This window comes from Harpia harpyja, chromosome 14, assembly GCF_026419915.1.
Source record: "Harpia harpyja isolate bHarHar1 chromosome 14, bHarHar1 primary haplotype, whole genome shotgun sequence".
NCBI classification, from domain to species: Eukaryota; Metazoa; Chordata; class Aves; order Accipitriformes; family Accipitridae; genus Harpia; species Harpia harpyja.
In genome coordinates this window covers 12,252,258-12,392,452 of record NC_068953.1, presented here as the reverse complement: position 1 = coordinate 12,392,452, position 140,195 = coordinate 12,252,258, and the positions used below count along the sequence as shown (strand labels likewise).

Below are 140,195 nucleotides of genomic sequence, written 5' to 3'. Positions count from 1 at the left end.
TCCCGGCGTGGGGCTTTTCTGGGAGCAAAGACTGCTTGTGGGGGCAGCCGTGCTGGTGGCTGTGCTGCTGCCAAGGGACAGAGATACTGCTGGGGAAGGTCCAGCCAAGCTGCCGTGTTCCCAAGAGGTGCAGAGCAAGGTCTGGCTGTGCCACTGATATCCTCTACTCTGTGGCAGTGGCCACGGGATACAGAGGTGTTGGGTCTGAGCCAGGTGAGTGGATGGGACAGACCACAGTGTTGTGGGGTATCCAGGAGTTTCTGGATGAGCCAGCTTGGCCCTGATGTTATGCTGTAGGGACATCTGCGTTGGTGACCACTGTCTCCAGGCAAGGGCTGATGGAGTGCAGCTCCTAACGTGTCTGGGGGCTCACCCAGCCCCAGGCCAGCACACCTGAGCCCTGGGGCGCTACCAGGCTGCTCCTGCTGTGGTTGTGGTGGAGAGGTGCCCACACACACTGCCTCCCTCCTCACGCAGGACTGCACGGTGGAGAAACGGTGGCGAGGGCTGCTGGAGAGGCTCTCTACATCATACTGATGCATCAGAGCAGAGCCATCAGACCAAAGCAGGTCTCCGCCGTAGCTCTGGGCTCTGAAGCTGCTGAGCCTCCCATGGAATCAGAAGAAAATAAGCTAAGAAACTATGGAGTGGAAGAGCGGAGCAGTTAAAGCTCTGGAGGAGAAACTCCATGAGTGTGGAAACAGGGTTTAAACACTGCTTCCATCTGCATATGCAGGTTATGGAGACCAATGAGAAGGGAGAGGTGGAGGCAGCCTGATTTCAGCACTTGACACTTTTAATGGCTTTTGTGTAACTCAGTGAAAGCCAACAACAAAGCTGCTGGAGAAGTCTATGGTATGCTGCACTCAGCAGGCAAATAAGACCCGGGGAGATGCTTTTAAAGCAGAAGATGCAAGGAGGTGAAGACCAGACTGGGGCTGAGAGCCAGTCGTGCAGTTTGGCAAGGGAGCAAACTGAGTCCCCAGCATAAAACCAAACCACAACAGAGACCAGGGGTAAAAAAACCAGTGTCCCAGAGCTGGCCTTGGGCAAGCACATATACCTCGTCCACACCAAACTCAGACAGACAGGGCTGTGCCAGCCTGGGAGTGAATGCAAACCCAAGGACTACAGGGAAGGAGACCTAAGGAAGAAAGGTCTGCCATCTCTGAATTTGGGCTGCCTGGGACACCACAAATGAAGCCAGTAGGAATGGCTAGGAGTTACTCTGGACTCTGTTGCTTTTCAGGGCTGTGTCAGCACAGGCAGCAGCTCCTCTAGCTCAGGAAATCCTTCATAGGAACGTTGTCAGTGGTGAAGAGGACAAGCAGACCAGGAGGCTGTAAGCAATTAGGACATTTATTTTTTGTAAGTTAGATCCCAAAGCAGCAGCTGGGGTGGCTTCAGGAGCAGATATTAGCAGTGAACTAAAAGGCACACATGTAGGCATGAGGGAGACATTAGACTTGCCATCCCATACTCATCCCCACTGAGGAGCTGAGCAATCTGAGCATAAAGGTACAAACTGAAAAATATACAGCTGAGATTATTGTAAGGGTGAACAGTACCTGTAAGCAGGCAGAAAGTGCCAGGAGCAAAGATTTCATAGCAGCACATTTGCTAGCTGGAGGGCTAGAGCTGTAGAGGATTTTGAAGACATCTTCCCCCAGCCAGAGAAACACCCACCTCTGTGGAAAGAGGTAAAAGAGCCCAGTGGTGCCCCAGTCTGTCCCCATAGGAAGGGCTAAGAGAACAGCAAGGCAGCACATTGCTCTGGACGCCCACGCGAGGGTGGAGGTGTGCAGTGATCACCACGGGAAAGCAGCTGACACAACTCTCCACTCACACCCAGACCCAACGTACTACATATGTAGGAGGAATATTTCCACTGCTTTCAAGGGGAAAAATTCTGGGGGAGGTGACTCATGCCAAATATTTTTACGTTATGTGCATTAACAGGGCTCTGGCAGGTAGGCTTGGAAAAACAGGAACAATCTCATGTGCAATGAGCTCTCCTTTAGGATACACTGACCTCACTGCTGTTTGGGTGGTAGGCAGCACTGGGGGGTAGCAGAGAAAAATAAAGCCATTTATAATGGTGTTTGGGGCATTTCGTTTTATACAGGTGATGTTTTGAGTTGGAAAGAGTAGAGGAACATAATTCATGGGTCTGAGCCACTCTTTAACAGCCAGAGCTGCTGGACTAAGGCTCAGTCAAAAAACCAAAGACAACAGAATAAATTGTCTGTAATGGAAATAATGTGGCTGAGTAAGAAGTTATTGCAACAAGGTATGAAAGACAGGGATGAGGGTATGGCAGCAGCCCCCTCCGATGACAGAGGAATACAACAAATCTTTGAGCGTGAGCAGCTCAAAGAGCTGTGAGCAGTGAGCAGCTCACTGGAAACCGTGTCCCCAGTCTAGCAGCTTGAATCACACAGACGTGCAACACGTGTGAAGTTCAGCCTGCCCACAAAGTGCATTAAGCATGTTTCATTCCGCAGGACATATAAGACAAGCTTAAAACTGTGAAGGAATACAAGACTGGGGGGCACCTCCTGGGCCATGAAGACCTACTGTGTGTGACCAACCCTCTCTGTCCCGATAGCTGGGACATCCTTTAACTTTCCAGTAGGAATTCCTCCATGGCCAGTTCATACCCTTTTGTTCTTCTGCAAGGACAACCAAACGCCTCCAGCTGCCATCAGTCAGTGAGACCCCAGGAGGATACCAATACCCATCTTTGCAACAGCATGGTTGAACCTGGAGACCAACTCGGTGCTGGAGCACCAAAGTCCCCAGAGAAGGAGAAACCAGCACGAATATTTCATGTCTTCATTTACAGGAAGCCAATATTAGTCAAACCTGCTTGACAAACTGCCCCCACAAGACTGCAGAAATACCTTTTCCGTCTGCAAATGGGCTGTTAATAGGAGAAGATTTAGTGGTTTCAAATGCACTTCAAGAGCATTTGATAAAAGTGCGTGGGAGCAAAGTCCAGAGCTTGAACTAATACTTCTCTGCTGGATCAAAAACGCTCGTCTAGACTCCAGCAGGATGTAAACTGAGTGCCAGAGCTACTGCTGGAGAGGAGACTGCAGGGAGTTGCTACGTTATTACCCCAGCACTGTTTGTTGTTTAGCAGGGGCTCTTTATACCCAGTAGGGTCTTGTTTGAAGGTCGGTGGTTCGTGAGACAAAAATAAGGTCTAAAGGATATATAGTATCACTTCAGCACTGGAAAATCTAAGATAAAGGCCAGAAATATTTTAAACTGAACTCCAGTGAACATAGAGATGGGGAAGGATGTTAGAGCTTATTGCATGTGCCAAAAATAGAGCACATCAAGGAAAATAGCCTGTAACAATGGTGCAGGAAAAGCTTATCTCCAGGAACAAAGTAGCACAGGTTTCTTTATACTGCCTGGAAAAAACAAAACAAAACAAAACAAAAAGATGACCTTGTTCTAGATCCTTATTCTCAGATGTCTAAAACGGCCTTCCCAGATCTGCCACAGCTACTAAGGATGCAAATAAAATGCATTGCTGGCGGATGTGGCTCACCTGGCCAAGCAGGGGCTGGGCCACACATCAGTGCTAATACATTTAAGCAAATTGCAGTGAAAGGTGGAAATAGAAACATAGGTTCTAATCTTCATTACCGCAGATTCATAAATGGTTGCAAAATGAGGAGCCAGGCTGCAGTCCACATGGTGAAATCACACACTGGTACCAGCGAAGGCAGCTCCCATCTGCTGATGAACATTGTCAAAACCTAATGCCGTGGGGAGCATGGAAGCGTGTGAACTGTCAGCGAAAGCAAACAAAGGTCTTGGTATAATCTCAGTCAGGATTTGCCACTGCTTCATGAAGACATCTCTGTTCATATCTACCTGGGGACAACGATGTCCATCTGGAGGGTGTTGCAGGAGGCAGCCCATGTTCACTTCTCTAGATGGATGACCCAGAAAATTACCAAGCCCTTCTTCAGATCTGAGAGGAAGGGGCCACCAGATCATGCATTCCATTCAGGAAGGTCTTTGGCAACAAACACAACCAGTGGGAGTAGCTGAATGTTTGGGTAGGACAAGGTGGGATGGACAGACAGCCATTGGGTATGGTGGGATGAGTTGAGATGGACAGAGAGCTGTTGGGTATGGTGGCATGAGGCAGAATGGACAGAGAGTTGCTGGACCACAGGAGTGCTGGTGGCCTGGAGGGGACAAGCCGGTCCCCTTGGGCACTACTTGATAGTCCAGGGTTGATATGACTGTGGTTCACTGTTACAGGAGTGGTGTTCATGAGCGGGGACGTGGGGAGCACTGCTTGTCAGCATCTCTGGCTGAGATGTGGCTCTTTTCATCACTCTAATCTCACAGTGTGAACGAAGGTGGAAGAAACGCCCATGCGCCTGCCCAAGGGACGCAGCAATGCAAAATTTCAACATCCACCCAGACGGGTGCTGGCTGCCAGGTATCCACACACCCTGAGCAAGATGGGCAGGGGCTCAGCAGGGCAAGAGAGCCTTAAGCTTTGGGATGTGCAAAAGCAGATCTGCAGATGCATGGGCAGCTCAGCCCTGTGCTGCCCACACTCGGCTGGACAGACCACAGCCAGGGTTTGTCTGAGATGCTCCTGCTGTCCAGTGCTGTGCAGAACTGCAGGTTTTAACATGCTTTTCTTTCAATTGCTCCAGCCCAGCCAGATGAGTGAATGAACACACTCCCTAGCCCTGCTCCCATGGATGTGCAAGGCTTTCGTTTGCTTGACAGACACGTCTCCTTGCAGCAGGTAGCACAGGGTGGAATGGGGACAGCAAGCCTGGGAAAGCGGCCACAGGGGCAGTGTGAGATGCCCGTGGGCACCAGGCCTGCAGCGGCCAGCCTGGGATTTCCTCCTCTGGGCTGAGGCGATGCTTGAGGGGGACCTGCTGCAATCAGGACACCACAAAAACCCTGGCGAGTGCAGTATCGTGAGGATTGTGTAAATATTTTGATTAGCTTCTCCTTGAATCTAGATGAAGGGGAGATTTTTATCACATTTACTGACAAAACAGCTTTTTTTTCCGGGAGGGAGGAGGAGGCTGACTAACTGCTAGAGGAGGATTCCTGGAGTGATTTAATACCAGATGAAAGCAGCCAGATAGGAGCTGCTGCTACCCAGGAGCAAGTGGACAGCCACCATCAGCAAGTGTGTTGAACATGGACAAGCTTACAATTCCTGTTGATTGGGACATATTTGATATACCTGTCTGTCTGCTTGGAGCTGACACATGAGCACGGGGCAGCACAAGGTGCGACAGAGTGTGTCCAGCTCCAAGGGCAGCTTGGGGCCCTGGCAGCCCGGCGGGGAGGGCTGGCTCCCTCCTCCCTCCGCAGCAGTTCGCATGGTTCATTTGAAGGGCTTTGGTTTAATCTCTGTGCGTTGGCTGGCATGGTGTCCATCGTATTAAAACAGCCTGTAAATAACTCTGCGCTAGCCTGTGCCAGGAGGGAGATGGGCTTTGCAGCACGGTTCACACCAATGCAACTGTCCTGTGGGGAGGTGGTTCCTCCGCTGCAGTCTGGACCCATCCCAGCGCGAGCCCTCCACAGCCGCTGTCAGACCACAGGACATCTTCTCCTTGCCAGAAATCTCCAGGGGAAGTTCGGCTGAGCCTGCGAACAGCAGTTGCCCAAAACAGTGGAGAAAGGCTGTGACTAATGAAGGTGGGACGGGTGGCATTTCCATTAACAAAGTTTGCCTGCATGAAAGCCAGCGCAGGAGACTTCTGTGGAGGTGGAGGAGGCTGAAAACAGAGATGTTCACCTGCTTGCAGGGAGCAGGTCCAGAGCTGAGGCATCACCAGGGCCTGGATCGCTCCAGGAGTGTGGGAGGAGACACAAGCGCAATGCTTCACACCTCGCCTGCATCCCCAATACTGGGAATTGCTAAATGTTGCCTGGAGGGGATTGCCGACAGCTCCTCACTCTGCAGTTAGCCACCTCCACAGTAAGGATGAGGCTGGGATGGCAGCAGACTTGCAAAGACCTGGGTGGGCATCATCCATCCGTCAGTCCATCCAGCCTGCCATCCATCTGCATCCAGGGTGCTTCTCCAAGGTCTCAGCAGAGTGTGACACCCTACAAAACCATGGACACCTTCTGTGGCATCGCTTTCCTGTTATAAAATGCACCATGGTCTTCCCTGTTTCCTCTGACAGAAGGTCTTTGGGGCAGAGCACAGCATCAAGCACAACTAGGGACAGCTTTTGCTTCAAGGGTACAAGAACTTTGTATCTTTGAATCTCTTCTGATAGTTTAAACACGTGTGAATGCTTTGCATAAAAGATTTCATGTACCTATTGTTTTGAATAGAAGAATGGAAATCGTGAAAATACAGTTCAGGACATGAAAAGGTGTTTGGGGCAAAAATATGAAAGGTTTGGTAAAAGCCAAAAAAAAGAAGTTAAAATGTTTCCCCCAAAGAGTTGTCTTAAGGAAAAACTGGCTTCTACCTCAATCCACCAAAAACACAGAGGCATATTTTGGTGCATTTCATATGCAAAGGTAATCATTGGAGCAGTTGTGTGTGAGAGAGAGAGATGAGTGCACTGGTGGGTGGCTGATGGGGCAGCTGGAGACAGTCAGGGGTCAACTGTCCTGCAAGCAGCAGATGGTGTCTGCACCAGGACAACAGTGGCAATTATGGGCCTTGTCTCCGCTAGGAGAAAGCCCCAGAAACTGGTATCAGCACATGGAGTAGGTGGTGCATGTGTTACAGCCCTGCTGGTAAACTAAACAGTTCCTGGGAAAGATCCTGGCCTTTGCATCTTGGCTGCCCATGAAATAGCCCCCAGCACTGCTTTGGGGATCCTCTACCTGCTCTGTGTTGGATTGTCTTCACCATGCAGCCCTCTGAGATGCAGTGCAGAGCTGAAACGTGTCTCCGAGAGGAAGTCACCTCAATGGCACCCGATGGCACATGCACAGCCCGCCTTGACCCCGCCACTCCTGCAGGTCTGGAATGTCACCGCACAGTAGCTGGGCTGCCATAAACATCACAGCAGCAGTTTGCAGAGGGCTATTATAGCCTCATGATCTGAAGTCCTGATTTATTACGCGAGCCTAGGTTGTCAACAGATTGGTTATGATAGAGGGCAGCTAACAAGCTATTTCGCATGCTGATTAGACTTGCTTGTCAGTGAATGCCTGCACGATCACTATCACGAGAAGTGCGTCATGGCTGGGATTGCTTCTCATGTCTTTGAGTCCGCAAACCCCCCACAAACCAACAAAATGCAGAGCTGTGGCAAGACAACAAATAGCGTGGTGCTGGGGCAATCTGTGAAGCCATCGTTCACGTCAGGGGACGGGCACGGTGCCCCACCAGCCGCCCTCGCACGTGGGAAAACATGGGAAGAGGGTGCATATGAGATTTTAAAATAGCCCTGTTTAGCAGGGCACTTTAAATGGGGCTGAGACATTCGGATCCGCTCTGCACAACCTGCTGTGTTGGAGAGAGGCCCGTTTGCTCTCTGAGGCCAACCCCTTGTGATGTCCCCGGGCTGGACAGTGCTAATGGGGTTGCTTCATGCGAACAAATGTGGATTCCCACCCCATACCACTGCTCCAGGGCCAGGCTCTCTTCCCAAATCACCTCTGATCAATAAGTGACCGTTTTCAGCTCCGGCCAGCACATCCACCTTCTCCCAGTTTCCCAATTTATAAGGGACAGGGGCTGCTGAGAGAGGGAGGTACTGGTGATGCTGGGGTGGCTGGTGGACAATCGGGTGCTCTCTGCCCCACTTTGCTTTGGGTCCCTCCTTCACTCCTTGTCCTGGAGGGTCTCCAGCTCCATCAGATAAGCAATCTCTTTCAAGTACCACTTGTTTGACAATGCTCCAGAGAGCAGAGAGGGAAGGACAAGCTTCAAAGGGCTTGGTTTATATTTACGGTTGTCCTGGCTCTCTGCTTTCCTGCCTGGGACAGAGTGAGAGATGCTCCCTCTGCACCATGTCCTCAGGGTGCTGACAGCCCTGCTCCCCCTGGGCTGCGGGCAGGCAGTGGGGATGAAGCTCAGCTCCTGCTGCCGGGTGTCCTGGGGTCTTCTGCCATTTGGTGGGGCTCCAGGACATGGCTGAAGGCAGCATGGGTCAGCACGGGGACCCACCAGATCCCTTTGCAGGCCAATTCACATCATGAACCTGGCAGAAGACAAACCCAGCCAGTAAAGATGTGGAGAGTTTGTTGCAGGGTCAGCTGGTGGGATATGATGAACAGAAGAGCTGGAATGATGGGGATGTGCTGGGAGAGAGGGTGGAGGGCAGAGGGGATGAGGAGGAGGAGGCAGGGAGGGGACACATCCCTCTCTGGGCACAGGAGAACGATGCAGCACTCAGCCTGCCATCCTCGTACCATCCTCTGCTCAACACAGCTCTTCCCACAGTCAGGTGAATTCCTTTGTGTTCACAAAGAAGAAACCACTCCATCCTCGTGACATAATTTTAGGAGTTCTGAGCAAGACTTGCAATTAGATGGGGCTTCCTGAAGTCTGAACTGCCCAGGGGCCTTAGGTACCTTGTTCCCACTAAGATTAATAATTCCTAACTATCCTAGAGGTCTGGACTGGAGTCACAGAGGTGCTTTGGAAAACCTGGCACCCTTCATCCACAGTTCAGGCCCAGGTATATTTTCAGAGCTAATCAGTTTTGGCTGCTGTTTTCTCTCTGTCATATTGCATTTGCTTCCAGTTTGGCAGTCCCCTTAAGAGCAAGGAGCTTGTTATAATTTTATAGAACAGGTTAATTTAGTGCAGTAATTTCTCCATGAAAAACATGCTTGGCCATTGCTCTAAAGGTCAAATGCCCTGTTAGCAGGACTTGTGCTAATGGATGGTCTATTGTGTTGTCCTTCAGGAGATCCTGTCTCATGGCCTGGGAGCATCCCCCACCATGGAAATGCCCCCAGAGCTGCCGCATGCAGGAAGGCCCTGCATCTTCAGCCCACAGGTCCATCGTCCGGTCCCACCAGCCCACCCCAGCGACACAGCACTGGTGATGTGCTCATCGGGGAAGGTGTACTATGAACCTGGGGGTGTGCAGACAAATCCAGTGCTAGGCCATGCTTCAGCCCTCTCCCTGCATGCTGTCAAGCCCCAGGCGCTCGCTTTACTTCACTGCCTGCTCCGCAGCTCTTTCCCTGACCCACAGCCTTCGCTTTCCTCCCCCAGCAGCATGGGCTGGATCATCCCGCAGGCATCTTTCCTGTGGCTGCCCCATCCCCTGCACCCCCTGAGAAAAGAATGCAGCTTTGCAAAAGCAAGGCAGGAACAAAGCAGAAAAGAGCAGTTTTGTATTATTTTCTTTTCTGGGCCATTTTGAATTAATTAAGGAATGTGATCTAAACTATAAATACCCTCCTTCACGTATGATTTATGGCCTGTTTGTTCTGGATTGGTATGTGCTTAATCTCTAATTGTAAGCCCACCATCTGTTTTTATTGATCTGCTTGCCAGGAGAGTTATTGCTCTCCTTGGCCTTATATGGGAAAATTAGGTATGTGGTGAGCAAGCCAGCTCCAGGGCTGCTCTTACGTCAGCTTTGGAGCTGCTTGGGAGCGCGCTTCCCAGCTCTGCTCCAGCCTCGTGCTTCTGCCAGTCTCTATTTACCATGTGAAACTTGAACTTCTGGGTCCCACAAAGCCCCGTTATTTGCAGGAGCATCCGCCTGTCTCAGCCTCCCTCTGTGTCAATCCCCCTTCAGCCCCTGGTTTTGCTCTTAAAAAAAAAAAAAAACACAGGGACAAGAGGAGGCTGGCGTGGCCTTGGTGTTTTTGGCTATAAATCAGGCTGCCGCCAACTCAGCCCGGGTGCTTTCAATGGTGGGAGTGTCTCCATGAGAAAACAGGCTGGATTTATTCACTAAACCTAGGGGGATTCGGCTGCATTATTAACTGGCTAGATAATAGCACCCGAGCCCAGCCTGCACGCTCTGCACGGCAGAGCAGAGAGGGAAGGATGAAAGCTCCCAGGAACATTCTGAGGCTTAAAGGAAGCCTGTGGATTTGAAGAAAGAAGCACATTTTTTCGGCAGAGCTGGGAAGCACAGAAAGGCACCGACAGTGCTGCAGGAGAGCCGCCCCCAAAGGGAAAGGGGCCTCTGTCCCCCTCCACCAGCTGATCCCAGCAGGGCCCGATAATCCCTCCAGCTCCCAGACCCAGCTGGACTGTGGGTGGGAGCCCCCAGTGAAGAGTGGGATGAGTCACCCTCACTTCAGAGGGCATTTGGGGCTTCAGGATGGGTAAAAAGGGAAGAGCAGGATAGAGAGAGTGACTGAGGCACCTGGGGTTGCATGGCTGCTGAGGAAGGGAGCTCTTGAGCTTGGAGGTGGCTTGTTGAATAAAAACTGGGGCTTAGTTTGGGGCAAGCAGGCCCAGCTTGGTGGCAGGGATTTTGCTGGGGGAGCTGTGGCACAGGGACATGGATATGGGGAGATGTTGGCTACTGCGCTTTCTCATTTTTGTTGCAGCGCTGGTGCTGGCTGCATGAGTTGAGGGCCAGGCAGGGTCCAGCCACTCAATCACTACCTGGGCTACTGGGGGCACAAATAACCTTAATTCTGACCCTTCACCATGGGCGCTGCCTGGGGGAGCAGCGCTCTCCAGACTGTCCCAGCGAGCTCTGCTGCCCAGTGGACTTTGGAGGCTGTGTCCCAAAAAAAGAAAACCAGCTTTGCTGGGGTGTCAGCTGGTTGTGATGAGGAGTCTCAGTGGGCTGTAACCCTGTCAGAGTCTAGTGGCACACTTGTCTTTTCCAGTCTGGGGATGTGGCAGCACACCTTTAGTTTTGCAGCTCCACACCTATCTGAGGCCACAGTCCCTTCCCTGGCTGTTCCTGGGCACCTCACATAGCCATAATGCTGCTGCATCCCATCACCATCTAGCCCTACCCATCACCTCGCTAGACCAACACCTGCTCCTGCTGAACTCCCTTCTTCTGCCGAGCTCCCAGCCCTGCCCATCACGGCAAAGTGGGTGTGATCCCCCTGGCACAGGGGCACAGCACTGCCAGGACCCGGTTCACCACTGCACAGGCACTTTCTGAGTTGCACCCTGAGCCCTATCAGCTCCTGGCTGAGGCAGCTCCTCTTGCCCAGGATGCTCCACGTTGCCCTTCACCACTGGCTCAGCACCCTGGCAAACAGCAGCCCTGTGACAGGGCTTCCCTCCCGGCCCTGCTCAGGGAACCCAATGCTGAGACCCAAGCCCATGTCTTCCCTTCCCTTGCCTTCCCTTGCCTTGCCTTGCCTTGCCTTGCCTTGCCTTGCCTTGCCTTGCCTTCCCTTCCCTTCCCTTCCCTTCCCTTCCCTTCCATTTGTCTCAAAGGAAAAAACAGGGAGAATCCCCTTAAAATGTCCTGTTCATCTCTTAGGCTATTTCCTCAGCCACCCTGGGGCCTCCGTGCCCCACTGCTCCCTCCACACAAACATACCCATCAGGTCAGCAAATGCCTCCACGTGACTTGGCAGCCGTCGCACTGTCTGTCCAGGCTGCCAAAGTCCAACGAGGCAGCTCTGTGGCCAGGGCTCAACACCCCCTGGCTTGGACGGGCTCCCTGGACGCGTGCGTCACCCCGTGGGGACCTGCTGGGTGCAGGGAGCAGGGCTGGAGAGCAGCTGACGCGTGCCCGCCGAGCCAGCATAGCCTCCCTGGTTCAGAGGGGCACGGCCCCTGGACCGCTTTTCACACCCCAGCCTGGGGCGGGCATGATGCGGGAGGTCTGAGGTGATGCTGGTGGGCTGGGGCATGCTCTGCACCTGGTGCTGCATGACATCTGCAAGGGGAGGGAAGTTTTAAGGCCAGACTCATCTCAGCCCCAGTGAATGGCTGCCAGGCAGGGTGCCCACCAGAGCACCCCACGAAAGGGGGGGCTTGGCTCTGCTTCTGCCTTGCACCCCTGGGGCCACCGAGTACCCAGGGATGCACAGCTGGGGGTGTCTCTGGGGCACTCCCTGGCACCCAGAGCTGCTGTGCCACAAGTGGTGGGGATGCAGCAATGTCCAGGATCCAGACCACAGTCCCCTGCCCAGTTTCTGCTGCTGGGATGGGGGCAGTGGGGGGGCCACCTTGACCAGAGTGGTCCCTCCGCATCCCGCAGGGTGCGTGGGCTGAGCCCCTTCCTCCCCATGGGGGAACCCCCTGAGATGGGAGTTGCGCTGAGCCTCTGGCTCTATATATCAACCATGAAATGCCCCCTAAATACATTTGCAGTTGGGAAGGAGCTCGTAATTTGCTCAGTCTCCCACATCCTCCCGTGGTTATTATTTTAAGCCATTCCCCTGATTTCAGGGCCCTGGTCTGGAGATCCCCATTCCCAGACTGACTGATGCGTGCGATGACAGATTTTCTGCTGTTGGGCAAATTAATTTCCCATGGGATTGCGGCCTAATATATAAATATAAAACTGACACATTTTTACTCAGCTGAAAATAAAATAGCTCCAGCTCTAGTTTGCATGAGATAACGTTTCCAGGAGATAAGGCTGCAGCTGGAGTGTGAATTGCCATGTGGATCCCATTTTTCCCACAGATCCCCAGCAATGTTTGTTGGCCAGGCTGTGCAACATCAGCTTTTGATTAGCGCCAGCCGGCATTAACGCAATGTTTGTGTTCTGCTTCGTCTCACCCCACACCTGCCTTTTCCCGGGCAGAGCAAATGTCCAGCTGAGTGGGAGCAGGGAGTCTCACTGCCCAGCATATTCGGGATTTGCTGAGGGGATCTGCCTGGAGCTGCGGTGCAGCTGCAGGAGGCTGGTTCAGACCCCAGCTCTGATGCCTTCAAGCTGGGATTGCAGCAGCCTGGCCTGGAGGAGGGCAGCGAGCACCCTTCACACAGGGGAGGTGATGGATAGCTGCTCCTTGCCGAATGGCCAGATCCCAACTGGGTCGAAGGGACAGCAGGTCCCCTTTCCCCTCCTCCCTCTGGGAAGGGAACCATCGAGAAAATCATTTGGGGAATGGGATTTCCATCCCTGTGGGCAAGATCATGCCGATGCTGAGAACAGGGCAGCTGGGGCCGAGATCCTGGCTCCTGTCCCGCTGCCCTGTGAGCTGGTCTAATCCAGTGCTTTCTCTAAGGCCCCTTTGTGCACGAGCCCCGGCAAGCAGGAGGTTGTGAGCCCAGGCTGTGGGGTGGCTTGGTGCCTCCAGGGACCAGGCTGTATTTGGAAGTTGACCTCAGGGCCCTGGAGCCCTGGATCCATTAGCGCATGCAGCAGAAATGAGTGTGTTCGATCCAGAGATCCTGACCTCAGCCCTTATAAATAACCCAACCTGGGCCATGCAGAGTACCTAAAACAGTTTGTCTCCTCTGCTCCCACAGCAGTCCTCTTCTTTTCCTTTCCCTCTCTCCTCTCCTCTCCTCTCCTCTCCTCTCCTCTCCTCTCCTCTCCTCTCCTCTCCTCTCCTCTCCTCTCCTCTCCTCTCCTCTCCTCCCTCTGCCTGCCTCCCTCACTGCCCTGGGAACCTGCCCCCCTCATCAGGATGATTAAATCCTGAAGAATGTGCTTGGGGCTCTGCAGGCACCGAGGTGGAGACTGCTGATGGGGCATGCATGGTGTGAGGGTTCAACAGAGCCAGCATACCAGAGGGGGCTTATCTCCAGGCTGTGTAACCCAGGCACAACCATAGCCCCTCCGCTTATTCCTGTGTCTGGGCAGAGCCCAGCCCAGCCCAGCCCATCTCATCCTCTTTGCCTGGGGCCTCTGTGGTGTCAGACCAGCAGCTCATTGTGAGCTTTCCCTTCTTCCACATATGCCACTTGAAGCTCCCCCAGGGATGGATTAAGGAGTCACTGCAGACCTGCAGGCTGGCACTGCTTTTCCAGAGTGACTTTCTCCGTGCCTCTTGGATGCGGCTTTTAGAGCCGTCACACTGCCAGGGCCCGTGCTCGCCGTGGCCAGGATGGCAGGCTGCATCCCATACCCGGTGGCAGTGGAGACAGACGGGGGCACTGGCCCTGGAGCTGTCTGTGGGGTGTTAGGGGTTACCCCCTTCCAGGCTTTCCTGCATGTCTGGAGAGAAATCTGCTTTGGCAGGGCCAGGCAATGCTCACAGCCTCCTGAGCCCTGTGGGGAATTAAACAGCACATTTTCCCCAGGAGCAAAAGCTTTGCCTCATTGCTGACCCTGTTTCCAGCCCCTCTGCTCTCCTGGCCAGGCCTAAGGTGTCTTCATCTGCAAGGAGCCAAGGACTTTCACAGCTCTGGTCCCTCTGGTGATATGGTCAACGCAGGAGCCCACACCAGGAAGCAGGGACCTGGACCAGACAGATACACAAAGCAGATGAGATCCTGATGGATCAGGCACGGGTGACCTTCAGAAAGGCAGGCTGGGACCTGCGGTGAAGAGGGAGAAGCACATCGTGGAGCTGCCTGCCCCTTGGAGAGCCCAGGGAGCACTGCGGGGACAAGAGGTCTCATGGACATCCAGGCTGCCAGGAGGCTTGGGTGTTGATGTCTTTGGATACTCCCAAGGCAAACTGACTTGTGTTTATAGCTGGAGCTGTCTAGACTAGAGCTGGGTGTCTCAAGTGCCTGAGTGAAGGGCCACCCCAACCAGAAATGCGCGTGGGAGAGCCTGAGGCAAAGTAAGAGAAAGAGTCTGTTCCGGCGCGATTCACACTGGATGGATGGAGCCAGCGGGTCTCCGGCATGGTGCAAATCTGCTGTGGGAGGAATTCACCTGAGATTCACCTCTAGGTCTCTCCGTTGTATCAGTGGAGGTGGTGCAAGCTCCTGAGTCACAGGGTGCCGTCAGGCAGACACCCACCTCCCTGGGTCCGGCCCATCCCAGCTGGATGCTCCTCATACCTCCGGCTGGGCTGTACCTGCGGTGGCCCACTGAGGAGAGTGAAGGGCTGGAGGCAGTAGCAGGGGCAGCAACACTGATGATGAGCTCCATGTCGTTAACACTTGGGGCAGGTCTTGTCCCTGGGTCACGGGGCAGCAGGAGCCCTGGAGAAGGACACCCCTGAGAGAAATGGGCTGAGCTGAAGCCCCAGCAGAAAGGCGACATGGGGTTTGGGTGGCTAAAGCCAGGCACAGCTGGCTGGAGGAAGGGCAGATGTTCCATCTTGTGGTGTCCCCACCTCTGAATACCTTGCTGAGGGTGTCATTTAGCCATTAGAGATGCTGCAAGCTCAATATAGGACCAAAATCCTTACACATGGGAGGTCAAACAAAGGGATTTATTGGCTTTTCCTGGTCCTAAACCCCCTGAATAGGAAACATGCTCTGCCTCAAGGAGCTTAAAGACTAAATCATTAATAAATCCATATTTATTGTCATAAAGGGCCCAATTATTCTTTTTATGGCATAAAGATACAAGATCCAGAAAAAAACTAGAGGAAGGGATAATTGCTTTGTAAATGCTTGCACTTTTATCACAGAGGCTTAAACTATTCTGCTGTCTCTCTGCCTGCCTCTAGTCAGCTAGAATATGCTGACCACTTCCTACGAGCCTCAACAGAGACATTAAAATGTCACAAATGTTTTATTCTTGCAAGGAAATCTGGGAAAGGAGAGAGAGACCCACACTTGGGCTGCCATCAAGAGAAAGTCTTCAGTGTGAGCTCAGCCCGATTGCCAGACATCGAAAAGACACACAAAAAATTCATGAAAATCACACACCACAGCTTGTTTGAGGTACGCGCATGGTCCTGAAATGCAGCGCAGGAGGGCTCTTTGCAGGCATGAAGCCCCAGTGCAGCTGGTGGGACTGTAGGAGTCAAGGTGGGGCGTGTGCATTGAGACATGCGGGTCCCCAAGGCGTGCTGCACCCCAAGAGGCAGGAGAAGGGCTTTGCAGCCTGGAGCGGCAATGCCTGGCCTGGGTCAGGCTCTAACACTACAGGGATGTTGAGAAGGGGTTGGTTTTGAGGAGCCATTCCTCATGTGTGTGCATGCATAAGCTGTGTTACCAGCAGGTTTCCACCAGTCTAGGATCCTTAAGGCAAGTCAAAACTGCAGGAAAGATGTACTGGACCAAGTCTTGATCAAGACTTGACTTGCTCATTTCCAGTCCAGGATCACTTCAGGGCAGGAGGAGACCTGTAGGTCTGGGGTTATCAAAGCACAGGAGCTGAGATGCCTCCAGGGCTCAGTGGGCGATAACAATAATTTTCAGACCTGGGTGCTCCAGCCTTCATGGCTTCCCAATTGCACAGATGATAAATCCCTTTTGGGTTCAGCCATGGTGAGCACCTGAGGTAGCACCAGCCAAACAGGTATGTGCTGGGGAAGTAGTGCAGTGGGCAAGCAACTCCTGAAAAGTAGATCTGGGCAAATAATGCCAAACATAGAAAGATTTGTCCTTTTTCGGAGGACTCTGCTTGCAAAGCACGTGCATACTTAGAGCTCCAGGGAGCATTGCAAAATCTACCACATTTAGCGTAGGTTTTGAACACTTCAGTCCCTCTTTAATGATACTGTCCAGGAAATGACAAAGCTTTTGAAAAACAAACAGGCTGGATTCTGGCTTGGTCCATTTCAAATCATTGTGCAGATTTTTTTCATGCGGCTTGCTGAATCACAGCAAAAACATACAACATCCTGCCACAGCTTTTCTTGTTTCTCTGACACTTCTGGCATGAAAATTGGACACTGCAGCAGATTCCAAGGCTCAATTACATCCAGGTTTGCCCCACGCTAGAGGAATCTGGTTTTGATGGCACTACTTCCAAGTTTATAGATGACAGCTACACGGTAATTTTAGAAAGCTCCCCCTGACACATGGTACTTTTGCCCTGGGGCCACGTCCTCTGCTTCTTCTGCAGTGACCTCCTGATACCTGTGGATGGTGACCACCAGGGAGGTTGCAGGATGAGGCCATTTTCACTGTGAAAAGCTTTGTCTAAATACCTTAGCCACATGCAGTACCCACCGTTTATGGAGTGCCTGGTAGAAATAGATGGGTTTCGAGTACTCCATATGCACGATCTTAGGTGTAAGCACAGAGGAGGGACTTCTCACAGCTAGGCAAACTGCATTAGGGAAAAGAAAATAAAACATTGGTGTTCTTCCAGTGGATAATGAGTAAATATTAATCTGGTTTGAATTTTTGGTACAGGAGACGTTTTACAGGGTTATAACTTTTAAAACAGAAAATTGGGAGCCTTTGTGGTAAGTCAAGGGCATACATGAGAGGAGGTTACACTTGAATTAAATCCACATTAGATTTGTTAGTATTTACTTTAAGCCATAGTGAGAAGGGAGACCCAGGGAAAGAATCAGCAGCATGTCTAGAAATCACTTTGTTCTAAACTGGGCCTGCAAACAGTAAAATGCAAGGTTTGGGATTAGACAGTGTTTTTATGAAAGAAAATCTTGCAGCTCCGAGGCATGCACGCTGGCACCTGAACAACATTGCTGCTGCGTGCTGGAGCCCAAAGCAAAACACCAGGGACAGGACCCCTCCAGATTTGAGGCATGTTTGGATGTAGGATTTGATTCAAAGGAGCTCTGCCTCCAAGGGACACAGTGAGAAATAGCGACTACCTTCAGGGGGGTGGCATGAGGCCCCTGATGGGGTGCAGAGATAGAGCAGGCAGGGAAATGCAGTGTGGGAGTGATGAACTGCAGACCCAAGCAGGGGAAGATGAGCCAGACATCTGGTCCAGTATCCATTTAAGCTGCTCTGCAGCCTGCAAGTGGATTTAGGCTAACCACAGAGCAATACCAGGGGGCTGCATGGGCTTGCGAATTCCCGAAACAAGGCGATGTTGTCACACCGGCTCCTTGCAGGAAGGAGGAATATCAGAGGTGCTTGCAGCTTGCTGATGTGATGTCCCACCTGGGAGGGTGGCAGAACAGCCTGGCATCCCTTAGCAATCCCAAACCATTACAAGTCCCTAATGAATGCATGTGCTTTGGATTCCTCTTGCTGGGGCACAGCGGAGGCATGGGAATGGGAACAAGGGCAAAGGGTTAGGTGCATGTCTTCTGCAGAGTGCTCCATATAGACCCAGCAATGCTTGGTATCTCTCCATCAGGAGATATCTCTAGCAGCATCAAGGCTGCTGCTTTGTTTCAGCAACACAGGCTTGGTCGGATGGTGGAGAGGGGTCTCCCAGCAGGGCAGAGACCCCAGGACAGTGTGGTATGGGATGTCCCAGGGAAGCTGATCCACCTTAGCAGGAGCTAAAGGCCAAGAGCAGCTGGAGTTTGCAGCTGTACAGGAAGCCTGCTCCGAGCCAGCCCACGCTGGTGCCCAGCAAGGCTAGACTCCCCTTCCCCAGCAAAGTCCCTTGGAGGGTCACAGCACCAGGTCCTGCAGGGCTGGGTGCTGGCTGGAGCACCCGACCCTCCTCAGATGTGGTCAGCACTGCAGCAGAGTCAGGGAGCTGTTGCACATTCCTGCATCAAGCTGCAGCTCCAACACTGTTTCTTTGCTCTTTTCCTGGGGATTTGACACAAAAATGCTGTTATGCTTTGTCCTTCCCCAACATCTGTTAAAAAATGACTGTCTTTCCTGTTATCTGGAAAATCAGTGGCACACCAGCACAGTGTTGGGCTTGGGAGCCTTCATCTAAGCACTCGGGCTTATAAACCTGTGTGCAGAAAACTGGAGCCACAAATGTGGGAATTTCTTACTGGGAAGCAGTTGGGAGGTGGCTGACAGTTCCTATCAGCCATCAGTTGTCAGGGGCATGTGCAGTAGATACTGATTTCCTCCAGGACCTTCACACATCGGCCTGGGTGAAGCAGCTCATTAAAAGCAACTAATTGCTGCAATCAATTGTGACATGAATTTTTCAAGGTTAATTTAGTTTAGCACTGAGAGTCCTCCATTTATCTCCGAAGAGGGTGAACCGCACACACTGCACAGCCACCCCTCTGCTGCATCGCTCCTCTGTGGACAGACTGTCCAGGATGGGGAGTTCAAATTTGGAGCATCCTCAGGGACTCCTAAGAGGGAGCGCACTGCGCTGTGATGGGAAAACTTGGCCCAGAGGATGCAAAGTGTTGCTACCACCATGGGCAGGGTGACCCAACAGGCCAGCTTGGTTTGTGCTTGATACAGGCATCATCTTTGCTTTGTCTTGACATGAGCAGTTCCTTCAAAAGTCCTTTTGACCATTTACCTGAGCTTACAGGAATGCTGGGGAAAGCAGAGTCCGAAATGTCATGAGTTCAGTAAAACTTTCCTGTTCACCTCCCTTATCCCATTTCCTGTTCACCATGAAATTTCCATAAGCAAATCTCCCTGTCTGAACTGGCTCCCAGATGGTGTTAAAGGTAGCAGTAATTGTCTTGGGGGGAAAAAGGAACATTTGCTGGAACCGTGACAGTGTTTCACGTTGGAATCATTTTCTGCTCCCTTGCAGATTAAAAGCAAGACCAAGGAAGAAAGCAAGCGTAATGCCTTTCTCTGGCGTGGCATCTCAGGTCCAGCTGTGGGGCGTTGTACCAGCATTTGCTGTCTACTTTGTGAATGACTGCACAAAACAGCCTGTGCAGAGGTTTGGTATTGTGGGACACCAAAGATATGTCCTCTGCCCACTGGCCACGTAGGAGCAGTGGGGACCTCTGTCCATCTGTCTGCTCACTGTGCATCAGCAACCATGTCCCCCATGGAAGGAAACAGCTGCAGAGCCCAACGTTGCCCAATTTTGGGTGTGCCAGGGCCGAGAGTCAGGGCACAGAGAGCACCCTGAGCATCCCCACACCCTGCAGCAGCACGGTGGGGTGCCGGTCCCGGTGTGGGGCTGCCCCCCTGCCAGGTCTTCTTGGCCGAGGCATGTGTGGCCCCAAGGTGCAATGCTGGAGAAGAATTCATGGAGCTTCACTTGTCCCACCTGAGCAAAGGTCGACTTGGCACCCACCGTCAGGCAGGGAAGGGAAATAGGCTGTTTAATGAATGTATCCTGTGTTTACAGAGGACCCGCCAGCTACGACAATGCAGATGTTTCCTGTCTCCCTACATCTGCAAACAGCCATTTGCTGGCTGAAAGCTGTTCCTACCATGAAGCTGTGCATTCAGGCTTCACTTCTGTGATCGCAGACAGCAACTGACCTCCAGCGAGTGGGGACGTGTCCGGGCAGTGACCGTCTCACCCTTTCTGGGGGTTAGTGCCCGTCTGCGGCCAGTCTGGCGCTGCACCTCCAGGGAGGAAAGCTGAGCTCAAAGGCCAGTGCAGGCTTGGCTGCCCTGTGGCATGATGCAAGCCCTCCCAGGGAGGGAAGGGGCCGTGCAGTGTGTGGCCGGCCCTGTGCAGGACGTGGTGCTCCGCAGGTAGGCAGGAAGATCCCGTGTGTGAGCGGGATAGGAGGATGTGACTGTATTTACTGTCTACCCTTGTTGAGTCTCTGCTTTTTCCTTGTCTGCCTGACAGCCCTCTGCCCCCCATGACGTGGACCCCGGAGTCGAGTGTTGCCATCTCTTCTGGCTAAAGACTGCAATTAGGAAGCAGATAAAAGCCAGGTTCAACCCCTTTTCTGTCTTGAGGACAACCTCCTGGCAAGGCTGGGTGAAAACCCTCTCCCTTTCTTTGCCTGAACAAGCCACTGTGCAGCAAAGACACCAAAAGCAGCTGTAAACACAGAAGGCAAAGCTGTCGGGAAACTGAAGAAGGGCTTGGCTGTAGCCCAGCATGAAGGACAATTTGCTAAATGGGACTCCTGGGCACTGGTCCCTTTTCTCTGTGATGAGTTGTGAACAAATTCAACCATTTTCCTAGTCTCAAGACCAGGACCTGGTCTGGGGCTGTGATTCTGACTAGCCAGATACACAACCAGGGAGTCACAGCCCAAATCTCCAGGCAAGGTGGCATCAGTCTGGACTCTTCCACCCAAAGGCTGTCGGTGGGAAGCTCCCAGAGAGGACTCCCTGCTGTGCCACCTGCAAGTCCTGGCCTCTGGGAGGTTCATAGGCCACAGAAGTCAGTAGGAGAGGCAAGTCCTTTTAGCCCTGAGCAAGGCTGGTGCTCTCAAAACACAAGACCTGAGGTTCAGAGCCACCACTGGAGGTCTCTGGTCTAACCCCTGCTCCAAGTGGGGCCAACATAGATCAGTTAGATGAGGACTGTGGTCAGGGTACCTCCAAGGATGGAGATCCCTCAGCCTCACTGGGTTCCTATACCACGGTCTGGCCACCCTTAGGCTGAAGGGGATTTTTTGTTAAATCTCATCAGAATTTCCCTGTTTGTGACTTGTGTCTGTTGCCTTTTGTCCTTCCTCTGTGCACCTCTGAAAAGAGACCATCGCTGTTGTATCTATACCCTCCCATTAGGGATTTGAAGACAGCTGGTTACCAGACCCCCCCTTCACCTTCTCCAGGCTGAAGAAACCCAGTTTTCTCAAACTCTCCTCATATATCCTGTGCTCCAGGTCCCTAACCACCTCAGAGCCCCACCGCTTGGCTCTCTCCAGTTTCTCAGTGTCGTTCTTGTACTGAGGGGGCCCAAAATTGGACCCAGTTAATTCAGAAGTGACCCCACAAGTGCCATATAGAGGGAAACAATTACTTCCCTCTCTTGATACTCTCCAGTCTTCCTCAATTACATGCGTGGAGTCTCTTGGAAACCACAAGTGTGCAGAGCACCATGATGGGACCATGGCACACACCACTCAGAAGCCACCTTCTCTGAGGAAGGGCATCAGGGATGGTTCGCTTTTAACCAGTTCAGCATCAATGAGTCTGAACACTTTTCTCTAAATGGAAAAGTGTGAGAAGTCTTGCAGCAAAGAAGTCCTATTTTCATCCCAATTTGCAAGGAAAAGTGAGGCCAAATGAGCAGGACACCAAGTGGAATGGAAACACTGACTGTACTGCTTTGCTTTGCTATTTAATAGCAAAAAATCCAGCACTCCCTATTTGCCTGCATCTCCTTTTCCTTTCCCGTCTTGCCAGCTTTCCAAGAATCTGAAGCTGTTTTGGAGCCGGCAGTGGATTTTCCCCTCGCTGCTGTAGGGGCTCACCACCGTGTCCACCAACTCATTGCACAGGGCCCCTCATGTTGCGTCTCCCTCGAGGTGTCTGAGTTTCTTGGGCTGTTGCCACCTGGGTTTCATTCAAACTGCAGAGCTGCAGCAAGGGAGAGGCCCTGGGCAGGGTGAGGGGGTCTTTTTTTTTTGTCAGCTACCTCAGAAATGCTGATGAGCAGGCACCCTGCAGCCCCAGGGGAAGGGAAGGGGCTACCAGATCTACTCATGGACACGTGAACTGGTGCAGTGGGATCTGGGTCAGACTGCCCAGGTTGAGTTGACCCACTGTGAGAGGAGAAAGCATGCAAGCCCAGGACACATGCAAGCCACCTCCCCAGATGGGATATTAACAGTCCACGGGATGGGAGAGCCAAATCCTCCTCTCTACTGAGCATGGTGCCTATTTGCTGGCATGGAGCTGGGGCAGAGGGAGCAATGAGCCTGCTCCCACCCACCCGTGCAGGACTCAGGACTGCTCTGGTTTCTATCATGCTGTGTCAGAGTCCTTCCCAAGGGATGAAAATGAAATGCAGTGCCAAGAGATCTCTCTCTCCCATCCCTCACGTGGGAGGAACCTTGGACAGCAGATTGTTTTGCTTCTATTATGGTTTCGTTGTCTCCTCTCATCACAAACCCAGGCAGATATTGGGAATGGCTCCTGGTCGGAGCAGAGCACAGATGGTGGAGCCCTCACAGCCAACCTTTGCTTTGCAAAGCTGCTGTCCTCCAGAGAAACTTCTGGAGCCAACTATCTTTTCTTATCTGCACTGCTTTGCTGCTAACAAAGCTCGGCTTTTGGAGGGGCATGGTAGGCTCTGAGCTGAGGGGGGCTTTTAGATCCAAGTTTTCCTCTTATGCCCTCTAAGCTACAGTGATCCCCTTCCTGACTCTTTGGTTTCTCTCTCCAATGGCAAACGTCTGGAGCAGAAAGTGTCTGGGCATGACCAAGTCCTCACCTGGGCTGACCTGTACACTTTCCCTAATGCAATGTGCCAGGAGCAAATATTTCCTCTGATGTCTCATGCACTGCAGTGCTGGAGCAGGTTCTAGGTAAGGATGCCACCCTCCGTGATGATTTCTACCTGCACTATTTCAAATGAACTCTCTTCCTACCGGCATGGAAACACAGAGGTAAATTCCCTCCCTGCAGACTGAACAAGTGAATCGGTCTGCATGGAGCAGAAATGCTCTCTCAGCCCTGTCCAGCCCCAGTCAGGAGCAGCTAACCAGCAGGCCAGGCTGGTCTGGGGACCACAGGGAAGACTGGCTTGTTACTAGTGGACCCAGGTGTCACCTGGGACAGCCCCCCCACTTCTCCATGCCTGGTTTCTCTAGACCCCAGGAGGACACAGGATTCAGAGCAGGGCAAATCCCCTCCAGCAGTCCCAGAGGAGGCATGTTGGTACTTGGTGGACAGTTTCAAGCTGTGGTTGAGAAGCCTGTCCTTGTAGCCCTCTGTCTCTGCAGGGCATCCAGGACCCTGCAGCACAGACTGCTGTGTCCCTCGGTGTCCTGGGTTGACACACACTCCTTGCAGTCCTTCCTGCCAGGGAGGGGACCACTGGCTCCAGGACAGCTGTCGACCTGTGCTGTGCATCTGGAGCTGTGGAGCTGCAACCTCTGCTTGGATGCTGTATGGGTGAAGATGGAGGGAGGCAGGGATTGTACCCCAAATCATTCCTTTGCCTACCAAGCTGTGGGACAGCCTCAATGACCTCTAGCTCTCCCTGCCTGCCAGCCATCCTGCCTGGAGAAGTACTGCCTGGCAGTGGGAGCAGAGCCCCGGCACCCTGCCCTGGTGCTGTCAGGCACGCCGGGCTGGACGTGGAGGATGCCCCGCATGCCTCAAAACCAGAGGAGGTGAAAAACTTGTGGGGATTGAAGCCAAACCTGGACAATTTAGCCACTGTTCGTGGAAATGCTTACTCGGAGCCAGGCTTCTATCCCGGTGGGCACAGCTTCGGCCCCCACCTGTATTTCCCACCCTCAGCCATGCAAACGCACACGCAGTGATGGGAGATGTGGGGACCAGGGCTCTGAGAGAGCACTGCTGACGCATCCCCGACAAAAGAGGGGCTAGCTTCAGAGCAAAGGCCACAGAGAAGCAAACAGGAGGGAAGTAATTGGGAATGAGAGACAAAAGCACAAGCAGAGTGCTGTGGTCTGGCAGTGGGAGTGCTGTGCTGGGAAAATCCTCTGATTTATTGCAAGAAGTCTGGCAGATTGAGGAAAGAGGGGAACAGGGCCCTGAACAGTTTCTAAGAAGCGGCTGCTCCCTGAGTCTTTCCCCCAGGAGATTTTCTCCGTGATGGGGCAGAGGGGGTGTGGGCACGCGTGGCACGCGAGCCTTGGGGCTGCCCTGCTCCCTGAGCTGCAGCCTGAGCAAGGATCCAGCACTCCGTGGTGGGTGTCCCTTGGGAAAAGCCAGCTGCAAAAGCAAACCCAGCCATTTGTCATGGGGAATTTGAGAGGTGAGCAGGCAGGACAGACACCACACTGTTCCTCGGCTTGCTGGGGCTGTGGCAGCCAGTGTGCCCTGACAGTGCCTAGCTATCCCAACCTGGGGACCACGGTGCCTGTGAATATCTGATCATCTCCAAAATAGACCAGGGATTGTAGGCAGCTGAGTGTCCCAGCAGAGGTAGGTGTCCTGGCCTGGTGGGTGTCTTTATTGAGGGTGGCTTGGCTAAAGCGGCTCTTGTGCAATAAGGAGTGACCCTGGAGACCCTTTGGAGAAATGCACAATTCCTGTTCCTGGGGAAGCCCTTGCCCTCTCCAGCTCTCAACTCCTTGCAACCCTCCTTGGACTCATGGCTGCTGTGCAGGGAGGACCACAGCAGCCCCATCTTGAATGTAGGTCATCTCCCCGCTCCATCACGTCACATAGCCCCGTTGAGGCTGAGATGTGCCGTGATGAAGCCATGGCCATACAGGGACTCCTCTGTGCCCTGCAGAGGTGCCTCTCGGCAGCAAATGGAGGGTGGTTCGCTTTGGCTGTCCCACCAGGACACCAGCAATGGGATGGCAGTGCCACGTGCCCCTGGCTGTGGGACAAGGTTGCGGGACAAGGCTGGGCAGGGCTGTCCTCCTCCCTAGGGCCCTGCGACACATGACTGGGACCAGCCCAGCAGCCTGGCTGCCTTCCCACATGGGCCTTGCACCCCTGCTTTGGCCTCTTCCAAAAAACGTGCAGTGAAAATGTCTCTACTGGGGTCCCCAGGGAAGTGAGAGCATTGATTCAGGCTTAAAAGTGACATCCCCACTTAAAAACATATTAGCCTTCCAGCTCCTCCTGCTCCCACTCGCCTGGGAGCAGCAGGGCTCTTGGTGCAGGATCCCAGCCCCAGCAGGGCTGGTTTTGCAGGTGTTTTGGCTCAGCACCCTCTGAAAATTGGGGAGGGAGTTCCCGTGCCTCCAGATGTGTCCCAAATTCAGTGGGAGTTTGCTGGAAGTGTGACCTCAGGAGCTCGGGCTCCAGCGTGCTTCACCCTATCCCAGAGGTGATGCTGGGGAGATGTCTCAGGTAGGAATGGGCTCTGCTCCTGCTGCGGGTCTGTTCCCCAGTGTGCAAAAAGACTTGCTGGGACCGCATGCCCTGGGGCTCCTGGGTCCATCCCCAGCCCCACTACACGAGCTGGGGGAGCCAGCACTGCCAAGCAGGAGGGGCACAGAGCTGCCTGCCCAGGAGATACAGGAACATGCCTGCCTCCATGCGCGGGTTGCTCCCAGCTCTCACAACAGTCTCAGCACCTTGCAAACAAGATTTAGCCACAACCCAGAACATATTACTGAAAAATCAAACAACAAACACATTCTTCTGAATTCCTGGGCTCCTCCTGCTTTTGACCTCCCAGATGGTCCCTGGCAACCCACATACTCAGGGAAGGGTTGGCTTGCTTTCCTGCAACTTCTGCGTGTGCGAGGTCCCACCCCGGTATGTGCACAGCCTCCCGGGGTGGCCGAAGGTTGCTCTGCAGAGCTGCACGCCGGGTGACCTGCGAGCCCAGCCGTGTGCCCACAGGCAGGCAGGTAGCCCGATGCATGAACCAGCTGCCAGGAAACCATGGGCAGCAGCACCGGGCAGGTCTCGCTTCCCCATTTAAAGGCAGGGTGAGGCATGAAACACACTCATCGGCCCTTTGTTCCTAGGCAAGTCCTTTCTTGGCTGGCTTTGCAGGCTTGTTTGAAGGATTCAGAGGGCTTGGGTGATCTTGTGCTGGGTTGCTGAGCCCCAATGCCTATCCCTGCTCCTCAGCTTAGGAAGAGGGGTCTGCCAAGCTCTCTGCACTCCCTCTTGCTCTTCATGAGAGCCTTCATCCCATAGAGGGGACAGCCACAAATGGGAGGATGGAGGGGACCCAATGGGCACAGCTGAGCCATGGATGCACAGAGTTGTTCCTCCTGCTCCACCATGGGCCATCGTGAAGTTCAGGCTGAGCTCTGGCTTCAGATGTGCCCCAGACCCTGGTGCCCGTGGCCAGGCAGGAGCCCTGGGAACAGCTTTGCTCCACAGGGAGCAAGGGGGTGGTCAGCAACCATCCAGCCCAGGGCTCCCGCAGCTGAGGCAGAGCCCTTCTCTCCTGCTGCAGGTGATCTGGGTGGTGAGCCAGGGAGCGAACGAGCCTTGGAGAAACAGGCATTTGCCTTGCAGGCAGCCCATTGTGGCAGGTTTTCACATGCTTTTCCACCCCGAAAAGCTACCAGAGGTTTCCATCCCGGGAAGCCCATTTGTGAGCAGCAGCTGTACGTAAATAAGAAGGGGAATTGGTGGGTGGCAGGGAGTTCCCACGAGGATCAGGATTGCAGGCCCTGGGGAAGGGTCCGACATGGCATCGGGACTCTGCCAGCTCCGCTCCACCCATTGCACCTGCTGCTGTGGATTGCACACAACTGCACAGTTTTAGAGAAAGGGAGATTCCCCAAGCCCGGGGCAATCCCAATCAGCTAGAAAGGATCTCAACAGCAAGAAAGGCAAAAAGGCAGGAGAGAGACAGCAGGGAGAGCCAGGACAGGGAGCAAACTGCTCAGCAGGCAGCAGCAGGGCGAGGAGCATGGGGGCACCTCGTGCTGCCCATTTTCTGCCCCGAAGCTGACTCCAGCCAACTCACCTGCTTGTGCTCACCTGGACACTTTCCCTGGGCAACCTCTATCTCTGTATCCTGGGAATATATCCTCTATAGGCCCTCCAGCAACCCTGTGGATTGAAAGCCAGGAGGATATACAGGCAGCATCAGCTCAGGGCTCTCCATATGTCCTGGTCTTGGTAAAGGTTAGAGGGCAAAACACTGGCAGCATTTCAGCATCTAGCTCTTCCAGAGCTCAGCAGATCAGGGTCAGACCCCTACCCTTCCCTTGGCTCTATCCTAGCCTTGACCAGCCAGTGCTGTGGGGTACAGAGGGATCTCAGCTGCCTGCACCACCCCAGGAGCCAAAGTTCCCATGCAGGACCCTATAGAGATCCATCATGGGCTGGCCCCAGACTGCAGCTCATCAGGGAAGCAGAAGTGAGCTGAGAGCATCTCGAAGAGCTGTTGTGCTCCTTGGGATCAATTGCTTGCCTGAATGTTTAGTTTTTGCATTGCCTCATCTTGGCCAGACTTTTATGGCCGGCTGGGGACTTGGGCTTGTTCTGAACTCTCGTGCCCTGTGCATAGTTTGAATTTCCTTGTTGTGATTCAGGGGACATGCTGAACTCTGTGGAAGCTGGGGGATGGCACCTCCTTGCACTCCTTGCTTCCCTGAGCAGCACAGACACATCCACGGGTGCTTGGAGGGCTTCCCTAGGTCCCCTCACAGTGGGAGGGTGGCACAGTGGGCAGTGGGTCCCACAGAAAAGCACCTGCATAAGGTGACCCAGGGCCATAGTCCCACACTCCTTGCAGCCTTCAGGTGCCACCCCAGAGAGACCATAGCAAGACTTTGGGGGGTTGCAGGCTCATCCCTGCCTGGTGCCCACCTGGTGGCAGGGGACAGCACCCCCTCCTCCAGGGTGGTGGCAGCAGCCCTGGGGGGTGGTTGAAGCACATTCATCCCCCATCACTACCCTCACCTACCCCTGGTTCAACCTGACCTATTTGCCTTTCCCCAGCACAGGCAGCAGTTGGGATACCACCTCAACCCTTGCTTTTCATGGGATGGGAGTCACAGACACCCTGAACCCCACTGTCCCGAGGCCAGCTTGGACCAGAGCAGCTCCTGCACAAAGCACCTGTGATGGAGAGGATGCACCTGGGGGAGATGGGAGATGGGACACTGGACATTGACCAAGCACTGGTTCCCCCTCCCAGCTTCTCCTAGACCACCTGCATCCACATGGCCTCTGGCACACCATCCAGGCTGGATTTCTCCCCCAACCTTGCCTATTCTGTCTGTCTCAGGACTAGCACTGGCCATTTTGCCTCTTTTGGCTCCCTAACATGAGAAATGTTTTGGTTTGGGGCAGGATTTCAAGCGCTCGCATCTCACAGACACGTCCATCCTCCCAGTGGAGAGCTGCTGAGGAGGGAAGGAGCCAAGAAGACGTGGGGAGCCCCTGACCAGAGGCTTTGAGCATGGCCCCTGGTTTATTTATGTGTGTAGGGATCAGAAATGCAGAGGCAGCTGCCAGTGAAGGCTCTGCATCCTTGCAGCTCTAGCCCCATGGGACCGCAATCCCTGATCAAGCTGAAATGAGTATGAAACACACCACAGAGCCCAGACAAGCTATACAAAGTCATCCAGCATCCCAAGATGATGGGCAGGGGGTTTGCCAGTCACCAGGGCAGTTGCCAAAGACTTGCTGCAGTTTCTCTCTCTGCCCAGGGGATGCTCAGCAGGGATGGGCACCCTCCCTGAGCATCCCTCCTTCCCTGTCCTCCTGTCCCCAGGATTCAGGCTTGGGCACTTTCACCCCCTCCCTGCGAGCCTAGGGACTGCTCAGTTCAGAGGCCCCAGGGCTTGGGGGCCATGGGGAGGGAGAGTAAGGGGGCTGTGCACCAGCCAGCATCAGACATGCCACATCATTGCTTCTGGGGCTTTCTCAGCTTTTCTGTCATCTTTCCTTTCCCAAGGCAGCAGCACAAACCAGTTGGCCCAAATGAACCTTGTCTTTTTTCCAGATATCTTTATGATGAGAAGCTGCCTCTTGGGGAGAAGTGGTGCTCTGCTAACCAGAGGGTAAGCGTGAATTTGAAGACAAGAAAGGAGCTGCCTGTGAACGTAAGACCAGCGATGCTATTAAACCTAAGCCAGCCAAGTTTTCACCCCAGGATCTGATGGAATCCTTGGTCCCAGCCGTGGAGACCTGGGGTGGAAATGGGGAGCAAATGAGATGTGTGAAGTGCTTGGTGGATGCCAGCTGTTTGGTGACACTGTCCCCAGCATCTGACCTTTTGGGAGAGTCACTGCTCTCTGTGGCCCTCAGGCTTGCCAGGTTGAGGTCCCAGAGTCATGAGCCCACAGTCCAGCACAGGCAGGGGCAAACCGAGGGACAACAGTCACTCCCCACTTCTACTCTGCCCCAGCCAAGTCCTAGTCCAGTTTGGACCATCCTGGAAATCCCTGGTCTTGTTGGTGGTACAGCAGGGCCAGCAAACGGGGAAGGTCCTCCCAGACTATTTGAAGACTGGAGCCGCTTGCTGCAGGATCTCAAGAGATGAGTGAGGTGGAGGAGAGACAAATAGGAGAGTCCTGACAGAGCCTGGGAGGGCCAGGTATGTCTGCAGCTCTGCAGGTGGAGGGAGAAGCTCCGTGCAAGGGGAGACAGCCTACCTGGAGAGGGACCATGCCCTGCCATCAGACCTGCTTCCCTGAAGCCCTCAACACTGTGCATTTCCCAGCACAGCTCATTGCAGCGGAGATCATTAGCAATACTGCCAGCTAATTAAACTGAGCACTCAGTGTGAGCTCCCATAAAACTACCTTAATAGACTTCCAGCTGTACACTTGCTCTGCGGAAAAGACTGGTCCACCTGTCTTTAAACAGGAGGAAAACCCCACACCACCCTCGCCCTGGAGGTCCTTCCCCCTTTAAACACTCCAGTGGGGTCTTTACTAGCTGGTGAAGGGATATTGTAGTGGGAGTTATTGGCTGTACCTGCCAATAACTGGAGAAGTCACCTGCCAATATGGGTTCAGGACCTCAAGATACAGGGGACCAAGATAAAGGATGCCTAAACCCCAGGAGAGGCCACAGACCCCCAGTACCTGTGGAGCAGAGTCCTGTTTAGAGGGTTGGCCCCAGCCCACCCAAATCCCAAATCCCAGGGGGAGGCTAGCCACCTCACTGCCAAGGTCCCTGGATAGGGACCACAAGGTCTGGGGTCTTGAGAAGTGGAGGAAGGTAAGGAAGGGGACAGGAGGGTAGGGGGGGCCTGCAGCCCTACACCAAACCAGCGTCCTGCTCTGCCCACAGTTTCCTCAGCTCCATTAAAGGAAGGTGGAGACACCCGTGCCCAGTGACCCCCTCAGATGAGCTCCATCCATCAGGCTCAGTGCCCAGTTCACACCAGTTAAAAACATCCAAATTGTCTAATCTGGGACACATTCTTCCCTGATGGGCTCTGAGACCCCAGATCTGTGTGCAAAACCCATCGTCTGGCTCAGCCTGGGCAGCGGTGTTTCCCCTGGGCTCCACGGACCACCGTGCATCAGCCCACCTTCCCTCTCCATCTTCAGGGCAGGACAAAGTCCTCCAGGTCACGCCTCAGCATGCAGCCTGGCAGCTTGAACTCAAGACCTGTCCTCAGAGGCTCTGCACAGTCTCACGGACCTATGGAGGGTTTTGGCGACTTCCAGTGACACACCAGTGTCTGCTGGGAGGGCACAAGCCTGGAGCAGCCAGTGCAAGAGGAGCTGCCTGTCCCTGCAGACCAGCCAGTCTTCCTGAAGGACACTTGGCAGCTCTGCAGAGAGTGTATGAGATGCTGCGGGATGCTGAGACCCAGGGCTGTACGATGGAGAAGACAGCCATGGAAACCAGCACTGGTTCCTCACCCCCAGGTGCCCACCATCCCTGGGTGTGTGCTCCAGCTGCTCATCTCCTTCTCGCTGTTCAAACCTTTTGCTATTTTTCCCAGAGCCTGGGGATGGCATCACCTCCTCATTTTTCTGGATGTGTGGCGAGGAGCTGGAGGCACACAGCTTTCCGCTGTCCTCTGCACCGGCTGTGCTGCACCCTGCAGAGAGTGAGAGCGTGTGCATGAGGCTTCCTTTAGTGGAAAACAAAGAGATGTCACATTTAAATCAGAGCTCTTCACTCATTTTCAGCTTCAAGTAAGGGTTGCCCAGGGAAAAGGTACAAATGCAAATTTCAGGGGTAGTGCAGCTGGAACATGAGGATTCAAAACATAAGAACAAAAGCCATGGGATATGGATGTCAATGAAAAAAAGCAGGCATCAGCCCACAGGGACCTTCCTGGCAGGGGATCTTTGAGGGCAAGGACAGCAGGAAAGCTGGTAGGTCCCGAGCAGGACTCTATCTCAGCTCCATGGGAAATATTTGCAGCACAGAGAAACACAGGACCTGCCAGGAGAGGAGCAGGAGGGCTGCACAAGCCCTCAAACACTGGAGCATTGAAGAGGAGAAGAAGAGCACATGAGCAAGGCTGAACCTGGAGGGATAACATGGGTGAGCGGGAAGTTGATAGGAAAGCTGAGGCTGACGTGTGCAGGGGCACCACAAGCAGAATGAAGAGCATCTGCAGGCAGGAAGATGAAGAGCTTCATCTCGCTGCTCAGTGGGAAAGAAGAGCAAACAGAGAAGGATGCAGGCAATGCAGAGGAGTTTGGTGGTTTCTTTTTTTAGCTTTAATCTTCATAAAAATCCAGATGTGATCAGATAGTTAATGAAATGGGAGGTGAGAAAACAGGCCAGAACAGAAGAGGTGGGATAAAGGAGCCTGTAGATGCATGGGATGTGTTCAGGGTGGGGGGGTCTGGAAGCACTCATGGGGATGCTGCATAGAACAGGAAGACGGGGCGGAGAGGAACAAACCTGGCCAGAAAAAGGGGAGAGATTATCAACCCATCATCAGAGTGATATCGGACCAAATCAGGGTGAATTATTAAATGGTTTATAAACACTAATACAATCAATTCACACCAAATAAGCCTCATGTCCTCTTTTCACAGGACTGATGGCCTGATGGAAAGGAAGAAGTGATACTCTGAGGTTTATCAACACGTTGGGCTGCTCTGCATCTCCAAAAGCCCCAGCATCAGCCCTGCTTGAGGGAAGTTTTATTCAGGCTGCAGGAATCAGTGTAAAACACTGCCACCAGGAGACAAGCCATGTCCTCCCCTTCCCCACATACTGCTCTGCTTCTCAAACACCCTCCCTTTCCTGGCACAAGCTTTCATCCACACAAGTGCTCCATGGGCTCTTGAATGGGCCTTTGATGTTGGCCATTTTTTCCAGGCAGTTGGTTCCCTGAACTCAGCCAGGACAGGGCTACCCAAACACTTGTGCCAGCACGGGGAGTGTGAAGGGCTAGGAATGAGCAGCTGGGGACGAGGGACCAGGCTATGTCTCCAGGAGGCACGCACGGATTATGGCAGCTTAACACATTCATCAAAATCCAGCCCCCCCGGGTAACTGTCAGACTGCAGGAGTGGTTCAAGAGAGGTTGTTGGGGATCTCTCCTGGATTTCTGGACTGTATTTTCCCTCCTGATGAAGGTGGTATGGCTCTAATGCACGAGTAACATCAGTGGATTTGGGCTTTATGGGGTTGCAAGCACTCAGGGTGTGAAATGCAGGTCTGGAGGAGATATTGGCTGCATGAATACAGTGTGGGGAAGGCAGCACGGCCAGAGCAGGTCCAGGCTTTGTGTGTGGGTGTTGGGGGGTGCTGTGCGAGTCACAGGCTAAAAAGGAGTCTGCAGTGCCCAAAAGCAAAACTGGGCAAATCTAGACCTGGGCAGGTCTAATCCTGAAATCTTCCTGTTGTTCACTAAGTGCTGATTTCAGCAAGATTTGTTCATGTCTAGGAGTGAGGAAGGATCTGGTGCACCACTACGGAGTAGTAGGAAAGGACTTGAGAAGGCTTCTGCACTGTTGCAGGGCTTCGTGGTGAAAAGCCTGGTCTCCCAGAGGGTAACAAACACCTGAGCATCCCCTTCGCAGAGGTGATCCCAGCCTGTGAGCAGCTCCCGTCTCATTGCATCAGCCTTCCCCTGAAGTCACATCCCGCATGGTAGGATGGAGTCAGACCTACGCTGGGCTGCAACTCACGATGAGGCAATACCATGGAAATGGCATTGCCGGCTGATTGTGATGCTTGGTGCGTCAGCACTCAGAAAAGCCCCAGCTGCGCGCAAAAATATTCCCTCCTCAGCAACTGGGAGTGCCAACAGAGCCTCTCAACTGGTGGAAGTATCCTGCCCACCACATCTGTGATTAGGTGATGCGATTCAAGCCAAAGGCCAGAGCTCATGTTGCTTCTGAGCCTGGTCATTGCTGCAGCACTGAGGGTTGGGAGGCTCTGCCCCAGCTGCGAGGTGGGATGGCCACTGCCTGGTGCAAGGAGCATAAGCGAGCAGCCTTGGACTTCATCCATGCTCTTTGTCCTCGCTGATTTGAGCCCCCCCACAGGGACTTCACATTTCTCAGGTCTGGTCCTCTTCAGGAGCCATGGTCACAGCTGAGACATCCAGACATCCCTCTGTTATGGTCCCTGGCACTGACTATACCAGGATCCTGTTTCTCCTCCTGCCCAGCAGCTCTGCCATCTCCCTGGTGTTCACCACCATGGTGCCATCTCTGCCCAGGTCTCCTCTGATGGGCTCAGTGGAGTCACGTGTGGGGTCTGGTGCCACCAGGCTTGGCAAGAGGGTTTTGAAAGCCTAAGAGCAAGAACTAAACCAGGACTGAGTGCTTGGAAAAGGGCTTTGAGCTCCTCTTGGTTACCAGAGAGCTGAATCCAGCCCAAGAAATCTGAAGACCTCCAGCTTTGCAATTATCCTGCTGTGCATTTGAGCTTCTGTTGAGCTGAAATCAAACCTTTGATGGGGAAGAAAGGGAGGGCAAGACCTTTCCAGCAGCCATGGCAGATGAGGCAGTTTCAACTGATGTGAGTGCAGGAAGCTCATTATCTCCAAAAAACTCTGGTGCGCTGGAAACCAGATGAGTGCTGGAGCTGGGGGGATTTATTTAAGGTGGGTATCTCTGGAGCTGGGGATCAGGTCACCATCTTTGTCCCCAGGCTGGGCAGTATGAGAACGGCTTCAGACTGGTGCCACAACCCAGGACTTGCCTCACCCCAGCAAAAAAAAAAAAAAATCTAAGATGAAAAAGGAGGCACTTTCTTTTCACCTTGATGTCTCCAGTGCCTTCCTGATGTTGCCACAAGGCTGGCTGTGCTTGTCAGAGCTTCCCTGGGAAACAACCACTCATTTGATGCTTCTGCATTTGAGATCATTTGCACGACAAAAGATGAACTCAGACGGTTTGGGGCTTATGGCACCCCTGCGTGTTCTTGTCAGATGAAAATCCAGAGCCATGACAGAGCAATTGCTAAAACCCAACCAGGAGAGAAGTCCTAGAAGTGTGTGTACAGCAAACACTGCATTGCTGTAATTGAGGTATGAATTCTGACTGCCTGGGCTACTTCCACATCCCCAGCCCCTTAGCCTGAATGCTCCCACCAAGGACCAAGTCTCCATCAGCTCTTGGAGAGGACACTAAGCTGGAGGCAGGCCAGCTTTAGGGCAGCTTGCAGGAGTTCGCTGAGGGCTCTTCAGAGATAGTGGGCTGGGTTAAACTTCAGTGCCCGAACTGAGGGGCCGGTCACCTCCAGGAGCCTGTTCCATGCACACAAGGTTTCAAATGGCTTCTTGGGAGGGGTCATTTTCTTAAGGCTGAGGAAGTCCAACTGGAGCATGAAAATCTACTCTCGCATCCTTAGCAGAGCTCATCGCCAAAATATGAATCTCAGCATCTACTTCTGGCAAGGACTGATGTCTGGGCACATGTAGTGACCAGCAAGGCTAGCCATGAAGTCTACCCACACCATCAGGGTATCCTCTTCCCCTGCAGTACACAGCTCTAGCCAGGCAGACTTCATCTCCTCATCCTTAGACCTCTTGTTTACAGGTCAATCCCAGGGAGAATTTGGGGGACTGGGCCCAATCCAGGGATTAAGCAGGTCCCCAGCCAAGTGAGGGGCTGCAGGGCCTGGCAAGGATGCTCAAGATGGCCAAATTGGATGTGTCTAAGTGAGCTGGTCATGGTAGGTGCCCTGGATAGTCCATGGAGAGAAGCAGGAGCTTCCAGAAGTTCATTCAGTCTTAAGGGATTAGATGTGTTGTACCCTGGGAGTGCTTATCCTTCTCACCAGCTACAATGGGAGTCTGGGATGGCCTGACTGCATTGGAGACATCTCCATTCAACACATCTACCATGAAGTTGGATAATGATCCTTAAATGTGCTCTCTGCAGACACAATCCAGATCCCAGCTTGAACCGAAACAGGCTAAGGGCAGTTTGCTGCCCCGAAACCCTTGGGAAGGCGTAGTTGCACCTGCCGTGGTGCAGACCTGTGAGCCTTCACTATTGTCTGGGAATGCATTTTTTGAGCAGTTTAGGCTGTGAAAAAGAGGAAGCAAACTATTCCTGAGAAAAATAAATGTCTGCTGCTGCTTTGCTTTTGTGTCCAGATGGGGACCTGTGTGTCCAGATGTCAGGGCCTGGGGACCAGCTCTTAAAGCTGGAGAACAGGCAACATTTGAAGGCTGGAAGCAGACCCACCCCTCCTCCTCCAGCTATTGCATCCTTCCCATTGCACAGCAAATGAATGAGCCCGTTTTAACATGGTCCAATGACTGCTGCTGCCATGGGGATGTCTGGACACTGAGTCATAGTTTGCTTCTTATTCCTGCTGCATCATCCTTATTTGTTGATTCATGGACCACTGTGCAAGAAAGAGCAAACTGTCCTTTTTGATCTCTTTTACTTGTTATAAAGATTTGCTCAACAAATGAGGTCTTAAAATGGAAACATCCCTGGATACCTGTGTTGAATTGATCTTCTCCAATTGGAAAGAGTATTCCCTTTTTCTCTTATTCGCCCAAATATCCAGGCTGCTGTTCTCTTGCACTGAGAGCTGGCAGCAAATACTCACCAACTCCTTGCTTCACTGCCACGTGCAGGCACCCTTCTTCTAAACAGGCTGAACCACACCAGCATGGGAACAAACAGCTGAAGCACCAGGGGTATCAGGGAGGTGTGGAATAACCCTTTCCAACAAAGCCTACACACTGATTTTATTAGTGGGCTCACCAGTCTACTTCCTTTTTGCAACCCAGCTAAGTGAGAACAGAGATAGCTTATTGCAAAAAAGAAATTGGACAAGTTACTGCCCTGATAGTGGAGCCTGATGCACACAGAAACCCACCGTAGCAGCCAGGGAAGCCAAAACCAACCTCTCCCACTGACACAGGCAGGAAGAGCAGGCAGCTCTGCTCAAAGTCACACGGTGAAGTGGGATTTCAGGAGGCACCGCAAAACTGATGGTGTAACCATGGTGTTGGGGGATGGCTAACCCCTAGGCTTGTATGATTCAGGTCTTACAGAACGAAAAAACTAGGCAAAAAGTCAAACACAGAATACTGCATCCTGACTACTTATACACTTGCCTTTGGGGTGATGAGTTTTCAGGGGGTTGTTCTTTAACGGGAAACTTCTGTTTAATGGAGATTGAAGAGCCTCGCATAATCCCATGGCTCCAGGATGTCAGGCTTTAGAAGTCCCTATATAAACACACAGGGACTGACAGTGAAACCTTCATGTAACAGGGAAATTTCCTGAAATGACACCACAATGCTGGTAAGGTTGGTGCTCCAAACTCACTCTCGTCTTCAGTATGTCACTTGCACTTGGAGTAAGCAGTAGGCAGTGACTGCCCTGCAGGAGCCCCAAGGGCAAGTCTGGGACCAGGGCAAATGCTGGAAGCTGAGGCTACATGGCAAAAAGGTTCTGACCCGGATGGCAGAGGCAGAAGCAGGCAAGGATTTCCTGTGGCTGCAAGGCTGGTGGTAGAGCAGAGCTGCCCTGTGCCTTCCCATTAGCCCATGCTGTCTCTCAGGTGCCTGGAAATGACTAAGTGAATTTAAGCATGTGCTAGTTTGCAAATAGGCAGAGAGTCTGGTGTTTGGAAACCACTTCTTAGCTCCTTCTCCTGCTGCTTCTTGCATCAGCCCCCAAGCCTGAGCCTCTTCCTCCCCCAAGCCACAACGTGGGAGGTGCACCCTGAAGGACCCTTTGGATTGGGGTGTAGGTACAGATGTTGGGACAAATCCCTGTCAGGGAACCCTGGGAGAGGGCAAACATCCACTCCGCAGAGCAGAGTCCAGCCTGCCCAAGAGGTGCTGAGGTTCTCAGAGGAGATGGGCATCTCCAACAGCCTTGGCTTTCTGGGAGTTAAGCCGAAATCCTGCTGTGCTGGATGACTCAGAGAGAAGGTAGCAGGGGAGCCCGGGGGGGGGGGGCACCCAGCAGTGACTCAGGCTCCCCCACCCCTTCCCCCTTACACATCAGCACATTTCTCCTGCGTTGCCATCAGCATCAACTGCATTTACACCGAAGGGACAGGCTGGGATGGGAACAGGGCAGAAGAAGGGTATGCTGTGCGGAAGGGCTGGACCCTTGCCCACCACCAGAAAGGCTGCCTGGAGTTATACCAGGGCAAGGAAACAGGCAGGACTGAGACTGCATCTGGGACTGCACACTTGTTTAATAAGTGCTCCCTCTCCTGGGCCGTGTCCGCACTGTCCCAGAGAAAATTCAAGTGCTTTGGCAATCTGGGAGGTATCTCAGGCTGGACAGACTCGTGGAGCAGGGCAGGGACCTTCCCTCGGCTCCAGACGGTCCCAGTTCCACATAGGAACTGCTCCCCAACTCCAAGAAGCCCTGGGCACTCAATGAAGATACTGTGTTTTAACACCCCCATGCTGGCTGTGCCCACCAAGGTACAGCATCATGCTCTCCCTGGACAGAAGCTCATCTTCTCCCTTAAGCCTGTCCTTTGGGGACCTAAGAGCTGAGGAAAGATGCTGGGAAGAGATTTGGCCATTCAAAGTCATGCCAATACAGAGCCCAATGTGATTTAGAGGAATCAGCTGTCACCAAGGGCGTTTTGTACTGCGCTGGGAGCTTCTGAAAGCCAGAAGGGAAAGTCTGTGTCAGCTTTCCATCAGCCTTCAACTCCAGGGGCTTCAAAAGCAGAGGAGATTTAAAAGAAAAAAAATAAATAATGCAGTTTCCTTCAAAGAATAAAAAGGTGGGGGATGTACCTAAGGGATGAACAGAAAAGGTTTCTTCTGGGTAGCTATGACTCAGAAATGGCATTTTCTGTATTCTAATAAGGGATGTCAAGTCAGAGGTACTTTATTCATGGCAAGCTGATGCAGTTGCTATGGAGAGCATAATAGGAAGAAACTCTTTTAATGCATAGTGTATTGAGGAGGAAAGCGTTTGTTGAAGATAAAACCTCGGCGTGAGGATAAAAGTGGCAAATGGTGATTAGGAACATTAAAAAAAGAAAAAAGCTGTCTGCAAGCACTTTCACCAATGCTGTGAAATGCAGAGTCTGATCTCATCCTGCTCGGCTTCCCTCCAGGCGGGCAAAGGACCGAATCCCAGCTCAGGATTTCCCATCCACTGGACACCAGCTCAGGAGGGTCCAGCACTCCTGGAAGCAGGTCTGCTGACAGGGTCTGTTGATTTCGGAGCAGACAAGAGCCAGGAGAGCAGGTGGGTTTGGGTGATTCATGGGCTGGGTTCACCAGTCCTGCGGGGATAAGGATGCTACGAGACAGAGGAGGGAGTCAGTGCAGATGCCCAGAGCACTGTGGTGCTGCATGGTGGGTACCTGCATGTCACTGGGTACTTAAAATTCAGGTCTCTCTGTTAGGCCAGCTAACAGCCTTTTCACCTTCAGGGGAAAATACACACAAGGTGTATTTTCAGACCCACTTGGTCACCCATGTCTTCCCCCCTCCACCCATCACAGCATTTCCTCTCCCTCCATCCCAAACCTTCCTCCTCCAAGCACTGCTTTCGCCTCCTCTTCCCCTACCAACCACGAGGGCTGAGATCACCTTTCATAGCTTAGGTTGTTCCTATGTCCCCAGGATAGTGGCTGTTTGGTGCTAGTCCCCCTTTTGATTCCTTACTAATTTTTCTGGTATAGACGCTCGACCCAAGCGTCCTCTCCACAGCAGACAGCTGTTCTGGGCAGAGCTGTGGCCGGGCAATGCAAGCACAAAGGGCTCTATCAGAGCCTGGATGCACTGGATATGACTGTTGGATAATATGTGAAAGGGATCATACTCGCAAAGATGAAAGAGTCCAGAGAAACACTGGCGGGAGGGAACTTTGAGTGATACCCTGGCCCAGCCATGTTGGGGACCGCCACAGAAAGCTATGAACACATACAAGCTTCATCAGTGCAAACATGGAGGAACTCAGAAAACAACGGCAGACCGGGGATCCCCAGTAATGTACCCAGACAGACCCAGCCATCCTGTCCAGTCTTTTCCTGGGGTTTGTTCCAGGAGAAGCTCAGCCCCATGTACCACATGGGAAACCCATCAAGGTGAGTCCATGGGAGCCACTCTCCAGAGCACCTTCCCAACACCCTACCAGACATCATTGGTACCCTGGCAACACCACCACATCTTCTGGACTTAACAGTCCTGTGCTCAGCCAGCTCACTGTCTCACACTGAAGATGACCCCCCGAATAAAGTTTTGGGGACTCCTGGCCTCAGACAATGGCATCAGACTGGTTTGCTGCAGTGCACATATTTTATGCGCGTCATTATGCATTGTGGTGATGACAAGGAGCGAATGTCACAAGGTGCTGTACAGATGGGGCACACAAAGATCTCCAATCCAAGCAGCTCTGCTGTCTGCTGAAACAGGGGAGGTGGAGGCAGGAGCAGAGAGAATCCGTGAGATAACATTGGTGATGGCTAGTCTGTGGGATGCCACACAAGAAAGGCTGAGAGTGACCCAAGCAGTTTGAGCTTGGCTCTCTGCTGTGCTAAGCCTGCAGCTCCCCACTGCCTGCCCAGGGCAAAAAGGATGCACAGGAAGGGGCTTTCCCTGGGCACAAGAGTATTGGGAGATCCCCAAAACTCCCATGAGCCCTTTAGCATTTGATTGACCGTCCTTGGACTCAGCCAAAACTTCTACTGATCAATAAAATAAAACCCAGTGGTGACTTCTCCTTCATTCACAAGCTTGCAGGCAGCAGTAGGTTTGCTCAGACCGTTCAGCGTGGAAAGCGAGAATCCCACAGCTATCTATGGGGGAAGGTAAAACCCCAGGGATTTTATTATGGGCTGCGCTTTCTATCCTTGCTGTGGAAGGACAGCACCTCCTCAGGAACAATGAAATACCGTGAAGCCAAAGGGACAGGGGCAGCCCCTCGGTGTTGTATGTGCCTAACAAGCAGGAAGGTAACTGATTACATCACTTGCTCCCTGGAGCCCATCTGTCATTTGTGTGACAAAATGGCACATAATGGGGAGTTCTCAGTCAGACTGGGAAGTCAGCCAGTGCTTCCCCTTGGAAATGTCTGTCTCCAATTATTCATAATGATAATGAACTTTAATTGCTTGAAGTGCTGATCCTGGTGCCCAGCACCTGCCTCAGACTGCTCTCCCCAAAATTGTAGGGTTTTTTTCTTTTCAGACAGCACAGTTCAGCCAGGGGAGGACAAGGACACACACAGCTCCACAGCTCTGCTTGTGTGAAAGAGCAGGTAACTGTTGCTTCCCAGAGAAAGTCTGCCCCAACTCCCAGCTCTGCAGCAAGTACTTGAAATTCAGATGCACTGAGACCTTCTGGGTTGCTCATCCCGTAGGTTCCCATGCTCTGCTGGGGACCAGCAGCTCCTCCAGCCCAGGGGATGCAAGGGTCGGCAGGACTTTTCCAGAGAGGATCCCTGCCTGCTGGAGGAAGGGCTGAGCCCCCTCACCTCACAGGCAGGCACAAGCCCCGCTCCCAGGCAAGACTTGTCCCACTCCTGGCCAAGACTTGTCCCTGACAAGGTCCAGAAACTGCTCCAGAACACCAGGTTTAATCTGCCTGACCTGTCAGGATGGGAACAGCCCCATGATAACCTTGGGATGGACAGAGGGAAAGTCACCTGTCGCTGACGGGACTGATTTGAACCTCAGTAAGAAAAGCCAGGCATATTCACTGCTGTGCCTTGGGTCATTTGTCTCTAAACGAAGCATCTCTCATGTAATAAATGGTCCTTTCCTGGGCCATACATCTTCTTGCTGTTTAAAGTGTCAGATGGATCTGGCAGACTTTCCCTAGCTCCTACTGGTTTATAATGAGCAAGGGGGTGACGTTTGCCTGAAAACAATTTCCCTGATGCAAGTTAGGGTTGTAACAGACTAGAATACTTCTCCCTCCAGAGAGTCATACCCTTTTCCACCAAGCCAGGGGTGTTTCAGCTTCAGTAGCTCACAGAAATGCTCTTGTATGTTGTCAGTGAGGAAGCCAGAGACTGACAGAAGCAAACATCAGAGGGTGAAATCTCCTGTGGAAGGAGCAGACCCCAAGGTCACCATCATCTGTAGGTTTTCCCCCACCTAGCCCATGAATACCACCACTTTATTCTGCGCAATGGACCTTCTTCAAATGCCTTGCTCTAGGGAAAAAATAAATTTAAAAAAAATCAGTTAATTTTAGCGAATGGTAGACCTCAGTCTCACACAGAGAGGGAACCATGGGCAGTAGAGTGATCAAGCATCCCTGAGTATGTGCCTCAGTTTAAGTGTCTTTTCATCTGGTGTTTTGGGAGAGAAGGAGCAAGCTCCTACCCTGAACTCTGAGACAGTGGGATGTGGATGTTGGGGACGCTGAAATACCTTGCCCAAGACAGCAGAGGTCACAGGACACAAGGGCTGATTTTTAGCAGAGGAAAAAACAGAGAACATGAGAGTAAGGGAAAGAAAGTCCTGGTCCCGGACACAGTGGTCAGTCCCCCTCACTGATGTGGGGGCATCGCCCCACTTTGGTTGCCAAGTAACCACCTGAGCATCTTCCAACTGCCCCTGGCAACTGTTCCATGCCAACTAACCAACAGCCGGTGGCCACAGGCACGACCGAGGCAAGGAAGGTCCTGGGAAAGCAGAGGCAAGAGGCACCCAGGGGCTCATCCCCTGCCCAGCTGCCTCTCCCACACACCGCCAAGCCCTCAGGCTTGCAGGGCAGCTCCTGGGCTGACTTGGGAGAGGACCAGTGCCAGGAGGACCTGAGTCCCCTGAGCCCTGCTGGTGGCTGCAGCGATGGCCACCATGGGCGACGAGGACCTGTTGGCCTATTTCCACATGCAATACAGGCAGAACCTCCTGCACTTGCTCAGGTGAGGGGGCTTCTCCACCCACCTCCATCCCCTCCATCCTCTTCTCCTGTCTCCTCCATCCCTCCTTCCCCCACCATGGCAAACTCCCATCCCTTATCTCCACACTTCGGTCCCCTCTTGTACCTCCCTCCCCCAGCCCTGTTCCTCCCTGTAACACCTCCTTGCTCTGTCAGTGGGATCCCCACTGAAGAGGGGTGGGGATGCCATGCTGCCAGACGGGATCTGAGACTGTGTCCCAGGTGGGGTGACGGGGCAGAGCAACCCAACACCCTGCCAAGGTACTGGACCAAGTCTGTAACCTTAATGAAAACTTCTGTGGCAGGAAACTCAGACTGACAGAGGAGGACTCCCTGTCTCCATTTATTCGCCTCCAGGAGAAGAAGAAACAAGCCCAACTGATGCAAAAGGCTCTGGAGGTGAAGGAAGAGGTGAGAAAGATGGGAGGGTGCTGGGGCATGGTTGGGAAGGCTTGTGGTTTTTTGGAGGGCAGCAGCGGGCAGGTGACTGGCTCTGGGTGCAGGCAGCCATGTCACGCTTGTTCTGGTGCTGCCAGGCCTTCAGGGAGAGGATGAAAGTCATAACCTGCCGGTGGAGTGACCTCCATGCCAAGGAGGCTCAGCTGAAAACCTACATGGAGAAATCTGGGAGGATTTTAAAGGTACACCTGCCCCGATCAGCTCAGCTGACATGACCCTGAGCCGCACCACCACCTCCTCCCCTCCCTTGGGGAGACATTCTTGGGCCACCACATCTGTCTAAGCCTCCCTTGAGCCTGGAGTTGTGAACAGGACTGGCAGGGTATGGGGTTTTGTACCACAGATGTGGAAAGACCTGGTAGGACTTGGGCGGGAGAGAGCTTGTCCTGTACCAGTGTGATCTCCTGAGGGCCCCAAACATCCCCCAAGAAGGGTCTCAGCCTGTCCCCACTGTTGACACCCTGGTGTCTTCCAGGGACAGATGCCAGTAGGTCTGAAAATAAGAGTGCCGTCCCAGGTGCCTGTCTCCAAGACTGAAGGGTCAATGCAAGAGGGATGGCCCTGTTAAACAGGGAGTGAAAATGCTCCCATGAGTGCTCCAGCACTGGTCTCTCCTCTGTAAAGGTATCTCCTCCCAGTGCTGTTGAGTGACCCAACTCCATCTTCCCTTGCCTTCCTTTCCCTCTATGTGTGTGTGTGTGTGTGTGTGTGTGTGTGTTGGTGGGGGAAACGTCACCAGGAAAATGATAAGATGCGAATCCAAGCACTGAAGAAAGCCAGCAAAGAGAGAGAGAGGAAGATACAAAAGGAGAGCGAGCTCTTGAGAGCTAAGAGGGAACTGGAAGCCCTGAGAAATAAGCACCAGAAACTCTCCAACAAAGTTCAGAAGTACTCCATCTTCAACAAATACCTGGAGGATGTGGTGAAGATCTCACAGGTGAGTTTGGACATGAGAGAGACAGATCATGGCCTCAAGGAAGACCTTATGTGGGTGTTAAACCTAGAGGACATAAGGCAAGTCCAGGGAAATCATAACACTTGGTCAAACCCAGAGACCTCAGATAGGATGGGAACAAGTTTCCTGCAACCAATCTGAGCCAAGGGGACTGGAGTTAGGGGAGGAGAACCGGAAAAGGAGATGAAGGCTTGAGAAATCCAAAGAAAAACTGTTAGAAGGGGGAAAAGCGCAGGGCTGAGGGGAATGGGGACCCCTTTGTGTCACTGTTTCATGTCACATTGATGGTTTGGGAGAATTGAAAAGCTGCCCAGGAATGGGAACCCAGGCAGTTGTCAAAAAAGCTGTGCCCTCTTTCAAGGTTGCCCAGGCATCACTCCATACATTGTTCATACTCCTGCAGTCCCAGCTGCCCCTCTCCCATATCTAGGTGACATGGCACTGACAGTTGCAGTTGTGCTTGCTTTGTGTTTTATCGAAGCACTGCTCACCTGGGGAAGAGATGCAATATCTCCCCTTGCTTATGTCAGTGACAGCTCTGGGACTAGCATAGTGGGATGTCATCATACAGGGAATGTGGCGATGCTCACAAATCAACTGGGGCAATAGCCGTGTCAAGAAGGGAAGATCTTTTAGCTGGGGCAGGTGTTGTCCCTGGTCAGGGCAGGGTGCCAAACAGCAATTGTGATGGGGGAAGGGCAAGGGGATTGCTAACACCAGGAGCCCTGTGCTGCAGTTTGAGGAGATCCAGGAAGTTATTTGGCGCTACAAGACACTGGTGAGGATGCACAAGGACCTGCTGCAGGCACAACTAGAGCACAAGGAAATGTCTGAGCAAGCCAAGGTGCTCCTGGACCAGTACACCGCACAGAAAGAAGCTGAGATCCTGCAGTACAAAAATGAACTGGTGCAGCTCCAACTACGTTTCGATCAGGCTCAAAGTGACGTCCTCCCCTGGGTAAGGAAATGGGGGGTGGGCAGGGGAAGATCTCCAGGGCCTGGCTGTGTCAAGACCAGCTGATGGCTCATCCCTAAGCCATGGGGTCATGGCAAGGCCCAGTAGCAGCCTTTGTGATTGGAGGAGATGCCTAATTGCATCTCTCCAAGGGGTTGTAGAATGAAGAATGACAGACCAAGTCTGGAGCAGTTACATCAGGGCTTAAAACAAGGTCCTCACAAAGCAGTCATGATCTTTCACTTCCTGCTTGAACTCATAGTCAAAAGAGATCAGCTAACCAGGCTTTGGGGAGGTCTGCCTTGGCACAAAACCCAAGCATACTCTACCATGTGCCCATTGGGTTTGTCTAGCCTGGTCATACTCTTTTCCATTCACCATGCCTTGCACCATCATCCCTGTAATGGGGCTTCAGTGTGGCGTGTCTCATGGTCTCCGCTGTTCATGACTCAGGCCTCAGAGCGAAGCTGGTTTTGCTGATTTTTATTATTTGTTTTCATCCTTTGCACAGCATCTGCCCACCAGGTCTCACCCCTTCTCCTTCCTCCTTGCCAGTCCAAAAGTGACCAATGTGATGGTAAACTGGGCTGTAATGAGGTACATCAATGTGTAGCCAGTGCTCAGTATGCAGAAATGCCCTCAGCTCTGCTGGCCTCTGCTCCCTTTGCACCACTCTGAGAGGGGCTTGCCAAATTCCCTTATTGGGTACTCCAGGCTCCAGGAGTTGGGTCCCATCAGGCAAAGCTGGAAAACACTTGGTCTGGGAGGATGGCAGTGAGATGTGCTGCTCCTGGGGTACCAGCTAGCCCTGCTGTGGGGAGTGCAAATGGGACCTGCAGGGAGGACCTGCCAGAGTGAGGACTGCAGGAGCTGGCAGAGAGATGGGGAGGTTCCTGGGGCAAGGAGCAGCTGTGGTGGTTGCTGGATCTGCTTCCACACCAAGTTGAATGACCTCCAGCACAGCCCTGGGCAAGGATAGGTTCCTCCTAGCAAAACAGATGAGTGTGAAAGTTAGGGTCTCCAAGCCAGGGTCTCCAGTGCTGAAGCAGCATCTTTGCTGGAGCATGTCCCCATGCTGCATGTGTCCTCTCTTCTCAGGAGACTTGCTGGGCCGACATCCAGAACACGACTGCCAAGAAAACCCTGCAGCTGGGGACCATCAAGATGGCCATCTTCAACCTCTTCCAGTGCATGAGCACGCAGCTGAAAGCAAACCTGAACGTGCCAGTGGATGACAGCCACAGACAACTGAACATGGTAAAGCCAAGCCAGACCCTGCCCAGCAAGAGGAGCAGTAATGACTCTCAGCTGCCCAAAGGGAGGGGAAAGCCCAGAGAAATCAATGTGCTCAGCAGACACCTTCCTTTTCACCTGGGCTCTCTCTTGGGCAAGGGGAACGGGCAGAGGACAGCAGGCAAACCTGTCTCATCTGAGGAGGTGGAGCAGCTTGTGGGTCCCTGTAGGGGTAGAAGGAGTGGGAGCCAGGCAGGCTGGGGCAGGAGCTGCAGATCAACCCATGGCCGAGGTTTGGTTTCATTCACTCTTGCCCTGAACTCAGACTCACACACAAAAGCCTATTCTGGTGGTGCAGATCCAGCAAGGCAAATGCCTTATCCTCCTGCTCAGTTTGGTTGTTGAAATTGCCCTCCAGAAGGGCCAACAAGCTCCCCTCTGCCTCCTGTTCCCAGCCCTGCTCTGAGCTCTGCCGTCTCTCATCCCCACCCTAGATTCAGCAGTTTATCCAAGACCTCACAGACATCTCTATGGAGGTGAAACGGAAGGACATGCAGAACCGTCAGTGAGCAGCTATACTTACGGAGCTATAAGGGATATACCAACATGACCTGCTCTGCCAGCAAAGGCTCAGAAGGGTGGGAAGGGAAAGAGGAGGACAGAGGGCCCTACAGATATTGTAGGCTCCACCGTAGGTTACTCCAGTGAAGTTTCATACCTTTCTAGCTCTTCTGTCCTGCACAGTTGCTGACACCTTTTACACTATTAAAAATAACCAAATATTTTAAGGTGTCTCTTCATTTCCTGGGAGGATTGGAAACATCAGAGCAGCTCCGTCCCACAGCTTCACCCCAGGCACCATTGGGGTGCCTTCTCTGGCAGATGGGACTCTGGTTGCAGGAAACGGTGTCCCAGCAAAGCATGAAAGATAGGGAGAGCAGGCTGGGACAGGAATATAATCTCAAATAGGGATTAGTACTCGTGTTCACATTTGGACCTCCCACTCAGCCTAAGCTCTGAGATATTTGAGAGGGATGTCACAACAGGGTGGGGGGACTGTGCTTTGGGAGAGCTTCAGAGATTTTCCACCACCACACCCAGCACATCCGTGGATGTGAATTTCTTTGCACAGCCATGTGCTACGTACTAAAACTCACCTTCCACTTCAAGCTGTTAGGGAAAGTGTGGAGAATGGATATAGGTGAAGGATGAACCAGCCAAAGCTATTGCACCGAGCATTTAGCTGTCCATCGTGAGTGCTAACATGATGAATACAAAACAAGAGGACAAAAAATGGCTCTGGAGACACACTGTGTGAGTTCAGGTGAGGCTCAGAGTCTTTTGCGGAGGACCTTTTAACGGACCAAGGACCCAATGACATAAGCTTACAGACTTTGAGGCAAGACACCATTGATCACATGCTCTTGCTCCCTGTTACTCCTGTTACAGTTACTCCTGTCCTGAGCCAGTGGATTCAGCTAATGCATCCGCCAGAAAAGTCTGAGTCCAGTTGGTCCATGTTTATAATGCCTGGGGGTTGCTCAGGCACCTGACCCCTTCCTTCGAGAGTGAGGAAGGCACAAATTAACCCCCTCCCTTCCCCAAATCTATGCTTTCATGAGTGACAAGGAAAACAGATGCACCCTAGAGCTGATGCTGGCTGTTTGTTTGGAAAGCAAAGGAAGGATGAGTTCGGGGCAGGAACACTTGGTGCAAAGTCTGAACCGGGGATGCTCCTTTTGTGTCTGTGCAAGCTTGAATTAATAGGAATAAATGCAATTAGAAACACAGTACCTTAGGTCAGATCTCAGCAAGAAGTCATCCAGGAAACCCTATTTCCCTCAGGCCCCTGAGCTCAGACACACATTGGGCCATTGAAGCTTAGCAAGTTACTACCCATCAGCAGAAGATGACCCTGTGCAGTGTCCTTAGTGTGATGCCAGTGCAGAAGAAAACCAATAGTGGAAGTCTCCATTGCAGAGACAAGGACAATAATTGCTTCTCAGCTGCTATATGTGGAAGAAGAGCTCATTTCTTTCTGAAACCTTGACATGTAAATGCAGTGTGGGCCAAGATGTGCCCTGTGTTCTTCTGAATAGATCCCCAGAGCAGTGGGAGGTGAGTGGCAGTTTGCATTTCAGCTGGCAAGGAGAAGCAAAAGCTGTTGCAACTTTATGCAGCCACCATGTGCCTACACTTTAATGACTATATTATGTTCATTCTGTAAAGCAAGGATAATAACTGTCACGGAGGGGCAAGAGTGGGCTGCTCCTCAAGGGAAGGAGCTAAGGTGACAGCAAAGCAGGCAGGAGGATATCCTCTCTGACAGGACGCAGTCCCGTGGTATGCGAGCAAGAGCTGAGAGGTTCATGGCTGTTTCCAGTGATTCCCACACTAGTCTGCAGTGATGAGGCAGGTCCAAGGTGAAGCCAGAAAGTCAAGTCAGCAAGGCAAGGTGAGAATCAGCCAGGTACAAGGCTGGGCACGGGCTTATCTGCAAGGCAAGGACCTAAGCATAAATGCAGCTCTGAGCAAAGGAGGAGAAGCTCCAGTGAAGGCTCCACACAGGTCCTTCTCATGCCTTATCTGTTTTTCCGGCAGTCTGATCCCAGGTTGCATGGCTGTCCCACACCAGGGTGGGCCTTGAGCGCAGGCAAGCAGACCCCTGGCAGGTTGGAAGGGGTCGCAGAGCCTGTGGGTGCACTGAGAGCCCTGGCATTAATACCTCCTTGCAGTGGGCTGGGAGCCCCACAGTGCTGACATTTGCCAAGAGCCATATTACTTTTGGCAGGAGCCCAGATTCATGTCCTATTGAAGTCACAATGAAACCAGTACTGTGGTTTGGGCTCTGCTCTGCTTGGTGTGTACATACGCACTCTTTTCTCCAAGGACTGCAGGGTGCAAGGAAGAAAGAGATTGCCCAGTCTGGGATTAGAAGCAGCGTAGAGGGGCCCAGGGTCACCCAGGGGGTTTCTTACCCATTGGCCATCCAGGAGGAGGGTTATTTAGTTGCCACATCAACAGAGTGGACCATGGCTTAGGGACAGGAGCTGAGGGTTATGGGAAGATGCTCAGGGGGATAAGCGGGATGAAGAAGAGATGGGGTAAGGGTAAATGGGAGGCTTTCCCTTGCTTTTTGTAAAGAACCTACATGGGGGCTGTGGATCTGCAGTGATTACTTGCATGGGAAGAACTTCCCACAAATCCCAAAAGGCATACCCTTCCTACTGCCATGCCTGGGCCTCCTTCCCCAGCCAGCACACACCTTCTCGATGGGAAGCAGATATATTTCTTTTTGTTTTCATGGAGTGATCCAGTGCTCAGCCCCAGGACTGGGCCTCATGTCACCTCCTCAGACAGCAGCTTTCTGTGCCAGGGCTGGATCTGAGAGTCCTCGCCCCACAGGCAGCAGCATCTTCAGATGCTGGCCCTCCTTTTCCTTCTGTGAGACCAAATACACAAAAGCAGAAGAGAGAGAATAAAACAAGCAGGAGAGAGCGAACCTTGCTGAGGCCCTCAGGGGTCCCAGAGGCTGGTAAATGTCTTGTAGAGGCACCAGTGATGTTACCAAGAGCTGCTGCCTGTACTGGAAAAGTCAACTCATGACTCATCCAAGCAGAGATGATGTTGTGCATTTGTGCCCTTGCATCTTGTCTCAGCAGTGACATATCCAAAGAGACCAGGAGCATTTACACCCATCCTGAGAGGTGACTCAGCTGTCCCTTCTCCTTCCACCCACAGCCACCCCCTCACCCACTTTGATGCATCTCACTGGTGGCAGCTGACAGGAGCTAATGGGAGAGGAGCAGCTCTGCCCAGCCACTGAGGAAGACCAGGGGCTGCAGCTCTGAGCCTGCCACTCTGTGAGTGATGGTCTGAGGGTACGGATGTCTCCAGGCTGGGCTTATGGAGAGGACAGACTGATAGGCCAGGTTTCCTGAAGTCCTTTTGGACACTGAGTTCAGAGACTTGGCTCTTATCTGGATGCCTGAGCTGAGCTCTTCTGAGGAACCTTCAACACGGGATGGAAAGACGAGACACATTGGTCCATCCAGGCCCTTTCTGATCTGTTTCAATGTGTTTTCTTCCTTTAATTCAGCAGACTGGGCCTGGCAGCATCCATGTCTCAGCCAGTATATCACACTCAGCGTGTCCCTTACAGCTCTACTCAAAGCCAAACTGAAGACCTGTGCTCCTGACTGGTCCTGATGTCCTGTCTGCTTCTGCTCAGCCCCAGCAGCCCTCGCCATCCTGAACATGAAGCTGCAGCACATGTGGATGCTGCTCTGCAGCATCATTTGCTGGAACTGCTTGGTTCTGTGGCCCTATCCATGCCCCCACACAGTGAAATGCCTGGTTTTAGAAAGTCAGAGACCAGCAATTGAAACTTGAGGGCAGATTTTGCCTTTTCTTATGCGCCATTCATGCTGCACCAGCAGAGCAAAGATAGCAGATTCCCCCTAGTGCAAAGTCCTTACCCAGGCATGAGTAAGCCATACTCAAGTCCCAAATTGCCAGGAGGCATTGCAACTAACTCTTCTTCCTCCATAGAGCTGCACAGATGGCATTGCTCCTCACATGCAACACTGTGACCTTCTGACCAGCTGAGCAAGCTCTTGAAAAAGAGACAATGCCAGGCTGTCCACCACAGAGATTGCAGACAAGCTAGTGGAGGGAGAAACCAGGAGCCCAGGGATCTGTACCTGTGGGCACAACAGGAGAAGGGAGTTATCCCCAGAGACCTGCCAGATGTCTTTGTCACGAGCAGGGTGGTGGGACAAAGCTGTGTCTAACACCAGCCTGGATTAGACCCAGCCAAGCTGCTGGAAGGACAGAGAGGGGTGACACAGAAGAGATGCTGTCTCTGGCCTTCTCCCAGGTGGGAAGGCATGACAAGAAGGTATTTCCCTGACTGCTCCAGAGGAGCTTTGATTCCTGTCTGAGCCATGTCTAGTGGTCTTCATAGCCAGCAGCACACTCAGAGAGATGTGACCACCACAACAGCATTTTTTGACTTCCCAGCCCAAATGATTCAGTGTCCTTGTACAGGTGAGTCTACTGGAGAGACTCTGGCCAGCTTATGAAGTACAGGTTGTGACCTGGATAGCTACAAGATGTCTAAATAACCTGAGTTCCTCACCTCTCTCCACATGACTAGGAGCCCCTAAAGATGCTTCTTCAAGAAGCCTTGGCAAGAGGTGGTGCCATGGGGTAAAGGGGACAAGGTGGTACCCCACGTGTGCACTGACACTGTCATGACTGGGGTGAAGGCATCCTTGAAGGAATCCTTCCAGGCAAGCCTGGAAGGGGAACCAGGGCTTATAAGGGTGTGGGGGACAGACACTGGCTGCTCCAGCCTATGAAACTCATTTCATCCTTCCTCTTCCCTTTCCCTGGGGAGCTGGAAAGGAAGGAAACCCTCTCATCTAAGCTAAGGCAAAGCCAGCCAAGGCATTCCCAGCCTAGCAGAAAGACAAGCTCTGCTCTCATCACTTGGGAGATGCCAGAAGATGCCAAACTGGAGCTGTGCTGGTGCTGGAGTCCTGCTCCAGAGAGGGGACCGTCAGGCTTGCCAGGGTTTCCTGGGCCATCCACCATGCTCCCCTTCTCCTGCCTGTTGGAGCCATCATGCTGGCTCAGGGACCTCAGCACCAGCAGAGGAGATAGCAGGACCCACTGCCCGAGCACAGTGTGCTGAGCATCGCAAAGATGCAGTTCCTACCAGCTCTATTAGCTTTCTTGGGCAAAGTGAAACCAATGTGACTCATAAAGCTGTGGGATATGGAAGCAAAGACTAAAATTACCTAACAGGTTTCAGTTCTGTGATGCTGTGTATAATAAACAAGGTTTTTTGTGTTAACAGCCTGCCTTATCCTTGGGGAATTGCAGGGTTTGGATTTGTTTGCATTGCATTTTGGGGGTTTGGGTGGGGTTTTTGGTAAGATTTATTTCTTTTGGCACACAGAAGACATGATTAAAGTATTGGCTAAATCTGCAGTCTGTTTTGCCTCTTGCTGATGGAAAATCCCTAGCACATTGAGACGTTGTTATTGGTTTAATCTGGACTCTGTCAACATTTCCTTTGGAGCAGCCTGCTATTCCATCCATGTGGGCATGAGCTAGCAACACTGGCACTCACTGCTGCGCTCTGCTCTGCGGGGCAGCTCTGCCCCAGCACTGATGGTGGGATTCCCACTGGAGGGGCTTGTGCCCCAGAGCAACCAGATGCAGAGAGGCCACCATGCAGTCCAAGTGACAGGGACATGCCCTGACAGAGCACAGCCGTATGGAAAGGCACTGTCAGCTCCAGATCCCTTAGGATGCTCTTACCTGGGGACCTGCTACCTCCCCTCTTAGGCACTCTGCAAGGAGGCACGGGGACACCCCTGTGCTAATACTGACCACTGTCTTCAGCAGTGACTTCAGAAGACATTGCTGGCTTCTTAACCCTATGATTAGCACTTATGCAGGACTTTGCATGCCAAGCACTATTGGGTGCCAAATGGCAAAGACATGGAAGTCATTAAACCCGAATTAGAGCATTATTTTTGCACATGCAGTTTCCAGCCACCTGATCCAAGAGAGGATGTGGGTGCCAGAGCTTCCTGGTCCCCTCTCAGCAGTCGCTGGCATAAAAGCACATCACATCTGTGAGTGACTGCAAGCTTCCCTGGTCCTACACAACTGATGAGACACAGCAAAGCACAGGCCCTGTCCTGCCTCTCTGCTCCTACTCAGCCCATCTCCCACCACCTCGTCTTCTCCAGCATGTCCACCATGAGGTGTTTCTCATATGTTTTTTAATCACCCACCCCAAGGACAGGAAACACCACAAACTATGAGACCTTAGAGTTTGCAGGCCTGCCAGTCCTGCTCCTCCTCCTGAGAGCACCTGGGGGGTGGGTTAGAGGAGGGAGAGCATCAGGGGGCCAAGAGAAGAGATGGTGCACCCAGACCCCCTTCAGTGCTCCATGAAGCAAAGTGCCACATACAGAAGACATTTGATGTTCCACAACCCCTCTGTAAATGATACCATTGAGGCTTGGTGAGGACAGAAGGTTGTTATCAGTGAACGAATATATCAAAAGAGTTCAGGGCTCTGAGCATTAAAGGATATTAACCCAGGGAGGCAGTTTCTTGTCTTTCCAAAGATTTTTCAGCCTGGCCCAGAAGTGAAATATTATGTCAAGAGCCAGAAATGGAAGGGTTGGATATCTTGCTGCAGCAGCAGGAGCTGCTCTGTACTCCTGCAATACCAGGGAACTCCAAAGACCAGTCTGACTTTTCAGGATCTTGTTTCTGTTCCACTTCAACCACCCTGCTGTGACACAGCCTGAGACATGTCTCTGCAAAGGTCCCAGGTGGGGAAAATATCTACGAACCAAGCTTCCAACAGACATTTATTTGTTTGGGTTGAAATCAATGTACATGAAACAGCGTCGCTCCCGTGTGCTGCGCACCTTTGCCATCAATTAAAATACAGGCCAAATAGCATCATATGACAAGGACAGCAGCCTGTCTCCTTCTCCATGACCAGCCACACAAACACAGCCAGTAAACACAGAACAAAACAGGCCAGGACCTTGCCCATCTCCCCCCAGCCACCCTCCTGCCTGCCCAAGCTCTGCTCAGCAGCTGAAGTCTGGGTCTTGGGGCCTTGCGGGGTGGAGGTAGGGATGAATTAGGGGAACAAGTTTTGAATCAAGGGCTCTTCCTTACCTTTGGCTCCCTCTCGGTCCAACCAAACAAACTGGCTTAGTTAGTCACCCTTCCCAAGAAGACACTGGGGAAGGCAAGGACAGTGATGGGGCCTTCTGGGTCTTGAGCCTTTGGTCTGTGTGATCAAAGCAAACACCTGTATCGCACCATGTGTGTGACTGCAGAGTGACCAAACCAAGCAGCCACTGGACAGTTTCTGGAAGAGCAGGGAATGAGTGGCCCAATCTGTCCCATCAACTCCAGGATGGATGCTACGGATGATGGCCTGTCACCCCTGCTTGAACATCAGCCCCAGCTGTGTACTGCACCTCACTCCATTACACAGGGTTGGCAAAGCAGAGAGGAGCTCTCTGTGACTTAATTTGCCCCTGTGATCTCCAGGGTGCTCCCTCCAGCCCACACTGAAGTCTCCCCCAAGCAAGAAGAGCACCAAGAACTGGCAGGTGGGTTGTAGGATGCTGAAGGACATTAACAATAAGCAGCACAAAGAGTGCTGACACCTGACTGAGACCACTGAAGTCAACTCAGAGCTGACACAAACAAAAGCGAGGTCAAGTTTGCTAGAGGTGACCAGGTGTCGTGGGCCCATTCAGGCCTTGCTCCCTGGTCTGTGAGGGTGCAGAGGGACTGGTTTAGTCTGTGGACTTTTCTGGCTGCTGGTAAGATCCATATGGGGAGGAGATTGCTCAGGAAGGACAAGTGAGTGGAAACCCCCTTGCAAAGGTTAGAGAACAGGTTCCCACAGACTGGGTTTTCTGGCAGTGCTGATAAAGAAATGCAGGAGGAACTTGGACCTGCTTATGGCATTGCACTAGCAAGGATCCCACCTGCATTGTGTTTTATAAGAATGAATGTGCTATTAGGTGCAATGGAAAGAGCCAAATGGGTTGCAGCCATCTCACTGGCATGGGCATGTCAGACAGTGACCCATGCAGGAACACTATCAAGACGATACAGCAAGCTGCAGCAGGATTGAGCTGGAGGAATCAGCATTTTGGCCAGAGGGCAGCCAGAGCTCTTGGGCAGCCACCCAAATGGGAGGCCACCCCAGGACACCCGGTGAAGCCATAGCAGCCTACAGGGCAGGAGGGCAGGCAGGGCAGGAGATGTGAGAGGCCTTCGCACTCAGCGAGGAAGAGAGCCCTGTCCTGCCATGATGGGCATTAGCACCTCTGGCTGTGCCACCTCAGCACGAGTGGATGCTCAGAAGGGACAACAGGAACTGAGACACTGGGTGACCTCAAGGTGCATGAGTCTTTTGCACAGGACTTTATGTCCAGCTCATGGTGCCAAGCCCAGAGGCACTGGCTGGGGCACTAGAGGGCAGGACTGAATGCCCTCTTGGCAGTGAGAATGTCTCTCACCTGCTGTCTCCACCTTCACCTGCCACTTTTCCAGTCTCCTGTTTGGTTTTCATTTCCTTCTGCATGTTGCCCTGTTCTTCTGAATTTTTCTCCTTTTCTCTTTTGCTCTAATCACCTTTTTCTTGGAGCTGAAAACTGAAACCAGTAATAGTGAGGTGGGGAAAGCAACTCATCTGCCCATAGTTCAGCACACCAGGTCTGTGCTCAGGTGATAACTTCACAAAAATTAGCCCTTCATTCAGCTGGCTCTGGGGACTGCCCTTCACACTTTGCTTTTCACACACCCAGAGCCATAGAGCACCTTGCAATAAAAACAATGCAAACACAACAAAACCCAGACCAGAGACATTCCCCACCAAGAGTCCTCAGGAATCATCCCACAGAGACTCACAAGGTGATACAAGGCTAAGGATGAGACATCATCTATGGCCACAGCATGTCTTGGATGGTGGAGCACAATGTTCTCCAAACATGAGCTCCCAGTGCTTTTTTTATTACTCTGTCCAGGTGAAGGACTGCACCAGTCCTCTTTGTCATGGACTCGCTTGCCGCTGCCGCACACACCTCTTCCAAGCTGAGCTCGGGTGGAATTCAGTGTTTGTTGATGTCATGGAGGAGACGACCGTTGACATGGCACCAAGGACGTATGCCATCATTCAAGCTTGCACCAGCCTGCTTGGGAAGTCTCTTCGGTGGTGGTGCTGCAGTGGGAAGCATGAACAATGACGGGAAGTTGAAACTCTCGGAGGAGAGCAGCTTGTGGACTCTGGCTGGAGACCTGGGGAGGAAAGGCAAGAGACAGGAAAACATGGGATCCCCTGGATGCCTCCCTTCTCCAATGGCTAGACAGCCAACCTTGCTTCATAGAGCACCTAGTGCCAATAAGACTAACTCTTGGGTGTCAGACCACCTGCCACAATTGAAGTCTCCAGCAATATTAAGGATGAGATGTATCCTCCCACAGAGACTACAACCCACCAGACCTCCATTACCATCATCTTCCTCTTAGTGCTTGTCACACATGCTGTCAGTTGGGATCTAGCTCTCAGCTTTGGCCATGCTCATCACCTACTGGGTGAAACCCAGCCATGGAGGAAGGTGGGAGCTCAGTGGGTGGGTGGTTTCACTCCTTGCCAGCTGCCCTGTGACGAGCTGTAAGGTCTGGCCTCAGATTTGTGGTGCTGGAGCACAGAATTTCACTTCAACTGTATTAAAGCACATTCTTATGGACATAACTTCATCTCAGCTGTGACTTGCTTCACCTGTGTCCTCACCACACTCTGGCAGGAGTGAGTGCAGCTCACCAGCTATCACCAGTTCAGCCTTTCCTCCATCTCACACCAAGCTGTTTAGGCCTTCCTTAACTTGTCTGCACCCCACAAACACCAATTTTGGCAGCATGTGCTGTGGAGCAACATCATGCATAGCCATAAGAGTAGGGAGGCAGCTTGAGCCAGGCAGAGCTGGTCCAGTGGGGATCCAGCCACCCACCTCTGTGAGCCCGGTTGCTTCAGCCTTCTCCTGGGATAAGGTAGGGAAGTCCATACCAGGCTGCACTGGCAAGAAGCACCTCTCTATGGGTCTGCCACTCCCTGAGACTTCTACAAAGTGACAATGTTTAGAATGAGTTTATGTCCTGAACCACTGGCAAATGGATGGGGACTGTCTGGTTGCCCCTCAGCAGCCAGAGGATAGTCCTGTACAACTGACATCAGCCTGGCCCTTAGTAAACTCTGTTTTAAGAATAATGGGTGCATCACTTTTAGGTTGGGCACCTGTGGCTGTCAGCAGATGCCAGTGATTTAACTGCAACCTGCTGAAAAGGAGCAGGTGGGAGAAGCTCTTGAGAAGGTATGTGAGGACCCTCAAGGACAGAAAGGCCTGGTGGCTTCAAGTTTTCAGAGAAGATATTACGAGAAGACAAAGGCATTGGTGGTGTAACTCCATGAACACCAGGTGTGCACAGCAGTGGTATATTTGACAAACAACTCCCTCCTGTATGTGCTTACAAAGAGATGCTTTGGTACCTGCAGTGTGCCTGGCCCCTCTCCTCCCTGCCCTCCATCTCTTTTCCCCCTCCACCCAACTCCCTCCATCTCCTTGTCATCCTCCCAGCCATGACCACTGCCGTTTCCCTTCTAGCCCCTCTCTCAGGACTCAGCAGGACTCCAGCACTCTTCCCCGATGGCAGCCCCTCCAGAGCAGGGCTGCAGCCTGGTGGTCCCTCATGCCCCACGCCTGCAACATCGGGAGCTGTGCGTGTCCCAGGTGTTGACGCTCACCCACCCCACACAGGCACTTGGCTGTTTCGTCTCACCAAGGAAGCCCCTCTTGCCCAGCCCATCTTCCTGGGACGTGTACACTACCATGGTCATGTCCTGTGCAGAGGAGCTGGGCGCTGGCCTACATGATGGAGCAGGTGAAGCCACAGCACTCCTTGAGCAGGGTGAGGCCCGTTTTGGTCATGTATGGTGTGGAGGTTTGCTGTCCCCTGGAAGTCATTTTCTTCTCTTTGACAGGAGCTATGGAAAGAGGAATTGGTGTCTGCCTGGTGATAAGGGCACAGGCCCATCGCTTCTTCTTAGAGCTCCTTTCAGGGCTAGGATGCTGACCCTCCTCAGACCCACAGCTGGGCATGAGCTTCTGCATCCAGGGGGCACATCACCATGTGTGCTTCTTGGGTGTCCACAGGCAGGACACAGGCACAGGCACCAGGACCCTGGGCTGGAAATGCCTCCCACTGCACTGGGGAGGTGTTCCTCCAGCAACGATGGAGGCACGGGGGACGAGAGTGGCCTGCTGTCAGAGGCCATGAAGAGAGGGGGACTGGATGGATACCACAACTTGTGACCTTAGGTGATGGTGTGACGAAATGAAAGGAGCTGGTTGGAAAGCATCAGATGAAGTACATCAGCCATAAAAGGACACCTACCCATCCCCATTCTCACAGGACATGGTGGCTGGGAAATGCCAGGACGGAAATGGAAGCATAACATCTCTACCAATTTGGGATGTTTCCACAATGTGAGCCCAAGCACTAGCATCCCCCAGTTGCCATATCCCCACACCCTCCTCCAGCAACAGATGGCCTCCAGGTAAGCTAGCGCCATGCAAAGCAATGAAATCTTGGAGACAGAGTGCTTAGGAAAGGGGAGAAACTGCCAGTGAGGTTCAATGCAAGGAATAAAACTCATCAACCACCTACTTGCTTTCTGGAGGTAGCTTTTGGAGAGCTTACTTTGCAGGAACTCTGCCATTTCCTTGTCTTCTTCCCTTTCCCTGTGACAAAGAGATTGGTTACCACTCAGGAAAAGACCAGCAAGGCATCCAGGAGCATCTGGCAAGGCGTGATACAGATCAGAGGACAGACTGCACTATCCTCAGTGCAAGGAATAAATTGCACCCAGCTACCTGAGCCTCTCAAACTCCACATCATCCACCAGAAAATCCCGCGTTTCCACCAGCTTGTGTATCTGCTGTACCAGCTCCTCTTCCTTCTGCTTCTCCTCGTTGGACTTCTCATTCTCTGCAGCACAGGGAACACATTTAATACACCAACAGGGGCCATCCTGCTCATAAGCAGACATAAAAGCCAACCCAAAGTAAGCACCTGGATTCAGATACAGGCTGCTAAATAAGCAACAACCTCATCCCAAACCACCCTGGCCGGGAGGAGACAGGTCTGGTGTCATCAACTTTGAATTTTTAGCTTCTCCCCAAAATTTTCATAGGGCTGAGCACTGCAAGATGTAACTGTGAGCTTTGCAGAGCAGAGAAAGGGCCCCTCAACAAGGTGACCTCTCTGGTGGGAGACGACCATGGCTCCCCTGGGACCTTCATCCTGCACTGTTGAAGAGGATGGGTACCAGGTCTCAACGACCTCAGAATTGTCAGACTCAGATGTCATCCTTCAGCCAGGATGTGCTTAACCCACATTTCCCATGCCAGCACACCCAACCAGTCTCAGCTTGGTCCTGAGCTGGGTAGGGGTCCAGAGACCTCTGAGCCAGGTCCTCCATGTGGCTGAGAAACCAGCCGGGGATTCAGGTGTATATGGAATTATCAACAATGCCCGGATGCCTTGGGAACACCTCACACTGCCATTTATCCCATATATACAGAGACCTGAAAACCAATACAATCCACTGGTTTTGTAGCCTTATTCCCTTGCTGAACACTGTCCCAGTGATCTCACCCTCTACATCTGACCTTTCAAACCACTGTCAGCCCCATTCCCACCCCAGCAACAAGGATGACCACAAGTGTCTGCCAGGATATTTTGAATTTGTTAGCCTTGGTTGTCACCTGAACCCCCAGACTGACCTACCTTGAGCACGGTGGGACCCACCTGTGGCACATATCTTTGGGCAGTGAGTTAGTGAAGACCTGGAAAACTCTCACATCACTATGAAGTCATGTCCTATATAAATTGGTACATAATGGTAAGTGGGATACATGAAGATGGTAGAGATAAGGCTAAGGAGTTTTAAATAGAAACGGAGAGCTACCTTAGGTAGAAACTATGACTGTCTGTGCTGCAGCTATTTAATACCATTTCTGAATTCAGCAGCCAGCTCCAAAATCAATCCAGCACAGGATGGATCAATCTGCAGTCTTCCTTCAGCTAAATAAAAATGCAGCGAAATTCACAGCATGGAGCAAACCTTGTAGGCTGGGTCTCAGCAGTTACCTAAACTATGTATTGATTTGTAGTTTAAAGACTGCTATATATTGATCGGAGGTGCTGCTGCAGGGGTCTGAGTAGGAGGAACTTCTCATAATCATCATGTTGTTAGAAACATCCCCAGCAAACAAAGGTTTCTCCTAAAATTGTGATCTGGTGCAAGGAGTAAGCTCAAGCTTCCTGGCAGAGAAAGCTGATCTGGACTGAGGTCTGGGCCACAGCTGCTGATTTTCTACCATGAAGAGTTAATGCAAAGTCGCCTGGCCATGGGCACTGTCTCTGTGCAGCAGCTCCAACCTGCCTGGTGGGAATAGGAGCACTTTACAGTGTCATTTGGATGCCGTACAAATTGGAAACGTCAGGCTGTACACAAACATACCAGCTATTTGCAGTTAATTAACAATCTGCATTCCTGAGTTAGAGCATGTCAGAGTTAACATACCCACTGTATAAACACTGCACCTTTTTTACCGCCTTGCTGATGTCAGAGACCATCATGACTACGACATCTCTCTGAATTATTAAAGGCGCCTTGGTCTGGTGAGATTTCAAGCCACAGGTCTGACCGAGCTCTGAGTAAGCACTGACGTGTTTGAATCTTTATCCGAACCAAAGTTCAATGCCCATTTTTACGAATGATCTGCTTTGATAGTCTCGCAAGACCAGTGATTTGCAGGATTTTTCCAGCACAGTCTGATTTGAGTCAAGTTACAAAGACGACAAAAAGAGCATCCTTGATGCAAGCAGCATTTCTACTCTCAGCTGAATCTGGGAATGCTGAAAAGGATAGAAATGAAAGACCAAAGCAGATGAAGGAAAGCCAGCTACATTTCTCCAGCTTCAGAACAGGTCAAGTTATCTCTGGTCCTAAGCCACTGTTTAGGTCAAGTCTTGTTTTAGGAACTAGAAGGTGTTTGAATTAAAAGCCCACATGAGATTCGGGTCTATGTTTTGCAAGCAGCTCCCGTTTTTATGGCAGAACCCTCCCCTTCCCTGTCTGGATGCAGCCAGGTTGTATTAAACTGATCAAGACTTGCATATTAAGCAGAAGTTGGGCTCTAACTGCATGCTGAAGATTCACAAGCACACACAGCATAGTGACACTATACGGCATAAGAAAGGGTCAAGGCTTCTTGCCACTCTTGACTTTGAGATAACCTTGGGTACAGAACTGATGAGCTGAGCTGCTGCTCTGGGAAACAGATGTGCACAGCTGGTCCCTTGTCTGCATCCAGGCATCGCCCCCTGCTACACACTCATTGGTCTCAGTGAGTGCAGCATCTTCAGAGAGATACTTGCAGTGGAAATAACTGAGGTCCAAATCTTAATGCTTGGGTGGGTACAAATAAGCAGGGATATGTCTCCCATCTGGTTCTGAAAACACACATAAAGTCCTCACTGGGAGGTGAGTGAGGATGTCCTAGGAGGAGGCATAGCCTTATGAACAGTGATGGACACAGCCTGTGGGGAAGCATTTCTTGCTCGTTGTCATTCAAACCCTGGGTGTGTGCTTTCATTTGAATACTTTGGCTGAGGGGGCTCCTTTAGAGAAATGAGGTTTGGCCTTTCCTGGGCTGTGAAGGGACAAGGGTGGCTCTGGCTGTGACAGGGAGGGTCACTGGTCATGGTAAGGGGGGGTGACAAAAGCAGCATTTCCTCCCAGCTGAAGTCTTCACATATGTTGCCCTGGACTGTTTGCCTCTTTTCAACATCCTGAATGATGAATTCACCTAAATCAGGGACATCACCAAGCCCTTTTGGCATGACGTTCCCCTAGCACCCATCCTACCCTGGCTGCAACCAGAAATCTTTCCCTGGCTGCTGCTGCCATCCGCCCCATCACTGACCCACAGTTCTGACATGGCCACAGCAAGAATTCATTGCTTTTCACATACTTGAGGCCTTTGAAGGCATCTCCCCTCCTGCTACCTCCAACGGGCCCCTCCATGGTGTGGTCTGACAATGTCCCCTGCTTGTCCTCTCCACTCATTTGGGGATCCTCCTCAGTGTACATGGCAGGTCCCACTGTGTCAGCATTCATTGCCACCCCACTCAACTCCTGTCCTCCTCCCATACCAGACCGATGCTCTTCCTCGCAGGACTCATGTTTTTTCTCCTTTTCTCTTTCCTCTGCCCTTCAGCCCAGGCCTGGACAAGGAGTCCCTGGCAGTACTGCAAGCAGCAAAACTCCCAAGAAATATCTCAGGTCAGACTCAGGGAGCCATGTTTCTTGATGCTCACGCACTGCCTGCAGCAGCAGCGTCTCTGGGAGCATCCTGGGGTGGGAGCCATTCAAGAGCTTCTGGTATTTCATGGAAACCTTTCTGCTGATTGCAGCAGCAGGGTGCAGCTCTCTGAAGCTTTACAAAGCCTTACCTGGAAGAGCTATGAGTTTTTGAAGCTCCTTTTTCAGCCGGCTGATTTCCTTACAAAGCTGAATGTCATCCATCCTGCAGAGAAAACAAATGAAACCACTGAAGGAAAGACTGGGAAAGGAAAGGTTCAAAACCTCCAGAGCAACACCTAACCAACACTGGAAGGTGATGTGCTCAGTGCCTGCAGCAGGGAGCACAGATTTACCTGCCTTCCCACAGGAAATGGCAGCCCACTTCATCTCAGAGCTTTTGTTGGAGCTACATGGGTTGTGTCACTGGTTGTTGGCAAAGAAAGTTTCATCACTCTAATGACAATGAAGCCTTATTAAAACCTGGCACATCCACCACGCAATAGCAGCTGTGTTTCTCCTCCTCCCAAAAAATAATCCCCAAACAGTAAAATCCAAAAACGAATGGAAGCTGCTGCCACATAAAAACATCTCACGTATTTATACTGCCTTTCTGCAGAATTTAAAAAAGGTAGAAAAATGAAACACAACAGAGGGGGGAAATGTGCAAACTTTGCAGGTGTCCGCTGAGAAACAAGGTCATTTCAACAGGAGAAAAGGAGCCTGCTGAAGCCACAGGCAATTAAATAATCTCTGGCTCAAACCACAACATAGCAGCAAGATACCGATCAGGATGGGCTCAACTCAAATGTCAGCAGTAGCTGCTGATGGAGCAGATGGGGGATGCACGGCCCTGTCCGTGCTGGAGGCAGTTTGATGATGTCTCAGAAGCACCACAGACACTCAGCCCCCTCCATGGAGGCACCAGCTCAAGTGCTGCTCACTGCTCACTAGGGCTGGCAGAGAAGACTTAACCTGATTTATATATTGATTGATTTAAAAAAATCGCATGCCTATGCCCTCACTAAAGCTGTGCTTGGACAAGACTGAGGAATGATGGTGTCTAGCCATGATGAGTATCAGTGCTTCAGTTTAAAGAGTTTTAGGCACTCACCCATGGTGAGGGGAACCCCAACAGCAGACAGTGCTCATGGCTGAGACCTCTCTCCACCACGAACCAAGCCATCCTTGAGGATCTCCCCTGGGTAGGTGACACCACAGAAGATGAGACAAGTCACGACTCCAATAACCCTCAGCGCTGCCTCCAGTCTGTGTGCTGTGCTCCCCACCTCCCAAACTCTCTCATGCCAGCAGCTTCTGGCTTTAGAGACCTCCTTGCTTTGTCCTTTAGGGTCCTTTCCTCAAAGTCCTCCTGCTTTCTGCCAGCAACTCATACGCACAGCGAGCAGCAACCCAAGGGTTGCCCAGCCCCATCTGCCCTTCCAGCAGTCTCCAAGATTGCATCAGCCTAGGGCCAACTTTGGCCAGCCATATCTCCAATCAAAGCATGATAAGACCAACCCGTCTGACACTTTTCCTTCCGCTCTGAGCCCTCCCTGGGCTCCTAACACATTATCACTCACTGGGAAGATTAGGAAAAGCCTCCTGCTCTGATGTGGCATCCCGAGCCTCGGCACAGTCTAGCCAGCCAGCAGCCAGTGAAGCACCATTTCCTTGGTATTAAGGTACCTGGGAACTTAAGTCCCTGACCAGGGATTTTGGTGTTTGGGTCATTTGAGAAGAGTTTTTACAAGCCCCTGCAAAAGATATATATTAGCAGTACCCTATGAGGTTCCACCCTGTGGCAAGGCACTGAACCTCCTGATCAGGGTTGGACTGTTGAGCTGGGATTTGGAATACTTCTCTTCTTTCTCCAGGCTTACCTTGGCATGGGTGAGCCACCCTGGCCAGACCATCTGGCATCTCCCCACCTTTGTTACCTGGCCTGAAAGTAAAAGAAAGTGTCTCCATCCAAAATCCAGCCCCAAATTTTCCAGGTGTAGTTGGCTCCCACACCCCCAGGACCAGAAATTGCTCAATTGGTGCACCCACGAAGCAACCCCTTCATTGACACATCAGTCCTCACACTCTCGATACACGTCTTCCAGGAGCTTGCAGCCAGCAATGGCACCAGAAGCCCCATGGCAGAGGAGCTGGGGTCAGGCAGCACATTCAAATGGTGCTGAGTAGCTCCACCAGCAGAAAAGGGGGTTCCCATCATCACCCTGAGGTAGATGTGGACACTCTGACCAGGACCATTTCCTTATGACAGTGCAACTAATTCACTGATATCTCAGAAATGCCTAGCTCCCTAGACCTTAGAGACCTGTGGACCGCAGTCCTGGATGTTTTAGACAACAGACGTGGGCGCTGTTAGCAGTCTGTGCTGGGAAAATACCTGCTGGTACAAACCTCTCACTTGGAGACCAGATGTGTCCATACAGGATTTGGCCCTGTGCTGCCCTGTGCACGGTACCTTGCCTAGATGGCATGGGATAGGAAGCATTTGCCCCCATTAAACATCATGTTCACCGACCAGTTTTGTGAACTGAACTGCCACCACGGAGTACAGTCATCAACCTGTCTGGACTGAGCCTCCAAAACAGAAATCCTAACACATGATCCGCGTCTACAGACAATACATGATTGACTTATGAGCTGGTGCCACCTTGAACAGAAGTGTCTTTGGTTCCTTTTGAAATATGCATGTCCAAATGTTGACTATGAGGAATCAGTCAACCTATTTTTCACCTAGACAGAGGCACCATACATATTCCTAAGCCCTACCAAGCACCCCGGCATCTTAGGATGAGCTTCCCAAGGTTGTCCAAGCCTTCAGTGCAGAAGGACTCCTTGGACGCTTTGCAGGGCGCATGGGAGATCAACCAAACTGGAAGAGCACAGCTGAGATTTCTAGCAAGCTCCATGGCCATGAGTGATGAGAAACCCTAACACATGATCTGGGTCTACAGATAATACATGATTGACTTATGAGCTGGTGCCACCTTGAACAGATGTGCCTTTGGTTCCTTTTGAAGTATGCACTACTAAAAGCTCCATGTGCATCTTCAATAATCCTGCTGGTCCTTCCACTGAGTCATGCCTTCCACCCCTTCTGGGATGAGTCATATTTGCTGGATCTACTTGAAGATGCAGCTTTGTCAGCTGAGCCGAGGACATCAGAAATATTAATAAGGGAAGGGTATATAAAGAGACTGATGAAGAGGGACCCTGTGAGATATTGCTGTAGGAGAAGGTCGTCTTAGGTGGAGGAGAAGACTTCCTCTTGGCTCTGTCAGATTTTTGCTCCATCTGACAGTGTCATTTGTTTGCATACCACACTGAGCAGTTCCACTGATGCCATTGTCTGGGAGTGGCACATGGAGAGCAGGGAGGTATGTCCTTTTATTGCCTGCTCATAGTCCTACAGTGGCTAAGCCCTGAGGTTGTACAAAGAGCACCAGCGAGGAGGTCTGCATGGGACACATGGGCAACAGGCTGATTGCTAGTGATACACTTATTAAAATTAAAATAAACAGCCAAATGATAACTGAATTGTTATTAAAATTAAATTGGAATTTAATTCTGTAAAAACTGATAATGAGAATAATAAATGGGCAATAATAAAAATTCTTATTTCAATAAAACTTGGGAGAGATTGCAAAGACAGTCACCCAGAAGGCTGCTGCTTGAGCTGAGATTACTTCTACCACTGGTGATAAAACTTACTGCAGCACCAGCCACAGCCATGCTACCCTTGTCTGGCCCCAGGAAGCAGATGAGAGCACTGAGCAGGTGAGGTATGGAGCTGAACCTCCCACAGGAATTTCAGACCTTTCTTTTTGCCCTATAAAAGGAGAAATATTGGGAGTTTCATTGTTTTCCAGAGCACAGACATCTCAGAAATGTTGGAATGTTTTAGGTTGATATTTCCAACAAGAAGAAAACACCAATTGCTATCAACTGACCAGACAGGTCACTCCTCTGTTTGGCAGCACGTCAACGGAGATGTCTATCTCCCTGAGCCCCACAGCCCAACCAGCCTGAATATCACATTTTTTTCCCCATTGGGAAAAAAAAAGCCCTTGCAGCCCCAGGTCCCCATCCTTTTTAACCCTGTCCTGCAGAACCCAGGTCTGGGATCCCTCTTCTCCAGCAGTGATGCTCAGGAAAGCCCTCAGCTTTCCCTGCCTTGCAGACCCAAGCTGGTCCTTGCTGCCGCGCTCTGCAGAGCCAAGGCTTGAGTTCCCCACGCCGCCTCCAAACCACACAGGCATGTAATCCTGGTGGTTCTAAACTTCCAAGTGATCACTTTTGCAGCCATGCCCCGCCCGGTATGTGGTTTCTGTAGGTGATTTCCTTTTGTTTTCCAAGTGCAAGCCAAGGAAGAAAACCAATAAAGGGATAAGAAAAAGCAAGAGATGTGAGTTTTGACAGAACCTGTGAGATTTAGGTACCGGTTGCTATGAAAGCATTTAAGAACTACACCTTTTATGATTTCCAACAATATATTCAGGGGGAACTGTGCCTCAAAGAGGTCATCACTCCAAATTTGAGCCTCTAAACCATAGACTGGCTCACAGCCTCCCCAGACAGCAGATTTACACAGGCATTTCCAGGCTTTGGCGATCCTTGTAGCGCAGGTACCAGTGGGGACCCAGACACATTAAAAAAGCAGCATATCAAGTGCTGCAGCCCAGTAAATATGATCTTTGTCATTACCAGTAAAAGGTACCAGGCTTTGTGTTGCATGGGATCTCAGGACTGGGCTGACTATAGCAATTTAGTGGTATTAAAAAGCTTAATCAACCCAGACTATGAATGCTAGTTAGTCCTTTCCCTCCCAAACCATAAAAGCTCCCAATATAACCAGGGAAAATGTTATTTATCACCTTAAGTGCTGGTTAGTACCATGGCAACACAGTGGCTATTTGATTGCCTTAAATGTGAAAGGCCTACAGATTTTTACTCAAAAACTGCTTTGATTATTGAAATGGACCCTGGAGAAAATCATTCCCTCCTCATCTGGCTCCAAAGGCTGTGCTGGGAGTGGAGAGCAGGATGCGGTGTGGGGACAGGCATCAGGCACTGATGCCAGTCCAGCCCCAATGTGTCTTGATGACCCCAGCAGTCAGGCGATGGAGGAGGAAAGGAGGAGCTGGGAGGATGTGTAATACTTCAATACGGGGAGAGTAAACTGTGGTCGTGTGGCTGTTCAACAGCAGCAGATCTGCGTGCCAGGGCAAAGCGGTATCTCCAGAGCAGCAATGAGCCACCAAACCTTGGGTCCCTTCCCAAGCCCAGCCCAAGAAGCATGCACTGAGGAAGAGTATGGACCCACTGGGAAGCCAGGGTGCTTGTGGTTGAATATGGAAACATTTAGTGTAGTTAAACCCATCTCATAAACTCTGTTTGCATAGAAATAGGCTGGCTCAAATCATCACAGCATGAGTGGCAGCTTTGTAACAGGGACCCATTCAAGCCCCTTCCAAGAGCAAGGCCAGAGCGGTGGAAGAGGCTGCTCTTCCAGGTGGAAAACGAGGTGGAAAGCGGCTTCAGCTCTGCCCATCCCTGGGGACGATCCATGTTTGATCAGGCAGGCAGAAAACACTGGGGTGACCCTGGGAAGGGGGGACAGCGCAGGAGGGCAGGTACTCACATGTACCGCAGCTCTGACTCCCTCCTCACCAGGATCTCCCTGATCCTCTCGATTTTGAAGAGCTCCCCTTCAATGTCATCGATGGTGGTGGTCGAGTCAGCCATGGAAACAATCTCGTCTTCTGCAAATGAAACAGGACCCAAGTTAGCCAGCAGGAGATGTCAAATGGGTGCTGAGGACAAGAGGGACCACAGGGCTGTCACGGGGACCCCCCTGCAAACACCAGAGCAGCATAACCACTAATCACATGCACAGTTTTAAACTTGTTTCCAGACTTCTTGCTACTCTGCTGGGTGCTGCAAGAGCAGACAGCCCAAGCAGCACATGGAAAGTTACCAACATATGCAAGGGCATTGAGCTGCCGGTAACTGTTTTTGCCTTTATTTATGCTTTATGTGAGGCGGGGCACTGGAACAGGTCTGCTCATTGGTGTGTTCACATCAAAGCCTGCTTGGCTTGCTGAGCACAGCTCCAAACACACATGCAATATGCATGAAGTGTCTGCATGAAAGAGGACCTTGGAGACCAGCAGGCCACCTCGTCTGAGCTTGCAGCTCTCTGAGCCTTAGAAACAAGCATCATTTTGCCTGCTTGTTGTGGCTTTGCAGCACACCCTGCTCACACCAGTGCCGTGCTGGGCTCTGTGCTGCTGAGAAAGCCCCAAATTTCCAAGGCTTTCCCCTCTGCTGAACAGTGGGAGGCCAAGGGAGCTAAAAACTGCTGGAGGGAAGGACAGGAATGTCTCTTTCTTTTTCCAGAACCACGTAAGCCTCAGGCATCTCCAGCACAGACATGAGCCTGTGTGTGCACCCTCCTCCAGTATGTGCCAGGGACAAATGCTGGGCCCATACAGCACAGAGCTAAGGAGTCATGGAGGTGAAGTTCCAGAGCTGCTGCCCGTCCATCACAGGCTGGATGAAGACCCCTCCATCCTTCCCAACTCACTGGGGGGAAAAGCCCCCATGGTACCCAGCAGGCCAGTTCCTCTGGAGTGCTGAGCATCACCTCTATAACCCACCTGGGGAAACTGAGGCAGGGAAAGAGGATGTCACTTGCTCAGGGCAAGAAGCAAGAGCCTCACAGCAAAATGCGGGAAAAGGGGGTTTGTCATGGTTTAACCCCAGCCAGCAACTAAGCACCATGCAGCTGCTCACTCCCTTCTCCCCTACCCAGTGCGCTGGGGGAGAGAATCAGAAAAAAAGTAAAACTCGTAGGCTGAGATGAAGACAGTTTAATAGGACAGAAAGGAAGAAAATAATAATCATAATAATATTAAAATGGCAATAATAATAAAATATTTGGAATATACAAAAGAAGTGATGCACAATGCAATTGCTCACCACTCGCTGACTGGTGCCCAGTTAGTTCCCAAGCAGTGATCCCCCCCACAGGCCAACTCCCCCTAGTTTAGATACTGGGCATGATGTCACAACGTATGGAATATCCCTTTGGCCAGTTGGGGTCAGCTGCCCTGGCTGTGTCCCCTCCCAGTTTCTTGTGCCCCTCCAGCCTTCCCGATGGCTGGGCATGAGAAGCTGAAAAATCCTTGACTTGGTATAAACACTACTTAGCAACAACTGAAAACATCAGTGTGTTATCAACATTCTTCTCATACTGAACCCAAAACATAACACTATACCAGCTGCTAGGAAGACAATTAACTCTATCCCAGCCAAAACCAGGACAGGGCTGTAATTTATATTTTAGAAGAGCACAGTGGCAAGCCCAGGGACAGACAGGACAAGAGCCCAGCAACTTTGATCCATTGCTCTGACCACCAGTTCTGCCTCCCCCCCCAGCTCCACTGATTTACACACAGATGTCCCACTGGTTTGCACGACTGTCACACTGATTTACACGAGGATGCCATGCTGACTCACGCAGTGCCTGTGAACCTGCACGTCCCACAGCAGCTCCCAGCCCATTTTATGGGAATAGCTGAGGTTTTGCTCCCAGGCAAGCTCCCACCTCCCAGCCTGGTCTGGCTCTCAGAGACACATCACTGAGCTTGTTATCAGTGACATGCAGCAGCACATTTATCACATGCAGGCTAATCTGGCTCTCCTGTGATGTACACACAGCACAGGTTGGCGAGAGGAGGCTTAGCAGCTACTGCAAAGCCAGGCTCTGAGAAAACATTAGAAACCATGAACAGCAGGGGCAAATTCTGCTTCCTTTGAATCTTCACAGGGCACATCTCCACTCCGAGACTTTGCCTTCCTGCAGCCCTGGGACTTTCCCTGTGCAGGGAGAGGGGAAAGCGCAGCCAGGGAGCACCAACTCTGGAAGCAGGATTTTCTGGGCAGCTGAGGCCTGGGAGCTGGAGATGTCAGAGCTGGAGCATGTGGCTTGGGGATCCCAAATGGGACCCAGGCCAGTGCTGAGGGTTACAGGGCAGGAAGAGACCAGCATTAAGACACAAGGCAAAACACTCTGCACTAACTGGTCTTCTACCCATCATGTAAAACTGCTTGAGAAATCATTCCCAGAGTGAGAGGCATGTTTCCAAGGCTGCTGGCAGAGAAGGTTTATTAGTGGAAATACGAGTGGTTTGGATTAGTGTGACTGGTTTGGAGAATAGATTTCTGCTGTTTCTGGCTTAGAAACTCATGAGGACTACTTGGAGATTATCTCCCACTTCCCCTAGCCACAAAGGCCATGTTCAGCTAATGCCAGCGTGCAGAATCCTCGATCGCTCCCCATTCTAAGCCGTCAGGATGCTCTCAGGAACCAGTGCCTGCTCAGGACAGACTGATGAATACACGGGTCGGACAAAGTGTGGGATTGGATGCGCTGCCCTCCATCAGCTCTTGCTCAATGGCTGTGCTACAAATTGGCACAGAAACCCCCTCTTAGGCTTGTTTCTATGGGCCTGAAGGGGGTTGCTAGGGGACCGGACTGTGGTTGCTACAGGACCAGGATGCGGTTGCTAGGGGACCAGAGTGCAGTTGCTAGGGGACCAGGATGCTGAGGTCCCTCGTCCCAGGCATCCTGCTGCTCTGCCACCCCGGAGCTCTTCTTACCCAGGATCTTTTGATGCGCCCACACCCAGCGCCGGTGGGCAGCTGGGGCCATGCGCCAGGGACAGGCAGGATCTCCTGTACTTGCAGGCAGCCACTCCCTGGGGTTTGGCTGTACTTCGGTGCAGCTCTAGACCTGTCAGGAGAAAGCTGCACTGCTCTAAGTGTCGCTTCTGTGACCAGGCTAAAATGACAAGGCTGATTATTTTACAGATGCGCCAATAAACAAAGATACGAGCTTACTGCAGCCTTCATTAGCCAAGGACAAATCTAATCACCCCTAGGAGCACAGGGGTGGGTCTGGGGGAGGGGGACTGTCACTCCTGGCCTGTGTGGGTGGGTGAATAACCCAGAATATCTTTGATCACTGGTGGCAGAAGTATTTGGCTGAGGTTATCAGCCAGCTGTTTCCCAGTGGGTGAGTGAAAGGGATTGAAAAAGGTGTCAGCATCGCTGCTTCTCCATTCTCATCCCAGAACCTCATCAGCAGAAGTCATCCCAGATGGGAGAGGTGAATCTTTGCCTGTGTATACAAAGGGAGGAGGTGGCAGCGCTGGGTTGCTCTCTCCCATCTGTGGCAGGAGGCTGGGACGTAATTTCAGCCCGTAGACAACTGCCCACAAGAGCAAGAAAGTGTCTGGCTCAGCTCTGGGTGGGTTCCCATCAAAGACAGGGAATACGGTGTGGCTGGGACCACCCTGCCCAAGAGGAGCTGCCCTCACGCACTCCCCCAAAGTCACCTTTCTGGAGGACACTCCCCAGCAGCCTCCTGCTGCAGGTCAGGAGCATCCTGTGAAATGGGGACAGCGAACAGGTCTACACCACCCAGCAGAGCAACAGCTGCAGGGCTCAAGCTGGAAGGTCCTCAGCCCTCAGCTGTGCCTTCAGGTGGTGTGGTTACTCTGCATCCCTCAGGCAAGATGTGTCATCAGGTGTGCCAGGGAACTGCTCACCAAAGCAGTAAGTCCTGGACAAGAAGCTCTAAGAGGGTACTCATGTGCCTGGAGCTGCTTAATTCAGGGCAGAAGCAGAGGGAGGGCAGTCCCAGTAGAATGCTCCTGCAAAATGAATTCCATGAACCGTAGGAGGAAGCACCTGGACAAGGGGACACAGAGCTATGCGTCTGCACCAAAACCATCTACTAAACCTCACGAGAAACCAATGAATCCTTTCAGGTGACTAAAAGGCAGCTGATAGGATGGGAAGATGAACTTGCTGATGGAGACTCCTTGCGTCTGCCCAGGACCACAGGTGATCATGCCAGGACCTAAACATCTGAGTGAGGGTGGGGGCTGGAGCACAAGACAGATGAGGAGAGGCTGAGAGAAGCAGGTTGAAGGGTTGTTCAGACACTGGAACAAGGATCAGAGTGGTTGTGGGATCTCCATCTTTGGTCCAGGATACCTCCTGGACAGGACTGTGAGCAACCTGATCTACTAAGCCTGCTTTGAGCAAGCAGTTGAACTCAGTATCTCCAGAGGTCCCTCCTGATCCAAATTCCTCTGCGATTCCATGTAATGAGATCAGTCTGTGACCACCGATTGGGATGTGCATGGATCTTCCCTGCTAGCTCAGGAGATGCTTCTCCAGGCAGATATGGGGCGATGCTGAGATCCCAAACCCCAGCAGCTACAGGCATGGGCCTGATCACAGCTTTCCTGAGATGGTGGTGAGACCAAAGGGCACCGTGCACCCATGAACCTGTGTGATGGCAGCAGCACCATACAGCAGTCACAAATGGCAAGTACAGACACTCAGAGCTCATGAGGGATTAAAACCCAGCACAGCCTGTAAGCAGAGAGCTGGGCAAAAGATCTCACTGGAGATGGTTTTGCCAAGCTGAGAATGGGTTTCTTACACCCTCCCTAAGTGCCTGGCACCAGTGAGGGCCTAAGGCAGGAATGTTTATTAAAGCTGTGATCAAGCTCACAGTCCTGAGTCTCCCTTTGGGGATGGAGAGGGATGACACCCATGTGCATCCACGCTGTCCAGGGGTCCCTTTGCTCCCACAGCTGCACATGCAACAGCACGGCCAGGCACAGAAATCAAGCCCACGCTGCTTGAGCCAAAGGACCCCTGACTGACACCATTTCAACCTGGCAAGTCAAGGAAGGGGAGAAAGCTTCGATTTAAACTTGGAGATGCTCTAATCATCACACATGGCCCAGGGGAAGCAAGTATCGTTAATGAGGAGTATAATAGCTGGAGACTTCCACTCCATATGGCTTTGGTGAAAACATTTAGACAGCCAGCAGCAAGCCTGAGATGAGTCACAGCAGCAACCAGCGCAGGGTTGAGTTTCAAGCAATTTACTTCATGATTAAAGTTGGGCAATTGATTGACAGTCCCCTGTGGAGGAGGTCAGAGCTCTTTACTTGGGCTCCATCCCAAGAGGCCTTTAACTCAGCCGTTTGCTTTTCTCTTCCATAGAAAGCAGCACGGGCAGGGAGCATTCAGCCCTTGCTCCACAAGCTCAATAATGAGAGAGATGGTAACCCACTGCCTGGCTCTGGGGCAGCCTTGTCAGAGGGGATGCTATCCCCACCACCCACACTGTCTGGCAGGAGGGACACGAGCCTCCAGGACTGAAAAACGCGTGGCCAAGCATGCTGGTCCCAGAGGACAGGATCATGCTCAGATGGGAGGGATCACAGCTACTGGCAGCCTGCAAACCATGGCACTGTTTCCCTGCCAGTGCCCCCTCTAGTAAACCAGGGAGAAATGTGCAGCCTTTGGCCCATTGCAGCCAGGGAGGATTTATCTGGCTGTGCTTGTGCAGCCCCTGGCACAGCCAGCACCACTGGGGCCGTGTTAGACAGCCGTTAAAAAGACCAGAGTTCACGGATGAGGTACCCCAAGATGACTTACAGGGGGTTATCACCAGGGCCATAGCCCCTTCGCAACACCCCGCTGCTCTGTGCATGCTTCCCCTGGGTCACCTCCTGAGCACAAGCAGGGCAAGAGGCTGCGTGTGCTCAGTGCTTCACAGGGTTGGCCTGAGATTTCCTGGGATGGTAGCAAACAGCAGAGCAGCATTCAAAAAACAGACACCAACTGTTGTCACATTCTCACCCATCATGAGAGTCCCCCAGGCACTGGGAGTTTACAGAACTGCATCGAATGAGCAAATATCGCAACCACCACAATGCTGCTCGCAGGCACCCAAGGCAGGGATGCCCGGGTCATACCCAGCACCCTGAGTCCGGCAAGTGTTTGACCCTTCCCTGGACCACCCTGATGTTACCCAGCTGCTGGGAGCAGAGGATCCAGGTGATGGAAGTTCTCAGACCCCCCAAGGGCAGGGTTTCCACATAGACACTTCCCAGGCAAGGGAGGTGTGGAGGGGAGGATACATATTGCCATGCTGAAAGGCACAAATGAGAAGGACTAAAACTTCAGGCAGCTCACCAAGGAGATGAGCAGCTTCACGGACAGCATCCCCCCACAGTAATACCAAGCAGGATGCTGGAGTTTGCTCCATCCCTCCTTCCCTGCCCTTCCAGCTGCCTGTCCCTATCTCGCTGAGTGCAAGGGGCTAAGGGGGAGCAGAAAGGGATGGGGAAGGGGAGAGGTCGGAGGGATGTCATGGCAGAGGGACTGCAGGAGCCTCCCCTCCCCAGGATGTTGCCCACAGCCCCGCATTGGGCCCCTTCCTCCCACCCCAAGGTCGGGGACTCTGCCCAGGACAATCCCCCTGGTCGGGTTCCTCCTCTGCCCATCCCCTTTACTACTGGAGGAACTGGTCAGAGAGGGGAAAAGGCAGCGAAGGACAGGGTGGGCAGCCGTCTCCCGGTCACAGCCATGCCCGCAACCGGGCATGACAGCACAGCGGCTCCGTGTCTCTCCGGGCAGCATCAGCCGGATGGCGGGCTGCATCCCTCCTTCCACCGGTTCATTCCCTCCAGCCATCCCTCCTTCCCTCCATCCTTCCTCCCATCCAGTCCCTTCTCTCCGTCCTTCCTCCCCTCCATCCAGCCCTTCCCTCCTTCCATTCACTCCTCGCCCCCATCCAGCCCTTCCCTCCCTTCATCCCCCCTTCCGCTCATCCCTCCTCTCCATCCACCCCTTCCCTCCGTCCTTCTAATCCCCCCCACCCCAGCCCATCCCTCCTGCCCCACTCCCGATGGCCGCGGGGCCCCCTTTCATGGATGAAGCCGCCGGTTCCCCGCCAGGTCCCGGGGCTCGGGTGCCCGGGGAGTCCCGGAGCCACCGGGGTCGGGGCGGGGCGGGGGGGGGTAAGTTTGGATCCGGCAGCGCCTCTGCCCGCCCCGGTCCCGCCGTGCTCACCTGGCCCCGCGCCGGCGGGCGGCCACCGGGTGGACTCCAGCGATCCGTACCGGGGGGGGGTCCTGCTCCCCTCCATGCCGCAGCCCTGCCCGCTCCGCTCCGCTCCGCCGGGGCGGGCGGGGGCTCCCGCCGCTCCGCGCCCTCTGCCGGCCGCCGCCCCCCGCGCCAGCGCCCCGCTCCCCCCCCCCCGCGCCCCCCGGGACCCCCCTGCAGCGTCAGCCCGGTTATTTCCCCGGGGTTCCGGCACCGGCGGCACGGCCCCCCTTTAACCCACCCGGAGAGGGTGCTCCGCAGCCCCGCAAGTCTCCCGAAAACTGCAGCAATAAAAGCATAAAAAAAAAAAAAGTAGCCCCATCTGGCACAGCAGCTGGAAAAGGCTTCGTGGTGGGTCTGCCCGGGGCGGGGGGGCGGGAGGGGGCACACGCATTGCTCCTGTCGCTAAAGAGGACCAGGCTTTGCAGAGCCTGTGTGGGACACGGGGCGGGCTGTGGGGTGAGGCACGGCATGAAACAGGTCCCCACCCGAAGACCCTGTGAGGAGGGAGGTAAGGAGGGGCAGCTGCGCTTTCCAGCAGAAGTAACTTTTCCCTACAGAAAAATACAACAGCAAGTGTTTAGAAAATGTTCAAAGTTGTGCGTCGGCCTAGAATTCAAAGGTTGGTCCGTAGTGTGTTGGCAGCACCCACAGCAACGGGGATCCCGGTGACGAGCGCTGCCCCTCTCCTCCCTCCCTCCGGCCAGGCTCTCCAGTGGGACACAGCAAGGACCAGTCCCACCATCTTGAAGGCTTGTGCCAGCAAACTGGTACCGGGAAGGTGAGGACAGGGTGTGGATTGTAAACTCTCCCTCTCACAGGGTTTTACACTTCTCACTCAGTCATACCAGAAGCACTTACTCCACCAAGGATTCACAACCTGCGGTCCTCCATGGAGGCACATGCCTCAGCACCACCTTCCCCAAAACACATGGAGGGGACACATGTCCTCTGCTAGGACACGTTCCTCTGCTAGGACACGTTTCTCTGCTAGGACATGCCTGCAGGTGACACTGATGTCCCTACACTGGCTTTGTGCAAGAGCACAGGCCCAAGGCGAGGATGAGGCTGGGCTCGGGGACATGCCACCTTCACGAGGGGGCTCAGGGACACCTTCCCGCACATTTTGGGAAGCGACGCGCAAAGTCACTGGGCTGGAGAGCAGCAGGGGCAATGGCAGCGGAGAGGTGAGGGCCAGGTCTGAGGGAGCAGCTGCGGGCTTCTGCTCTCTCATCCTGCCACCCAGCCGTCCTCCCGCCTGGCTGGCAGCGACATTGCTAGAAGTCAACAGTCAATGCAATAAAATAAGCTATCAGTGAGCAAAACAGAGGCATGGCAATATAAGGGGTGGGTCCAGAGGATCACCTCCTGCAGAGAAATACCAGACTGTGGTATCTGCTATCAGTACCTTGCAGCGTCCTCATCTCTAGCAGCTCCCCTCCCTAAGGAAACAGGCTGCCGAGCTAATCCGTATGAAACATCCTTATGGGAATTGACATAAATCTGAGCAAAATCTTTGAATTCCCATCTTCAAAAACCAGAGAGGAGCTGCTGACTTTTGACGTGGTGCAGTGTTTTAAACCAGAACATGTGCAAGGGAGACGGTGCTTCATTCATTGAGGATAACTGTGGCATATAAACAAAATGAGGAGACAAAAATTAAGAGTCTGTGCACAGAAAAAGGAAAAAAAAAATAGAAAGGACACGGGAGCTGCTGCTCCAGGTTTGAAATGCAGCAGCAGTGTCCGAGAGCCGGGGAACTGTGAGCGGCCGCAGCAGCACCTTACTTCGGCAATCCTCTGAAAACAGACAGGAGCAACATAAAGCCACAAGGCCACAGAAGTGTGCTGAAACCCACCCCACAGCTGAAACAGTGTTTCTTGAAAAATATGAAGTTTCACTATTTGAGTGAACTGTTCAGGAATGCCCTGAGTTTTGTAAGGCAGCTGCACTGTAATTTTAACTCCCAGGCTCTCAGTTAGACAGGCAAAGCCCAGCTGAGGGACACAGCCACTTCAGGATTTTGTGGTTGGTTTGTTTTAATGTGAAAGGTAAGAATAGCCACCAACTGGCTGTTCCTCAGCTCATTAAATGATGAGCATCCACCATCACTATAATTATGAACTGATTATGGTCTGAAGTGACTCACCTTGTTTTGATTGCTCCACAATGCAGAGAAAATGAACGTGTAAATACTTTAATCAGTCCTTCAGTCAAACACTCTACAGCCTTACTTTCGCCATGAGTAGCCAGATCTGATGTGGGCTGCAACTTGAATTCAACTCACTTTATTCTTAATAAATGCATGGGATTAAATCAAACAGTCCAGAGTCATACACAGAGTTATGATCCAATTAACGCACGCTATTTGGTCTGCCATATTGAATGTAATCATTATGTGCAAATCCATTCTGCAGAGGTAAATGCAAACCAAGTGCACCACACAGTAGAGAAACAGTTGGTGTGCCCCATGCAAACTGCCTGACAGGCGTACGCTGTGGTTCTTCCTTCACCCAGGTATGCTCTATGTCCTTGAATCCATGGCTGAGAAGTTTTAATGGGTCTTGAGGTGACTTTTACATTGGTCTACATGAGAGAAGAGTCACTAACAGCAACACTTTCAGGGCACTAGCAGAATATTTCTTAAAAGCGCTAGTATTTCCCTGTATACAGTCACTTTGTAGAAACCAAGCACCTACACAACAGTAAGTACACATACATTATAAGCTTATAAACAGAACATCATCTAGTACCAAGCAACAGTACTACTTGAAAGGTGCTGACAAATACAAAGAGAATTAAAATGCAGCTTGGAGAACATCAGTATGGACACAGTCATTTGAAGCTCTTTAAAGAAACAACCTACGTAGGCAACAGCAAACAACAGACACCGCTAAGGCACATTCAACAAATTCTGAGTCTTTAAAAACACTTCCAAGGTGATGCTCACGGTTGGCTTCACTGCCAACTCAATTAGGCGCATCTTGATGACAGAAGGAAGCTGAGTATTTTAATTTGTCACTTGTTGAGAAAGGACCAAGGACCTGAATGCTTATTCCTGTGGAGGGATGTACATGTCAGAATAACTGGTTTGGAGTTATTTAATGTATTTATTTTCCTTAGGATTTGTCAAAAAATCCAGTTCATGTTTCTCAATTGATGCTTTGAATATTAAAGTTATTTCAGCATGTGATTGTGTTTCCTGACTCAAAATTCCTTTCACTAACAATAAAAACACGTGTTAACACAAGCCTACTATCTTCAGTGTTGTAACTACCTCCATAGTTCTGACCTTTCAACCTGATTAGAGGTAGAAATGTTCTCAAAGTTTCAAAAATGAAGTCATGTTACCAACAACTTCCCTGTCTGCTCTACTGGTGAGGTTGTGATAAGATATCTATGCTTTCTGTTCCTTCATTTCTTCAGGCAGATTTCTAAATACTAAAGGTGACACAAAGGTTAATTTTAAAGTTGTCTCATACCTCTACACTTGGGTTCACAGTTTTATGGTCTCAACATACCCAATTTAAAGTAAAAAATTGCCCTTGGCCAGAAAAGTCATTTATATTACAGCAAAACCAGGCCCCAGAGAGAAACCACACAGAAAAAAATTTATCTGTTCCCTGAGAAATGTACAATCTAAATTAGCAGATATTCCTTCGCACTGCCTCCCTCTTGATAAATACATCGATACAGATGCCAAGCTGAGAGTGTCAAGATACTTCAAGATAGACTCTTTTTTTTCCCCCTGCATTAGTACTGCTTAGTGCTCATGCCAGTAATGGTCAGGAGCTGCCTAATACTTGTAAGAAGTCTATATGGGACCCATATTATAAAGGCACAGAATCTTGGTACCATGCTGGAATCATAATTCACCTAAGAGTTCAAATCAGAGTGGGAATGTCTTGTCTGTACTTTAAAGATCAACAAAATGAGAAACACTTTTACTAGCAGCACTGAAGACAGCACGGATCGTGCCTTAGAGGCATTACACCCTGTCACGGAAGAAAGGACAGTTCAAAAAGCTCTTGCTTTTAAGATTCAGAACATGCAGAATAACTCCACAGCTCTCAAAAACATCACTCTCCCCTTCTAATCAAACTACAGCTAAATGGACTTACCTTAAATGGACCATATCTACAATTTTGGGAAACGACTCATTACAAAAATACAAAAGCCTCCCTGTGAATTCATCTGGGCAGATTTCACTACAGTCCACAAAAACATGCTGTGGTTGTTTGCTGAACATCTACGATTTTGGGAAACAACTCATTACAAAAATACAAAAGCCTCCCTGTGAATTCATCTGGGCAGATTTCACTACAATCCACAAAAACATGCTGTGGTTGTTTGCTGAACATCTACAATTTTGGGAAATGACTCATTACAAAAATACAAAAGCCTCCCTGTGAATTCATCTGGGCAGATTTCACTACAGTCCACAAAAACATGCTGTAGTTGTTTGCTGAATTACAGAAATCTTTGGAGAACACTGGAAAGGACCTTACCATGCTGATCATATCCACAAGAAAAATGAACATTTAGAGATCAGTGCCCACTGAGTTTTACCCAATTTCACATTCTCAGAGTGCCACACTATTCAAGTCAATCACAGATGTGAGGTGCACAGAGAAAGGAGCTGAAGGAAACATTTGCAATATCCCATCATAAAATAACTGCCAGAAGGACAGAATGTGCAATTTTAGTTCCCTTATAACTTGGGAACAAATTTTTAAAAAGCAAGATAAGGTGTCTGATGCAATGAGTTACTCAGATTCCAGTTCAGCTGCATCAGCTGTATACCGAAACTACCTGCAGGGCCTGTAAGTTGTTTCATGATAAGCAAAGAGGCCTTTGTCATTTTTTGGCAAATGATGTCTCATCTAATAAAACTGATTTACTTAGATCCTTTGAAACCTCCCACAAAGTACACATACATTGAGCTATGTGAAATTTAAAATCTAAGAGCTACAAAGACTGTCATTGTGCAGAACTTGTTCCTCAACGCTAACTGTGGTTTGCCTCCTGAGCTCAATTAAACCTAACTGTATTCAGAGAAGAAGGACACAGCTCAACTTAGACCCTGGACTGACACCAAGGGACAAAAAAAAAAAAAGTATTTCTACATACAAGCCTCTGAAATTTGCTTGAAGTTCACCGTGAAGTAGGCAAACAGTAAAATCTTATGTGATTTTATAATCACTTTTATCCTTAGAATTGCTGTTTAAGAGTAAAAACTTAAAGAAACAGAAGTTTCTACATCCATTTTTTAGCAAATAGTTGCAAAGTAATGCAAAAATAACTGCTGATGTGGTTGGAAATACATCAAGAGAATCTATCTTCCCCAAAGGCAGTTTGGTTCTTCTTGGTTACATCTTATTCCCAACAGCATTAAATGCCTTAGCATGTTCTTACTTCTGCAACAACAATAAAGCCATGCTCACAGCAAAGAAGTCTCACACAGAACAATTTAAGTCCACCTCCTTCCTTACCCTTTTGGCTTGCAGGGTCTGTGACCATCAGAGAGGAAGAAATTGAGTCACCTATGTTATAGAGCTCACACACAGAAACCGTATAAACCTCAGTGGAAAATGATTTAACCAAATTTGTGCAATTTCTTCAGTGAATCAGCCCTCTGCCACCCTGACTTCCATAGTGGTTTGTAATTCAGAACATATTTCACACTGTATAAATACAATTCTCCCCTGAATCAGCACCAAATGTGTTTATTGGATTAATAACTTAAAAAAAAAAATCTTATTACGCAAGATTATTATACTGAAGTTAAACTTTGGGCCACACCCGAAATCCCAGTTCATCGCGGCAGTGGCTGAGCACATCTAAACATCCATGGCCAAAATGACCGCGGAGGTAAGAGCCCGGGGGAGTCACACCATGTCTCTGCCAGGCAGCCGTTATTGCCTCTCTGCCACGGTCACAGGATGGATTGCACAAGCACTTTTCAAGGTTTCTCTCTGCAAAACTGGAATTACAGCAGCTGGTTTTGTGCTGAAGCAGATAAAACCAGCACATATCACCCATTTCATTGGCTTCAAATGAGGGCAGTGACTTCCAGCTGAAGAAGCAACTGCATTTTAAACCATTCCAGCTATTTCTGCAGCATTCATCTCACAGAATCACACATTACTCTACGATGTGTTGCTTGCAGTTATGTTACTCAAGACTTAAGTCAGATACTCTATTAACAAGTAATTAGAGTTTCTGAGGTATTATATGATAATAAAGCTGGGATAAATTCTTGACACTAAAATTGTTCTCAAGTTTGAATTCCTGGGAGAAGGTAACATCTTAATAAAAAGTTCCAGCTATTCTTGGCACGAGGACAATTCTATCTATAGAGTCATTCTAGTAGAGTATTCTGTATGGCATATGGGATTTGTGCCAGGAAAACAGAGCTAATTGCCCTGAAAGCATGTGATGTACAGATAATCTGGAATCCATGCATACAGAAAAAGAGATCATCTTCAATGGCATTGCTTTTCCTTGTCTCCAACCACTTTCTACTGAGTCCAGAATGCAGCGGGGTGACAGACTGCAAGGCCATTTGCATATTAGAAATTAAATATGCATTTAAATAAATATTTTGCTTTTTGCAGCTACCTGTCTTATGGCTTGTAAAACACTAGGAAGACGTTATTAAAATCTATCCCTCTGCAAAAGAATGATGTAGTACCTTGACCAAGGAAGTACCTAATGAACTGACAGCAGCTTTTGATGGTAGCTGAAAGGACTGTAAGGCTCAAAGCTTCTCTGCCAGCCCCGTTTAAGGTCTGATACAGGTCTTTTAATGAGATCAGACCACCAACTTTTCATTTGTAAGCAAATCTTACCTATTGAAGAGGAGTTGAAATCTCTGTGCTTTTGAGGTTAAGGCAAGGCATATAAGGCAGCTTGAGGATCCTTCTGGACTTAGCAGGCCCTGTTCAAGACACAGATTTAGTTGTAAATAGGAAACGTGAGAAGAGGGCTGCCCGCGGGCCAAACTGGCCCAGGGAGGATCACCAGCTTTGACCAGATCAACTCAGCCAATGCCAAGTTCATTCTGAAAAAATATTGCCCTACGTTAATTGCCAGCCCACAGAAGTTACTCAAATCAGGAGGGCAGACTGCTTCCTGGTCACCCTGAATGCTGGGTGCTACCTTAGGTAAATAAATGCAAGGAAGTCCACAGGCTGCTCTGCTGGACTTGGACAGCCAGCAGGCACTGACTGTGAGCAGACATGGTAGGTTTTTTCCAATAGATGCTGATGCAGTGGCATACTTCAATCCCAAAACATAAGACGACAGACAGTCTGTAGCAAAACCTGATTTTACAAATCAAAGCAGAACAAATGAACCATCTTTTTATTCTCATCCCTTATTCAGCGAAAGGAGTTCACAGACATCGCACCTTGAAAAAGGTTAGTGTGCTGTTAGCATTAGAATATTTTTCATTCAATTGTGTCGAAGTATAGGTCGCAACTTTTGCTCACAGTTTCCACAGCATCAGCTCTGGGGAGCAAGAACTCAGTTCAAGTTTGCTTTTTGACTAAAACCTTATCTACATTCATTTCAGCAAATGTATACCTGACATACCTTGTTATGATTTTGGAAGCAAAATCATTAAGTTAAAAAGGAAAAATTACTACAAGAACACTATAAATTAAGAAAATAAAAAGATTTCTAAATTTTTTAAAATAAAAATCTGTCCTGTCAGATATATATTGTATATATTTAGCACTTTAGAATTAATGGTCATTTCTGGGCATCATCATCATACCACATTACCACTCCAACCCCTACATTCAAGTAAAGATAAGTTGATCCCATGCTGTTGTGACCAATTCCTATTAAAGCTTTCATCCTTCATAGCTTTTACCAGCCAGTCCCTTTCGTTCTCGTCCGAGTCACTCATATCACTGGAATCGGCAGCCAGGAGACAAGAATAATTAATTTTTTTCTGCTGTGGCAATTTAGATTGGACAATTAAGAACAAGAAGAGCCACAGCACCAGGCACACGCAGCACGCCCTGTACAGAACTGCCAGGCCAAAGTGCTTCACAACAAATCCTCCTGCAAAACTGCCCAAGCTTGCTCCTCCACCATAGCAGAGGCCCTGGAGAACAGCATGCAGAGACCTCTCCATGCCCGGAGTGGCTATGTCATCCACCATCATGTTAACCACCCACCACAAAGCACCGCTACTGAAGGCAGATAAAATCTGGATAAGGAGAACTGACCATGCAGTCCACAAGAAGGAATAGCACAGAAGCTGTACTGCCAGGAGGCTTAGGCTGACTGCAACAATCTTGCTGCTCGAGAAAGTCCTCAGCAACTTCCCTTTGAAGAAATAAAGCAAAATTTCAGCAAGTAGCCCGACAGCCACAGAGAGCCCCATGTACAGCTCACTGCTGCCTCGGTCCTGCATCTGCCAGAAAAGAAAGTTGTGCACCGCAGACCCACCCACGCCAGTGAAGAAGATGGTGATGGTGTACAGGATTGCTCGGCCGTCGCTCCACAGTAGGGCCAGGGCTTTGGTGGTTTTGTTAACACGGTCAGTTTTCTTGGGAACATGGATGGGAAAGAAGACACTGACAAGCAACGACAGTGTTATCAGGAGAGCATAGCCATAAAAATGGACAGCAAGGCGGGTGATTATACTGCTGAGGAAGCAATTCAGTTGATCAACGAATACGGCAATGCTGCAGGCGCCTACAGATGCACCCAGGTAATTCCAAATCCACAGCTTGCCATACCTATCAGTCGCATCAACGAAGTCAAGAAATTCATAGAGACTCTCATCCACTGTCCATTCGAGAGAAGTAGCCAACAGCTCCCAAAGCACAACAGCACCCAGTACCATAAGAAAAATCTGATGCTCTCTGTCCTGAAAGATGTTTTGCACTGCCTTGAAACTGAAATCTTGAGCATCTTTCCGGTGGTCTGAAAGGTTTCCAGACACGTAAGCATCTCCAACAGTAGGAAGAGTTGTTTTAAACAAAGAGAGCTCATTACTTTCAATAGCGTAAGGGCTTTCTTCAGCATTATCAGCAAGATCTACTGCAGCAGGGCCCAGACTGCTCGTTTCCTTCTTGAGTCCACGTAAGGGAGGTCTGTAGGAAGACAGCATTTCTGGCTCTCGTGTCTCCCAGTTAACTGCTTTCACAGAAGTTGTCCAGATGGAGGGACCAACCAAGTAGCCATCCGTCTTTGTATCACCTTCACCAACCCCTCTGCCTTTTTTCTCAAGCCTATCTGTCAGGCCAAATAATCCCTGGAAGGCCGAACTGGTTAGTGTTGGCTTTCTGCTCGCCATCAAAACATCAGCAGTTGTTTTCGTCGTTTCTTTTGACCCAGCTTTTGCATTCGTAATAGCACTCGCGCTTAGAACACCGTAGCTGCTCGTGCCCAGACCGGCCGCCGTGGTGGCGGCCCCTCGGTCACCCGGCTGCTGGCTGGCGTTACAGTACTTGTACCCCGCGTCCCCGCCGGCGGGCGGGATGAGGGTGAGCAGCAGGCTGGCCCCCGCCGAGCCCAGCAAGGAGCCGGCAACCAAAAGCCGCCGCTTCCTGCGGCCCTTGGGGCAGCGGGAGCAGAGGGGAGCCCAGAGAGCTGCCGCCAGGTGCTTGGCTCCGGCCACGACGCCCACCAGCGGGGCCGGCAGCCCCAGGTGCCGGAGGTACAGCGTGAGGAACGGGGCCGCGCAGGCCTTGCCCGCGCCCTGCAGGAGACGGAAGAGGCCGGAGAGGGCCAGGGCCCGGCCGACGTCCCACTGCTCGCTCATGGCGCCGCCGCATGCTCCTCCCGCGGGCACCGGCGAGGCGGCCAGGCACCTGCGGGGACCCGGGGGACCACCCCCGCACCCCCGACCACCTCCGGGCCGCGGTGACCGTACCTGCACGGCGCGGCCCGCCCGCCCCGGCCCGCACCTGCCGCCGCCCGCGGGGCCGCGCCCCGGGCCCGCCCCGTTGCCAGGAGACGGCGGGCCGGGGGAGGACAGCGCCGCCTGCCGGCCGGGAGGGGAACGCCCGCGGCCCGACCCGTTCCCGCGCCGCGGTCTCTCGCCTCAGCCCCGGCCGCCTCAGCCCCGGCCGCCCCGGCGGAGAAGGGGGTCCTGCGGGCCGTGGCCCGGCCGAGGAGCCCCACCTGGTGCACGACGCCGGGAGGGTTTTGGGGGGAGGCGTCGGGCAGGGAGCAAGGCTTTGCTACAGGGCCAGCGGCCTGCGAAACCTGACTGTCAGCCCCAGCCTGAGTATTGAGCTCAGATCTAATGCTTCCTGTCCAGATTAACGTTTGTTTTCGATCCTTACATTATTTATTTTTATCCTTCTCCTGGAGGGAATGAGATTTGCAGACCGTGGGTAAGATCAAGGCCCAGGCCGCCGTGGGGTAGGACACGGATGCCCACGGGACGTCCATGGTTGCCCGCTCCGAGGTCTTTCCCCTCATCCCTTCCCTCACCAGGCGGTTCATCCCAGAGCATCCCAGCCGCTGCGAGAAGGAGCAGAGCGGCTCTGCTGCCTCTCACACAAAATAAGGGACATATTTGGTTTGTTTTTTTTTTCCCTGAAGTGGTGGCAGGAATGTTCCAACTTGCTTCAGGTCCCAAAAGGAGATGTTGTTTGCTGCAGTGTTTCCCCATATGTGGGGAAAAAAAAAAAAAGCTAAACTCTTCAATTCAGAGTCAGGATGGACTTTCAGAACCAAGACCTTCCATGCTGGTCAGAAACCAGAGCAGAAATGCTTTCCCTTTTTCATACAATGTGTTTCCAAGCAAGGCAACCCCCTGGCATTGGGTACTCCCCAGCCCACTCCCCTGCAAAATAACCCTCCTGCTTTCAGCCCCGCGCAGCGGGGACATCCTGACCCGGCACAGGCAACGGAGCGGGTCACTGCAGTGGAATAAGGCCGATGTCTGGCACTGGGTTTTGTTTGAGACACTTTGCTCAGGCGTCGGAGCTCCCTCCATCCCTCCCCATCGCTGTCAGGGCTGGCCTGGATCCCCTGACCATCTGCAGTGTCTCTCCCCTGCCTGCTCACAGGTAACCGGCCCATCTTGCGAGCAGCCATATCCGCTCCCCTCTGATCACAGGCGACTGTAATCTAACCCCATAACTCCCTTGTAGAAGTCAGCCAGTCTGGCTCCAGGGCTGTTAAGGCTTATTTCTATGAAGATTAGAAAACAAATTTACATCCTAATCCCACAGCAAGCACTGGTCCCCTTTTGCATCACTCCTGGCTTTCAGCTTATCCAGAGTGTTCCCAAGTGAATTTCACACCCTGAGGGTTTAAGCTGCTTTAGGGCAGCTGCCCCAAGGTTGCAGCTACGTCCCCCGACCCCCCACAGCTCTCCGCTCACAGCTCCGCTCTGTGCTAACACCTTTGCTCTGCCCCTCTCCTTTCAAGCCCTGTGGAGCTCGGGAAGGACTGGCTGCTGAGCACTTCCACTATGCATCTCCATAAGGGAACAGTTGTTCAGGTGCTGGTGGTCTCCAGCAGTCCCGGCAGACATGGCAATGCCTCTGCTGCAGCAGAGTGGGCAAGATGCAAGGAAATGTGTAAAAATAGGCTCATGAACCACTGAATTCAGAAGCTCAGTGCAGTCAGATCTCCTAAATCATCATTCATGATGGGGAATACCCTTCTTTCAGCACAGACTCTTTGATTTTGTTCCCATGCATTGAGTGATGTGTTCATAGTCCTGCTTTATTACAGTGCTTTGTAGCCAGCTGTTCTGCGTGTCGTGCCATGTGTTCATGCAAACAGCGTTCATAGGAGCCATCATGACACCCACATCCCATGGAGTTGTTTCCAGCTTCTGGGGTCACCTGGAAAACACATGCCAACAGCGTAGCGCAGCACAGAAACCAGCAGAGCTTCAATTTTAATGAACACAAAGCAAGACATGGGGAGATTGCATTTTCCTTGTTTTGAAACACCTTTAAGAGGGGCTTTTCCCCTGTTCTGCATTTATCCAAGCAGTGTTTGAAGGCTGCTTTTGTCCGGCTTTATGGTCTGTCCTCTGAGTGTGGTGGAGCAAAGGCAGGCAGGACTGCCTGGACACTGTATGCCTGTGGAGGGCTCAGCAAATTCAGCCAAGAAAAGGGAAGAGCTGCCTGAGCAGAGCGCTACTGAAATCACCCTGGTGGGATATGAAATATGGATGGGGCTGTAAACACCGCTGTTTGTTAGAACTGATTTATTCCTGGCACCTTGCAGTGGTGCTGCTGGGGAGGTCGTACGACAAAAACACATTGATCCACTGTTAACAGTGGCCATGCAGCGCTGTCCTCCCCCTCGATCAGTCTGTAGGTTTTCACATGGAGCTGGTGGGAGATTAATTTTCTTTCCATATGTAAAAATGATCTATACCAGGACTTCTTATTGCTGGGTTCGTTCTGCCTCTGAAGTTTTTAATTGCAGTACAGAATGCTCCCTGGAAAAGAGGTGATTTGTATTCTTTTTTCACAAAGCGTTTAATAATTTACAGCCAGTGGGTGTTTTCAGGTTGTCCTAGGTGGTATTTTGGGAGAGGTGATGGAAGGAGGAGGTTGTTCAGAATGCAGAGCTCACAGGCAGCTGGCTGGGGATTGCCTTAACTACCTGCAAGTGCCAAAGTGCTGCCTGCCACCTGGGCTGGTCCGGGTTTGTGCAGGAGGAGGTGGCAGTGACTCACCCTGGGAGCCAGACCTGGCATGACGCAGCCAGGACCGTGGGTGAGACAGCAAGCCACTAAGCAGGGACACATGCGGACCCTGGCCAAGCCAGCTCAGCATCAGCCACCGTGCGCTGGAGAGCTGTTTGCATCTCTGCTCGGCATCAAGCTGGGCACACAGAGAGCTGAGGGCATTTTGATGTAACAAAGACAAGTGTGGTATAATGGCTTAAATACATGTATTCAGGAGGGACTTGGAAAGGCTGGGAGTCTCTCCAACAAGCTGGAGGGAGGTGGAGGATCCTGCCAGGTAAAACCCCTAACACAGCTGTGCCAGAAGGGTTTGTGCCTGCAAGCCCTACCTCCAGGCTCTGTTATTTATGAATGCACCCCACACTCAGGCTTCTGTGCTCTCCCAGCCTCCAGGCAATGATGTCCACCCTTATCTCCTTGAGGTCCACCTGCCACATTCCTCCAGGCATTTCACCCAGACCCTGTGCAGAAGATGGAGCTGCTCTGAGGCCAGCAATTCCTGGGTACAGGGTGTACCTGAACACTGTCCCTGACTATGGTTGCTCTGTGATCTGCATTAACTGCCCACGATTTCCAGGGGCAAATAAAACAACCTGTGAAATTCTCTCTCTCACAGATGTGCTAACTCATTAACACGAGTTCATGAACTGTTTCTGCTCTATCAATGAGCAGCTCCTGCAGTCAGTAGGCTCAGTGGGCTTTAGAGAATGCTTGGAGAAAGCCAGCGTTTCACCCCTTTCCCAGCCCAGGCCTACGTGTGCTGGGCCAAGTGCTGGCCCCGCTAAGGGAATGGGGTGCTTTGAAGTGACAGACTTTGAGGGGAACAGGCTGCAGGGACAGAGCGTACCGGTACAGAGGGGAATCAAGGGGCAGCCAGCATGGGGGTTATAGACTACTGCTTCCACATTTCTGCAATTCAGCCATTTCTGCCCATCCCTTCACAAAAGAGCTCTTTGCCCATGAAGTCTTTCTGTGTAACATTGCATGTAGCCCCAAGGTGGGGAGGAGAAGACATCAGCCATAGAGGGCCAAATGACACTGATGTCTTTCTATTCCTACCAGCTTATTCCCCACCCATCCCAGCAACATGCAAACATAAAAACCCAACCAAACTGACAGTTTCTGCTGGGTTTTTTTTCTAATTTTTTTTTAATTGGCATTAAAAGGATTGCACCTTCTGATACAGATCATCTCTGACACCTATACAAATAACTTATAATCCATCTACATAATTTACAACTGTACAGAGTAAACTCTGGACACTGCAGACCACACTCCAACCTAGCACCCGGTCTCTTGGCTTTGTAAGCATTTGCTTTGTGTGCCAGGGTGCATGAACCCACCAATGAAGCCCCAAGGAGGCAGAGGTGTGAAGAGCCTCTGGTCACCCCTTAAACCCCATGTTACCCTATGCAGCAGCTTGCAGAGGAAAACAGCTGGTGCAAGCAGCCATTTCCCAACTTGTTTCTGAACTTCCTGTCTAACTTCAGCTTCCTTCAGGGCCAAAATGTTTGCTGCCTAAGTCTGGCATTGGTGGGCATCGACAGTTTTTGACCTTTGAGGTGAAAAACAGTACTGAAGAACCGATCACTGTTGCTGAGATCTTGCAGCCTTGTGACTCCCATGGGGGGACATTAAGCTCAGGGACTGTGCTTGGCTCAGCTGGGAGTGAGGGGCTACATCTGCCAGCATTTCAAGGTAGCTTCCTTAGGAAATGGTCATGTTGCTGTTGCCCAACATGATCTTTCAACTGTTGGTGCTGGTTTGGGATTAAATATTTCTGGGGACCTGGAGGCTTTTTACACTGCTAAATAACCCATCGCCTGCCGACAGCCCTTGAGCTGCTGTGCCCCCAGTAGTGTATTTCAGCAGTTGTTTTGGACTGCATGGTACATTCAAAGTGAGAGTGAATAAACCTTTAGCTTGGGAACAGGAAGCGATGATGCCTGCTGTGCCAGGTAACAATGCAGGACAGCAGCAGGAGTACGGCAGCCCTGTGCTTGCTGGTAAAGAAAGGGGCCAGGGAAGTCTGAGGGTTGAACCCCTAAAGCCTTGTGCATGTGGCAAGAAATGCAAGGAAGATTTCCTTGGGGCCTAACCAGCCAAGACAACCCACAAGCTCAGAGCAGTTCTGCAGAATGGAAACTCCTCTCCAGTACCCCAGACTGGGATACCTGGAGTTGGGCTCCTTGTTCCAGGTGTGGGTGGTTAAACAAAAGTGGCTTTCCAGAGATGCAGCTCCCCAGGGCTGGGCAGACCCGGCACAGACAGGACAGAGGGGTGGATTTGTCCCCAGCCATCACGGCTAACATAGGGGTTTGCCAGTGCCACTGCTGCTAGGTCAGCATCACCCTGTAGCACAGAGCTGGCTCCAGGGACTCCCCATCGATGACTAGCTGCTATGCACATATACAAAGCTAAAGGACACTTTCTTTGGGCTGCTGATCCAAACAAGCACCGCTGAGTGAAGGCAATCCAGGTAACAAGTTATCTGGGAGCTGAGAGAATAAAACAATGATAGTGTCACAGAAGGAATGCCCCCAAATCACCTCCAATGTGAATTTAGGGAAGACTCCCTGGAGACACTCCTGAAACCACAGATCACACTCAAAAAGTCAATAAATACACACCATGTTTCTTCCATTATTTCAGTCAGCCACAAACTGGAATGAAGACAGGGTCCTCCTACATGATAATCCTTCACACTGGCTTAGTCTGAGCCTGGGTGGAAGCAGGAGCTGTGCTATCGCTGCTCAGCCTGGCCCATCTGCAAACCAGGGGAGGGTTCCTACACCATGGTAGCACCAGAGGAACGGAGAAGTCTTGCAGGCATCCTGCCCATCCATCAATCCCAGGAGCACTACTCTACTCTTCTACATCCCTTACCTGCACAGCAGACACGGACCAAACCAGGACTACAAGGCAGACTGGGATGCAGAGGTATTGCTGGCTGGCCTCACGGAAGAGGTCCGCTGCTGCTGGGGTTGTAGGTGGTTGTTCCCAGGATGTACAACTGGAGGAAGGCAACCAGTGCTCATGAGGCTCCAGACCAGATGTGGAGAGGTCGTGTAGCAAAGCCACAGCGAAATGCCAGGTGGACTCAAAGGTACAGCTCAGACGTCAAAGAGCTGTCGTGCAGCCTCCATTGTCTGCTCAATGAAGGTTTCTTCTTCAAGCAGGTCTATACCATTCACAGCTGAGCATATCCCACAGCACTGCCTAGGCAGCCTGAGCTGTTCTTACCCTGTTCATTACTGCCAAATATTGCACTAGATTTCCCATGTCCCTGTTTCACACCATTCATCGTTACTTTGTGTGGCCCCTTTGAAACAACAGCAGGTTTCCCACTGACTTCCATAGAAGCTGCATTAGACACACGTGCTCTCCCAGTTGTGGTCAGGCTTACAATGAGGTTTCCTAAATCAGTCAGGGGAATAATTGCTGGTTTGCCCAAATACATCACCCTGTGCCAGAATGAAGAGTTTGCTGTGCAGAACCCCGCACAACAGGCCCTGATCCCCTGGCGGGCTGTCAGACATCACCATAATAAATATTACTGATAGCAACTGCTCTATGATCCACAAGCACAGCAAGCACCATCACCTCAGCTGTATTTTCCCCAGTCTTCCTGAAATGAAGAAGCTCAAAGGTTTTCCCTGACTTGTGCAAAAGGTTAAAACTCAGTTCCAGCAACACTCTGCCCCTTGGCAGGGGGGTGTTAGCTGTGATCATCACTGTCATTCAGCAGGGCATGGCTGTCCTCCCAGAGCCCTATCCACCTCTGCTGTTGCAGCTTTTTACACCGTTACCATTGTAAAATCACTGTTGGTGGCTTTTAGTGTGTTTTCTTTTCCCATCTCCTCTGTGATGACCCAATGTCTCATCTCTCACACCAGCTTTTTCTTGTTTTCTTCATTGGATAACGCCTGCAAATGTGTTGATAGGCAACAGCAGAGACCTGGGCATGTATTTCACAAGGCCCACATCTTCTGTTTTGTGCGGGTTGAATTTCATTGTCCTTGTCTTTTGCAAGCAGTAGCTGGGCTCTAGGCAAGGAGACACTTCCACACTGCAAGAGCACAAGAACATATTTACTGCATGTGCAAATCTGCCCGTGAGGGACAGAGCCTGATCTCAGACTAAACACCATGACTCTCCACTGACTGCTGAGGGAGGGCTGTCATACTGAGATGCGCAGCTGCTTTTATGCTTTTTCAACTGGTTTTGGCTGGAAAGATGAGCTGATGTGTATTAGTATTTGACCACAAAACCAGTGTCCTTAGCCTGGCTCACTTCAATTCTCAGAAATTCACATTTTACGTATGTTCCACATGGCCCATGGACCTTGAACCACCTGTCCGTTTGCTTCCAACACATCACATGTCACTGCAACTACTATAGGCACATTGATCCCTGCTGTGTTCACAGGGCTGAATTCTCTCCCCCTACCTTCTATGCTTGATACCCTAGTAAGGAATGCAGTCAGTGGAAAGAGCATCAGCTCCACGATATAATTAAGGAGATCTAAGATCTCAGTTTGTCCCTGGAGGTACCTATCCTGCTACTGTCTTAATGACAGCACCTTACTTAAAATGGAAGAACCATTTTGTTTCTCACATCATCATGCAAAACCACAAAGGTAGGAGAGCACCACGCTGCCCTGCTTTCCCTGGAGAAGCAATGTATTTGTCTGTAGGTCTTTTGTCATGTATGAGGATCAGGACTAGGACTCCCTGGGAAACAGCTCTGCCATCTTGGGAGCCCTTCCAGAGAGGAATGCAAGGTCACCAGCAAGATGTGCAGAGCCTGACACGCATGGCATTCTCACCTGATTACGTTCCTGTAGGCTCTTCTGCTGTCCTTGTCCAGACACACCGTGAAGGGCCTCTGCTCTGTGCTCCTGATTTTGATATTGCGTGTCTTAAACCTGTTTGCCACAGCCTGAATTGAGAAAGGAGGAAGACCCCAGTGAGCATCTCGCTTCCTTTCCCTTGGCTGTGCGGTGATGGGTGGTGAGTGCATACTGCGTATGAAAGGGACAAATTATGACATTTATCTTTTTTTTTTTAACCTCAGATGTGACACAAGGTGACTTCTTTAAGGAGGGAAGTGTCTCTCTTGTCCTTTTTCTGTAATCACAACCTGGTCAAATTTTGCAAGGGCAAACTTTCCAAACTGACAATGCTTGCACAGGTTGCAATCATCAGGGGATGTCTGATGTGGGGTATGGTCTGTTCTCCAGGGCTGTGATGTATCTTGGTGGGCAGCGTGGGCTGCAATACCTTGGCGTTTCCAAAACCCAGGTGAAAATAAGCAAAAGTGCGCCAGCTAGCTAAAAATACCAGCTGAGACACGGGAGGCTCCAGGGCCCAAATGACCAAGGGACAATAATACTTAATGCCACCCAAACTGCAGTGGCATGTTCCCATGGGGCAGCGTGTCCTCTGGGATCTACTTGAACTCTCATGTAAAACAAAAAGGACAGGAGACCAAGTTTTCAGTCTCATCTCTTGCATATCCACCTTTCTGAGTTGGTCATTAGATTTACTGAAGTTCCTGCTTCTCATTTATGCTTTGTTAAAATATTTCTCCAATGGCGTCTATTCTTGTGAGTTCTGTGGAGATTAACACATGGGGTCTGGGGAGGGCACTGCAGCTGCAGGTGTGGAGCTAGTGGAGTTGATCGCAAAACTATAGACCCTCTCCTGTACCCAAGTGGAGCCACGATGACTGGGACTAAGCTTTATTTCTCCACTTCGTCCCTGGGGTCCCAGAATAACCCCAGCAGCAGCTCAGTCCTTCAGGGTCTCCCAAGACAGGATTCAATGTGGCACTGACCAGCAGGGATGGCATTTGGGGCTTTGGCTCAAAAATCTAGACTTTTCCATGGAAAATAATTGCAAAACATGCTCTGAGCAGGGTGGCCCCAAAGCCTTCTCCTCCCCACAGAGTGTTTCACCTTTCACCGTTGTCATAAGGGATTTCCACACACTGGCCAACCCCTCCAGGGCTGTGAGCGTCCACAGCTACTTACTGAGAATGATCGTCCCGACAAATTGTTGATCCTAACGATTTCAGTGATGTTCACATTCAGACACACCAGGTCTGCAACAGAAGCAACGTGTTAGCCTTAGACCATGGCATGATCTCAGCTCAGCTTTAAGTGGGGCTGGTGCCAGATCCCACAATTGAGTGCATAGCCAGAGATCCATGGGATACATAAGGCAGCAGAAAAGGAGGACTCTAGCAAGCTCCATGGGCTAAGGGTTTGTGTGGGATCATGCTCAGGATGGAAACCTCAGAGGCTATGCTAAGGGCAAGGTGAAAGAGGAAGGCTGCAGCAAGAGGAAGATGCTGCCAAGCCTAGATTATGGTTATGCTGAACCCCACGTTACAGGGAGCCCCAGGCACGTCGTTCACGAGAAAACTCACAACCAAAGCCTGTGGTGACACCAATATATGCACATCACTGATTCAACCCCCACAGCCCAGGCACAATTGGCACCAAGTACCATGGTCAGATTTACTCTATCGAGCACCAGAAAACTAAGCAAACCCTCTTCACGTGGTTCCAAGCAGGAAGAACCCACCTTCAGACTCATCAGCAGGGATGGCTTTCATCACGAGACCTGTGGCGCGCAGGGACATAGCCAGCTCCTTCGCCCGGTTGCTCACCACAACCTGCAGGAAAGGCTCTGTTAATTCACCCTGGCAGAGAGGTTAGACATGGAGAGATCTGGGGGCAGTTTTTCACAAATGCAGTGTTAGCTAACAGGCTTTTAAAGTTCACCACGACCTCTCTGTCCTCACCTGGAGTGCAATTCCAGAGGAAAGGAGGAGGGCCAGAGCACTCCTTTTAGGAGATCTGCCATGCTGCGGGTCCCTGTAAGCAGAGACATTTTGGGCTGCTGAGAGCCCCACTTACCTTTCTGTATGTTACTGTGAGATCTATGCCAGGGCCATCCAGGGTCATTTTCTTCTTGGTCATGATTAACTCTGCAAGGAGGGAACCGGGTAGGATTGAGGTTTCACTCATCCCACCTCTCTGTGGTCAGCAGAGAGGGGTTCTCCCACGGAATGACCCATCCCCTCTGTCACACAGCAGTCATGGTCTGGCACACCAGCCCTTCTCTCCTTGCCTACAGGAGCTGAGGCTCTGCACTCAACAAGTCCAGTGAGATGGAGTCACTCGAGGGTCTGCGCCCAACCGCAATGGCAAACATCCATTGGATCAGACAGCGGGTGCACTGAGGGAAGGGCTGGATGTGCCCTCTGTAACAGTCCAGCCTTCAAGCACCCTTGTCCCATCACTGTCAAATCAAGGAAGCTGCATTTCTAATAGGGAAAACATCTGGCAAAGGGGATGGCTGTAAAGCCCAGCTTGTTTCCTCAACAAAAATATGGTGCTGGTACAACTTCAGAGGGTCCTGGAGCCAAACAAAGGCACAGCCTACAAAACCTGGTTGAGACCAGGAGCCAGTGACCACAAGGACTCTCATTTAGCCTGGTGTCATGCACCCGAGAGGGAGATGGAGAGGTTTAGGGAAGCCTCCTGTTCGTCAGGGAACAAGGGATATTGCCCCATGGCATGGCCTTGACTGCTGCAGGCTGAGGGACAGGGCAAGTGGGAACTGGGGCTGGCAGGACTCCTGCCCAGGATGGCAGCCCCTGCTGCAGGGCTCGACTCGGGGGGACACACGCACCTCTGTGGGAGATGCTCTCCTGCACCTGGGTGCGCAGCTCCGTGAGGAACACGTCCTCGGCCGGCTCCTGCGCCGGGTCATTGAAGAAAATCTGAAAGAGAGGAAAATCTCTAAGAAGAACTCCTTCTCAGTCACCCTGTGGCATCACACTAAGCTTGTGACATCAAAAGGTTCTCCAGAGCACCCAGGTGTGACATCACCAAAGGGAATATTTGACCTCATCATGGCAGCCAGGGGGTCTACGGGAGGAGAGAATTGCTTTTGCTCTGCTTTCTGAAGCCCAGGAGCATGGCAGGCCTTGCCAGGAGGCCGGTGGACCTGGCCAGCTGAGCCACGGGCAGTGTCCCCTGCCACTGGGTGTCACTGCACACTCACAGATGAGTCTGTTCCCAGCCATCCCCCCGCAGGCAACCCAGGTCAAGGAGAGCAGCTTCCCAGGCCTGACTGCAGCTGCTGGCTTAGCTCCAAGACATGTAATTTCTATCTGATACACCTAAATCAACTGATCACTTCAGACCTATTAATTATTTTCTTTTCATGGGCTAGCCTTGAGCAAAATGTGAAGATAAGGTCCTGGAGAACCTCTCCTAGCCACTCCTAGCCCTACGTCCAACTGCGGTGGGACTTGACCTTCACTTCCAGGAAAACTCTCTGCAGCCAAAGAGGAACAGTGTGGTCTTAACCAGAAAGGCCAAACAGGCTTAGTGTTTCCAGATGAAGCAGCATCACACCCTGTATGACAACAGGGTAGGTTAGGTGCCTCTATCTGAAAACCACATCTGGAGTCAGTTCCTCTTCCCCTGCTTGAGTCACCACTCTCTCACTTGCTTTTGATTTTTGTCTTGGAGGAGAAATGAGTGGAAGAAAAATTCACAAAAAACCCCAAATCCCCAGCCACACAAGCTGAGGACCAGGTGCTCCAAGCGTTTACAAGCTATACGTTATTAGTTCAAGTCCTGGTGATGCTCTACCAGTAATTACCAAAGCTCCTCCAGCTCTTTGCAAGCCACATGCCAGTTTGCTCATGTAATGGCTGCTCCTTTGCTGCAATAGGTTACCACACTGGCTACGGGTAGATTAAAAGGAGATATGTGCATCAGTGCCACCCTAAGCTTTGAAGGGGGAAAACTGTCAGAGGAGCAGTTGGGGGGTTGTTGTTACATAACTGAATACAGTAGTTGTTTGCTCCCATATCAAGTGCCAGGTATCATTCTGATACCATTTCAGAGAAAAGCTGGCAGGAAATAAATAAAAAGGTGTTTCAGGAAGCCCTGCAAAGCCCCTGCAAGTTACGGGAAGGTTTTGGCAAAGTCACTCAGAAAACTCCTGCTTGCTCACAGCATCTAAAGCAGCAGGAGGTGCCAGAGCTCCTGAGCAAACCCGAATCCAGCAGAGCAGGAAATCTGTCCTTATGGGGTGATTTCAGGGCTCACTTTGCTGACCTGTGTGATCCTGAAATAGCCTTCCTGGGATCGTTGACCCCGGCTGAGCTGTGCTACACGGAATCACTAGATCCAGGAGCCTGGCAAGGAGTGGACAGGCTGGGGAGCACAGAGATCCAGCCTCAGATCTGCTGAAAGCCCCCAGACCCCGTTCACTTTGCACAGCTCTGCCAGCAGTGGGGCTCTGCAAGCCCTTGCAGGGCCACGTGAAGGCACAAGAGATGTGGCACCCACCTTCACAGCGTAGACCTGGAAGTAGACGGGCTGGATGCCCATGCGAACGTAGTAAGCAATCACATCAGTGATGAACAGATCAGTCACAAGATGTTTGCTTGGAGAGGAAGGCTGGGGGGGGCAAATCACATTATGGATCAGCCACAGTCACTTCTCAAAAACACTACCACAAACCCTCACGCCTTCCTAGATAAATAATGAGCAATGCGCAGGGCAGCGTTGATCTGCTCTGTCATAACTAGTCAAAGCAAATGGGAGAAGCAAAGGCTTGCGCCCACCTACCAGCCTTTTTTGTAGGCTATTGATGGTGGCTCAAACTGCCAGGAAATGAGAGCTGGGGGTATTTCAGCAAATGCCTCATTTACATTTTCTTTCTTGAAATCTGCCATTTCCTGTCCTTTGGCCAAAAAAACCCATCATAGCAAGTGGGTCTTGTGGGCTGGGGCAGTGTCAGACGAATGTACCTTCCCGGCTGCTGGGCCCTGGGGCGGGTTTGCAGGGAGAAAGCTTCTATCTGGGGCACAGAGGAGCCCTGCAGGACATGAGCTCATCCTCAGGTATGGCAGATGTGTTTGGGAAATGGGCCAGGCTGGGGAGGTGGGAAGGTTTCCCTCGTACCATGGCGGCCAGCTTGGGAATCATGTGGCACAGCGTGTTGATGTTGCTCTCGTACCACGGGTCAGCTCTGCCCAGGTACCCGGCCACCTCGCAGAGGTCCTCTTGGCCTGTGGCAGTGTGGTCCTGCAAGAGAAACACGCAGCTCAGAGTATGATCAAAATACCAGGAGCCTTAGAGGAGGCAGAGGGAGCTGGTGCATGAATGCCGTGTGAGCAGCTCTCCCATCCCTCCCCATTCCCTGCTTGGTCCAGAGAAGATGGCAAAACATTTCTTGCAGCACTTATTTAGCAGGTGCTCAAGAACAAAAATTAAGTGAAGGATGAAAAGAAGCAATACATATTTTTATAATGGCACATCTGTCAGGACTCACAGCAAGATCTGGGCCAGCTTAAAATATCATGAAAAGTGCAACTGTTTATTTATCGCTGTCTCGAGGGTGTCAGACTGGAAGAGATGTGCCCAAGATAAACTGTAAGGTAGTGACTTGCAGAACTAAAACTGGGGCCATGACCAAGCAGGCAAAGCCCTCAGTAAGGGGCAGCCGCTTCCCCTAACCATTTGGGAGGTGAGAAAAGCATCGGTCCTTTGCTAAAGCTCCCTCAATCCTCCTATAGAAGCAAAACTGAATACCATTTCTAGGCTGTGAGTTATCACCCATCAGGTGGTTGAAGCAACCTGAATGTCTCTTGGGGTTGATGGATTCCTGAATCCAACCTGCAAACTGAGCCCAGCTACCCTGTCTTGGCTCCCATGCTCCTTGTTCTAGGAACAAGGCATTAATGGATGTGAATTCCTGTAAACCCCCCTGCTCCTCCTCCAAAAACACTGTCAGTTGCTGGCAGCCAGTGGCAGCACACAGAGCTGCCGAGCCCGGACTCACCGTAACAGCCAAGGTGTTTGGCTGCCCCGTCACAACCGGGATGTAGTAGAACTGCAGGTTCAGCCTGGGAGTCAGGAAAACTCGCCGTGTTTCTCGTTTCCTTGAAATGGAAAAATAAATAGCCGTGTCTCAAGGGGAAGGTGGAAGAACATGGCTCTTGGCCAAGGCTGGACAGTGCCAAGAGACTGCAGCCACTCTGCAACAGGAGCACGTGCCCTCCTCGCACACCTCCTTTGCCCAGTGTGACAGGATGGCATAATGCCCCCAGGTTCCCACATCGAGCAAGGGGAGATGATGGGGGTAAGGGGCATCCTGCAGACAGGCTTTTGGCTGGGACCGGTGGTCTCGTCTGCACCCAGCTCTGCTCCACAGGCTGCTGCCGGCACCGCGACCCAGACCCACCCCACACTGCTCTCCTGGCCCGGTGAACCAGCTGGGAAAAGCCAGCTGGAAAACAGCTTTTCTTTAGGATTTTTCCCTTTTCCATAGGAAAACATCTTACCTCATTTATTGTTCATTTAACCCATTCAATGGACAGAAGGGAATAACTCGCTGCGTACATCATTTGGGCTAACAGAGCCAAATGATCCCATGCAGCCAGTGAAGTCAGATGCATTTGGGTGCAAAACACCTGGGTCCCATCCTGTCCCAGGTAACGCTCGAGTCCAACCCCATCCCCAGCCATCTTGGCTGCTTCAACAGACTCAAGAATAAAGCCCCCCACTCAATCCTCCCTTCCCCAGAGCCAAAGAGGCTGTGGCCACCAGTTACCTCAAAGAGTGATAGGCTTGGGCCAGGCGCCCCAGGATCCGGTCATCCCCCAGCAGCACGATGCGGGCAGTGTGCAGCCTCTGGAGCGGGGCTGCAGGCACTGGGGGGATGCCTGGTCTCCTCTGCAGCTTCACCGGGGGCTTCGCCCCAGGACCATTGCAGCCAGCCTGCAAGAAGGCCACGTTCTCCAGTGGCGACGGCTTTTTTTTAATGCCACCCTTCCTGTGGAGACGGGATTGCTCCGTTTCAGCACTGCAAGGGGCGAAGGGCTCCTCGACTGCCGTGGGCAGGTCTCGTTCGATGCCACTGTCAGTGGAGAGCACGGAGAAGCGGGTCTGCTTGCAGCACTCGCAGTCCGAAATTATGTCCTGGATCTCGAAGTTGTCCAGGTCTTGGCTTAGGCAGTCAGGCTCGCAGCTCTGCGACAGCGGGCGGATGAACAGCACCAATTCCTTCCCTGTGGGCAGAAGGGAGCTCGGGGAGGGAAATACAACCAAAGCCAGGCTGAGCCCTAGTCCTTCCCTGGCTCCCCTCTTCTCATGCAAACTGTAGGGCCAATACCTCTACCAGCAGGTCCAAGAGGAGTCAGTCTTTCAGTCCCATTTCTCGTTGCACCATGAAGAGAGCTCAATATCACTCAAATCAGGTACTTTGGGCACATCCTGCTGCAGCCTGTCCCACAGGGGTCCTCTCCTCATCTCCTTTGCCCCTCTCCCCCCCAGTCCCCTGATCTGACACTGACACCCCACAAGAAAGAAGGCTGGTGCAGTCGGCACGAACCTCCACGAGCTTGGCCTTTGGATGATGGTTATGAAACTCACTGCTCAAGAATCAGGGCTAAATGACATGTTTTGCACAGGCTTCCCAGCCTCAGGCACCGTCCCGTCTGAACTCCCCACAGCCCCCCTGGGGCACTCACAGAGCTGGTCGTCTTCTGTCCAGAGGTGAAAGCTGATGTTGGGGTTAGGCAGAGGGGTACCCTGCAGCCCTCCTAGGGGAGCATTGCCTGGGGGAAACAAGGATGCTTGTAACACACAGGAGCAATTTTCCCGCACAGGTGCATGAACCCCTACTGGTGCTGTGCTTTCAGATGCTGGCTGAGATAGCCCGTGCTGAGCCCCAAGGGCTCTCCCACCCTGGTTGCCTTCTGGCCAGACATGAGGCTGTAATCACAGACCCCTGCTCTCACAAACTGAGCCATAAGAAAGTACCTATACTGTTGATGAATGGGAGAAATGAAGAAGGGGAAACTGAGGCATGGGTGAGTGAAGGATCTTGCTCTGCTGCAGACAGCAGAGGGATTGCAGAATAAATAAAACATTCTTCTAGAACTGGGCATCCAATGCATGTGACCCGACCTCCCTTGGCGATGTCAGCTGAGATGCGAGACAGCCCTCTGACCCCACCATTGCTGCCTATTTTTAACCCATTATGGCTCTGTGAGAAGCAGTGAGACAATTTAATAGCTCTCTGCACCAAAAGAAGATGGTCCCACTCCTCTCCCTGCACCACTGGCTGTTCCTTCCCATATCTTTCACTGGAACAGTCTCCAGCTCTTTCCAGAGAGGGGGGTGGGGTGCAGTGACCTTCCACCAGGAGTAGCCAAGAAGAGGAAAACATGACCCCCATTTCCCTCTGGTCTACCCCAGATTTGTGTGAGGAGCTGTGATGGATGGGGATGTTTGTTATAGTCTGCGTAGCCCTGATGGCACCAGGCTGGAACAGAGCACTGCCAGGGATGGAAGGAGATGGCAGTACCACTGTCCACCACATCAGTACAAGGAGGTTTCGAGGAGTGGTACACAGCGTCTCCCCAGTCTAGGCCATGGCAGGGTGTATCTTACACCAGCAGAGCACTAGAGCATCTGTCCAACCTCCCCTGGTTGACATCTATGGCACCCTTTGCAAATGACAGTCATGTCTCTGGGCCTCAGGGCAGCTGAATTAGCAGCAGAGATTGCCACAGTCCCTTTCCTCAGGTGACAAATCTGCGTTCCACTGCCACATGCACTTTGCCATCCTGGACATCAGGTCACTGCAAGGAGCCAGGCTGCAAGGACCTGATCCCGGTGATGGATGCTGTTAAAGTGGAGGCAGATGGGAGGTGGGGATGGACAACTGTAGGAGGGCAACGGCGAGGACATAGCAGTGAGGCAGGGGCCTGCCAGCTTGCACAGCTCCCTTAACCTTCCGTGCATGGCTGGCCAGGAGCTCACCTGCTTGCAAGGAGCTGAGGACGGCGCAGTAAATCTTCTCCAGCCTTGCTGCGTGCTGGCTGCGGTCTGCACTGGCCTCGTTTCCTGCACACTCGACTGCCACCACCACTTGCCGGAACCAGTGCTCAATGTCACTCGTGGGCATATCCTGTCGCAAGGAGCAGCTATTAACACCCCGAGGCATGAAAAGAGGAGATGCTCCAGGGGCAGGGCAGCGGAAGAGGGCAGAAAGAGGGCAAATGAGTCCTGCAAAAATTGTTGTTTCGCAGCAGAGGACACACATGTCCTTCTGTCCCTGGGGAAGGCTGGAGGAGGAGAGATGCTGGCTGTACTGCCTGCTTAAAGCTTTTTTCTGGCAGGTTTGCAGCTGATGGGCACTTTGCTCCCAGCTGCCACAAGCTCGGGGAGTCAGCAGCAGAGCTGGCAGCTCAAGTGACCCTCAGGAGATGGGGACAGCAGACACACAAAGGTGTCCTTAGAGTGGAAATCACTGAGAGCCCTTGCAAAGTCACCTTTCTGAACCAGACATTTGTCTTACTGTGGCCCCACAGCTCCTTGAAGGAGGTTTTGGAGAAAACTGGTTGAAACATTTCCGCTGAGTTGTCTTTGCAATGACCAGTGGCTCACAGAGGAGCCTATATTCCAGCTGCAGAGCCCAGCTTTGCTGTGCAAAACTGAGGACTCAAACTGAAGATTCAAAACCTCTGGCTCCTGCTGCACCAACTCTTATATTTGAAGAATTTTTTAGTTTAACACCAGCTCTGCTCATAGCCCAGCTTTGGAAGTAACACTGGGGCTACTGGAGATGGAGACTACCAGTGAGGAGCTGGGGGGGGGGTCTCTCCACTTGCCAAAAAGCCTTCCCACACTCTGAGGTGCCCAGCAAGACCAGGACCATTGGAAAACCACACATGGTGCTGCAGAAGTGCTGCCAGTTACCTGGAGGCTCGCCTTCAAGCCGCTAACGTCACAGCCCTCGCCCAGGGCCGCCTGCATGGCGTGGATGATCACGTAGCACATGCATGCCCGGGGGCTTTGGGAGGCCTGAGCTGCCTTTGTGTCAGTGACCAGCGCGTTGCAGATGGCTTCAGAGAGCAGCTCTGGATCAGCAAAGATGAAAATCCTGCGTGGGGCAGGAGGGTGGGAAAAGAGGGACATGAGATGAGATGAGGACTCCCTGTTACTGACACCAGGGCTGGCACAAGCAGCTCACGTCTCCATTATCCCACGCAGAGAAAAAGGGTTGCTGCTGATATTCCCCTTCTCTGCCCTGTCTCCCCACCAAGGGAAGCTCTCTGCATCCCAGGACCACATAAATAAATTGGGACACATGGAAGGAACGTGCTCCTCCCAATGCAAAGCTCATTTTAGCAAGGCACTGGATGCCACCAAATTGTGTTCCCCAAGACCACATACTGCCATGTGGTTTATGTCCAAATTGTCTGTTCCAACCAACATTAATTCAGAGCGCAGGAAAAGGACAGATTTCACTGTGAGACTATAAAAGAAATAAAAGTAACAACACATTCGAAGAAGCACTACTCACTTTTCCTGATAAGGATATGGATCGCTGTTGAGACTTTGTTCGGAAATGACCATTCTTTGGTACAATGTACCTAGCAAATGCAAGAAGATAAACATGCAGGAGTCAGAGCATGAGAAATAACAACACAACTCACCAGAGCAGCTCGGTGCTGCTCCTGGTTGTAGAGGCTGATGGTGGGTCTGCCAAGTCGGCAAACACCCGTTGCTGGAGTGACAATGTAAAAGAGCCAAGAATCAGGCCCAGAGTTAAAAATAGTCAAGGACAAAGATAGGCCATGCGACATAAAAAGAAAACCCCTTCTATTCAGGGATTATTTCCTGTATTTCCCTTCCTTTGTTTAGTGGATTATGAGCTTGGGAGCAGAGTCGGAAGCCAGAAGAAGAGCTCTACTCCGGGCCTCCGGGCCACACTGTGGGACAGTGTTTGGGTGGATATGAAGAGCACAACGCGTTTCTGAATCAGGAGAGATGTACTTTACCCTCACCCAGCTCTGGGGTAGGGAAGATACATCCACCCCGCATTGCTCAGGTGCAATCATTTTGTGAACCTTGTGGTGCTCTGAGGGAAGCCCCACTGGAGATCCCCATCTCTCCCCACTGAATCATCCTTTTACCAGAAGTCAGGTGAGGTAAAGGTGGACCTTGGAGCTCCAGACAAAGCAGTACTGGGGAAGAGTGGTCAGGGTGATTGATGGTGATGGGCTGAGACTACCAAGAATGGCACTTTATAATTTCCCACCAGGTTTCTTATATTTTACCTCCACCTCACAAGGTATCTGTACCTTGCACTGTTTTAAGGATTGCTTTTAAAGACTTTTATTAAAGAAAACTTTAACAAGAAGAACTTTAATGAGCAATGTAGAGAAAAAGGAAAATAGAGTTGTCCTCTGGCTTGCTATCTAAAAGGGACTGTTCTCTGCAGAAACTAATGACGTTTTAGTGTCTAAAACCTGATGCACAGGTAGTGGAGGAAGAGCCCATGCTGGACAGCCTGCAATTCAATCTCAGATGGAGACTTCACTTTGCAAAAAGGAGACCTCCACAAAATTTACTGAGATGCCCAGGCTAGCAGCATAAGCACCCTGTTTCCCATATAGACAGAGGTTGTATGTGTGTATATATATATATATATATATACACATCTGGCCTCATATGGGCTGGATTTGACTCTGGTGGTGCCTACACTGACAGCAGGAGGACCCCAAGGTTTTCAGCTAGTAACTAAGGATCAGCAGCTTGAAATAAGGAGAGGGGAACCCTTCCATCCAAATGCATCCCTAAAACCCCCAAGTGTTTGGCCAGCCCCCTGCAGAAAACCCTGCCATGGCTCACTGCGTTAGGCAATGGCCAGCTCAGGTATGGAAATTCCCCCAAACCCCCACTACTATTGCCTTGAGGACCCAAGCCATTCAGCATGCCATACATAGGCAGAGCAGAGAAGCCCTCATACCTGGTGCTGTCCTTTCCATCTTCAGCCTGATGGCATAGTCCAAACCGATGGTGCAGAAAGGCTTGGGCAGGGTGAGCAGCTTCTTGCAGAAATCATACACTCTGCTGCAGAGCTCTTCAGAGATGCAGGGAGCCTGGAGCGAGAAAGGGGCAGATATGGAGATGCCACAGACAGTGATCCCTAATGGTGCTCTCCCCACAACAGACCCCAAGGTGGGAGGGCACAGAGCTACACCAAATTCAATATGGATTTAAATGCAATATATGAAGGAGAATCAGGCCCTACAATGGTTTGGAAACCTCCAGCAATACCCACTGAAGGACTGTGGGCACACATTTTTTGCCAGGTTGTGACTTCCTCCACCAACAGGCACCTAAACACCTCCAGAAAAGGGGGTCAGCTGGAAGGACCTGTCACTCCCATACATGTCACAGGTGACAGTGTCTCAGCCATCAAACAGCACACTGGGAAATGCACAGTTGAGTCCACCCGTGGTAGTCCCAGGGCTTTGCTGGGCAGGTACTGGGATATTTCAGCACAGGAATAGGTACTGAGTGACTTCGGGTGGCCCCCTTCTGTGGCTTCTGATTTCCCTGGATCTTGCCCCAGCGAAGCCCATGGTAGGTTACCTTTATCAAGGTATACATCAGCGTGTGCAGCAAGGGGATGATGTAATGTCTGAAGTCACCTCGCTCCGCCTGTGGAACCAAAAGGCACAGTCAGTGCAGGCAGCGCCTGGCAGGATGCTGGGGTGGGCAGCACGACCGGCGGCAGCAGAGACCAGAGCCGGGGGAGTCACCGGAGCCCCCAGGATGTGCTGGGTTCTGTCTGCTCAGCAGCTCAGACACACAAGGAGAGCACGGGCATTCGCCCTGGCTTAGGGGTGACGCTCCCTGGGTCAAGGTGGGGTTTGGGATCCCTCCACAGGCCATCAGGGTGGGCAGGATGTCCCCGGGGCAGACAGGTCCTGCATGGTGGGCATCCCACGGGACCCAGGCCCTGGGGAGAGGTGTGGGGGATGGACCATGCTGCCGTGGCCACTGCCACACCGCAGGGCTGGAGATTGCTGTAGGGATGTGAAGGCTCCAGGAGCTGCTGCAAGAGCATGGTTTGCACACTGACAGCTCTGCAGTGCATATGCAGCAGCCATGGTGGAAGAGGGGGAGCAAAAGTTTCTAACTGAGCTCATTAAGGAGCTCCTTTCTGTTGCAAAAACTCATGTGGAAATACAAACCCTCTGGGAAAAGCCTGTCTTACATTTGGTGGGTGTGAGACCAGAGTGAACAGGGAGGAGAGATGTTCTTGCATCCCCATCCTGGCCCATGGGAAGCTAGATAGATGCTCAAGCTGACACAGCTCCTGCCCCTCCCTGCAGCCTGGTCTGGCTCTAACAACAGCTCCAGCAACAGGAATGTCCCTGGATAAACCTGGGAAGGATATTTCCACCCCAAAGTTATTTCCGGTACCTTTCTTTAGGCCTGCTGTGCTGACAGATCTGAGTTCAATGGAACTGATGGCAGCAAAGCTTTGAAACAATCAATAAAATGAGTAATACTGAGTTGCTGAGACCAGCTGATATTTGCCCAGAGCTCTGGAGGAACTCAAGCATGAAATTGCTAAATTATCATCTGCGGTCGGTACTGACTGCTCAGAGCTGCTGCAGTGCCAGAGGAATGAAAAAAAAAAAGAAAAAAAAAGTGACACTGATTTCAAAGATGATCTTCAGGGAGATGAAGGGAATTACAGACCAGGAGGCCTGACATCCCTCCTGGGCAAGGAAAGATAAGAGTAGCAGAGCCATAATAGGTATAAGGGGAAGGGACTGACATGGCCTTTGCAGTGGAAAGCAGACGTCAAGCCCTCTGGGGGAATCCCTGCATCCATAGCCAAGGGTGATGTGGGTGTTCCTGTCTATCTGGATTTGCAAAAGCCACTTGATAAGATCCCTCCCCAAGGCACTGATGGAAGCTAAACTGCCATAGCGTGAGAGAGACAGCCTGCAAATAGCCTCAGAGCTGCTTAAAAGGCAGAAAACAAAGATTAGGAGTAACTGCTCGATGATCACAGCCCTGCGATGTGTACACAGGGATCTGCGCCGGGCTGACACGGCTCAAGTGTATGATATGGGAGTGTTGACAGAGAGAGGTGACAGCCTCTGCAGAGTGTGCTTGGCCCCCCTGGGGCTGAGCAGCAGCTGGCTGGAGACACAGGAGCTGAGCAATGCTGAGCAAGGCAGCTCCATCCTTCCAGCTTGAAAGGAGAAATAGCAAAGAGGTAGAGAAAATGGTACAGGGAGGTTTCTGCACAAAGGACGACTAGCCGGGGCTCATCACCAGGGTGGGGAGGAGGAGGTGAAGGGGGCACATGGGCTGTTTGTGCCCGGAATGAGAGGACACTGGGTAAAATGAGGCAGGCTCATAAGACAGAAAAGGTGCTACTTCTATACATGACATCTCACCAAACCACAAACCAGGTCGCACCAGGATGCTGAGGGTGCTAAAGGTTTACACAAGACCAGAAAATGACAAGACAAATCAGTGAAACAAAAAATCCACCACAAAGTTTCCATCTGATGCTCTCAGGACAGGATACTGGGTTAGGTGTTTCTGCTCTGACACCCTCTGGGGCGGAAATGAGTGACATGGAGGAGAAATTTCCACTCTACCTGTGACTACAGCGGGCCGGGGTGGGAGGAAGGAGATTTGGGGGTGGTCGGAAGTGTTTTGCACTGTGCTATTTGCAAACTGCAAAGGCCGTCTGCCTTTGGCTGTTGCAGCTTCAAGGAGCCTGTCGAGGTTCCCTACTCCGCCCGAGGCTCACCATCAGTTTTGGGACAAACCCTGGTCTGTGCAGCCATCAGCTGGGGATGAGCTATAGCTCTGCCTTTGTGTCCCACAGAGTTTTTCACTCTGTGCCATAAGCCACTGTCCCCAGCCAGGCTCAAGGCCCCCTAAAAACACCTGTCTGAGGTAGAATTGAGTCCCCATCCCTCTGCTCCCCTGGGCCCCACAGCAGGGCACACGCCACGGAGGGTCTGAGCCCAGCACTCAGGGGACGTCTCTGAGGCAGCACTCACCCTTTCCAGCTCCTTCACCAGGATCCGGACCAGAACGGAGCTGTTACTGGGATTCTGGTCAATTTTTTTATGCAGGGTCCATCGCAGCATCCCTGAGAAGTGAAAGCCAAGAAAGAGATCAGGTTGCCAAGAAGAGCAGCAATGGATCAGGGGCAGCGTTTCACAGAGGAATCAAGAGACCTGGGCACTGTTCCTGCAAAAATCATTTACTGGGATGCTACATTGACATCACTGTCAGAGCTAAACCAGGCTTCTCTGCCCTCTGCTTCAATCATTGACCCTCTGCAAGGGACAAGTCATGCTGCTGCCCTGATTCTGGATGCAGCATCGATGTGTTGTACCTCTAATACTGGGAAACCTTTGGAAAAAGGTCCTAGAGATGCTAGGACTAGGGGGCTGGAGAAAAGCAAGGCAGGGCAATGGATGTGAAGTTTGTTTCCTGTTCCCTCTGTTGCTCTGTTTATGACTGCCTGCTTTCACCACCTGCCCTGGGAAATTTGGGTTCCTCCTGGTCCCAGCACACAAGCACCTGAATGCTGGCTGCCGATAGCTCGCACTCAGAGGAAGGACCACAAAGCGTCTCAGTCCTGCAGATGTGAAGGCTCATTCCAGACAAAATCAAATTTAATTAACTGTAAAATATTCCATGCACTCCAAGTAAAATCAATTTTTCAAAATCAATTAAGTTTCCTAAGGCTGTAGCAGTCCAGTTGCAGGGTCAGCTAGAGTTTTATTCTCCAAAATTGTAACACAGGGATTTCAACTGATTCTTTAGTGAGAAGCTGAGCAGTGTGTGGTGAATCAATATCCCTGCAGGGAGAGATGGAGAGACTCCAACTCAGAGGTGTTAAGTGAGTTGGATGGGGCTGTGTGGCAAGTCGGTGTCAGAGCTGGGAACAGCACCACAAACTCTGGCATTTGATGTCCCACCTCAGTGATGGACCCCTGGGTGAGTGAAGGGTGTAAAGGATGTAAGAGCCACATAGAGGAGGGATGAAAGCTGCTGAAGTTGGTGCACAGCAGACACAAGGAGCTTGCCAAAGATTAGCACCTCTAAGAGCAGGTTAGAACAGGCAGAGCAGTGCCAGGGAGGTGAGGCCACCCCATGTCCCCTCACCCTGGCACCGACTGAGAGAGGGGAGTGGGGAGGGGGTTGGGGCCAAGCAATGCCCCAGCAAGGCAGCACACAGGGGACAGCAGGTGCTGACCCCCAGAAGCCGTGCTGCGGGTCCGTCTTACCTCGGTCACACTGGCAGGCGGGGTGATGCCCGTCCAGCTCTCGCAGGAGCGTGCGGACACGGCGCAGGATGTCCGACTCCACCGCTGCAGGGACAAAGAAGACATGAGCAGCCAGACCAGCACCCCTGGGAGACTGGCACCCAGGGACAACCCCAGGGGAGGAGGCAATGGTTTGGGTGAGTACAGGGACTGCACCTTCACCACATCCCTCAGGACGGCTGTCTCAGCAGGTTTCGAGCCTCAATGGAAACAAGGCAGAGCTTTCCCCAGGGCCACTGGAGCTGGGGGCAAATGCCACCCCATGGACTGGTGGCCTCTGGAGCTATACTGGAGAGCAAAGTGCTCCTGCAGGGATGTGGTAGTAGAGAAGCTCTGCAGAGGACTGCTCATGCATCAGCTCTACAGAGCCCATCTTTCCCCTTGTTCAATTAAAAAAAAAAAATCACACATTAAATATAAAAGCTAACAACATTAAACCACAACTTGGCACCATGAAAGAGCAGAAAACCTCTGTGTTTTGGCACTGTATGGATTCGGCCTCAACCTCACACCCATCACAAGGAGCACTCTTGCAACAAGGTCTGCTGCCCACACCAGCAGCTCACCCCTCGTGGGAAACCCAGGCAGAGCCACCAGGCTGGCATGTCACCTCCTGCCTTCCACCCAGGACCCTTCACAGCCTCTCTCTGACGTGCGACCACCCACCCGTGGGCCCTGAGCACCTTCTGATCCCCCAGGCAAGGACCCAAGGTCCGTGCTTCTGCCTGGTAACCACCACACGGGTCTTGTACACATCAAAACCAAACTGCATCCTGCTCTCAGCCAAAAATAAGTCCAACCTCAGACCCAGTCTTCGGTATGACTCGTACATGGGGTGAGGGCTCGTGATCACAAGCGAGCTCGCATGACAGCTGGCTGGCCATGCACACCAACACATCGCAGATGTAGAATAAAAGTCAGCCCTGAAAGCATGTGGGGTATCTGTCGGGAAAGCTGCAAGGTCCCTTTACTCCACCACAGCCTGTCTTTGTGTCCCTCCTTACACTGGGCTACTCTTTCCCTATCAGCAAAAAGATTCTTGCTCCTTTGTAATAAAAAAAAAGCATTATATAAAGTATTATTAGGTGATGTTCTCCTTCTGTAGGAAGTTGTAGGCTGGAGCAGCCAGCACATGGCCTGATCCAGGGGAGAATCTCAGATGTTTGTGGCTACCGTATCCCAGAGTCCTTTCCTGGGGCAGGTTCCTGTCTCTGTGTTCACTGGTAGGGTCCAGACCATTGCCAGCAGTGGCCAAGTGGGTCTTGCCTGCATGGCAAGGATGCAAGCAAAGAGCAATTTATCCAGGTCCTAAGGAAGCTCCAGACACATACTGCCCTGAGTTGTCTCATCCACATAGGATTGCCTTTTGGGATTGGTGTCATTACAACCACATCACCTGCCTAGTTTTTCTCCTGAATTTGCTCATTCCCTCCACACCCTCTTTTGCCACAGCTCCATCTTCCCTAACATCAGAGAGATGAGAGGAGGGCAGTGGTGGGCATTCATCTTTACCGACAAGAAACAGAGGCGGCAGCCAGGACAACACTGTTTAAGAGCTGTGCTCAAGGACCACAGCCTCCAAACCTCCTTCCTTGGCTCTGGAAGGAGATAAAGCCAACTGGGCTGGGTCTGGTTGGTGGAGCAGGCGGTGCTTTGGGCTTTACAACGAATGGTGACTGGGGGAGGTTGGGTGGGAGCTATGGGAAGGGAAACAGGAAAATACTGGGGGGATTTTACAGCTCAGCTGGAGGGTCAGACCAACAGGTGCATCTCCAGTGAGTGTTCCTGTGGGCAGAGGACCATCAAGACATAATCATGCAGGAGATGGGGCAGCTTTGAGTATCTGGCCCCTCGTTCCTTGCAGACCCATGCACCATCTCAGGATGGGTTTGAAGCAAAAAACAGAGATGATTTTTTGTTCTTCTGCTGTGTCTTTTAGTGGTGGCCCAGGGCCATCATGCAGGGGAGCGGATGTGGCACCATTCCCACTGGCAATGTACATCAGAGAGCAGGAGCACTTTGCCCCTCACAGCATCGTTGCTGCCTCCTTGTCACAGCTCGCAGGGCAGGCAGCATGGCCGGATACATGACAAGACACTCTTGCCCTCTCCAAGCCCAAGACTGCAGCACCATGGGTCCAATGAGATGGCGACCAGGGCATAGAGGCAGAAGATACGAGCCCTGCATAAAAGACAACTGGAAAATGCAAAATTTAATGTATTGGGGTTGGCCTATTCCTGAGTATAGCCCAACAGCCAAAATAGTTCTCCTATTTACTGACCCCAGGGAATTGCAACCCCATAAGGATGCTAGTATGGAGGATTCATCCAATTCAGGCTTCTTCTGCAGAGGAGTACTTACTGCTGCGGCTTCAGTCGAAGCTGTGTCAGAAAACAATGACACACTCGGGTTCACAATTACTCCCATATGCTGGCGAAGTTGTGTGTGTGTACACGGGAAGTGCCATCTCTGCCAGCACGGTTCACGCCATCGTATCCACACGTGGAGGAACTACAGTGCAAAAATGTCCTTTGAAACAGGATTTTTCTCATTTTGGACGTGTCATTTGGGGAAATGTCTTGGAAATTTGTATTTTATCTCCTTTTTGTTTTCTCTCCAATGATTTTGTAAAGCTCCTCAGTTTCACTATTATGTTCATTGGTTTTGCACTACAGAATTATGAAATAATGGACTATTTGAAATTTCCTATTCTTTTCATTTGGGTATGTTTTTAATTACCAGGGGAAGTTTTTCCTGAACACTGATATAAATACTGTCCTCTTTTTCTAAATCAAAGCAGCTACAGTCATGATACACTGAGGTTTCTTCACGGGGAGCAGAGCATCAAAGCATTTGTTCCAACACAAACACGAGGCACTTCTTTGATCTAAAAACAGTCTCAACCTACCAGCAACAAACAGTAGTGGCTTAGAAATTAAATAAAATGTTTCAGCATTGATATCCTGACCTCGGGCTGCTGGGAGACCAATACCACCTTGTGAAACAGTGTGAAAATAAAACACAGATGAGGGAAAAAAATGGACACAAAAAAATACAATAAAACATAAAACTGCTTTAAAATTCAAATGTGAATGTTGCCAGGCCTGGTGCTTTTGAGGTGCCCCTCTACAGCAAATCTTTTGCCTGCCTCTCAGTTGCTTTGTGCCTCATTTCCCATCTATCCAGCACAGTCTGCCAACACCTTGCAAAGAGCAAGGTCTGCCCAGTGGCAATGAATCCTCCTTAGATATCCCTGTATTTTATCAGAGGGTAATCGAGGCACAAGAAGGCAGATAAGGTGGGTTCATTTGGTTGGGATCCCCCTGCCCCGGCACCCCGGGGTGCTCAGCATCACCCACCTGTGCTCTCCATGGCCGAGCTGAGGCTGCAGCACGGGGTGGGCACGGCGGCCGCAGGGCGTCTGCAACGATGGGGTGAGTGCGCAGCTGCTTCTCACTCCACATGGGCATGGCCTTGGGTCCTGCGTCTCACCTGCAAAAAATAGGGCACGCTTGGCTCAGGCTGGCGGTGGAGATCAGGATCAGCCTGAACCTTGGGGGGGAGCGCAAAGCCACCGGGACACTGGGGGCGTGGGACCCCAGCATGGAGGACGTCCAGCAGGGAGGCAGAGCCCTAAGGGTGAGCACAGCATGTCTCAGGGGCTGTGTTTTGCTGGAGAAAGCTTCGGCTCGAAGCTGAACCCATCTGAACACTTGGGCCTCGAAGCCTCCCACAGCAAGGAGGTCCCCAGGGATGAGCATCAGCATCACTGAGCAGGGCAGGATCAGGAACTTCATGCTCCCCAGTGTTTAAGAAGAAATGTTCAGGTTAAGTCAAACTGAGTCTGAAATGCAAAGTCCAACCAGAGAAAGGAAAAAAAAAAGAGCCCAAATTTCCATAAGGTTCCTATGCTTGGTGTGCTGATCCGCTGTCATCCTGATCCAGCATCCCAGAGAAACAAACCCTGAGGAAACCTCAGGAGCTGGTTACGCTGCAGAGGGAAGCCAGCCTGGAGCCGGACGGCTTCCCTTGCCCTCAAGCATTGTTCTTTCCAAAGAAAGAGAAAAAAAAAAAATACTCCTAAGAGCTGAGGAGGAAGGAAGGGAGATTTGCCTATGACATGACAACAAGCAGGCTGGGGAGCTGGCAGGGGCAGCCGTGGGGGAGCAAAGGACACCCGGCATCTTTTATGCAAAATACCACCACTGAGGTGTTCAGCTGTAGTGATCTACCACACAGCTGGGTCCCTCCCAGCCTGCAGCTCAGGCACCTCCTGGTCCTGCCCTGCCAGTGCCCACAGCGAGGCAGCAGCTCCCCCAGTGCATTGCCCTCTCCTGTCTCCCCATCCATGGGCACAGCAGCAACCTCAGGACTCTGCTGCCTGCAGTTACAGCCTGAGTGAGCTGCAATACCACCTTCAGCATTTCTAGATTGAGGCTTTTCCAGCCTGCGGGTTTTGCCCTCTCTTCTTGCCTTTAGGGATGGAAGAAAACCAGCCCATAGCTCTGATTTCTATGATTTCCCTGAAACACCCATATTTATGGCCGATAACAGGGACCCCACCTCCAGCGGTCCCCAAACCAGCACAGGCAGCAATAACAATGCAGTCCCATCAGTCCGTCGCGTCCCTCCAAGCACAGTCAAGACATCAGCCTACACTTGTGCTCATGTCTTGCTCTGTTTAGGATTCTCTCTATTTATTTTGTGGATTTAGGACCTAACTCTACCCAGGTAGGTCCTAAATCTGTAAATATCCATCACCAAACCCAACAGCTCTGCAACTGCAGGGAGAGATGGATGGACACACACGGGAATGCCCCTGCCACACACCACTCAAGCCCCGAGCGCATCCTGTTCTCAGCAGCAGCAGCTTTCAGAAGCTCATTAAAGGTTTTCCGTGGCACGTGAAGTTTTTAAAACGCATCCCAGACCCATGTGGCCTTTATTTCTGGCCCTGGAGATGGATAACTAGGCCTGGCACTGAGGTACCACAGTGGATTTCCACCGACCGCCGAGGAGCAGGGCTGCGGGGGCAGCTCCCAGCCATGGCTGAAAGCGGAGAGGACAAGGAAGGCAAGGAGGACAGGGGTCCTTCTGCAGGCCAGGGGCTTATTATAGCAAAACCCCTGCCTCTGCTTGCACAGCTGGCAGGCAGCTTGGTCCAGGGCTGGGAGCACGTAGGACATGCCAAGCCTCCTCCGGCTCAGCTTGATGCCTGACACCAACCTCGGAAATGCATCTCTGTGGCACATGGATACTGCTGCAGCGATGGATGTGCCCTTTCCTCCGAGGTGACCGCTCTGGGCTGCACTAGGGGTGCGTAGCAGGGCAGAGGGTGTCTACTAAGGTCAGCAAACCATTTCCCCCTCTGCACCCCAAGCTGGTGGCAGCGGTGCAGCCTGCAGGTGAGTCGCAGCGCTGCCCAGAGGTTGTTCCTGCCTGTGGCACAGCCACCTGCCTTCTATCCCTGGCCAGGTACTGGACGACTCCCTGGAGATGCTCAGCACCCCTGGTGCAGAACAGAGAGCAAGGGAAGGATGCTTTCATGCCCCGGCCACAGCTGACTGCAGCACTGACAGCCTGCAGCAAGCATCAGCCTGTCCTGGTTTCAGCTGGGATAGAGTTAACTGTCTTCCTAGTAGCTGGTACAGTGCTATGTTTTGAGTTCAGTATGTGAAGAATGTTGATAACACTGATGTTTTCAGTTGTTGCTCAGTAGTGTTTAGACTAAAGTCAAGGATTTTTCAGCTTCTCATGCCCAGCCAGTGAGAAAGCTGGAGGGGCACAAGAAGTTGGCACAGGACACAGCCAGGGCACCTGACCCAAACTGGCCAACGGTGTATTCCATACCATGTGACGTCCCATCCAGTACAGAAACGGGGAAGTGGGGGGCAGGGATTCGCCGCTCGGGGGACTGGCTGGGTGTCGGTCGGCGGGTGGTGAGCAATTGCACTGCGCATCATTTGTACATTCCAATCCTTTCATTATCGCTGTTGTCATTTTATTAGTGTTATCATTATCATTATTAGTTTCTTCTTTTCTGTTCTATTAAACCGTTCTTATCTCAACCCACGGGTTTTGCTTCTTTTCCCGATTTTCTCCCCCATCCCACTGGGGGGGGGGGGAGTGAGTGAGCGGCTGCGTGGTGTTTAGTTGCTGGCTGGGGTTAAACCACGACACAGCCGTATGTATGCGGACAAACGGGGCTTTGCTTCTACAGGCAGAAATGAGATGTGCCTCCTGCTATGCCAGAGTCTGGGCCAGAGGAGGATAACATCAATTAATCCTCCTAGTTTCAAAAATTACAGGTCACCTCCTTGAATCACTGGCTACAGAAGGAAAAAGTGAATGATTCTCCTAATCCCTTGCCTGCATAAGAGCACCAAATACCACACAGCAGCGTTACGCAGCTGGTGAGCTGGTTGGCACCGCCGTTCTCAAAATGCTATTCCCTGCTGGGAAAAGTGCTGGGGTCCCTGATGCCATGGAAGACCCACAGCACTGGCGCCGAGCGGCATCGCTGGGGCTGTGTGCCGGGATCCGCCAGTGCGCCTGCCTTGGGGCTCGGAGAGGCTGCCTGCCAAAGCGAAACACAGCCCGCTGCTAATTGCGTCGGTGGTTTTCCACATCCGCATCCTACCTGCCCGCACGTGGGAGGGGAGCTGGTGACCAAATGTGGAACTTGCTTGCCAGCGCTCGGTTTCCAGATTTAGAAAAGGACTCAACAGGGCCAGAGCAACGTGAGCTCCTCCTGCCTAAGAAACTTCAGTTCTCGGTTCTCCTGTCTGCTTAAAAAGTGCTGGCTTTCCTCACTGTTGGCAAAGAGGAGCTGAGACTGAATCCATAGTCCACCTGCCTGTTCCAAGTGCTTGAGTGTCCCAAGAAAATTCAACATAAAATACCAAAAACTGGTCCCCAGCATATTCAGAGTCCAGTCACGCCGTCTGCAGGAGGACAGGTAAACGTCATATGAGACATGAAAGGACATACATAGAAACAGGCTGGTGAGGAAGACTGGGGTCAGTCTGGTTCCTGCCAGGTACCAGCTACTGGTTCTCGCTTGGCCTGGCCATAACCAGCACAGGGACCTAAATGACCAGAAAATCACCCATTTTCACTGGAGACGTTTTCTGCCTGCTTGCTCCCCAAGGGTGAGGATACCAGGGCTACCAAAGGAGGAGGAGGAGGGATGCAGGGCTGAGGATGGGAAGGGCTGTATAGCATCAGCCCCAGTTCGGAGCAGTTCAGACAGCAGGACCACATTTGCCCTCCCCAGCCATGACAGATGGGGATGCTGCCTGCCCTTCCCTCCTGGGCTTCATCAGGATTTTCCCAACAGCAGCTGGCCCTGCAATCATCCTGACACAAATCCAAACCCAGTAACATGGTGAGGAAGGCTTTGAAGATGCAAGAGCCTGTGCTGTAAAGAAGGACTAAATTCAGCCTTTGCACAGAGCATTTACAGACAGTTCCTTGCCCATGGGGATGGAGGCTGCTCCCCAGCCGGGGTGCATGGGTAGCTTTTGACTGACATGAATGAAGCCAGGCTGATTCATGCCAGATGATCTGACCTTGGCACCTCTTTGGCTGAGCGGAGAGTGGCAGGGAGCAAAGACCCAGCCTATGCACACCTGGGAAGGAGACTGCCAGCCCCTGCCCTGGCAGTGATGCTGCTCCAGGCAGAGGCTGACCATAAGGGATGCAGCCCATCACCTGGCAGGAGGGATTCCTTGAACAACACCTAGAAGCCATGTGTCACTGCAGGGACACAACAACCATCTGAAGCTCCAATGACACACTTAGAGCTGCTAATTTGGGTGAAAAAGCATTTTAGCAGAGGGTGCAGGCACACACTATGGGGACGCCAGTGCTGGTGTCAGAGTAGCAGCAGATGTCACCCACTGGCACCCAGAAACCAGGGGTGTAGCAGGATCCCTATCACTGCACCAGGCTGCTCAGCCTGCTGAGACAGGATCAGTCCCCAACACCCACCCTGTGTGCCTCTGCCTGCCAGGCTGTTCCCAGGACGCAGCAGCCATACATCCCCTGGGAGACCAGATGCAACATGCTGGGATGTGATGCTGGGACCATTCCTTCCCCGGACAAGTCCCTTCCTGCTGGCTCCTTTGCCACTGCCACCCCTTATGTTCACAGACCATGGGGCTAAAGACCCATGGTCTGCACTTTGAGCCCATCGAGCCCTGACCCACCATGTGCTGTGAGCCAGCCGGGGGGCCCCCCATGCCCACAGCTTGCTCAGGTGCTGCGTGGGGATGGCAGGCACAGAGACATGTCTGAGCTGCACTGCAGCCCCCCAGCTTCTCATCCAGGGATCCAGGTGAGCTAGGTCCCCTCTTCAGGTTTGCACTGCTGGCCTGGTGTCTCATGCAGGGACACTCTCAGCCAAGGGGATTTCACTGCGTCTCTAGGACCAGACCCTCAGCATTAACTGTGCCACATCCCAGCACAGCAGACAGCAAGTGTCAGTGCAGTCTCCAGAGGAAGGGGAGCACAAGACATCAGAGCCCCCCACTACAGACAGCCCTCTCTGCCTGCCTCATCTCTCCCAAAAAGACAGATCCCTGGCAAAAGTAGGGGGATACTCTCCCCATTTCTGGGGATGGACTCTGCGCTGGTCCTAGTGCCCGGCGGACTAACGCAGACCTGCAAGAGAGAGGGTCACAGGCTTTCGCCTGGGAACTCCTGCCCCGCTCCCCTGAAGGCTGGGCATATCATATCATATCCCCTACCACAGTCTGTCCCTGCACTGTCTCTGCTGCAAGTGGGAGCAGAGGGACCATGCGACCAAAGGACCCTGTCCCAAACCTGCTCAGCTCCGGGCTGCACTCACCTTCCCTTGCATCCCTCCAGCTCCCAGGATCACACGTCCCTTCAGGGTGCAGGACTGTCCCAGCAAGCACATTGCGAGGAGGAGGAAGGAGGAGGTGGCGGCGGATCAGGCGCAGCCAAAGGGCTCCTTGGCTGAGGTGCAGCAGGCAGGAGCTAGACAGCGAAGCAGCGATCCCCGTGGCATCCGCACTGGAGTCCACGCTCAACGTCGCCGAGCACGGACGGGGCTTGCTTCTGCTCTGTGTGCATGTGCCTGAGCTCACCGGTGACCACAAGCTTTCTAACCAGAAACAGGAAGGGCTCACAGGCCCCAGCCAACACACATGACGGTGGGGAGACGATAGATGAGTCGAGGGGAAATATGACAGTGCAGGGCATAAAAGCAAGCCCTGCAAAAGTGCCAGCGAAAGGGAGAAGCCGCTCAGTTCCCCGATCCACACCCATGAGGGCTTCTCTGCTTTCTGTCCCCCTCCTCCACCTTTGGATCTCTTCCCTTCCTTGCAGCAGACACGAGACACATTTCATCCCGTAACTGGTTATTTTGCTGTCTGCCAGCTCAGCAAGACCAGAGTCTTCTCTGCATTCATCCCACTTCTCTGCAGAGCTGCAAATCCCTGCTTCCTCTCTGCAATTCTTAAAATACCCATGGCATCAGCTGTATTTTATTTCATTTTCAAGAAAAAATTAAAAGGAAGGGTGAGAAAAGAAGTCATATTCCTCCCTTCAGTTTTCAATAACTATGAGGGGGTTTTGTGAAAAAACCTTAGTGACTCAAAAGCCACCTCTCCCAAGAATTTGGGGTAGTTATGGGAACCATCTGGCTATATTCTTGAAAACAAAGAACTTCGCAGTGAAAGCACAGTTCACCCCGGGAACTGGCAGGTAAGACCATGGTTTAAGGGGCTTTGCAGCCTCATCCTCCTTTCTAAACTACCAGGGTGCTGGAGAGAGTAGGACCTGGCTGAGCATCGGGTGCTGAGCACTCCATAAACCCAACCTCAGTGCCCCTCCTCTGCAGGGCAACAGTTAATGGGGACCCAGAGGTGGGGAACAGTTTGCGATGGCTGCTCTATTTGGCCAAGCTAATACAAGATGAAGTGTGGTTCCATACAGAGGTGAGGCCACTGGGGCTGGGATCCTCCAGTTTGCCTCCCTCCTCACCTCTCCATCCTCCCAGTGCTCACCCCGTTGAACCACCTTCCTCCTGAGCAGGGGCTCCTTATTTGCATCATGCTCTGGCCAGGCCTGCACCTGGAAATAGTCACCTTCCTCCAGGGTTTTCCCCTCCCTGGTGCTTACAGCCAGGGAGGCATGGTGGGGAGACCACACCAATGCCCTCTCCTTTCTCTGAGGGCTGGTCATTAGCAGGACAGACACCAAAGACACTGTGATGAGGTGGGTTTCAGTAGATCACACTTTACCCTGTTTGCTTTTTGGATGTGTCTGGAGGGTCCCAGCTATGTCCTGGTGGGCACCACCAGGTTGTACAAGCAGAAGGTCATGGGTCCCTGTAGGGTGATCGGTCCCTACCACACGCAGAGACCAGACTGGGCTGCATCGGCTGCTCTTGTCTTCCACAAAGGTGGATCCATGCTCACTCAGCCCTTGTTAGATTGTTTTAGTTATACGATGGGCTAGCACCCTTATGGGTGTCAGGATACGCCACCTGCAGTCCCAAAGGGCCCTGGTTCAGGCTCAGCACTATGCAGTCCCATGCCAGCGGAGGGCTTGCCTGGCCACCAGCCTCCATGCACCCCGAGCCACTGCAGCCTGAGCAGAGACAGGCAGAGCAAGGTATCGCACAGTCACAGCCTCACCACCAAGAGAGCTGGGGGATTTTCAGAAGTGCTGCCAACACACTGCCAGCAAATACCCAAGAGCCTCTACGACTTTCAGGGGAATCCAGCCTGACCAGGACCAGAGCTGAGTCCCAGGAGGCTGCCTGGACCACGTCCCACCCCACAGCAGCCCAAGTCCCCCAGCCTGTTCCATTATACTGACCATTACGACAAAGCCAGGCAAACTTCCCAGAGAGCACGTGGCACAGCGCTGGGATTGCCTCCACAGCCTGGTGTACCCACTGGAGGAACAAGTCCAGATGTACAGGAAAGCACGTCCCTGTCCCAAGAAAAGAATATTTCCCTCTTAGCTCCAATCCATGGCAGAAGTTAAAGCTCAGTCCTTTTTAAGCCCTCAGTATGTGAGGATGCTGGAGTGGGTTTGAAATCCCATGGCAGGAGGATGGAGATCTGTCCATCCACATGAGTCATCTCAACCCCATCACACTTAGTGGAGAGAAGTGACTCAGGCTATCCCCTGGAAACATTCAACATGGGGATGCACAGCCTCCCCAAAAACCCTCTGCTCTGTCTCACAGATCATCAAAAGCTGGCGGAAATCACTAAAATCCCGAACCCCTAGACTAGGTGAAACATGTGAGAGACAGACCGAGCAGTGCAGAAATATCTGAAGCTGTGAAAGAAAACGCAAACCCAATGCCTTTGGTGGTGGGAGCTGGGCTAGCAGCAAACAGGCGGGCTCCCTTAGGAAGCCTGGTCGTGCTGCCCTGCCCCAGCTCTCCAACATGCCCAGGCATCCTCCGCTGCCCAGCACGCCCCGGCTTGGGTCCCAAATGTCATTGCCTGGAGCTGTGCTGACCATGGCCAGCCCTGGGGATGTCCCCTCTCCCACCTCCTCGCTTTGCCTAAAGGACAGCAGTGACACACCAGGGCAAGGGCAGCCCATGGTGCGCACACCCTTGCTTTCTCCGAGTTATATTTAGTCCGACTCCAAAGCCAGCCTCTCCACGCCTTCTGCAGCCCTGTATTTAGTTACAAATTCACTACACGGGTACGTCTGAGGTTTCCTGTGGTTGTTTATCAGCTCGACTACAGACGCTCGCAAAGAAGAACCCATGTATTGCACAGGAACAAAGCATGGAAAGCTGTTCCCCCGCCCGCGCTCCTCCTCTCCCCTCTCCTCCATCCCACCACCAGTTACCGCCCCGATCCCAACTCTTCCCAATCCTGCAGCGGACACCCCAGCTTGCTCCTGGTGTGAGGAAGGATCGTACAAATACCATCGGCAGCGGCGAGCGAGCTGTTCTGTGCCGGAGTGTCCTGAAGGGAGACGTGGCAAGTCCTCAGCTGTAAGGAAGGCACATGAGCACGTGTACTTGCAGCTTTTCATCATGAGATGACAGATGTCCTGTGGAGCAGACCAGAATTTGCCAGCCCCTCGCGCTGCCCTCCCTCTTCTTCCTGCAGTTGCCTTCGAATGAGATCGGTTATGAAAGCAGTACATCAGAGGCTTCGTCTAACGTTACAAAGCTCCGGGGCGGCTGCCCAGCCCGCATTTCCTTTTAGCTCTGGCGAGAGTGGCTGCAGCACAAGTATCAGATGTGAGCCAAAGGGGGATTTCTTCACTGCATGTGTTGAAGGGCCATTTCCCCCAAGCCAACCTGAGTATTTGACATTGCATCCTCTGGGCTGCTCAAAACTGCAGCCAACAGCTCCCAAAACACCGTGCAATTGCTCCTCTGGACTCGGCATCATAGCTTACGCCAGGAGAAACTGGTGCTGCGGCAAAATCATCCAGGGGAGTCCATCAGACTTGCACCTTCCTCCCTCTTAAACCATGTCCGTCTGCCAGTGGAGCAGCCGCTATTTTCGGCCCTGATCCTGACCTCCAGCCCAGCTGCACAGCCCAGGTAGGAAAGCAGGACAAATGCAGCTTTCCAGCCTCCAGCCCTCCTTACTGTCCAGGCAACAGCAGCTCCAGGCTCCCCTGAGGACCTGAACCATGGCCAAGGATAAACACTGAGGGCAAGGTCTGGCTCCATCTCACCTTACATCAGCCGCCCCTGAGCAAGGTGTCTCAGTTAAAATGAAAACTAAGCAAAACTTTCGTTAGGAAACTCAAAAACCACATAAAGATCACCTGCCTTATTTCTGGCCCCATTCGGACAGGTTGCTGGGATGGAGGCGACCTGCAGAAGAGGCAGGGGGACCACGCATGCTGTGGAGCAGCCTGGAGCCCTTCTGGACTGATTTTCAGTTTCAGCTCAAAACCTGGCAGGGCTTGTGGTTTCAGACAGCTCTGATATGAAACCAGATGCTCTCCCTCAGGCTCTCACTGCCAAGGAAACGCATCTCAAGCTCAGACTCTGCTTTCCAGCAACACTTCGCTGCGCCGCTTGCCTGCTGGCTGCTCTGGCAAGGCACGTGCCTGCCAGGAGACTCATGCCCATGGAGGGAGAAGGTGAGAATGGCTCTTACAGCCATTTCACTAATAAAACACCTTCACAGCTCGTCTGCACTGCAGCAGACGTTCATCTGCCCACCAGGACTATATGAGCCCTGAAGACTTTTGCTAAAGCTGGCGTGGAAGTTGAGCGGCTTCCTGGACACTAACGACTCTTTGGAGACTTCCTTGCCAACGTCACATTTCATTCTTTCTAAGGAAAGAAACGAGTTTTCCGGAAGCATCAGCTTTTTAGATTTAGCATCTCCTTCCATTCCCAGAGTTGGCTTTGGAAAAAACAATCAGAGGGAAAAAATAAGTGCGTTTTGAAAACCACTGCCAGGTTTGCTCATGCAAACAGCCCAGGCGAGTGTTGTCCACCTGAGGGGAAAATAAGAGCGGGCACAGCTCAGGCTCCCAAATGTGGCCAGCCTGGGAGAGGCCAGGCAGTGAGCCACCTGTTTTCGTGAGGTGGAAGGGGCTGTGGGATGGAACAGCTGCTCCCTTTCTCCATACAGTCCCATTCCCTGAGCAGTATCTCCCTTGCACAGTACCTTCACCAGCACAGTCACTGGTGGTACAGCCCCTTCACTCTATGGACATGCTCTGTGTCACCAGCTGGGAGAAAGCAGTTTTGTGTTGACAGCAAATCCTTTACCTCTCACAAAGAAATTTGGGGTTTAAACAGCAGTTTCAGGGTGTGTTCAGCATCTCGTGCTGTGGAGCAAGCAGCTCCCACCGGGCTGCAGTGAGATGAGCTCAGGCAAGAGTTCATGAACACGGCTGAGCCGGTGCCACGATATCACATCGCTGTTCCTTGCAGCGCTCTGGCAGTGCGGCCGGTGGTCGCACACCAGTACCCACCAGCCTCGCCTGACCATAGGCATAATCTGGAGACCACACCATAAGGGACCACCACGGGTGTACCTGTACCCAGAAGCCTCAGTGGTGAATCCAGCACTGTTTATAACTTAGGTCTTTTCTCCCCTGGCAATGCGACAGTGTCTCAGTTCCCAGCTGTGTGCAGGGACACAGTGCTCTTCCCCTCCAAAGCAGAGGAGCTTTCACCCAACTCTGCTGGAAGCTGCACTCAGGTGGCCACATCTGCCTGACAGCAGAGGGGAGGTCACTGGGGCTCAGGGAGGGCACAGAGCAATTGCCCGTAGGCTTGGGGGGGGGTCACAGGAGGAGGATAACCAGAGCCAGAGTGACCCCAGCATGTTGTGCATGGCACCTTCCCCCGCTGTCAGCAGATGACCAGAGGTGTGCCCTTGGCATTGCTCTGGCAGTGGGCAACGAGCAACGCAACAACTGCTGACAGGGAGCGCAAAGAGAGGCAGATTAGCAAGGAAGGGGCAAGTATATAACGTCGCACCAGGAGGACAAGGCCAGTAACGAGATTTAATTACATGGTACAGGCAACAACAGAAACCACTGCTCTTAGTAGGACCGTGAACACCCTCCAATAACACCAGTCTGGACTGAAGAATCACTCTAGAGACTCACAAGCCAAACCCGTCCCAGCACAGATCACTCACAACAGCAGCTCCCTCAGAGAGCTCCTGCCCAAACTATGTTTGATGGACGGTGCTGTCTTCAAGGCATGTCACACCTCAAAATAGAAAGATGTGACTCAGCCAACACGGCATCTGCCTTCAGAACAGCCATTAACACCAGCAAAGCTCACAAAAGCAAGAAAGGAACTGGGAAAGCAACGCTTGAGAGCCTCCACGTCTGGATAGGAGTTGCGGTCAGCACTAGGAAAGCTGGACACAACCAAACCAAGAGTCCTCTTGGGTCAGCTCTTTCTCATACACTTGGAGCAGAGAAAATCAGAGCTCACCTCTGTCAAATCCTCACCAAGGCTGGGCACACGGGGGGATGCTGGGGAGGGGTGCTGCTGCTGCCCACATCCCAACAGCCAGCTGCAAACCCCTACGAAGGTGACTGATAAAAGGTCGTTACGGCCCTGCCACAACAGCAGCTGTGCCCACCCCAGGTATCAGAAGGCAGTGGGTAGGTGGGAATTCAGTACACCCCAGCGAGATGGCACACAGGGCAACCCCTGCCAAAGGGCCCACAGGCAGGTTTTACGTCAAGGTCCCTGTCACTAGCGGAGCGAGACCATGTCCTACACAAGCAGGACTGCTCTGAGATAGCATTCACAGGACTCCCAGAGGGAAACCATCTGAACACAAAGGAGAAAATGGAAACTGCTCCAATGGAGATGTACAAGTTGGTGCCTGGCGATGGGGGACAGTGGCCAGTCACCTCCCCCACAGCCCTTCCATGAAGCAGAGATCATCTTATTTTTGTAGCAAAAAAGAAAGCCATGTTTCTGTCATGCAATAACTTGAACACGTTGTCCCATAAGGTCCAGGAAACTCCAGTAAAACTATTGCTAGCTGCTCTGTGCCATCTCACCCAGTGCCAAGAGGCCTTCTCTTCTGTCTGATTTGGGGCCACCCAGCCAGGAATATGGGCTATCCCAGAATGATGGACAGGCAACAGACAGTGAAGTCTCATAGCTCTGTCTCTTTAGGAAACAGGACTAAAAGAACCAAAACAGATGGCAAGCTATTTTGGGGCAGAAACACCATCACAACTGATCTTCCCAGCAGTCCTCCAATACTTGATGTCAGGAGAGCCCTGTGCCAGCGCTGGAGTCCCAGCACCTCATGGCTGGCGGGGAGAGGCTGCAGGGCAGAACCTTGCCGAGGACAGTGTCTGCTGCGAGCAGCAAGCTCCGGTCTTGCCAGCACAGCTTGAGGCTTTGAGGACTCAAGCTATTTCCTCAGGTCAAATTAATGTTTGAGAGAAAGCAGTGCAGTTTGAACAGATCTGCGTGACAGAGCAGAGGCTGGCCATATATTTCACCAGACTGACCCACGTTTTCTCCATTGCAGATGTAGGACATACATTTAGATGTTCAGTAGGACCCTAAGCTGTAAAGGCTTAATTAATGTCTTGTGGATTTGGGCCATCCACAGAGGAACTCAGAAACTGTTTGAGAAAGCCTTGGTAGCCATGTACTTCACAACCGAAGTAGCAAACAATTACACAACTAAAAGTTTGTCTAATACTCAGAAGTGATAAATTAATCCTTGAAGCCCAGATGAATTTGCTTCTGTGTTCAGGCTTAGTCGAGAGACAGCAAGACAAACTGCAGCTAAGTTGCATAGACACTCAGAGAGCTTCCATGGGAGGGCAACAGCATCCCAGGGAGGTGAGTGGTCCTGGTGCAGCCAGAGGATGCAGAGGAAAATACTCAGCAGGGCACAGGGGGAAGGAAGACTAAAACCTGCCTGTTGCACAGAGTTGGCTCATCTACATTTTTTTGAAGCTCGGCCCCAAGCGCTCCCCTTTTTATTTCCTTTCTGGACGGGGCTGCTGCACTCTCCTTGTTATCACCACGACCATCGCTGTTTATTGCCATGTCACTCCTGCAGCGCTCAGGGCCCCCAAAAGACAGATGAGGCCCCAGGCCAAGGGGAGGGGAAGCTGGGCAGCCACACGACTGCACAAACAGCCAGCGCTGGAGCATGCATCACCCCGGCCACCCCCAGGCTGCAGCAAAATCCAGAGCACAGCCTCCCCCCCGGGGCTGGATGCATGAGCACTGCCTGCCCTATGGGGCAAGGAGCTGGAAGGCAGGAGCCCCAGCAATGCCAGGGCAAGAGTGGGCGATGGTCGGGAGCAGCTGCAGGCAGGTGACTCCGTCCCTTGCAACTGGGAGTTGTTTCACACAGAGCAAAATGAATAAGCATGAGCTAGTGCTGAAACAGCCCCAAGTCAGTGATGTAGTTCACTCACCCCATCTAGGCTGAGCGGCAAGCAGTTGCCGGCTGTCTGCAGGGCGTGCACGGGGGATGCGTGTGCAGCGAGTGGCCGGGGGCCTTGAATGAGTGCCAGAGCAGTAACAACATCAAAACTACCCGCGTCTGCTCCAGGGGCGCAGGCAGCAAAGTCTCCACGCTCCTCCCTGGGACAGGCTCCAGGGCAAACCGCGTGTTTCCCACCAGGATCCTGCTCACTGGCAGGGTGCAGCAGGGGAAGCTTGCACAAATATTCCCTTCCTGCAGAGCAGCAGCACGTTCCTCTTCTCCAGCACCATCAGTGCCCCCTCCCTTAATTCACCCTGAGAAAGGAAACCAAACCGACCCTGTTCAAGGGCTTTCCAGGGTCTTTCATCCACAGGAATGCAGCACTCGCGCACACACTGCCAACCACTAAGACACTAAGCACTCCCCAGTAGAAGCACAGCACTGGGGACCAGCAGAGCAGCAGGCCCCCTCAAAGGAACGGAAAGAAGACAAGACAGAGGGTGAGCACTGCACTTCCCCATGCACGGACCCAGGAGCAACGCACCCTCCAGCACTCTACCTGCTTCTTCAGGGCAGGCACCGGGGAGCCCGACGAGTCACACCTGCACCCGCAGTCCCATCCAGCGCAGCGGGGACAGAGCGGGGTTCCGGAGGAGTCATCGCAGGGTCTGCTCTGCCTGGCGAGGAGGTCGGTGGGTGCCGGGAGAGCACCGGGGCAGCTGCCGGGCTCTGCAGCACACTTCAAAGTCTGCAAAGCGAAAAGGGAAGCGCTGGAGTTATTTCAAGACAACTTCCTCTTTCATCAAGAAGTCCCTCAAGGAGAAAGCTGTCCCCGCACGGGTCGCGCTCGCCTGGTGCTCTCCAGGCGTGCAGGAGCAGGCGAAGAGGGCTCAGCTGTGCCCTGCCTCTAATCCCCCAAAACCAGCCACGCAGGTCAGGCTGCTCTGGACCAGCCTGTCCCGGGACAGACGCAGTGAGCCCGGGTGCTGGCACAGCCTCTGCCGTGCCACCGACCACCCCGCGCAGGGGCAACTCCTGCCGTGCTGCCGTCTCCCAGCCAAGGCAGAGAGAGTGCCTGAGGCTGCACGCCCAGCACCTCGAAATAAACAGTGTTGCTACGAGAGACAAGGAGGAGTCTGTCCAGGAAGACACTTTTCCAGCTCCCCGTTCCAAGCACAGAGTTTTGCGCCTCTGCCAGCGCCTCCCGCCCGGATCATCTCACACACATCTGCTTTTGCTCAATGCCAGCGCTGCCCCTGCAGCTGCGCAGGGCAGCCCCTGCCTGCTTGCTGCCAGCACAGGGATGCAGCCCGGGCAGGGGATGCCTGGCCTTTTCTGGAGTGTGTTCTCGGGGAAATTTGCCACTGTGTTGACAGAGGTGTTGGCTGTGCATTGGTCAGAGCAGGTCTGGCTGTGCTCAGCAGGGCATCGCGTTGCCATCACTCGTGACTCAGCGTCAGGAGTGCAGCTCAAGGGATGAACCCAAACGGGGCCCCAGGTGAGGCTGCTCTGGGCTGCTGAGGTCTACCAGTGCCCTGACACTCAGTTAGGGTTGAGACCCATTTGCACATTGGCATAAGCCCAAGCTGGCACATGGGAGAGATGTGTGAACCCAGCTGACCCAGCCCAAATCAGGAGATAAATGTTTATTCCTATGGGATGTGGGTGCAGGGCTGGGGTGAACGCACCAGCTCTGTCAGTCCAGCCAGCTGACGGAGCACGTGCATGCCCCACGCTTCAGCTGCGCAAAGTGCTCAGGAAAGCTCAACAGCATTGGCTGACCCCTCCAGCTGGGTCACTGCCACAACCAGTGCCATCCCCGCGTATGGCCAGGGCCCTGATGGATCAGCTTAGCACCCCAAGTGTTACCTTGAGCAACGCTTGAGGCTCTGACCTTCTTTGGAGTAAGTGGGTTGGGGGGAGAAAGTATCCATAGAGGGACCGTGAGAACTGCAGCTGATACCATATCACTTCCCATGTTCTTTTACATGAGAAAAAGCATTAGGTATAGTTACATACCTGGGCCCCAGTTTTAAAAATAACCTACTTCCTTCCTGACTGGGAGAGAAAGGCAGGAGGAGGCAGTTTAACTGGTTGTCAGCCTTACTTGCATTCAATTCCCACTCGTTGCGCTGGTGCCAAGTTGCTGCACTGAGCAGCATCCCCTTCCCCTTGCAGGCTGGCCGCCCCGTGCGGCTGAGCAGCCGTCCTGCGGGCAGGAAGGCTCCGGGGAAACAGCAGCAGCACACAACAGCAGATGATAACATCCTCATTTCCCCTGTCTTGTTTTCATTCACATTCGCTCCCATTCATGAAGGACACACGCACGTGTCCTGGCCCCGGTACAGAATCACTGCAGAGCCCAGCGGCGCCAGTGGCCCCCAGACCAGACCAGTGGACAGCATGGTTGTGGCATATACACGTGGGGCCCTGTTTGCAAAAGCTTTGTCCCTGCTAGCATCAGAATTAGCTTCTTCAACATGAGCGGACTAAGGTTTTGGGCATCACTGTTCAATAGCTTACTGTCCTCCGCCTGTCCATCTGTCCTGATGCCGTGTTGCATCCGTTCTTCCTCAGCAGGAGTTACCCAGCATGCTGGAGCTCCTGACAGAGGCAGGAACCGCCACAGAGATACTGTTTCCCATGCAAATGCCACAGAAAGGTGAGCTGTGAAACCCATGCACTGACAGAATTGGGGGTATGAGCCCCATGCGGTTGCATAGGAGGAGCAAAGGGTGGCACTGGCTACATGGCACCCCTTTGTCGGATGTGCTCTTGCTTTGGTGATGCTTCACAAGCATCTTTCAAGGCTGAGATCTCCCACTTGCTGCTGGATATTTTCACTCCTCACCTGTCAGCTGGCCACTGCAGGTCCCAAACCTTCACCCTCCCCCTCTTTTTCATTAGAATTGGACTCTCTCCTACTGCACAGCTACAGAAGGAGGATGCCACTGAGTTTCCTCAGCCGGTTCCTGTAGCGCACACCCAGCACCCCCCTCATTGCTATCAACTTTGGGATCCCAACCCAAAATTCACTTAGCTAAAGGGACGTTCTGGAGACCTTCCCCTCTTGCCTTTTCTGTACATGCCATCTCTTGTCATAGCAGCAGCTGGATTTCAGTGTCAGCCCTCCTCTGGGTGTAGGGTCATATTCTCTTGTGGTAACACATGTAACAGGGAGGAAGGGGTTGGTTCTCCATATTTTCTGTAATGAGCTGCTAGTTAGCAGCTGATGTCATTAGACACTGAAACATGTCCAACTGCCACCCTGAGAACAGGATGGGGAACTGCCAAGTCACCCCAGATAACCTTGCATCTCTGCCAACCTATGCTGGCAACGGTGAGAGGAAGAGCCAGGTATGACCCTGCTCAAACAAAGGCTTCAGTCAGGAGACCAAAAAAAAAAAAAAAAAAGGAAAGAACAAAAATAGAGAGAGAACCTCTTGTGTGGCAAGCAGCATGAACCAGGTACAAAACAGCTCTTTGTCCCTGCAAACGCTGTCCTCTGTGATTTACAGGAGCACTGTAAAGGGCCAAGCTTGTATGCTTCTGTGCACGAATGGGATACACAACAGTTTTGAACCGATCTGAATCCCTCTCACATGGAAGAAGTCTGTCTCCCAAAATAAACAGAAAGAGCTCACTTGAAGCACTAATTCAGGAGGGGCTTTCCAGCCCAGAGAGGAACTTGCTGCCCAGAAAGGGGCTTTCCTACCGTGGGAGCAGCACGCAGCCCTCTCTCCACTCGAGATACTACAGCTGCCGGCACCTGAACTCACGCCAGCAGCAGCTCCCTGCCACAGTGCACATCGCACATCGCACAACCGCCGGGCCGTGACGCGCCGACACCGGCTGGGGCTGGCTCCCTCCCGGCGGTCACGCTCCGGCACCTCGCCGCGGCACACGGGGGCCCCGGCGCCTCGCAGCCCCTCGCTCGACACCGGCACCGGTGGGGCTGAAGGAGCGCCGGTGGCAATGCCAGGGCTGGCAGCAAGTAGGACTGGTGGAGACGGGGGTTTCTCCTCCCCATCGTGGCGCTGATGTTCGGTTCCCATTTTGGCCCCTGCTCCACACCCCACAAATGTCCAAATGTTCCTGTTGAAGGGGAGCTCTGGACACCCCTCCTCCTGCCTTGGTTTCTATTCATGGATGCTTTAGTTTTCCCTGCTTTAATTTTCCATCATCACGTGGCTGCTTTAATAACACACCTAGCAAGTCAACCGAGTTTCTGAGGGAAGCAAAGGTATTTGTGTGCAGAAGATGATGCTGTTTGAGCACCACTCCTTCTAAACCACCCATCCTGCAGGGAAACCTCCTTTTGGCAGATGTCCACATGTCCAATGCTTTAGTCAATGGAGGGTTTTCTTACAGTTTATAAGGGAACAGGTCATAAACCAAGCAATATTTTCATGTCACAACTCTATTTTCCACCCTGAAATTCAACCAAACTCTAGTTTTACTCCAGTTTTAGCAAATACAGAAGATGGGGGGATTTGGGGGAGAGGGAAAGCCAAGCAAACAGCCAGTTTGATGGTCTTTAAGGTGCCTTTTTCATTTGTCCAAACTAAGCCATCTCCAACACTTTTTTTTTTTTGTCTCGAAAAAATCCATAATAAGGAGGTAGAAGCAAGCAGAAGCTAATAATAATAATAATAATAAATCATGGACTTTTCAAGTCTGAGCAGTGTCTCAGTATGTCCTGCAAGGGTGAAAAATGTCATCTTATTTGATAAAGACTATACAGGTACTAGAAGTAGAAGACACAACTACTAACCTACAGGTTAATTACAGGTTTGAAAAATCCAAGCAAATTGATTGTGATAAGTGTGAGCAAACAGCAGATAAGAAACCAGCAAGCTTTGTCTTTTTGTCCCATCTAGAGACCAGCTCCCACCATCCTTGGGGCTGCAATTACACACCTGGTATCAACACAACCGCCCAGCAGCGCAGGTGATGGAAAAACCCACTGCAAGTCGAGGTTACCCACTTGTGAGCAGGAAACTTCTGAGGCACCTGTAGGAAATGGGTCCAGCACTGCTGGTGGGTGCTGCAGCCGTCTCATGCCAATGAACTGGGCACGCCTGTGCTTGCACGGGGGTGTCAGTGATTTGCCCGTGCTAAGGAAGAAATCAGCTGCTTGAAATAGTGAGAGATCAGTTTTTGTCCAAATCTTAAGTGCTGCATGCACGTATGCCAAGGGCTATAGGTTTCTGCTGCCCGCTGCTTACACCTCCCAGGATCTTTTTCCCAGAATTTACAGCTCCCCCATGGGTACCAAGGTGACGGTTTTGGAATGAGATCAAATCCTCAGCTTATCAGTTCTGCCAGCAATAACATGCAACAGGAAACAGCTCTTTTTAATCACAGACACTCTGCTCCACTCGTTGAGCTGATAAGCTGAGTGGAGAAGCTGTTTCTACAGTTGTTTTTCAGGATAGACAAGCAGGGCTTTTGAAATCCTTCTTAAGCTTCCAACCTGCTGCATAAGGCAGAGAAAGGGGCAGGTTGTTGCTTAATCCCAAGGCTTGCTTATGCGGAGAATCCCAGGACAGGGCTGGACCCAGAAACCAGCCCCCAGTGCATGCCCAAGGCATGGTGACCACTTCTGCTCCCCCTGCATGGCCATCCCTGCCCATTCACCCTGCCTAACCTGAATGTGTCTTGCAACATCCCCTATCATCAGCCTTCTCCAGCTGGGTCTATACATTACATCTCCTCTCATAGGCCACATTGTCCATCGTTTGGCAGTTTGCAGAGGAAAGAGGGTGGACCTGGCTTTTTATGCCAGTAGTGCTCCTCGTTATGCTGGTAAAGCCTGATCTGTGACACCTGGGTGGGATACAGCAGCTCAGAGCCAGCTTGTGACCCCCAGCATCCCCACAGCTTTTCCAGCAGGACCACCACCTGTCCAGCTGCTCCTGCTCCAAGGGGAAAATTGGCGCTTGTCCCTGTTGAACAGCAACCTATGGAGAGGTAAAAAATCTGGACTCAACTCAGTTCACTTTAAATTCCAGTTCTCTAGTACAGTCACCATCCTGCACAGCCTCACCTATGAAGGTAATTCAGATGCTCTTTGCTCCATCTTCCATCTCATTATCGAATAGATTGGAAAGCCCCACCAGCAGGACAGGCCCTGCACAGCCACCTTCCTCCATCCTCCCAGCTTGGCAATGAACCTGTGCTCAGACATGGACACTGGCCTCCCATCCAGCTTGTGGTGGATGCACCAGGTCTGCGTTTCCCCAGTTCCCTTACAGACAGCACAGGACAGGTGGTGGCAGAAACTCCACCAGGCTCAGATGGCTCCTCGATGTCCTCAGGGTTCGTTGTGCTGCCACAGGAGCAAAATCACATCAGCTTAAACTCAGTTTGGTTCTGACAAATCTTTCACTTCCCTGTTGTTTCCAGGCACGCGAAAAGGGTTGGTTTGTTTGTGCTGGCATTTTCCCAGCAGTTGAATTAAGCTAAGAGCTCCAGCTCCTTCCCCCATTCTAAAGGCTCGTCCTTCACTTGTCCTTCTCCAGTCTTGCAACCTCACTTTTTCTCCACCCATTCCCAAAAGTCACTGCAAGAGGGAGCCCTTAGCTGAGTCTCAAAGCACCTTGGCAGTAATTTCTTCATGTCAGGTGATTTAAAGCATTTAACATTCCTGAGTGCACCTACCTACCTTGCATAAGGGGACCTGGCCCTGCGGCTGACAGCTATATTGAAGCCACCAGCTCCCAGCTGGGCTTTTCCCAGTTCGTGCAAACATGCCTTTAACACTTTCAACATCATCCACAGATAGCTTTCCCTCTCCAGCAAGAACCTGAGCAGCTTTTCCTTGTCTCTCTCTCACTGCTAACATGCTCACAGGGTGAACGTATGTTGCTGTCGTGCTCCTGGAGCCCAGTGTCTCCTTTTCCTTTCCTAACACTGAGATGCTCCTGTGTTTGCTGTTTGTCACCTGCTTTCAACCCAGCACCTCAGCTATGTCCTCGTCATAACAGGTCAGTGAGGAACTTGCAGCTTAGCCAGGAGGGTTGGGCACCATATGTCCTTCTCTTCCTCCACAATGGGATGATATGCACGCGTAGGATGAGGAAAATTATATTGTCCTCCTGGATGAACCATGGGGAGATCTACTGATGTCACCCAGTGAAAGCGAGGGATTGCTGACGCTATCAAAGACACAGAAAGTTGCCTCCTGAAGAAGCAAAAGTGTTTGCTGATACTAACCACTCTCTCTTACCTTTGTAGTCGTTAAGAATTTTCGCACTGGAGTCCCTTCACTGGCATTGACCCACCCCAGCTAGGTCTGTCTGTGCTTCCCAGAGCAGCTCCACATTTCTTAAACAGGGATATCACAACTAGGTAAAACAGGTTTGTTTTAAACACATGAACAACATGACGAACTATTTTATTGATTTACTATTTCCTTTTTCTCTTCCCATTTCCTCACTGCTAGGGATCTTTTTCGTAAAGTTCAACACCTTTGGGATTTTATTTCTTGGTGCTTTTTAAAGCCAGGGATGGAGAGCTGGGAAAAGAAGACAGACAGGAAAAAACTGCAAAGGAAAAATAAAAAAAATCATGACAAATGAAGCTTAAAAATTCCCCAGAGAAAAAACAGAATTTGGAAGGAATAGCTGAAGCATCTCTTTCTAGCACCCTGCAATGTAAAGATTGCGCCTTTACCCTTAAGTTATTTTCCCAGTTTTTTCAGTCCCCTCCATCTGCTGGCAGCCAAAATTCCTCTTCCCCCTCCACTGTGGGAACACCCTAGCAGTCTCGGCGACAGATGAGGCAGCTCCTCCAGGGCGTCTCCGCGGGGTGAGGAAGCACCAAGCCCCCACCTGCGTGGGGCTGGCTGCGGTAATGGTGCAGTGGGTGCAGGCGTCTGTGCCCCCCAAGCACCCACGGGGCTAACGTGGCCCCCACCTGCAGGGAGAGCTGAGAGTGTGCTAGAGCAAAACCTTCACGGTTCGAGGTTTTTTCGCTGCAGGCTATGGCTGCTCACAGAGCAAGGGGCTGCTTAGATTTCTCTTTTGTTTTCATGGATTTATTGAAAGAGAAACTTTACATAAAGAGCATGCCTATGCACGCACACCTACCTGCTCTATCTGGCCACCATGTATTAATAACCAAACTGTATCTATCTGTATCATATTACATACTATACTTAATTATATACCTGGCAGCAGTGGAACTGTTTAAGTAACAAAGGTTCACACTGCACACAGACCCACACACATATCTATACTTTTTCACCATAGAAAGTTTGTGGAACTATTTTTTATGCTAAAAAGAAACGTGCAGTGCATCATTTATATTACAGCACATATATGCGTATACATACACACAAGCTGAATATGTATGTTATACAAATGATTCATTGATAGGTAGAGATAAGCAGGTAGACTGATAAATACAGTTATGTATATTTCCTGGCATGGTTTTATGCACAAGGGGTATTCAAAGGCTTTAAAATAACTAACAGACGACTCAGTTCATGCAGACCCGAGTCCCACAGCTTGCATATTTAGACACATAGTCATACCGGGAGAGTTCAGAAAATATCTCTCACTGACTTAAACTTTTGTAAACACATTCTGATAGAAAGTGAGAAACACAAAGATATCACAACCTCCTTTAGCTATATTTTGTAATCACCGATCAACAGCTGTTATCTACACCCACTCTGCCTGTCAGTGAAGAGCATGACTTACGGGCTGTGTCCACCCGGTGGGTGCCCATCTCCACCAAGGGACCTACAGGTTCCAGCTAATATTCACATGGTTGCTCAGAGCCATACCTAGGAAGACAGGGATGGAGGGCAATGTAGGATCAGTCTGTTCCTCCATCCTGCATTGGGCATGCTCCTTGTCACAGGGGAAGGAGCCCCACTGCCCAACCCAGCCACCATGGCCAAGCTGGGGGGGGAAGGGGACAAGGGGACCTGTAGCCCAGCCACAGTGATGGGCTCCAGTCCTCAGCACACAGCCCACCAGGCTACTCACTCGCTGCAATGGAGGTAATTTGTCCTGAGCATCCCAGGGGCAGAGGACAGAATGGGAAGGCTGCTGGAGCACCTCAGCTTGGTCCCACAAAAACTGTTACAGGAGCATGAGGCAAGTTGCTCCTTACTGATGGCTTCCAGGAAACAGAAGAGTAGAGACAAGGTAGAAGCCAGACATCTTCACCCTTGCTTGCACCCAGCCCAGGCTACAGGGTCCATTTCTCCTCACCAAAGTGTCTTTCCTTGGGCGATTTCTGATCAGGATAGATGCCTCTTCTGTTCTTCCTTCAGCAAGCAAGCAGAGAAAGCATCGTGAACACCAGCATCCCCCCCAGTTTTTTAAGGCTTCAACCGTCCTCCTCCATCTGGGCAGTCTTTGACCTGTGGGACTGGCACAATTACCCAAACGGTCTTGGTTACACACAGCCTTGAGTCACATGTTAAAGTACAGATGGCTCCTTAGAATGGGAAGAGGTTGGCTTCTAACTAAAGATTAGCACGTATTTCCTTTTGCAATGGCTGTGAAGTTAAACAGAGGAGGAAATCTCAGCTGTCGCTCAATCTCACCTCTACCCAGATTGTTTGCGATGGTTCCAGTGTGTCACATCTCGGAGGAACCACACGGCTCTCAGTCACCCAGTCCATGGCAGGAAGGGGTTCCGATGATGGTCCGGAGCACAGAGAGATATGAGACGTTGCGTGCACTCAGTCCCTTCTTTCACCCGTTGCCCAATTTCCAGGGACTGGCTGCAGAGTGCTGCATTTGCCACCGCAGCTGGATCTACCCCATCGCTTCTTGTACCCAGTGCACCATTAAAACTAGCCATAAGACAGCAGCAAAAATTTAATCAATGTCTTTAGGATTACAGTTCAGCTGACCACCTGGGCAGGAAAACCCTCAATGGGCTCAACTTTCTTCTAGGAACCTCTCACAAGAGCATTCTGTCCTCAAGTAGTTTAACCTGGGCCACAGTTGACAGTAAGTCAACACAGAGACCAACTATTGGAAAAAACGTGCACTGTTGCACAGGGAAAGTACTGATGATTCAGGGTCTCATTTTTCCCTGCAAGTCAGCACTCAGCCGGTGCCCACAGGCAGTGCAGAGGGGCAGCACTGCGTGACCCACTCCTGGGAGATGGGACAGAGCCTGCCATCAGCAAAGATCTCCCAGCAGACCAGAGTGTGGACCCAGGTCCTGGGTATCCTGACAGATCCTCCCCAGATTTCTGATTACAGGAGCAACATCTCAGCCTGCAGTTCATGGGTATCTACTAGAAAGTCACTGCAATCGTCAGTGCACGGGCAAGGTGGACTGAGCCAATCTACATCTCATCACCACTGAAAACAATGTTTGCATACGCTCCCTGGTCCCAGCTACACCAGGTCTGGACCTTTTCACCAGCCGTTCAGCTTCCTAAGCCAGTGGGAGACTGAATCAACAAGAAGAGAATTGCTTTGGCCATAGAGTGATCAGACAGGAGACCTGATGCAAGAGAGGACATGGCCAGAAGCAGGACTAGTCCTTGTGAGGACAAAGAGTGTTTGACTGGCTGAGCCACCCTGCTTGAGGTCTTCTCTGTGGATGGAAACACCAGCTATATACACTGCATTACACTGGCCCACTGCCGTCCAGAAAGTTTTATGCAGTCAAGCCCAAGTTTTGGTTATCCTAGAGATGGGTAAACACCAAAAAATATTTTTCATGCTTGCTTTGATTTAGAGTTCAGTTTTTGGATGTACTTGCTCTGGCTGCAACCCCTTAGCCTTTGCATTCCTTTCTGCAAGTGCTGCAGAGGAGGTGCCTACGGAGGGGAGAGGGAATTACAAGGGCACAGAGGTGAATATTGGAAGAAGGTGAGTTCAGGATTGGCACAGAAAAGCCCACCCCGTTCCTCCCACAGTCAGCTGTCTGCACCAACTGGCACAGGCATACAGGCTCTAAGATGCATGCTGCATCCAAACACACTGATAATTATGCAACTTTGCATCGTTAGCACACCGTTACTGTTCTTGAGCGAATTTTCCCGGCTAGGAAAACAGTTCCTCATGCAGGCACAGGGAGCCTTGTTAACTTTTAATTGATCATTGATTAGCACAAGCAAGATAAGGACAGTGGAGCAGCAGGCATTGCCAGGAGAGATAAACACCCGCCTGCAGCCCAGAAATACTTCACTTGTCCAGATTTGCTCCTGTTAGTCCTGAGCAAAGGTCAGTCCTGAGACAAACAGGGAGTCCGATGCCCTTTTCAGTCATGGGTGCTGGCCAAAACCCCTAAGAAATTAGCAAAATTCACAGAAATTTCCAATCTTGTCTACTTTACAGGTGCCTGTAAGAGCAGCTAAATCATGCACATGGGAAACAGCCTGATCTACCAGCTCAGAAACCTGCAGCCGCAAGAGGGAACTAGGGGAGGGAATTTGGCAGCAGAAGATATTCCCTGGATTTTCTTCCTCTTCTCCGTTTTCTTCTGAAAGTGCTGGATTATTGGTGGGTGTCTCAATAAACCCCTCTGGGTCAGGCAGATCCTGTCACTGGTGGAGGGCTGAATCTGGCTGTCGTGCTGTGGCTCAGTTAGCCCGTCACCAACCCGCAGGCAGGGAGCCAAGCTCAGGGCTTGCCGGCTGCCAGCCCTGCCTGCAGGACCTGAGCCGTCCCCAGGTACCTCTGCTTCGGCTGAAGGTAATTTAAGATGCAACCATGGGAGCAGACAGGCAGCCAGAAAGGACGGGACGGTGCTTGTGGGGCTGTGACCTCTAACCAAGGAGACACCCTGGGTACATTAATCTTAATCGTGTAATGGTATGCGGGGACTGAGAGCTGCTGGGAAGCCTGACTCTGCTCTTTGCTATCTCTTGCTACACCTAAGAGAACAGGTGAGCACCTTTGAAATACCTCCTTGTAAGAGATCTCCTGGAAACAAGCCAATTCAGGTCCCGTAACCCAAATCCCCAGGTTCTTGTGGGCTTCCACGCCCCATGTTGTCCCCCATCTGCTGGTCTCTTGCTGCAGGGCACCTAGAAATGCCACCCATTAAACTACACGTTTGTCTACCAGGAAACAAAAGTACAAGAGGAAGGTTTTCCCCAGCAATTCCAGCAGACTAGTTGAGCACGAAGAAGGGACCAAAGGTGCCAAGCTGCACAAGCCTGTGGGCAGGTCCCTATGCCGAGGTGAAGTGCCCCATCGCCAACCAAATGCTTGGGCTATTTTTGTCCCAGCACACCAAGCCTGGTGGAGGTTCCAGCTTTCTCCAGGCAGCTGTCCTCATCCTGGGCCTGGCAGACCTCTGCTCACCTCTGGCAGACCATGTGAACTTTGCAAACAAACTTCTTCCCCAACATGACAGTAAAGCTAAAGAAAAATCAGTCTAAACAGACCACATTTAGGAATGAACGTGTTTTTCCCTCACCCAACATGCTTCAAGATACAACTGTCATTATTTGGGAGCATTCGTCATGTCCCACAGCAATGTCTCCATTCAAACAACTTGATGATGATCTACATGGACCATGGAAGGTGGGTTCGATTGCCCCACCTGCCAGAAGAGGAGGGCATGTGTGTTTTCTAACTTATAGGGGAGTATCTTAAACCCTGCAACAGTGAATCCAGGACAGGCAATCACATTCCTGCCTATCGATGCTAATTCATTCTGTATATTTCTAATTAGCTGCCAGATCAGGAATGGCCACTTAAGGACCCCTTCTCTGGATGGGTGTTGGATCACATTGTTCTTCACCTCGTGCACTAGAACACCTCCATCCCTGAAGCTATTCAGACATTGCCTGGACCCTGAGCAACCCGACTGACGTTGCCTGTATGCACTAAGCTTTGTGCTTTCTGCCAGCACTGAGCCACGGTGGCTCTGGGGTGTCAGACTCAGCTCTCAACCAACTCCTGTGGCACACTGGTACCTGACACAGGCATCCACACCAAGATGGCTCCTTGTGGAGCTGACAGCGAGAAGCTGTGGGGATCATACCAGTAAAGATGAGGAGCACCTACGCACAAAGTGCCATTGGAGAAGAGTGGAGGATGGAGGGTCACTACTGATGATGGGTGGCGAGAAGTCACCCTGCAGTATGTCCCCACGCCACATCTCCATGTCCCACCTCCCCGGCAGTGGAGCATGTCCCACTCCAGCTGTGCCAAGTCCAGCAACTTCAGCTGAAGTAGCTGTGGGGTGCCAACCCCTGACAGAGCAGGGGACTATCTGAAACTGCCACTGCACCCTGGTAAATTAACACATACGAAAACCCCAAGGCACTTTTTTTTGTTGTTGTTAAAACCTATCTCATTCAGGAAGCCAACATAAGTTGGTGTTCCCAGCCTGAAACACTGAACACACCTTATCCAATGTCTTCCCATCTCTCACAGACACAGATGGGCCACAGACCAGCTCACCTTTGATGCTGTGAGAGTTGCAAAAAGCCCTGTTGAGTTGATTTGACCATATCTACAAGAAGCAAAACTAGTTTTGTTAAATAGTCTAGCCTTAACCCAGCCTTGCTTATTTTATCAGCAGCTCTTTGCTAAATCTTTTGTACTTACAAAAACAAAACCCTTAGCTATGCAGCACTTCAAGGATGAGACTTGAGCCTCGATCCTAAACTTTTTGTCATGCACATTTTAGAACAAAGTACTTTCTTTCTGCTTTGGATTTAAGCATGCACCTGCCTCCTTCCACTTTTTTTTTTTTTAAAAAGAAAAGAACAGGGAAGGGGGATTTGTGGTTTAGGGTTTGGGCGGTTTTTTTGTTGTTGAGAACAAACAACAGCAGATTATGATTCCATCTTGGAAAATAAAGTATTTTCCTTATTTGCCTTTTCAAAAGACCCTTTTCTTTTTATTTAAAAAACACGTTTTGTTATTCTCTAATCAGAGTGGAAAAATTCATAGATAAAAAAAAGTGCTGATTAACAAAAGTTATTCTCATCTGGTTTTCGGCTCGTCTGAGCTAAGCTGACTCTTCCCATGTTATTTATTTGATTATGACACCTCACACCTACCAACTAAGCCTCTTTCCTTGAATATCCACAGGAAGAGAAGGTGACACTGGAGACAGTTAAACGTTTGCAAGTGTCATTTCATATTTCAGAGTACTTTCAGTAGCAGCAGCTCCATCTGCAAAGTCTGCATCCCCAAAGATGCAGAAGAGATTTCCAAGTCACAAATACCGTAATACCCAGCTGCTGGGCAAAAACTTGCTGCCCCCAAGCAGTCACCCTTTGTCCCAGGGCTCTGCTGTGCACCCTGGAGCTGGACCTTGCCCACAGCCTCAGGAGCTGCCAGGCACCCAGCTCTTGGCGTAACTCATATTTCTCTACAAAGCAACACAGCAAAGGTCAAGGAGCCTCCTAGAAAGGAAAGGTATGCACAGATCTCACCTTGCACACACAAGCTGTGCTAGTTTCTGTTCTCCTTAATCCAGCATGAAACCAATTTTGGATTTACA

General features: G+C 51.7%; 3 protein-coding genes across 9 annotated transcripts; 1 reads left to right on the top strand and 2 right to left on the bottom strand.

The window, feature by feature from the left end:
* Nucleotides 1-23,667: 23,667 nt before the first annotated feature.
* On the top strand, nucleotides 23,668-46,506 carry CCDC42 (coiled-coil domain containing 42). The gene is made up of 9 exons (XM_052807003.1): nucleotides 23,668-23,905; nucleotides 37,471-37,740; nucleotides 42,222-42,318; nucleotides 42,641-42,746; nucleotides 42,872-42,976; nucleotides 43,534-43,731; nucleotides 44,486-44,707; nucleotides 45,803-45,961; nucleotides 46,432-46,506. The coding sequence occupies exons 1-9, from the start codon at nucleotides 23,668-23,670 to the stop codon at nucleotides 46,504-46,506; spliced, it is 1,470 nt and encodes a 489-aa protein (XP_052662963.1).
* Nucleotides 46,507-53,324: 6,818 nt separating this feature from the next.
* Nucleotides 53,325-84,835, bottom strand: MFSD6L (major facilitator superfamily domain containing 6 like). The gene is made up of 7 exons (XM_052808456.1): nucleotides 83,337-84,835; nucleotides 67,588-67,708; nucleotides 62,081-62,154; nucleotides 58,432-58,546; nucleotides 58,226-58,299; nucleotides 57,387-57,542; nucleotides 53,325-55,798 (listed from the first exon to the last, which is right to left on the bottom strand). The coding sequence occupies exons 1-6, from the start codon at nucleotides 84,709-84,711 to the stop codon at nucleotides 57,424-57,426; spliced, it is 1,878 nt and encodes a 625-aa protein (XP_052664416.1). The 5' UTR covers nucleotides 84,712-84,835; the 3' UTR covers nucleotides 53,325-55,798; nucleotides 57,387-57,423.
* Nucleotides 84,836-90,230: 5,395 nt separating this feature from the next.
* Nucleotides 90,231-127,020, bottom strand: PIK3R6 (phosphoinositide-3-kinase regulatory subunit 6). Of its 7 annotated transcripts, XM_052808337.1 has the most exons (21): nucleotides 120,758-121,264; nucleotides 117,680-118,311; nucleotides 112,188-112,320; nucleotides 108,790-108,873; nucleotides 107,551-107,642; nucleotides 105,104-105,172; nucleotides 104,475-104,607; nucleotides 103,026-103,095; nucleotides 102,419-102,602; nucleotides 101,480-101,627; nucleotides 100,183-100,269; nucleotides 99,264-99,720; nucleotides 98,493-98,592; nucleotides 97,613-97,735; nucleotides 96,995-97,105; nucleotides 95,319-95,409; nucleotides 94,541-94,611; nucleotides 94,206-94,296; nucleotides 93,650-93,720; nucleotides 92,444-92,556; nucleotides 90,231-91,684 (listed from the first exon to the last, which is right to left on the bottom strand). In XM_052808337.1, exons 3-21 carry the CDS (start codon nucleotides 112,198-112,200, stop codon nucleotides 91,528-91,530), a joined length of 2,265 nt encoding a protein of 754 aa, XP_052664297.1. In that variant the 5' UTR covers nucleotides 112,201-112,320; nucleotides 117,680-118,311; nucleotides 120,758-121,264; the 3' UTR covers nucleotides 90,231-91,527. The 7 variants fall into 7 exon arrangements, 6 of the variants coding, with proteins under 6 accessions (XP_052664297.1, XP_052664295.1, XP_052664298.1 ...); XM_052808335.1 differs by lacking the exons at nucleotides 117,680-118,311; nucleotides 120,758-121,264 and adding an exon at nucleotides 126,304-127,020; XM_052808338.1 differs by lacking the exon at nucleotides 117,680-118,311.
* Between the last annotated feature and the right edge of the window lie 13,175 nt (nucleotides 127,021-140,195).

Excerpts from the sequence above, each read along its gene's own strand:
- MFSD6L (XM_052808456.1), bottom strand. The coding sequence starts at position 84,711 with ATGAGCGAGCAGTGGGACGTCGGCCGGGCCCTGGCCCTCTCCGGCCTC. Across the intron at positions 58,547-62,080 it reads AAAACTCATAGCTCTTCCAG|AGAATGAGAAGTCCAACGAG; the intron begins GTAAGGCTTTGT and ends CCTGTGCTGCAG. Across the intron at positions 58,300-58,431 it reads GTGGAGTTTGAGAGGCTCAG|GGAAAGGGAAGAAGACAAGG; the intron begins GTAGCTGGGTGC and ends TCTTTGTCACAG.
- CCDC42 (XM_052807003.1), top strand. The coding sequence starts at position 23,668 with ATGACCTCTAGCTCTCCCTGCCTGCCAGCCATCCTGCCTGGAGAAGTA. Across the intron at positions 42,319-42,640 it reads AACCTCCTGCACTTGCTCAG|GAAACTCAGACTGACAGAGG; the intron begins GTGAGGGGGCTT and ends CTTCTGTGGCAG. Across the intron at positions 42,977-43,533 it reads AATCTGGGAGGATTTTAAAG|GAAAATGATAAGATGCGAAT; the intron begins GTACACCTGCCC and ends AAACGTCACCAG.
- PIK3R6 (XM_052808335.1), bottom strand. Across the intron at positions 99,721-100,182 it reads GACAGAAGACGACCAGCTCT|GGAAGGAATTGGTGCTGTTC; the intron begins GTGAGTGCCCCA and ends TTCTGCCCACAG. Across the intron at positions 95,410-96,994 it reads TCCAGGTCTACGCTGTGAAG|ATTTTCTTCAATGACCCGGC; the intron begins GTGGGTGCCACA and ends CCTCTCTTTCAG.